Source organism: Xenopus tropicalis, chromosome 3 (genome assembly GCF_000004195.4).
Source record: "Xenopus tropicalis strain Nigerian chromosome 3, UCB_Xtro_10.0, whole genome shotgun sequence".
NCBI lineage: Eukaryota > Metazoa > Chordata > Amphibia > Anura > Pipidae > Xenopus > Xenopus tropicalis.
The window spans coordinates 94,220,402-94,340,233 of NC_030679.2; the positions used below are offsets into that span (position 1 = coordinate 94,220,402).

At 39.3% G+C, this 119,832-nt stretch overlaps 4 protein-coding genes across 7 annotated transcripts in view; 2 read left to right on the forward strand and 2 right to left on the reverse strand.

Annotated features, from left to right (window-relative positions):
• Positions 1 to 2,847, forward strand: part of edc3 (enhancer of mRNA decapping 3) — a 39,022-nt gene extending 36,175 nt beyond the window's left edge. Inside the window, 2 exon segments of the mRNA NM_001126590.1 lie at positions 703 to 920; positions 2,391 to 2,847. Of these exon segments, the coding sequence (NP_001120062.1) occupies positions 703 to 920; positions 2,391 to 2,725 (553 nt within the window). The 3' untranslated portion in view covers positions 2,726 to 2,847.
• Positions 2,848 to 9,882: 7,035 nt separating this feature from the next.
• On the reverse strand, positions 9,883 to 33,265 carry clk3 (CDC like kinase 3). Of its 2 annotated transcripts, NM_001011462.1 has the most exons (13): positions 33,222 to 33,265; positions 26,348 to 26,514; positions 25,176 to 25,398; positions 21,458 to 21,551; positions 19,706 to 19,772; positions 19,323 to 19,439; positions 17,741 to 17,907; positions 15,199 to 15,293; positions 14,548 to 14,677; positions 13,862 to 13,944; positions 11,260 to 11,339; positions 10,792 to 10,882; positions 9,883 to 10,694 (listed from the first exon to the last, which is right to left on the reverse strand). In NM_001011462.1, the coding sequence occupies exons 2-13, from the start codon at positions 26,512 to 26,514 to the stop codon at positions 10,512 to 10,514; spliced, it is 1,497 nt and encodes a 498-aa protein (NP_001011462.1). In that variant the 5' UTR covers positions 33,222 to 33,265; the 3' UTR covers positions 9,883 to 10,511. The 2 variants fall into 2 exon arrangements, with proteins under 2 accessions (NP_001011462.1, XP_012821982.1); XM_012966528.2 differs by lacking the exon at positions 21,458 to 21,551 and having other exon boundaries at positions 33,222 to 33,233.
• A 4,515-nt stretch (positions 33,266 to 37,780) lies between these two features.
• LOC100496327 (rho-associated protein kinase 1) lies at positions 37,781 to 85,728 on the forward strand. 3 transcript variants are annotated; one of them, XM_002938880.4, is made up of 30 exons: positions 37,781 to 37,917; positions 39,300 to 39,635; positions 40,723 to 40,859; positions 42,846 to 43,134; positions 44,616 to 44,713; positions 46,048 to 46,141; positions 47,228 to 47,362; positions 47,843 to 47,968; positions 48,879 to 48,983; positions 50,596 to 50,784; positions 54,673 to 54,884; positions 56,388 to 56,616; positions 61,583 to 61,662; positions 62,893 to 62,989; positions 64,034 to 64,095; positions 65,319 to 65,382; positions 66,391 to 66,531; positions 67,554 to 67,603; positions 68,891 to 68,999; positions 70,266 to 70,307; positions 71,085 to 71,216; positions 72,124 to 72,197; positions 73,809 to 73,893; positions 74,106 to 74,274; positions 74,377 to 74,459; positions 74,595 to 74,693; positions 77,063 to 77,170; positions 77,861 to 78,016; positions 81,143 to 81,203; positions 84,974 to 85,728. In XM_002938880.4, exons 2-30 carry the CDS (start codon positions 39,447 to 39,449, stop codon positions 85,480 to 85,482), a joined length of 3,924 nt encoding a protein of 1,307 aa, XP_002938926.3. In that variant the 5' UTR covers positions 37,781 to 37,917; positions 39,300 to 39,446; the 3' UTR covers positions 85,483 to 85,728. The 3 variants fall into 3 exon arrangements, with proteins under 3 accessions (XP_002938926.3, XP_012822375.2, XP_031754997.1); XM_012966921.2 differs by having other exon boundaries at positions 47,237 to 47,362; XM_031899137.1 differs by lacking the exon at positions 48,879 to 48,983.
• Positions 85,729 to 88,577: 2,849 nt separating this feature from the next.
• Positions 88,578 to 113,609, reverse strand: LOC100496796 (synaptotagmin-4). Its single transcript, XM_012966922.3, has 5 exons — positions 113,170 to 113,609; positions 101,795 to 102,618; positions 92,801 to 92,963; positions 91,234 to 91,400; positions 88,578 to 89,890 (listed from the first exon to the last, which is right to left on the reverse strand). Exons 1-5 carry the CDS (start codon positions 113,261 to 113,263, stop codon positions 89,744 to 89,746), a joined length of 1,395 nt encoding a protein of 464 aa, XP_012822376.2. The 5' UTR covers positions 113,264 to 113,609; the 3' UTR covers positions 88,578 to 89,743.
• Between the last annotated feature and the right edge of the window lie 6,223 nt (positions 113,610 to 119,832).

The window sequence follows — 119,832 nt, forward strand, 5'->3', positions numbered from 1 at the left end:
ATAGGGGGGGTGCAGTACAGTAGAGAAGAGGGGAGAAAAGTTAGGGAAGGCTGCTCAGAAGAAAGCCATGAGGGAGTTTATGAGGAGGTATTCTGGCCAAAATTACTTAATAGGATGCGAATGTAGAGTTTAGCTTCTGTAAAATGTTAGTCAGGAGTGGGGGCTTGACAATATGTTAAGCAACATTCTGCTTTAGATCCTCACTTTTCAGCTGCAAGGCATTATATGCTATGCCAGTTATGGCAGTGCCTGATATAATGGGGAAGCAGGAAAGAGGCAGCCATTTGTTTTTTTTCCCTTATATAATGACATTGCTGAAATGTAGAGTAGTGTTGTGGTGCAAATCATCTTATCAAGGTCCAGTTATAGGGGAAATGCAATGTGCATGTTACTTTATGGAGGGATGTAACAAATGGTATTTGCACATACACACAACTTTTGCTTGTCATTTGCGTATATGTTGTTTGTCTGGTCTCTCCATAATATTCTTTAGATAAATCTTGTTAAATGTGCTGCAAAAGAAATCTATATAGTTTGCAAGAAATTCAGGAGTGAGAGCTGCCTTCTATGTTCCGACAATACACCCGCTGCTTAACTAAGGCAGCCATTGATTTTCTTTGGTAACACATAATTAGAGTATTCATTCTTTTAACTTAGTCTGCAGTATACTGTGTGTCATCCTCATCTATTCTTGCTTTCTAGACTGAACCCTAAGAATGTTCATCAGCGCCCTACTGTGGCCCTACTCTGTGGCCCCCATGTGAAAGGAGCCCAGGGAATCAGCTGTGGTCGGCACTTAGCCAACCATGATGTTGACATTATCCTTTTCCTGCCAAATTTTGTGAAAATGCTGGAACCAGTTACCAACGAGCTGAATCTATTCTGCCAGACTCAGGGCAAGCAAGTATCTAGCGTTAAAGGTCAGTGGCCATTAAAACTCTGTGTATTTGTTGAATCTGTAAGGAGTATAAGGAAGAGCTTTGTGTAGCATATATGAAAGCAATGTTGTATCTTGTAGATCTGGTCTTTTATTTGTGCAATTATTGGCTACTTATTTATTCATTAACTAGAACAGTAAGGTTGGGATCATTTATAACCATTGGGTCAAAGTTAAAAAAAAAATAAATAAAAAAAAGTTGCCAAACACCATGTTTCTGCCTCTGGGAACTGCACCTGCCACTGACTGGTTGCACCTCTTTGTGCTTTTGGACTGCAAAGAGTTGGACCTGTCCTCTGTATACAGCAGTGCTGCTAACAGAAGAGGAGGTCATCCCCTTGCAAACCTATTCTCAAGGTCTGCATCAGATACTGGGCTTCATTGTACCTGTCAGGACAGTGCCTTTACTTGTGTTTGATGCACTAAATGTGCAGCTGGCATAGGGCACAGTGAGCCCTGTGCTATACTGTATCATTATGAGGCACATTAGTTTGCCCTGCAGAGCTAAGGAACCCCATAGACTGTTCCATGACCAGGTGCAGAAACAAATCGGCTGCAAGGGTTGTTTTAATGAAGGTTACAAAAATCATTGAGAATGTATTTCAGTTAACTATTAAAATATAAATAATCCTTTAGAACTTGAGTATAGATTTCTTTACTGCATCTTGTTCCACGCTGTCAATCTAATGCTGCAATGCCATCTAGTGGTGAGCTCACAATTGTTCAGTCTTATAAAGATGGTTAATTTTTTTTGTTTTATAAGTTATCCTCATGCAGGCACTTGGGTATAACGTGCAAATCCCATTTTAGCTCTGCGGCACAGTCTTAAGCTGGTCCCTCAATACTATCTTATTGGCCCATGCATGGAGCAAGCCTAATTTGACTCTGTACACATGTGGCCTAAATGCTGCTATTTTAGCAAGGGTCCTGTGTATGAGCAGCTGTATGCTCCTTGTTCCACTCCATGTGGTGGTATAACTAGCCGTTAGGCACCCATTTCATCAACTTTTGGTGTGTCTGTTGATACTCCATGAACAGTAAGCAATGTTCTCTGAATGGGGCGTAACGTTTTCTCAAATGATTTCTGCTAAATGACTAACACACAAGCCAGTGGTATGATATGATATATTTTTGGTTACTCCTTATATAGTGATTGCTGGGATCAGTCAGCTATGCATTAATTTCACTCCAGGTTCATTGTAGTAGGTGGGCTCCAGCTGATTTGAGTATTAATGGCTCCCCAAAGACAATGCTAAATTATTTTGCCAAGATTCTGCCAAGCAAGAAATTATGAAGATAAAGACATTATTGGCTTATAAACATTTAAATATTCTTTCTACCCAGTCGTAATAACTTTATTTTCCTCTAAAGTGGCTGTTAATGGATTTAATGAACACTTCTTTATAATGTAAACGTAAACGTGCTAATTTTGGCAACCTTTTATTTTTTCCAGATCTGCCAGAATGTCCTGTAGACTTGGTCATTAACTGCTTGGATTGCAATGAAAACTCCTTCTTGCGTGACCAACCCTGGTACCGTGCAGCTGTAGACTGGGCTAACCAGAACCGGGCTCCTGTGCTGAATATTGACCCTCCTGTGGGTGACCATGTGCAGGGCATTCATGCCAAGTGGTCGCTAGAGCTGGGCTTACCACTTGCTCTAGGGGAACAGGCCGGGAGGATATACTTATGTGACATTGGCATCCCACAGAAAGTTTTTAGGGAGGCGGGCATTAGCTACCACTCCCCTTTTGGCTGCAAGTTCGTTATCCCATTGCATTCCATGTAGGTATAGAATGGACAGCCATCCTGTGCCAGCTTCATATTGAAAGTACTTTTCTGATGCCTTAACAGTATGGGTGCAGCCGTCTTATGATTTGGTCAATAAAACAGTGATATGGTGATAAGTCACAGGAATTGTGGGAAATTCGGTTCATATTGCCTTTTTCCCTTCCCACCAAACAGATGAACTCAAATACTATGAAGAATGCATCAATGGATCTACCAATGTGTTGCTCTATCGGTTACTGCTCCTGTACATTTTCACCTGTGCAGCTCTGAATCAGCCTGTTAGTGTGCAAAGGAAGCACTTGCCTTTTTTTTTTTTTTTTTTTTTTTTTAAATCCAGTTTTATGTTGTTGTTTTTGTTATACTGGTGTTTATCTGTCATTAAGTGGTTAAAACCGTGTAATCAGAGACTGCTGCCATGTCAGTGTTTGGATGCTACAACTAACACTCAGTGCTACATTAGTTATGTGTAATTTCCACTTGGCATAGTCAGTCAGAATGCCTTTTCTTTTTTTTGCAGCTGCAGATTTCCATCTCTTGTTTATCCTATGAGGTTAGTGGTTGGGCTGTCGGGCAACCAAAAGTGTAGGGACGATTTGCAGCAAGATTGGGCTGTTCCACAACTTACTTAGCTGATCCCTTACACCTATCTTCACAAACCCTTTCCTTTCTTCACCTCTAATGGGTTCATCATGTAATGAGAGAGTTAAAGTGGATATCCATCTGCTCTTAGACACAGACAAAAATGTCCTTGTGTAAGAACTCAGAGTGTCAAAACTCATATACTGTTTGTGTGTTTTTTGTTTTTCCAAACAAAATATTTAAAAACGCCCACGTGTAAGAGCCCTTAGAAAGAGATTCCAACATGGTTCCATATTATTGACCTGATCACAGGAGCTCACACTCCTATGCAGATGGTGTTGTCTCTTGCAGTGTGATATTCTGCCTCCCTGCATGGCAAGCAACATAAAGGCTGCTTATCCTTTGTGTCATTACTTAGCCACCTGGCAAACTGCTGATGAGCATGGGAGGAAGGGGTACTTATTACAAGTTAGCCCAGCTTGATGTAGGTGCCTAGGGTACATGCAGTTACGCACTGCTCACCATCAGTTCTACAACCCTTTGCCTTCCTATGCTATATATGCAAATGCATCAGAATTTCAGTTTGCCTTCAACCAGGCCAGCCAGCTGTTGTACAGTATTGTACAGTTTATTGGTGTTTAACCTCTCTGTGTCATAATGTGCATTCAGAAGTGGAATAGAAAAACCCAGGGGATTTCATGGGTTCAGTTGCAGGGGCAATTTCTGTAGTGATATCTAACAGTATTGCCTGCACCGTGTAGCATATGCACATTCACCCAGTCCAATATATTCATTCCTTTATCCAAAAAGCCTTTCAGCACATACAGCAAAAAGACACACATATTCATTATTCACCCTGCTCATAGTATCAGCTTCACACCTGTCAGTGTTTAGTAGCCATGGCTTCTCACTACAAACACATGGAATAGTCTCCAGTCACTCCCCATTGTGGACTACTGAAAATGCAACAAGTGTGGCACAACCACTGCCTGATAGACTTGGCATTGTGTGCATGTACCATGTTTGTGATGATTCCAGTTATCCAGTGTGGAAGATGACTGCAAAAATTCTATCCCCTATATGTAATAAAAGGCACTATGTTTGCCCAGGAGCAGTAACCCATAACAACCAGTAATATGTTTGCTTTTAAACAGGTGGCCAGCAAATGCTTTCTGCTGATTGGCTGCTGTGGGTTACTGCTCCTAGGCCAGATTTGTTCCATTTATTACATAACCCAGTTTATGTTTTGACTTGCTACTTTGCTGGAGGAAAGTCACTGCTACCAAACCCTGGCAGCTCCTGCTGGTCTGGCACAAACCTCAGCCAATGTATTGCAACCATGCTTTTTTTTTGGGGTCTTTCTTCCCTTATGGTGAAGACACACATAGCTACTAGTAGCAGCTACTTGTCATGGCTACTAAAATAGACAATGCTGATCATTTACTGATAATTGTCTCTATGTGTTTTAGCAGAGGCAATTCTCAGTATTCTCTATGGCAGGGTATTTTCTGGTGTTTAGTAGCCGTGACAAGTAGCTGCTACTTAGAAGTTTTGTTTGTTTTCACCCTTACCCCTTGTCTTTTCATAGACAAAAGAAACAGTATCAAATAAAGTGGCCTCGTGCGTGCATTTGTTAAGGTAGGCCTGCTTTCATAAATCTGATGTGTATTATTATTATTATTTTTTTTGTTTTTGGTTTTATATATGTTAATACCATCCCCAGGGGGTGATTTGTTTTCCCCCAAATTGCCCTATATTTAGAGCTACAGCGGCCTAAAACTAACCGGTCTCACCAAGGAGCACTTTCCAAACTGTAAAAAGAAAAATAAACACCTGCCCCTGTAGCTCCAGTAAAGAGACATTAGAAGTCATGGGGAGCTAGAGTTGTCTTTTTTTATTTTAAATAAAGGATAGTGTGTCATGGTTGGAAGGGGGTAAAATTGGTATCCCTTTAAACCTGTACAGTTTGTGAAATGAAATCCATTGTCGGGGCATTAAATAAGATTGGTACAATTTTTTTCTAAAATCTTTCTAATTTGTGTACAGAGGGATTTTATGTGCTCTAATCACACTGCGGGATGGCCAGAGAGGGCAGGGCTCATTTAGAACTGTGGGACACGGGGTTTCCCACAAGTGTGCATTTTCTGGCCAAAAAGTGGATTCCTCTTCTGCCAGTGTGCACACAAATGGAAGCCTCAATGCCTTGTGTGGCCATGTTTTCTGATTTAGCCCTGATACATCTAAGGCATTCATATAGAGTAACAGAGTGCTTGCTACCATTTCCTTTCCTTCTAATGCCTTCTACTGCCAATCACAATTCACTTCTGTTATACACAAGTTAAAAAAAAAAAAAGTAGTATGGGATGGCTTTTGTCATTTCCCTTAGGTCCTGCCTCTTGATAAATGAAGGGCAAGATTATAAATAGGGGAATGCTCCAATAAAACCTGAAAGCAATAACCTCATTCTAGCCTGACAGCCAACCTGCTTTCTGATTGCTATGGGCAGAATGTATTCTGGGTGTTACATTCACTATGTTGGAAAAGAAAAAAAAAAGAGAGGGAGGAAAATACAAACCTCATCTGTACATTGCTATGTCTGTACACAGATTAAATATCAAAGTAACTGGTGATGTTTCAAGTCAGTATACAGACCACACAACGGTGGGGGTTTGATACCCCATTTATGTTACTCCAGGTGTTTGTGAATAATCTTGTTTTGTTTCTACAGTATACAATTTACGGCAGGTATCTTTGCCTAACACTGGATCCCCTTCCCTTAAGCTGTCACAAGAGGGCATAGGTCTAGGTATTAAAGGGAAAACACTACACAGCTACAAGAGAAAGGTGAGAGCTATAGAGTTCTCCCCCTGACTTGCTGCGGCAAACTCCCTGTTCTGTCTTTGTTACGTAATTCCCCCATGGACCAGGTGCCTGAAGTGTCTTGATTAATGCACAAGAGAATATATATAATAAATGACTATAAATTAGGGTGAATGGGTGAGCAGCAATAAAGGTTTTAGCACAGTCTTAATCCTTATGCCCAAATCCAAGCTTAAGAGTCACTGGCTGGAGCTATTACAGTTAAGGAAAATATCAACTGGTGGCAGTAGGAGAATATCACTGATATCATGTGCCAAGTTGGTTGTTTACTGTTTGAAAAAAAGAGCCCCCATACCCTAAACTTACTTGTATTATTTGTGTGTCCTGTCATTGCCTAAGGGCAAGCTACACAGACCAGCACCGTGCAGAGTAATTCTTATAGGTATAAACATAGTTCAATACTTGCATAGACCCAAGTACTGTGCTGCACTTACACATCTTACATATACACACAAAAGTACAATATAGTGCCTGCAGCATTGCCAATGGGATATAGTGACAGCTACTGCCAGAGTGCCATGTGTGGCTTACTGGGCCCATTATACCCTGTAAATATTGCATAGCATTTAATGATAGCAAAGCTCTGACTGGTTCCTAAAGTTACTATGCTAGATCAAATCTGCCATTGTTTGTGAATGAGCCCCATTCTGTTTAATGCTGTAGAATTGTGCCATCCTGAGAAATGCTCAGAAATATAAACATTTGGTTGATTTTTCTACTGTGGGATTTCTAGAACCAACAAGGTTTCCCATGCACACAAATTTAATTTTGGAAGGTGCTCATCAAGCCTCCCAGTGGTGCCAAACTGCCCGCGCACTTCATGCCTCACCCACACAAAGGTACATGATAAACAAGGAGAATGAAGGTCTGTGCTACTTCGGCATACAAATACAATGTATCCCAGGAACTTTGGTCCCAAAGGATCTTGAACTTTTTGTTTTTGAGGGGGAGAGAGGGGGTACAGAAATGCAAATAAAATTGTAAGGGAAACTTCCAAAGTTGTTTGTGGTCTTTCTTTCATAATTTTCATAATTGTGTCACTCACAGTGTTGCTTTTATTGGCAGAGTCTGCTTGCATGACCTTATTTCAGCAACCCCTATGCTGTGAGATATTTTTTCTTAAATAGCAATAGAATTTAAAGGGAAAGTAGAAACACCATGGAAAAATTCATTTATGTGCTATGGGCTTCTGTAACAGATTCTAGCAGCTAGCCAGAGCCTTTTTTCACTGCCTATTGCCCTTCTGAATTACCCTATGTAGAAATAATTTTTCTCAGACATACCTGATTCCACAGATTGACACAAATGTTACAGTTTAGGCAGCCTGTACTCCTACCCAGCTTTAAAGGTAATACTATTTCTCATGGGATTTTTCAAAATTGCAGTAGAGCTTGCCCTTTACAGCATCTTATCTCCCACAAGTCATTAGGTACCAAGATAAACCATCCCATATAGAAATACCAGGGCCTTCTGAATAGTATGATGTTCTGTGTGCACAGGATTACACAGGTGCTTGGCATGTTTACACCAACAAATGATTTATACCACAATATTGTCTCCTGCAGAGCTTTAAAGAAATTGGGGATGCAAACACAAGACATAACGGTTACGTATACAGAGAGAAGCCAGAATAAATGCAGTGTTACAATTGCATGTTGTTAGGAGACTAACAGGCTGAGGGCCCTGATTGCGAGAGTTTACAGTTTTTCAACCATATGTAGTAAAAGGCACTAAGGTTTGCCCAGGAACACTAACCAATAGCAACCAATAATATGTTTGCTTTCAAACAGGTGAACAGTAAATGCTTCCTGCGTTTACTGCTCCTGGGCAAACTTAAAGCCTTATTACATAACCCTATTAGAGGGAGATAAAGTGGGAAATACTGTGAGGTCGCCAAGCGAGCAAAACTTCTCCAGATATCCCTACCTACAGGTGGGCAATATTGGGCTATTTTGGTGTTTGGCCTTTACATTAGTCTATACAACTTATAACGAGAGCATGAATAAGAATTTTGTCTCATGTGAGTAAGGGTCAAATGCATGTAATGTTCCTAAGGTAAAAGCAACTTGATTTAGTAAGCATCTGAATGTGGGCAATGAATGAGAAGGCAAATGTGACTCCTAACTAGGGAACTAGGGTTATGTGGTTATTTTTCATAGTAAAGAAGGTAAGAAGATAACCAGTTCAGTATTGTTCATGTTGATTTTTAGACAACATACAAATGCCATGGGCAGTTTGCTACAAACACTACAGGAAACAAATCTCATGTTTATGATATTTTGTGTTATCTTAAGGGCTATGGCAGATGGGACATGTTGTCAGCCCCACACAGTAGCCTACGTTGTCTTTCAAGGCAATGCAAGGAATGTGTTTTACATTATTCAGATGGAAGGGAGCTTCAGATGTTAGCCTCCACTCAAGGAGATAAGACTGGCATCAGCTGTACCCAACCCAAAATCCCTCCGAATCCCACTGTACACAGGCAGCTGTGTCCTTTATATTGCAGGATGCTTGCTCTCAGTTCTGCTTTGTTTACCTGCATGGCCTGTTGTCTTCAGCAGATCCTTAGAAAGTCATGATTTTATATACCAATTGTTTCTTTTTTCTAGAAACAATGGGATATTGGGAATAAACGGGATAGTTTAGCCACTTGTTCAATGATTATTTCTTCTCTATTTCTTGAACTAACCAGTGTAATGGAATCTACTCTATGTTTGGTCCTTGCAAGGTACATGATTAGATTCCCAGAGCACAAATAACTATTACAAAAAACACATTATAATGCTCCAAGGTTAACAAAAGCCTTTAACCTTCCTTTCTCCTACATTGCTCAGTCGTCAGAACCAGTAGTGATGAGAATATAAGCAGCCAGACAAATGCTGGCTTCGATAGCAATCACAATTACAAATAACTTTAAAGACGCAGGACAGATATGAAAAAGTTGCTTAGAATTACATTTTTCACTATGCAAAAAAAGTACATTCTAGCCATTAACCCCTTTAAGTAAGAGCATGGAAGGTTACAAATTTAGCGGTGGCTTTAAATACAGAGCATTCTGCAACCACATGGAACAAAGACATTTTAGTTGCCCTTCACACTTCTCTACTAACATAGAAGATGAGATTGGGGAAAAAACACATCCATTAAGTTAAAACCTTTTGCCTACATAAAAGCTGTCTTCCTGCTAGCAGATTCAGGGCAAAGCAAAAAATCCCATTTGAAGCCTCTCCAATATTCCTCAGCGGGGTAAAAATTGCCCCCAAGAGGAAATTTGGACCAGTCCCTGAATCAGCTTTGTAATGAGTTAATGTCAGTAACTTGTGTATTTACATACTTTCTGAAGCCATCTAACCCCTTCTTGAAACAAATGTATCAGCCAATACAACAGGGGTCTAGGGAGAGAATTCCACAGCTTCACAGCTATTACTGTAAAAAATAAAAAAAAAAACCCTTCCTGAATGGATACCCTTGTGTCTGCTGAAAGAGCTTACTTTTACATAAAGCATTTTTAGATGAGATTATTATATAACCCCCTTGTGTGGCCAAGCCTTTCTTCATAACAGACTTTCCATTCCCTTTATAATTACATATAACATTTCTGTAGCGAGGTTTACATGTAGTCTCAGTTTACCTGCTGAAGTAATGTTTTTAGGGTGCAACACTTTGCTTTGCTGAAATAAACATACCCACTGCAGATTTTTTATGAAAACAAATCACCTTCACAAATTTATTGATAGAACAAACTTTCAGTAACAAAGACAGGGAAACTATTAAGATCCTCCCTATAATATAAGTGGCACACCAGTAAGAGGGAAGTGTGCTTTGTAATATTCTGGTTTAGACCTTGCACCTCCTTCCCCACTGAAATTCAGCTGAGTACTTGCTCAGTGCTCTACCTCCCTGAGTGCACCCATATATACATTTGTATGAACTATTCACCTCTAATAAATAGAAAAGCAACATTTGTGTTACATGGCTGCAGCTTCCCACAATGCTCTGCACTAAAACTGACAGTAGGACTCAGACGATGAACTATAAGTATCCACCATGATCACAGGTACGCAGAGAGATCACATTGTTCTTAATGGCTCTTGCACCATAATCAAGCAAATTGACAAACGCTTGAAGTGTGCAACTTCTATCCTTGATTGCTGTTGACTAAATTGTGCATGTGTGTGTAGCACTGGTCCTCTTAAACAAAGAAAACAATATTACAGATATATTGGGAAATATGTTCAGAGCAAGAAGCGTGCCACAGTGATGATACAATCAGTCCGAATGACAGCAATATACTCGCTAAAGTGTCCAGTCAAACTCTGTTCGTGTCATCTGCTGAGGTCTCTTGAGATTCGGTTACCCAGAGCATTCTCTTCTGGCTTCAAGCAAGTGAAAAATTGATGTTCCAGGGCTTCCTGAAGCGTGATGCGCAGCGCAGGTCTGAACTCCAGCATCCTGCTCAGCAAGTCAAACAGCTGCACGTGTTCCGCAGAATCACTGCTCTTGTAACTCTAGCAGGAACCCAAACATAAAACATCAATGTTAGATTCAGGCATGGAAACACTGAGAAGGGGTTTCTAGCGGTTATGAGAGGGAACAGATGCTTGCCATAAGTTGATGACAGTTTTTGCTGACATATCGACCATCTGAAGAATTTTCATCCCAGATCAAGGAGCCATTGTGGAAGTACTTTTGTTTCCTGGGGGGAATAAAAACAGCAAGATATCAAATGTATTTTCTATTTTTCTAGCAAAATTAACTGCTAGATAATTGGGACTGACATTTCCCACATACTTTAACAAATAAACAGTCCAATGTTGAAAGTGTTTGTGTGTTTAACCCCCTCCCCCCATGAGTCCAGTGGACCAAGCAAGCTTCAGACTGAGTAGAATACAAACATTTTTAATAAACCTTAATAAACTGTTTATTCCTTATATCCTAAGCTTTCTCAAAAAAAAAAGAAGATAAAAATGGTTGTGAGGTCTGCTCCATACAACACGGAAGCTATACCCAAGGTATGCCAAATTATAATCATTAAAAAGCACCAGAGCACATGGCAAAAAATAACTTCCTTACCGAGTTTTATACACCATGCGGCGTGGTAGTGGTCCAAGGATCTTCTCCATCATTACTAAATGCTCCCGGTTATCATGGGTCTGCCATAAACAATAACAATCAGTCATTCAATGGTTCCTGGGAAAGCAGGATCCAATGAGAGCAAGATAAACAGGACATGCACACGGCTGTACCTTGAACCTGTCAGATTAGAAGATCTGAACTTTAAACCACTGTTTTTTATCTCATTTTATGGGTTTCCTCAAAGTGCACAGGGCAATGTTACACTGCACTATAGGTAAATGACTTAGGGCTGACACACAAGGGGAGATTAGTCGCCCGCAACAAGGAAGATTTGTCGCGCTGCGACTAATTTCCCTGTGTGTCACAACCCTTAAGGACTGCAGAAAACACAACTTTAATAGGATAGCATAAAGGTCTAAGGATATGGTACCATGTTCTGGTGCAACTAAATATGCCCCATTGGTGAAAATAAGAATTTTAGCTACAGTGGCGACCAGTGGGTGGCATGCAGAAAACAGCTAAATATATGTGTATAATGTGTCACATGCAGGTATCCAATTATGCACTGCACCTGTATTCCAACCTCCCTGCCTGTAGATACTGGCATACATAAGCACAGCACAAATAAAAGACAAATGGCCATATCGTGTGTGCAAACCTTAAGTCACAATATGATAGAAATATGCTAAGACTGGAACAGGGCTGCTCTATTAGCCTGGGTGTACTGGAACCCCTTTACACAATAATAACATGGTGCGATGAACAATGCCTATTATTTACTATTATCACCCCAGAGCACATTGATCATGTATAGTGCTGCCAACTTAGCTGATAGACTTCAAGATAAGAGATAAGCCACTATTTATATCTAATACCAGTATAAACTTTGGGGGTCTGTGTGCAAGAAATAAAGCTAACTCTCTAACAAAACTCACAGACTCAAAAGCTGGAAGCTCAAACAATGTTTTTTGGGGTTGATTGCTGGCTGGTCTGTACAAAAGGCAGTCCCAACTTGCTAGCACACTATGTATTCCATTTATAATTGTTAAAGGGTTAACTATGGGGTCTAACTATGCATGAAATTTTCATGAGGAGCCATGGGTAGAGGACAGCCATAAGCACATATGGAAATGTTTGCATTGTGATTTGTGGCACACCCAGAGGAAACCCTCTCAATCACAAGGAGAACTTCAGCCTTAAAGTTCCCTTGGTTGGATGCAAAGTCAGGACCTCAGCACTGTAAATGAATTCTTTATAGCAGTGCTGTCCATCTGGCGGCCCACGACCCCCCTCTGTGTGGCCCCCTTCCTGTCTGGCTGCTGTGACTGCTTACCTTTGTGTAAGTTTTAAATGGTATCAGTACTGAGATTATCTGGCCCCCTGCATTGCTCACACCTCAGATTTAGGCTACAATTCCCACGTATTGTTTAAATGTGTAATCCCCTGTACTGTTCACACCTTTTAATCCCTGCATTGTTCACACATGAGGCTCAGGCTGTAATCATCCACATTGTTCACCTCTTCACACCTCAGACCAGAAGTGCCAGCATTGTGTGACTGTATGTACTGTGTATGGCACACACAGGCAGCATAGGGCAGACAGAGTATGGCACAAACAGGCAGCATAGGGCAGGCAGAGTATGGCGCACACAGGCAGCGTAGGGCAGGCAGAGTATGGCACACACAGGCAGCATAGGGCAGGCAGAGTATGGCACACACACAGGCAGGGTAGGGCAGGCAGAGTATGGCACACACAGGCAGCATAGGGCAGGCAGAGTATGGCACACACACAGGCAGGGTAGGGCAGGCAGAGTATGGCACACACACAGGCAGGGTAGGGCAGGCAGAGTATGGCACACACAGGCAGCATAGGGCAGGCAGAGTATGGCACACACAGGCAGCATAGAGCAGGCAGAGTATGGCACACACACAGGCAGCATAGAGCAGGCAGAGTATGGCACACACACAGGCAGGGTAGGGCAGGCAGAGTATGGCACACACAGGCAACATAGGGCAGGCAGAGTACAGCTTGTGTTAAACACTTTGCCTGCCCTATGCTGTCTGTGGGAGGTGAACCTGTCAGGGGTTTGTTCTGGGAGTTTGTTAGCAGTTGAAAAAACCATTAAATGGTCCCTAAGGTGTGTAATTATGAGCTGGGGGTTGCTGTGCTATCCACAGGGGAGGAGGAGGCATATGGATTTAAGGGTGTGTCTTAATATGACATAATATAATTCTTTCACATATGAATGAAGCATTTAGATTTTTGCTGCGCTGCCACTATTAATGTGGGCATGGTCTTAAAAGCTCTTGTGATAACATGGGTGTGGTTTGAAGTGGGCATGGCTTAGAAAAGGGGAGTGGTCAAAATGGCTTCCATTAGCGGCCCTCCACTATGTATGCTGGAGAAATTCTGGCCTTCGGCACCAGAGAAGTTGGACAGCACTGCTTTACAGTATGCAACAGTGCTGCCCGGTTTATAAACTTTAGTGCAGAGTCTGCTGCAGAATTACAAGTAGAGTGGAAAAGAAACGGGACTTTTTTTTCTTTTTTCTAAAAGGTATATATTAGACTCATTTTACACAGGGGCTGGTGAAATTACCTGAAAAAGGGTGAATCCAGTGTAGTATTCAAATAGGATGCAGCCCAAGCTCCACACATCACATGGTTGGGACCAGCCCAGTTCTGGAAAAATATATATATAATGATATCAACACAATAATGAAAAAAAAACATCTATATAGATTTATTATATTCCTCAAGCTTTCTATACATTATGTAAATCTGACTGTAGCTGCCAATAAAAACAATCCACCAAACTGCAATGAAAGCTTAATCTGATCACATATATTTGTTTTTATAGTTTAGCGATTTACCCCCATATGTAATAAAATGCACTCAGTTTGCCTAGGTGCAGTAACCCATAGCAACCATTAGGATGTTTGCCATTCAGGTGACCAGTAATGGCTACCTACTGATTGGTTGCTATATGTTACTGCACCAGGGCAAACTGTTATAAAACCCCATTTATGTTTTATTGAGCTCCCTCAGTCTAAAAATCTTAGCTGCTAAACTGTAGATCTCAGAATCCAAGAGATACTATACTGTTAACATCCGGGAAATATACAGTATGGTCAGACTCCTAGTATTTAGTGTCACAGTGCATATTATGCATTTTATATTTATAATTTAAATATGGATATTTTTCATATTAAGATTTTCATTCTCAATAATGACATATGATGCCCTTCACATAGCCTACACACAACAAACAGGGAGACACCTCACCAAGTATCACTTCTGGTGGACGGTAGTGGCGTGTGGCCACAATAGTGGTATGGTATTCGTGGTCAAAAGTGGCACTGCCAAAGTCTACTATACGGATACTGGGATTTTTCACGCATTTTTCTTCACACTTCTAAAAGGGAGAGAGAATTAATTAAGGTCACTACAACTGTGTGTACATGAATCACATATACAGGAGAGTTGTGGGAAAACTCCAAGGCAAAGTAAAATATAATCTGAGGCCAAAACCGTTAAATAATAGATTATCTGATCAATGCTCATGCCCAGGCCCCATATTTAAGTTCTTATACTTTAGAAGTGTATATATTTAAAACAATGTGGATTTCTACCTTATAATCAAACAATTGCTAAGCCACAGCATGCCCACATCAACGAGAACCCCTAAAGGTGGTCCTTTACATCTGGTCATAGTTTACATAAGGCCCTGCCTGCATTATCTAGGGAAAAGTGTCTTCTGACCCATGCATTGATCCTACAGTCTGATCCTCCATCTCAAAATGTTTTTCTAGGGTGGCTGATATCCAAAGACAGCAGGCCAAAAGTTACCATTTTGTTGATGGCACCATGTAATCGTCACCTTTAAGGGTGTTTGATTAATCCCCCTTTTTGGATAAAAAAAAAAAATATACTCACCTTGCTCTCATTATAGCAGATGTCATATTCTGAATTCACAAAGAGAATGTTCTCAGGTTTGAGGTCAGTATGCGTCAGCTGATTCTCATGCAAAACTGCCAAAAAGGCAAGAAATATTATACACTGTACCATTCCTGCATTAAAGGAAAAGTAACACTAAACATTTTTAAGTAAAAAATCTATTCTACCCTGCCCCAATAATTGCCCTATCCTACAAACCATTTATTATTTTAAATGCTGTAGTATAAAATACCTGTTAAAAGTTGGCTTCCGGTCATTTGAAGAAAGGCAATACGGCTCAATCAATCGATCGCCGCATAGTGGACGCTTCCCCTGATACCTGCATCGCCGTATCACCTTTCTTCAAATGACTGGAAGCCAACTTTTAACAGGTATTTAGTACTAAAGCATTCAAAATAATAAATGGTGTGCAGAATAGGGCAATTATTGGGGCAGGGTAGAATAGATTTTTTACTTAAAAATTTTAGTGTTACTTTTCCTTTAAGATAGCATGGCAATTGGCTCCAAAAGAAGTCAAGTATATTATATACTATAGACATGCAAGTTTTACATTATGGGTAGGTACTGAATTCTTGCATATCCCTGATGCCCATGATAATATACGTCTTTGTAGAGAAAAACCGATAAACAGAAATTAGCCATGCAAATAGGCAACTTTCTCACTGCATGCCAGGATGTGTGGGAGGCGCTAACTGGCTGATTCCAGCACAAGTTGGCAAGCGGCAATGTGCTACTGACATACAGCATTGTTGAGTTGATTTCAGCAGCAAAAAATGTTCAAAAAACCTTAATGTTTCTAAACTATTGGAAAAAACACATTGTTAAATACATTTACTGAGAATTCACTATAGTTAAGTTTCCCTTTAAGTACACATTACATTTCTAGCTAGAATATATGAGGAACCTGTAACTGGGTTTATGAAGGCATGCAAGTGTTTTGTCCCCTGCAGAGTATGCATTCACATTCCATTCTTCCTTCCCATATTTTCTAATGAGTACCACCCGAGCTTGCTTAAGTTATTTCACTTTAAAGGACATGTAAACCCCACACACAAAAATGTAATCAGTGAACAGCCTCTTTGAAATCTTTCAATCCCTGCCACACTGGTTGTCCTGAGGTTAATAGTAAGGCTGCAACATCCCCTTAATCACTTAGATTTCCTTCTCCTCCTGTAACCCACTCAGCCCCCCCCCCTCAGGAATTTACTTTGGCTGTTGGCTTGTGGGCATGCTCAGTTGTTCTAAGCTCAGATTACTAAACATGCCCCCAGTCTAGCAGCCAGTAAAGAGATGGCATTGCTGGTTCCCATAGAAACTCACCTCTAGCTGTCATCTTCAGTTTTTTTTCTCCTGAGCTCAGCTTTACCATTACAGTGCTCAAACAAAGCAGAACTTTTATCAGAGACAGTTCTGAGTGTGTGAGCCTGTATTCTTGATGAAATGTATGCTGAATAAGGGTCTGTGTGTGTAGGCTGCTTGCAGATTTAAATGTATCCAATTATGTATCAGAGTAAAAATGGCCACCAGGTGAAAGCTGCTATTTGCTTTAGGAAAATGTGATGGTGCTGGCAAACAATGGGGATATATGCATTAGAAATGATGCCATTTGGGTGAGGGAGGCATGCCCAACTGATATACATTGTAGGCAAATGTAGGCTTTACATGCCCTTTAAGGATATTGCCACAAAGGCGGTTACTCCACAGCTGATCCACTTCTTCCTGTATCTGCAATGACAGATGTGACATTGGCCTGTGTGCACACGGACCAGATTTTGGGCCAGAACATGAAATTATTCATTTCTCCATGTGTCCCACATGGTACCTGTCACTGCAGATACAGGAAGAAGTGGAGAAACAGCCGTGTGTGGCAATACCCTTAAAGAAAACCTAAATAGTGAATACTTTAACCAACAGATAGGCTACTCAATATTATATAAACTATTAAAGAATCTTACAAAACTGGAATATATAGATCAGTAGATATCTCTGACCTTGAGCCACCATTTTGTAATGGGCTGCGTGCTCCCTCAGAGATCACATGACCAGAAATAATGCAGCTCTAACTGTAACAGGAAGTAGTGTGGGAGCAAAAAACCTAACTTTGTCTAATCACTGGCTGATGGGGCCTAGCGTGTATGTGGGCCTTGGCTTGTTTGTGTGCACCGTAAATCGTATGATGCCAGGAGGGCAGCCCGTAGTACTTAAAATGGGCATTTTCTATTTAGGAGTACCCAGTGGCACACATTAAGAAAAAAAAAATTGTGAAAATAGTTTATTTAGATGAAGCAGGGTTTTACATACAAGCTGTTTTATTTGGTTTATTTTTAGAGAGGCCTACATTGTTGGAGGGGTATTGTTCTATGAACTTATGCAAGCTAGGGTTGTACTCATAAGATGTTTTTCGAATAGGAAGGTAGGATAAATCACATGGAATGTATATACATGCTCTGCAAGAAACACAGGCAGAGAAACAGTTTTGTGTGGCAGTAGCCTACAGAACAGAGGTCACTGGTGAACTTACACTTTAATGCTTGGCACAACTGGAAGGCCATGTGCCGAATATGTGCCAGAGGATACGGTAAGAAATTATTCTCTTTCTGGAACTCAAAAGTGCTTTTCCCCAGCAACTCAAAGGCAATGCAGACATGTCCATGGAAATCAAACCAGTCCCTCATCAAGACACACATACTGCACAGAAAGTCAAATCAAACATTTCAAAATGTATGCATATACAATGGAATGGACAGAGCAGCCCAGCATCCCTATTTTATGTTTCTAACAGCCCAGTGAGATACTGTACAATATAAACAAAACCAGTGTTTTATAGAAAAGTATATTTCAGCAAAATTGTTTTAGTTCATAAGTCTGCATATAGGTTTTTTCTTATTGACTGTACAAATGTTCTCCTTCTTTCTCTGACATGAGTGATATTGGTATAAGCTCATTATTACAGAGCTAGCTGAAAACACACTATACACACAGGTATGGGATCTATTCTTCAGAAAGCTCAGGACCTGGGGATCTCCATCATTTGGATAAGCATGCCTTAGGGATAGTTGAACATATTTATACAGGTATTGGAACTTATATGCAGAGTGTTCAAGATTATGGCCTTTCCATAATTTTGATCATCACACTTTAAGTCTTTTAATCGTTTAAACATTTAATAAAACCAATAGGATTGTTCTGCCTCCAATATGGATTCATGCAGCTTAAATTACCATCAAGTACAAGGTACTGTTTTATTATTACAGAGGAGAAGGAAATAATTTTTTAAAAATTAGATTAGAAGTTTATGAGAGATGGCCATCCTGTAATTCGGAGCTTTCCAGAAAGTGGATTCCATACTTGTACATAAAAAAAAAGATGCAATGTGCATTAAGGTCCTGCAAAATAAATTGTATTTTAAAAAACAATATTATGCATTCCAAAAAATTGAGAACTTATTAAAGTGCACAGAAAGAAGGAAAGGCTAAAGTACTGGGGGTGCCAAATGTTAGACCCCCCCAGTGATAGCAATCGCTTACCTGATACCCCCTGGCCAGTGCTCCTGTTAGAAGAAAACTGCATCAACCCGGGGTTAATAGCGGCGAGCAATCCTCTTCCTTCCTTCTTCATTTGGAGTAATTAATTTTTTGTTAAAATTCAGCTTTTCACTCTACTGCGCATGTGCAAAGACCGAAGGAAGAAGAGGAGGGCTCGTTCACATACACCCTGTCCGGTGCAGTTTTCTCCTAACAGTAGCACCAGCCGGGGGTTTCAGGTAAGCGACCCCCCCAGTGATTGGAACTTTCCTTTAAAACAATATGGGCTTTATTTACTATTCTTACGTGCAAAAACAAATTGGCTGCAGCAAACCAGTGAATATTTAGCACTAACCACTGGGCAGAGAACAAATTGAAGTGGGAGCAATGAACTGTCAAAGGGGCGCAGTTTAGGTTGGAGCAGGGGATTGGGATGTGGCAATGCAAGCAAATCTGCATTTCCACAGGGTGTTTTCTTATTTTTATTCCCCGGTGTTATGTAAATTCTCCTTCTATCCACCTACTGTATGTGACATGTAGTTAAAATAGTATTCTACTTTCAGAAAAGCAATGCTTTACTTTTTGTTGTCCTGATCTCGCTCTTTGATTTTCTCCAAGACATTTATTTCCAGCTGCGCTGCCTCCCGGTATTTCCTCACATTCCGGATGATCTTGAGAGCTACTCGGGAGTTGCCTCTGTACAATATAAAAAAAAGTCTTACGGTTGGTCTTGGAATGTAGGGTTAGCAAGAGAGTACTGTACAGTTACAAAACTGGGATGAAATAAAAGGTACAAAGTTTGCGGTAACTCACAGCAACCAATGAGATGTTTGGTTTTAAACAGGTGGCAATAAATGTTATCTTCTGTTGCTTGTTATTGGCGATTAGACCTGTAGCAAACTTTGCACCTTTTATTACATAACCCCAATTAACTTCGAATATAAGGTAAGGTGTATTCTTACCTGGCAAGATCCAGACACTCCACCACTTTGCCAAAGGTCCCTTTTCCTAGGTCTCCAACAATCTCATCTGAAAGATACAAAATATAGCCACATGCTATGAGAAATTTGGCAGCAAGGGAATATATACCATGGATTTGCAGCAAACTGACCAAACTACTTCACTGTCAGAAGGACCAACAAAAACCAAGACATGCTTGCTTTTCTCAAGGAGTTCAACAAATAAGATGAAGGTGAAACCACAATTCTTAGCTACGTTTACCGTAATAAAACAGTAACACCAAAAAATGAAAAGTATTTTAAAGTCATTAAAATATAAGGTACTGTTGCTCTGCACTGGTAAAACGGGTGTGTTTGCTGCAGAAATCCTACTATAGCTTATATAAATAAGCTGTTGTGTAGCCCCAGGGGCAGCCATTCAAGTTTAGAAAAGGCGAGAAAGCACAGGTTACATAGCAGATAACCGATAAGCTCTGTAGAATATAATGGGGATTTATCTGTTATCTGCTAAATAACCTATGCTTTTTTTTTGTGAAAAGCTGCCCCCATGGCTACAGAGCAGCTTTGTTTATATAAACTTCATGAGGCAAATACACCAGTTGCACGACAAAATATATTGTAATTACTTTTATACACTCATTTTTTTGTGTTACTGTTCCATTAAATTTATAAATATATTGCACTACTTGTCAGACACTGGGTCACCTAAATATAAACTAGGAAATGTTAACAGAAAAAAAAAAAAATATATATATATATATATATATATATATATATATATTTTTTTTTTTAGATGCGGCCTTGAACAGATATTGGACTGGCAAATCTGCCTTTAAATAGTTGCAAACATTATCAGTCAAAAAACAAGTTGGAGATGCTACCACTGTGTCCCATTCACTTGGCCTAAGTCTACAGGAAATCAGCAAATTGTTTGTTAGACTTAAAACACCCAAACCATTTGTTAGACCTCATTTACAGCTGAACTTCAGCTATGATTCTGATCAGTCAGATGAAATCTGGATCTGACCAACCTGGGTCAGAATCACAGCAAACACACAGATATATGAAGACTTCCTTTTTGTCATCAAGACCAATTTAAAAACCTGCTTATTAAAAGTACAATACAGAGCAGAAGTAAAACAGATAAATATAGATGCTTCCATTACAGGTCATGTTCAACTATGTTTGCAAAACAATGTGACAAAAACATAGTTCCACCTATTCTGATGAATTAATTTTTACATTTCATAATATAAAACTACAAGAAGGTTCTGCTTAGGATTCAGACAGGAGTTCCGCTATTCAGGGATGTGGGATCCTCTTAAATATCTATAATTACACAATAACCTATGCTGAAGTTAATCTCACAGGCATGCACACTTATTGCAACAGACATGTAACAATGCTTCATAGCACCAGGGCCTCAGTCTACACTAACCACTAATGTCATTATTAATTAAAAAGGCAAAGATGTCAATTTGGCTTGGCCAAGCATTGCGCAGCTCAAAAGAAGACAATATTTATATACTAGTGTTGCAATTTACAGGACCATATTTTTAAATGACTATGGGCTAGCTAAGATTACATTTTTGCAAAAGGGACACTGCTGGCCTTTCTAACAGTGAAGGAAGAATTCACAAAAAATATCTGCAGGTAATTTTTCTCCATTTAACTCCCTCAGCTCAAATAGGATGGGTTGGTCAGAGGAAGCTGCAAGTAAAGAGGTTAAAATTTTTACGAAAGTGGTTTCAGTACATCTCTCCTGGATGCGTTCTCCCGTCCGGCACACCAGGTGCCCTTCCTTATCATTCTCCACATTCTGGCTGTCCTTAGTGCTCCGCTGGCTCTTCTGCACACCAAACCGCCCACAACAGACAAGGTGGTTTCCAAAGATGGTTCAAATCAGGGAGTCAGGGATATTAACACGGCACAGGTCCAAGGCGATGATGATTGGGAGGTGTGCGGGCAAGTAAAAACATAGAACGATAGGGAATATTGCAAAGGGATATGTGCAGGTTAGAGACAGCTCTGCATGAAGGCCAGACTGAAAGCGATATTGCACTTGTCTTAATCATGAATTACAACCCTTTTTCAAGTCCCTTCCAGACTGAAAGCGATATTGCACACTCCTCTTAATTACAATAGGACGAGATAAAGACGTGAGAAAAAAGGATAAATGGGAGAAAGCGCAGGCGTGACTGGTGAAAAGAAGAATGGTATATGGGGAAATGAATCAAGGCATAGTACATAGTACCTTACAAGGAGGAGGAAAGGCAAACAGATAAAGAAAATCAGAAACTAAATATGGAGGAGCAAAGTGACAGACTATGAGGAAGAAGAGAACAGTTAAATAGAGTCACTGTAATGCAGAGGGGTGAAAAGTAGTGACAAAAAAATGTATATCATTTAAGCACAAAACAAAAAAAGGGAAAAAAGGAAAATATAATGTTGAAAGAACTCAGATTTTTAAAATTTCTTTAAACATGGATACTATGTGGGGTTCAAGTAGGTGGGGTACACTGTACCCTGTTTGCCTAGGAAACCCCCAAACCAGCACGGATACAAAGCACATACAAATATGCAGCTCTAATGTACACAATAACTTAAAATTCAGCGATGAGATGAGACAAATACAATTAAATAACAGAAAACTTAAAGGAGAAGGAAAGGCAAAGTCACTTGGGGGTGCCAAAATGTTAGGCACCCCCAAGTGACTTTAATGGCTTACCTTCTACCCCAGGCTGGTGCCCCTGTATGGAGAGAACAGCACCAGCCCGGGGTAGCTGCAGCGCTTCCTCCTTCCTGCTTCAGTGCGCGCGCATGCGCAGTAGAGTGAAAAAGCTGAACTTTAACAGAGAAGTCGACTTTTCACTCTACTGCGCATACACCTGTCCTTAGTCCTTCCAAAAGCGAAGGCGGAAGGAGGAAGAGCTGCGCTACAGTACCCCGGGCTGGTGCTGTTTTCTCCTTACAGGGGCACCAGCCTGGGGTACAAAGTAAGCGATTTAAGTCACTTGGGGGCGCCTAACATTTTGGCACCCCCAAGTGACTTAGCCTTTCCTTGTCCTTTAAAGCTAATGAAAAAAATATATACCTAGATATATCATAACAAAGCTGCCCAAACACAGGCAGATCCGCTCGCTTGGCGAATTCTAATGGCGGCAATGGGGCAGTCAGTTCGGGGACCACATCAACGAGCCAATGCGGTCCCCGATCCGACTGAATTTTCTAACCTGGCCAATCGATATCTGGCCAATTTCAGGCCACATATCGGTCGGCCAGGCCCCTCGTTTCTGCCCCTACACGGGCCGATAAGCTGCCGAATCAGTCCAAGGGAGCGATATTGGCAGCTACAATCGGCCCGTGTATGAGGACCTTAACACTGGTAGAAAGAAAAATACGGTCGTTTTTCATAGGAAATATGTTAAAGTTGCCAGCAATACATATTGTGTGTGCAGTGCCCAAGGAGCATACTTGCAAGAAAGCAGGGAGGACACTAGTCCATAAGCTTGTAGAAACCCTGGTACTCTATTAGGTACACATCTAATTTTCCTGAGGCTTCTTGCCTGATGAGTTGTGCTAACAATAGCAATATGCTATACATAACTTGTTACCCAAGCATAATAATCATAAGATTAATATACTAAAGCAAAAAATTCATCCTCAGCAGTAAACTCTATATGCACATCTAGCTAAAGGGACATTTCTTATTATAAATTAGAAAATGCATCTACAAAAATACATCACTGAACTGAAGTGATCCAAATTTCTACCTCAGTGAGGATTACACAAAGAAAGAGGTTTTCAGGTGGTCACAATCCAGCTGTTAATAACTCTACAACCAGTGTATAAAATTTTCCATCACTGATTCAAGTGATGAAAAGAAAACTTTTTAGGTCTAAGTATGAAGAGACGCAAGAATAATAAAGACAGAGTCACTAAGCGATTGTGATGCCTGAGAATACAACACAGTTGGGGCTGTCCACGATACAAATAATGGAAGTAAATTGCAACTTTTCTGTTTCTGCTACAGGTATGAGAACTGTTATCCAGAATACTCAGGACCTGGGGTTTTCTGGATAAGGGATCTTTCCATTATTTGGATCTCTATACTTTGTCTACTAAAAAAATTATTTCAAAATAAACCAAATAGGATTGTTTTCTTCCATTAAGAATGTATATATTAGTTGGGATCAATTACAAGGTACTGTTTTACTATTACAGAAAAAAAGGAAAAAATACCCATACCTGCACAAACATTTTAGGGGAAAAAAAAAGGACCAATACATATATTATATATATTCCCTGGTTCCATGTTTCGTACATAAAATGTGACATTTTTGGATCAGAAACATGTTGAGAAATCCCCTGGGGTTTAAAATTGTGTAAGGATCAGCAGACTATGTGCATAAATGTGTCTACTGACTTTGTCTTTAATCAGTGTTGAAGGCTTTTTTTTCCTATAAGCAAGATATTCTATATCTGCTACTAATGTTACAAGATTTGCAAATGGGGAATGATTTGATCTTGGTAACATTCAATGTAGAAACATTTATCAGCATATCAAATGGTCACTTATATATTAATGGGAAAACGTGTTTTTTTCAGAACGCATCAGTTAATAGAGCTTCTCCAGCAGAATCCTGCATTGAAATCTGTTTTTCAACAACACAGATTGATTTTTTTTTTTTTATATTTAATTTTGAAATTTCCCATGGTGCTAGCCATATTCCTTATTTCCCATGGTGCCACAGCCACGTGGCCTGTGCTCTGATAAACATCTGTCACACTTTACTGCTGAGCTGCAAGTTGGAGTGCTAATGTAAATTGGACTCTAGCCACCAGAAAGTCTTGAAAATTCCAAACTGAAAACATTATTTTATTAAAGGACATGTAAAGCCTACATTTACCTACAATGTATATCAGTTGGGCACATCTCCCCCACCCAAAAGGGCATCATTTGTACTGCATATATATATATCCCCTCCGCTTGCCAGCACCATCACATTTTCCTAAAGCAAATAGCAGCTTTCACCTGGTGGCCATTTTACATTTAAATCTGCAAACAGCATACACACACAGACCCTTATTCAGCATACATTTCATCAAGAATACAGGCTCACACACTCAGAACTGTCTCTAATAAAAGCTCTGCTTTGTTTGAGCACTGTAATGTACATTTTTGTGTGTGGGGTTTACATGTCCTTTAAGATATAAAATGAAGACCAATTGCAAACTGCCTCAAGATATGGTTTACTACATTTTAAAAGCTAATTTAAATGTGAACTGGCACTTTAAGAGCTATGGGCAATACATCAAGATGTACGGGGGGTGGTCCCTTGCAGGTAAAAATTGCTTTTCAAGAGTTATTAAGTATGATAAACATCTTAACCTAGATTGCTTAAAAACAGAAGTCTGCTCAGCATAGGTAATTCCTGAATGGAATTTACTCACCCAGTATGCACATACTCACCGAGGAAGAGTAGCTACCAGACCTAGTGCTGTGTTTGTGAGAGATCTTATGAGGCTGTTTCTCAGCTTTTGTCTTTGTACGGTCTCTTGAGTGTGGGCGAGCTGGAGACCGGGTGGAGTAGGAATAGCTTTTGCTGTGGGATGAAGTACTGTGCCCTTGAGAAAAACGAATTTCACTAGAGTGCGTCCTCTTGCACCGATCAAAGAATGTGTCCCTTTTCCAGCTGTTTAGTAAGCAAAAAGCTTTCAGTATCAATATCATGATGCATGCAGCAGAATATAAATAAGTACAGGTATAGGACCAATTATCCAGAATGCTCGGGACCAAGGGTATTCCGGATAAGGGGTCTTTCCATAATTTGGATCTCCATACCATAGGTCTACTAAAAAAAAAACAATAAAACATTAATTAAACCCAATAGGATTGTTTTGCATCCAATAAGGATTAATAATATCTCAGCTGGGATCAAATACAATGTCCTGTTTTATTATTACAGAGAAAAAGGTAAAACATTTTTAAAAATCTGAATTATTTGATTAAAATGGAGTCTATGGGAGACAGGCTTTCCGTAATTCGGAGCTTTCTGGATAATGGGTTTCCAGATAACGAATCCTATACCTGTATTTTTATAATTTTTCTCTCTCGCTCATAAAAATTTCCTTCATAACCTCTTGCATTGCTCACTCCCAAGCTCTTTCATAAATATTTATCATGGGAATGCTCAAACATTTCTGAAGGTTTTATTGCAGTTACCAATCCACTGCTGAAGGCAACAAAAGCAGTTGGACTTAAGTAGCCATAATAAAGAAGTACAGTAGCACCTATTGTCACATGTTAATAAACATTTCCTGAAGTGTCTAATTATTGCTCATAAAACAGCTTATGTTCATTATATAAGGTTAAAGTTAGCTAACACCCATATCACCCATGCAATTTGGCACCTGTCTTTTCAACCCAGCCCCATGATCTGTAAATGGAAAAGTGTTGGAACAGTAGTGAATATTTCCAGCAGGGAAACCTGTCAAATTTTCCCCACAAAATAAGCATTTTTACAATAAAATGTTTTCAAGATGAGCAAATGTGCATACCCATTCTTGACCACGCTGTTTAAATTGAGCAGACTATACATCCTCGGCAGTTTACCCTGAATTTATCTTTCTTTGTATTCTTACCTTCTTAAGCAAGACCTATACGGAGAAAATCTGTGTGCACGTGGGGATATTCTGTGTGTATGTAGTCGGCGGCCATCTCGCTCTCTGCTTGGGGATCGCCTCCTCCTCTTCCATGTTTGGACTATGTCCCCTTCTTTAGGTGACCAATACCTCTTTCTTCTGTGCATCTAGTTCAAATAAAGGACTCAAATTAGCATAACTCTCATCTTTCAAATTCTTCTGATAACAAATTAAGTTTAAGTTGTAGAAGGAAGTGTAACCAACCATTTTAATTATTTTTACTCTGATGCTGCATATTAAAGGGGACCTTGTAATTTTATATTATATATATATATATATATATATATATATATATATATATATAAATACACTGTAGGTCATTAAGAGGGGTGGAACTTGATGGACTTTGGGTTTGGTCTTTTTCCAACACAGGATTAACTTTGTTTGTATAGCTTTATTTACTTAGAATTATTTGTGTGCACAATGCTTTACATTTCTACAGTACAGTAAAAATATTACAATACCATGTGTCAAAAGACAAGAATGGGGAATTATTACATTTTATTTAATTTCAAAATATCAATTACAGGAAGACTGAGACTGAGCACATGGGAGCAATCAGGAGACTGAACTGTTCTTAATGATTCGGCCTATGGTAACATATACTGGGCACATTTTCCTTCTGTCTCTGCTCATGCTTATTTATCATATTTGGAGATAGGCCCTTATGAGTTGTCAGTTCCTTGTTTGTTTGATTAATTGGATTCATTTGAGGACTGTGTTACACAAATATGGATTGGTTTCCTTTTAAATTTCCTCGAACACCTATAAATGTTTGTAACTTGTAATTTGCTATACACTTGATAAAGGGCATGCAGCCCAGAACATGTTATGGGAATAAACACTTATTTGCAGCAAGCGCTTCTATTACGGCTTTCTCCCAGCTCCAATCTTATTTTGCAGTACCATACAAAGAGACTTTTTTACATGACAAGATTCGGCTAACCTTTGCAAAAAGCAACCACCTGCCTATTTAAATTAAATCATTTCAGAGACTTGGTGTAGTAACACATGACTTGAAAGACAAATGCAAGTAGTTTGCCTACAATAAAAAAAAAAGCCTAAATGCTTTGGCACACAAATGTATTTGGACAAAACAAGCTACAGCTATACACCTTCCCTTACTTATAAGAAAAACATTTTTTGTAGCTGTAAATATTGTAAAATGCTAATAGCTTAATATATGACCCAAAAGCAAGACAAGAGCAACACCAGAGCAATCTAGCTACCCACAGGTTACACAGGAGAGAACTGTAACCCACCCCTTAAATTGCCAAACACATGTGTCCTCAATACAGAAACAGTTTTGCAAGCAGAATGGGTATACAATCTGGTTTTCACAGTAACACTTTAGACAGACAGACAGACAGACCTCAAAGGAGAAGAAAAGGCTAATAAAGAGTCTCAAGCTACAGGCATACCTTCAGTTGTCTCAATAGTGCCCTTAAGTCTCCCCATATTTTTCCCGTTCAGATGATCAGAAGCCAAACAGGAAGAAAAAACGCTGAGCTGCGTAAAGAAAGTTCCCATAATGCCTCACTCCTGCACCGAGACAGAGACCGAGACCAAGTGTACATGCTCTGTTTGTAAGACTATGAATCAGCTTCCGGCTGATTGGCTCAGATCCACATTCCTAAGGGGGGCGGAGTGAGTTCTTAGCATTCTTGAGGGAGGGGGGAGCAGGAGAGGGGAGAGAGCAGAGAGCTGCGTGTCTCTGGCACATGAATTACAGACACAAGAAATCTTTTGACAGAGAAGTCAGTGCAGAGTTTCTGTGAGTGCTTATGGCTGTATTTACATTGACCTTTCTGATACAGCTTACTTAGTTTTTACCTTTCTTTCTCCTACAATGCTGACAAAGCTAATGCGCCTAAAGATTATAGACTAGTAAACCTTGTACCTTTAGCAGAGATATTTTAATGGGATATTAAAATACGTAGTTCATTGTTAAAGAGCTAATGCTTTTCTATATATAGCATAGAAGTACAATTAGGACATAAACAGTAACACCATTAAGTGGAAATATTTTGTATCTCTTCAACCCTAATTTCAAGCAACAACTGATACATTCAGTGTTAAAAATGTGTTATACACCAAGGCTACAGTAAGAAGCAGCCTGCATACCATATCTAAATCCATTTTTGGGTAACTAAAGACAGCAAAAATGGTAAATGTACTCGCTGACATACAGCAGCAGTAAAGACTGGGAAAATCACTTCACGTTTAAAAAAATGCGAAACAAGATATATTCTATTTATAAATTATTTGTTAAGTTACATTTGTAATATAGATTCCATGTTTACAATGATGACAGTATCATAGCAGGTAGCATATTACATCTACACAAGCCCAGTAGCACAGTAAAATGCCGGTGTACCCAGTTAGACCTGTGAATGTCTCGGCCTCATCAATGCTAGCCATTATTTTAAAATTATTTACTATCTTACATTCAGTGACTCAACAATAGATTATTCTGTCTAAGAATCAGGCAGGAGTAACAATAATGAAATTAATGTTAAATGCAAGTCAGGCTGCCACCATTAGTCACTTTCACAGAATGCTATAAAACAGGCCAAGCTTGTTTTAATATCCTTTTATCTGAATTACTCTCCTCTTTATTGATTAATTTTTACATTTAATCTGCAGACTACAAATTTAAGGCTTGGGTCAGATCAGGGTGGAATTTTATATACTCGATAAGACAGAGTTGTTTTGTTTTTTTTTGTTTTTTTTTAAGAAGACCTATACCTACAAAATGAATACTTAACTAACAGATAATATAAATATCAAACAATCTTTTTATACATAAACATATTCGTAAATGTTACCCTTTTGCAGACCTTGGACCAACTTTTTTGATACTCTGATTTCTCCCTCAGATTACCTGACAGGAAATAATGCAGGTTGTAACCGTAACAGAAAGAAGTGTGGGAGTCAAAAGCAAAGCTCTGTCCATTCATTGGCTGATGTAACCTAGCATGTATGTGTGAGCACAGTGAACTGTATGAGGCAGAGGGCAGCCCATGAATTGGCAATATTCTGTTTAGGGTTTTCCAATGGCATATACTACTAGCAAAGTCTACAACAGTTTATTTAAATTAAGCGGGATTTTACATATAGGCGATTTTATTCAATGTATTTTTATAGAGACCTGACATTTTCAGTGGTATAGTTCCCCTTTATTGAAAGGCTGGTTAAATAAACATGGAGGCAGTGGATATCAGAGATCAAATATTTCCAGGGCTCATTCCGATTGCGTAAACATGGGCATTTAAACCGACATCAACTATTTAATATTATCAATCTATTTTGGTTACAGTGTGGCACTATCCTCTCTCTTTGCCCAAAATATCCATACACATATTTACACAATATCAATTAGAGCACTGGCTATATATCCACGTCCAGCAAAATAAAACTAAATCAGAGTGAATCTGATAAGTCTGCTTGAATTATCTAGTACAGAATCACATACACTTATACAATCTGTATGAGACTGTCGCACCAAAGGAGCAACAAACCGCAGCTCTGATGTATATGAAAGAGAAATCCAATTTCAACTGCCAGTCGATTTCATTCTGTACCAGAAATGTTTTTAGTTTAGTCAGCCCACAGAGTTGGCCCAACTACAATCACTCTGTATAGAAAATGTGATGCAAATTAGTCAGATAAGGCTAATCCATTTCAAACTCCTAAATTGTCTGATCAAATGGATTGTATTTTGACAGGAATGACTATCAGCTGATTAAAGCATTTACCCATATATGACTGTACAATAACTTGGGGCAGAATTGCATGGTAAGCACTTCATATTATATATACATACACCTGTATAGAAGATCTAGACCAGTGCTGTCCAACTTCTGTGGTACCGAGGGCCGGAATTTTTCCGACCTACGTGGTGGAGGGCCGATAATGGAAGCCATTTTGACCACTCCCCTTTTTGAAACTGCACCCACTTGAAACCACACCCGTGTTATCACATGACCATACCCCATGTTTTAGTACAGCAAAAACCTGCCATACTCTGCCTTCCCTACCCGGCCTGCCTGTGCCATACTTGGCCTGCCTGTGCCATACCCTGCCTGCCTGTGCCATACCCTGCCTGCCTGTGCCATACCCTGCCTGCCCTACCCTGCCTGTGTGTACCATACTCTGCCTGCCCTACCATACTCTGCCTGCCCTACCCTGCCTGTGTGTGCCATACTCTGCTTGCCCTATGCTGTATGGCACACACAGGCAGCATACAGTGACACAGTGCTGGCACTGCTCCTACAGTCTGCACAATAACTATATATTAACAAACTTTTTAATTACAGTACTACCTCAGTATATGTTCTTTTTGTAGTGTGCAGGGATTATTTATGGGTTTCTACTGCTCCTACAGTCTGTCTGAGGTGTGAACAGGGGAACAAATTGGGTGATTACAGTCTGAACCTGAGGTGTGAACACTGCAGGGGGTGAACAATGCAGAGATTAAAAGGTGTGAACAGTACAGGGGATTACATTTTTAAACAATACAGAGGGTTTACAGCCTAAATCTGAGGTGTGAACCATGCAGGGGGCCAGTTAATCACAGTACTGATACAATTTAAAGCTTCCATAAGAGTAAAGATGGCCATACACCAGCAGATCCGCTCGCTTGGCGATGTCGCCAAGCGAGCGGATCTTCCCCCGATATCCCCACCTACGGGTGGGCGATATCGGGGACCATTTAGGTAAAAAAAATAATAATCCGATCGTTTGGCCCTGGGGCCAGACGATCGGATTATGTGGGCGGCAATGGGGCAGTCGGATCGGGGACCGCATCAACGAGCCGATGCGGTCCCCGATCCGACCAGATTTTCTAACCTGGCCGATCGAGATCTGGCCAATTTCAGGCCAGATATCGGTCGGCCAGGCCGATCTGCTCTCCCCATACACGGGCCGATTAGCTGCCGAATCGGTCCAAGGGACCGATATCGGCAGCTATAGTCGGCCCGTGTATGGCCACCTTAAGCCATCAAAGCAGCCAGACAGGTGGGGGGGCCACACGGGGGGGGGGGGGGGGGGGTCGCGGGCCGCATGCCAGTTGGACAGCACTGATCTAGACCATGTAATTCTACCAGAAGATGAGGGGGGATGTATACAGAATAACCTATCCCCTATTATAAAATATATGAATATCAGAAGTCATAGAGGAGATCCATGACTATAAAAAAGGACAAGGCTAATGGCCAAGTGCTTTTATACAAGGCAAATTCTAATAGCCTCATATTTTACAACTGGAGATGTACATTTATTTATAATACACGTTTCAGAGAGTAATGTGACTCAAATGACACTAACGCCTATTATAACTAATGGCTAACTTATTGCTAATGGAACTCCTTTGTGACTGGTAATTAGAGATGTAGCGAACTGTTTGCCGGCGAACTAATTTGCGCGAACATCGGGTGTTCGCAGGTTCGCGAACTTTTCGCGCATGTTCGCAATTTGGGTTCGCGTGGCGTTTTTCCGCTGCATTTTTTCTCGCCCTAAAAACGCCGCACAAGCCACACATGGCATTTTTCAGCAAATCCAGTTTCCATGGTGCTAATAGTGCGAAATAGCAAAAAACGCTGCGTATTTCCGCTAGGTCTGCCAGCTGCCTTTGCGTATACATAGGAATAGCTTGCATTTTTACGCAACGCTGTGTCAACAAAGTATTTTTCAGAGAAATTTTTGCCCTTGATCCCCCTCCTGCATGTCACTGTCCAGGTCGTGGCACCCTTTAAACAACTTTAAAATCAGTTTTCTGGCCAGAAATGGCTTTTCTAGGTTTTAAAGTTCGTCTTCCCATTGAAGTCTATGGGGTTTGCGAACTTTCGCACTTTTTGGCGTAGGTTCGTGAACTTTTTTTTTGAGGTTCGCTACATCCCTACTGGTAATATCTTTATATGTTACAAAATGGGGTACATTATTATATAATTCCAGTATTATATATTTTTCTTTTTGTAATGTGAAAGCAATATGCATATTGCATATGTAAATATATTTAGTTAATCTGCACAGCAACTGCAACCAGAAAAAGAACAATATTATGAATGTATAACCCCTCTGGGTCCTGTAATGCTTTGTAGCTCCCAATGCTTTAATAAAGATTTTTGATATTTAACATGGAGTGTGCATGTTACTGGATCTTTTGTGAATGCTACTTTCCTAATATAGCAAAAGCAATATGCTTAATGCTAAATCAGGAAGTGGAATGTGTAGAGCAATTTGCTTCCCAACAATTCCAAATAACGTTATGGTAGTTTATAAAATAAACCATGGAAATGGACCGTCTAGCAAGCAGGGGCGTCCAAAGCATCTACGTATTATGACGGGTTTCTTAAAGTTTACAAGGGGGCGAAAAACGAAGCTATTACGCAGGATGCCAGCACTAGCCATCTCCATCCTCTTGTGAGTGCTTTCCCAGAATGCCTGGCAGTGAGAGAACGAATGGGAGAGCCCATTACTTGGCACCCCTACACTATCCCCGCGGTTCCAATGGGCACTGGATGTGGGGAAGGCAGGCGGGAAATTCTAACGAAGAGAAACGCTAGACGTACCAACACATAACCATGTGTTCATTGCTTTACAATAAAAAAGACATAACAAATGCAGCGATATGTTTTTTCAAACGATAATATTAGCGCCCACGTTAAACAAAGATCTCATTATAAAGGTGCCGGGACTTCCGTGGCGCTAATTGGTACATCACATAATGCGTCTGTTACATTACCGGAGCCCCCAGGAAGCCTATACCAACACCCGCAAAGTAATCAGCCCCTACAGCCAACTTTAAACTTACCACATAAAACTGACGCTCGCATGGAAAACCTTCCAGGAAGTCGTGATGTCATAGCCACGTGACCAAGATGTGCGAGTGGGTGTGACGTCACGTAGAGGGCGTGCCTAGCGCCTGTCCCAGTTCAAAACCTGCGGTACGTCACACTTGAGGGAAGGGATGTCTTGCTAAGCGGCTATGGAAGAGAGCAGAAAATTCAAATATGGCAATGTGGCGATGCGCTGCGCTAGAATGGGTTTGCAAGTGGCAAATAAAAAGAGCAGCGGCTGGCGAGGAGGAACTGTTATCTGTTCCCAGATTTGCTGAGTGAAATCAGACTACACAAATCGGATAAATAAATAGATCACACCCACTTTTTGGCCACACCCCTGTAAAACGCTTCTGAAAGACAATCCAAACACTGAGTCAGGCAAACAGCTGAGAAGAGCAAGGCTTGTTTCACAACACGTATGGGAATAAAATAACTTGTGGGTCCTGACTGCCTGGCATTTTTAATGTTAACTATATTTTCCAATCAAGCACTGCATACCTTCTTCTTACAAAATGAACACAGCTCTACATATACCACTGTGTAATGGAAAGAGCTTTGTATTTTGTACTTTATTGTGCACATATCTTTGTATACTAAGGGACTGATTCATCAAAGTAAGCAAATGTCACGAAAATGCTTACGAAAAATCGTGTTAGTCACTATAATATTGCATTGGTGATCCAAAAGTCACAAAATTTTTGTATCTGAACGATCGTAAACGGCGGGAAAACCTTTCTGAATTTGATCCTTGTGTGCATGATTTTGGAAGCCTCCCATAGGACTCAATGGCACTCTGCAGCTCCAACCTGCCCCAAGGAAAGTCATGATACCGAAGCTTGAATTAATCCAAAATTTTGTTGCTTAATTTAAGTTTGCTTAAAATATGAAAAATTGCGCAAATTAGCAAAAAAAACTGCGAAAATACGCAAGGTACCAAACTATGTTTTTTTGGTATTTGGAGGCAATCATACTTTGATAAATGGGCCCCTTAGATTCCCCCCTCTCAGGGCCTCCTATCAGTCTTCCAAAGAACACTTTACGGGTTGAGGGGAATCCTGGGAGTTTTAGTTATGTAGTAGGTTATGCAGCCTGTGTATTCTTTTACTTGACATAAGTAATTTAAAATCAAGAGGGCTAATCAGAGCAGGGGAACATTCTGTTAAATGACCAAAGTTTTTTTTTTTTACCTCATAGCTACTGAATGGGCCGTAAATATTTAATAAGGTTTGTGACAAATGTGGAATGTGGACTGGAAGTAAAAAGCAGCCAAAGGCAAAAACAAAATCAAAACAACCCACATATAAACACACAACAGTCTTCTACTTTTAAATATATCAGCAAACATATTATCAGCTAACAAATATGTCCAAACTTTGTGTCCTACAGAGGCACATAAATGAAAATAGTGCATATGAATTTAAAGTCTGACACTCTGGCTGCGGCAGTATAAGAACCAGTTGTGTGTATTATGTGCCATAAGACCCCCTAACAGCAAGCAGACCCTAGGAAGTACACATTCTGACAAATCCAAAATGGGTAAATGCATTTTATTACCGCAATCTACCAAACTGCATAGATATGCTAAACAGTGTTTTTTAGGAAATATATCGTCACAAACCTTACATTTTACCCAATTATATACCTCACTTTTTTGTAACATACCAGCATAAAACTTGCTGAATATGAATGCCAGGGGACTACTGAACAGTTTGATGCCCAATATGCATAGATTTACCAAACTTATACTGTATGGCCTACATGTATGTGTATTATGTGCCATAAGACCACGTAACAGTATGGAGACCTTAGAAAACCATTTATTTTCTGAAGATACTAAGAACTTAAATGGGTAAATATGTCTCTTCTGCAAACTAGAAAGCTATGCCAAATGTTTTTTACCCCATCATATGCCAAACATTTTGTAATGCACCAACATAAAACATCCTAAATATGAATACTAGGGGTCTACTAAACAGTTGGATGTCCAATATGCATAGATTCACCAAACTATGTGGCATACAGAGGCACTCAAATGGATATACAGCAGGCAAATTTTCCAGGGGCTCCCCTATTACAAACAGCACAGCAATATTCATACAAGTTCCTTTTGGATTGTTTGGCGGTCTGGGTGCAGCGCCACAGAACCGTAGCTATGGGGAGAATACAATCAATCCAAACCATAATGGTGTGCACACCTGGTTCTGGAGCTTTTTGGTGACCTCTTTTGTTATAATTTACAAAAAGGAAAGGGGGTCTTTTTCAAGTTTTCATAGGGGGGTATTTTAGAATCTGTGGGTCAGGCAAAAGGAATTGCATTGTATACTATTTATATCAGTAATGTTAAATCAGTGAAAAAAGGTAGAAATATGGAGTTTACCTAATATAAGTACTATACATTTCAACATACCCTTGCAAAGTGCAGGGGTATATGAAGGTGAATGCTACATGTATGTAAGGAAGTCAGACAATCCTTTTAAAACCAAAAATGCCAATTGTGTTCCTCCCCTGACACGTTATATTTACGCGCGCTCAGGGGAGGACATCAGGCGGGGGGCCCTGCAGAGGGTAAGGGCCCCTGGGGCGGCTGGATAGGGATTGGCGGATACTCAGGATTGGTAATGTGAATATGCATCAACAAGGAGAGCCTGGGAAGCAGTACATATATTCTGATTATCAGAAATCACAGGGCCTATACAACAAAATTATTTGCCCCCCCCAGACCTGTTTCTAATATACATTTATTAAAACATCTGTACCATTTTTATAAATGAATAAATAAATATCTTGCCTGTGATTCTGGTACAGACAGGATATAGAATAAAGCCTGAGAAAAAAGCCTAATTTGTGCTTTTTAAGATTTGAGAAAGGAATCTCATTCAGTAATAATTTAAATTTTACCAGTGGGGAACTACACCATGAGACAAAGTTTGTACAGCTGCACAGGGCTTAGATGGGTGAAGTTTAAACTTGCCCCCCAGTCCACCCAACAAGGCCTGGATTTGTGGAGAAGACACAAAGGCCCGGGCCAAGGGCGGCACAAATTTTGGGGCGCTGCAGCACCAAAATGTTAAAATTATTGGAGCAATGGGGACCTCTCCCATTTAAACTTCTGCGCATGTGCTCTCACGGGGGGGGGGGGTGTTGCTGTTTGCGTATACATGAATAGGGACAGCCTAGGGGCGCCCGGATAAGAAATCCAGCGCTGCATCCAATCCCTATGTGACTTTACTGGGACTTACACTTCATTGACAAATAAGCAGTATACAAAGCTGTTAGAGAAAAGACCCTTCCTTCCAAAGTGCAGCTCACAGCGGGGGGGGGTCCAGTTAATCAAGTAAATGTAGCACTGCTGGGCCTTCTAAGACCCCAAAATCCACCAGGCCTGGGTCAACTGTCGCCCACCGATGCACAGAGACCACCCCCATTCCCCACCTCCTCTACCCCCTGACCAGGATCATATGCATGCGCCTCCATTTAGCTCACTTACGGAGCACTGGGGACACGAAGCGCTGAATTTTTCTGCACATCCTCTCCCCAGTTCTCTGCATGTGAGCAAAATTTAGGAATGGCAGGGTGACATGCTGCCCCTAAAATTGTGCCGCCCTAGGCCCGGGTCTTTGTGGCCTTGCCACAAATCCGGGACTGCCCCCACCCCGATGGTTGCCCTGCTTATATCTGTCACAAGACTTACCCAGTTATATGGAGATGTTATCAGTCTTCATTTTCTCTTTTTGGTGTCAGTGCTTTTTTGTAACCAGTAGAGGGAGCGCCTTTTCAATCACAATGCTCTCGATCTAGTGCAAATATTTTCCTTTTAAATGTATTTATACAGTTTAAAAAGCAAAGTATATTTATGGACAAGGCCCACCAAACTAGAAAATGGATCAGAGTGAAGCTCTGGCTAACAGTAATGACTTCATATATATCATAGTGCTGCTATTTTACTTACCTTTTCCAGGGGTCCCTATGAAGAGGGATCCTGGTAAAGGTAAGTAAAATGGCAATTCAGCGCTACTTTTTGTCCTGATACTGATGTATTTTTTTCCTAAAAGTAGAATGCCTTAGGGAAAAAATAGAGATATGTTTACTTGTCCTTTAATGTGACTGCATATAGCTAAATCTTGTGCAAAAAATGTAATTATATTTTTGCTTGCAGTATCCCTTTAACTAAGTCTAAAGCCTATAAAACATATAATACTGTTGTTTAATTTTAAAGAAATAATTAATTTAAAAGAAATAAATAAGTCACACAGTTGCCTGACACATGCTTGTCCAAGCAAGTAAATTTAACACTGCAGTCAAAACTGCACTTCTTTTATCATTACTTCTGTGCTTATGTAGCAAAGCACAGAGAATTGTTCAGGGTGAATGTTGGGAAGCAGTAACTTATAATTTCAGGATCCTCTGTCCCAATGATAAATGCCACATGCCCCCACCTGGAGCACAATGGGTTAATCTCACGATTGCAAGAAGGGGTAGAAGCATTGGCGTGGGTCCTGTGCCTCCAGGTAGTGACAGTTGCCTGGTTGCACAATCGCTGCTAGTTAATCATAAAAAGGAGCAGCTCACGCCTTGTTGCTTGCAGTAACCATAGCAGCAGTCACAAGCTTTCTTTTCCTCTGAAACTTAACTGAAGTCAAGGGGGAAACAAATAATCCCTAAAACTAGGTAAGTCATTTTTTTACATTATACTTGATTGTACTAGTAAATTAAACAAAATTGTCCATTAATTTGTATATTAGCCCAAGCTTAGACTTTGGCTCTTTTGCCAGGTGTATGTGCTGTGGGTACAGAATAAGTATATCAGCAAATTACTGAAATATTTGTGTTAAAATAATAAAAAATGGGGTGTACAGCTAGTTTTAGGCATTCCCATGGGCATTTTCACTTGTATTTCATACGTTCCACTGCACAGAACCTGGAAATGGTTAATCATTGGGGGGGTGCTAATTTGCCATTTTCCATCATGTCCCAGGGATTTCTTGCAGCTGTCCTGGGTCATGCATATGTGTAGTCAAGTAAAAGTTTTAATTTTTTTTTCAAAATATAGGAAAAAGCACATTTTTTATGGTTGTCCTAGCACTCCACCAACAACTAATGACTGTAAAAGTAAAAATACATAAGTATGTTAGATGTATGAATGAGTGGAATAAACAATATGATAGGCTTTAGGAACCAAGTGCCTTAAAAAAGTTTTATAGGTATTGTCCATAAACTTATATTAATGCTTTTTGCCATAAGTGATAGCCATGTTTTCTTTGAAGAATTACAGAATTATCTGCAGAAGTGACATGGCATTCATCTGCAGGGCATCAACAGACACTTTTGAGTTATTCATGAATGTGGTGTAAAGTAAAATTACTGTAAGAAAAAAATATCCACATTTGCCCTCTATCAGATGACAGTATCAGTCTTATCATATGCTTAATTGATATATTCTGTTTTTCCCTGAGGAAGAGCACAGTTTGGTGCTCGAAACGTCGGATTTTTTTCAATAAACCTTTTTTTATTTTCATTAAGTCCCTATGTGTGCGGTACTCTGCTTGTCTATTGATATATTCTGATGTATGTTTTGGTATTCTTTCTGCCATTTATATGAGAGTGTGGCTTTATTCTACTTTCTTTTCAGACATGCTTATAATCAAAGCTCTGTAGGTGCTTTGGTCCTAATGGTGACCTCATTTGACACTATCTTACAAAATTTACTTCTAGTAACTTCCATTTCCACTGTTTATTCTTGTGACAGCCTCATATTATGATTGCGGTACTAAAAGCACAGCCTTATGTTGTTGTTGTAATAATATACATCTCAGAATACTGATATGGATGCTGGATAATAAAGCACACAAGTCAGTGTAATTTACATCTCTGTAACAAAAAATGTAGTTTTTTTGTTACTTCTGGGGACCCTTCATTGTCATAATGACATAACTATAGAAACCAAGGTGATATTGGAATATGTTTGTGTTTTAACCCTAGTTTTACTTATTGTATTGATACTGCAATATTGATGACATTTCTGAATTCTCACTAACCTTTGTTTACTACAGAGCCAAGATTTATCATCTCTAGAATTCCAGTTACTAAAAACAAGGCAGGACAGAGAGCCAGTATGTAGCACTTGTGCATCCATTTCACATGCAAATGCAATACTAGCTTTTAACATCGACCATCCCTTGAAAACTCAGGGAGTATAAATGTCTTATAGAGTGTGTAACGGTTATGTGAGTTTGCCCTCCCGGTATGGAACAACTGGGAACTCTCAGTATCATGTTGACAGCGGCAGGATATCTCCTTGCTGGTCCTACAAAGATCTTGGAAGCAGCAGACATGGTTTGGAGTTATCCAAATCCCCCGTTTTATCTGACCTAGAGAAAAATATTGAGGTGAGTAAGTTTCTGAGTAACAAAATTGTAGTGAAAACTTATACCTGCTTAAAATAAAATAATAAAGGTCAAGAGCCACCACTAAATGAACTATCAAACCTTACATATAGTAGACTCCTCATTATAAGCAGCATATTCATGAAACATAAGGATATGTTCTGTTGCATGGAACACTGATGTGACCAGTCTTACTTATGTATTGTCAGCAACTAATGTATTGTTTTAGTATTTTCACTGCAGCTCTCTATACAGATGACGGCCATTTTGTTACATTCATAGAGCACTAATTCCTCCCATGGTCCTCTCTAACCTCCCTCAGAAGAGAAATTGTTCCCCCATAACATTTTATCACTCAGTGGACTTATCAAATGTTCCAAAATTAGAAATTGGATGTATATTTACAGGTAATTTCAGTCAAGTAAGGGGAAATCTATTCAATAGGGCTAATTTACAGCTGCATGCACTGAATTCCAGCATAGTTGCAGTTACTAGGAGTGACAACTGTGGCAGATGTATCAAAATGAATGCAGTTGAACTCACCCAGAAATATGAATTTGACACAATTGCTCTGAAAAATGTTTTTTTTTGTTGCATCTGCATTTTACCCTAGAGCTACCACCTGGATCCAATGTGGTGGTTGGTTCAGGGTTGCCCTAAGTCAGTAGTTACCACAGTAGGAAAGGAAGGCAGTGACACCAGGTGCAACTATGTAGAAATGCAAAGAGCAAATGTTGACACAAGTAATAAATGGGGTTTTTCACATAAATGACTGTGGAGAAATTTTTGGACCCACACTGTGCTTATGGTCATAAATGACCCCTAAAGACTATAGTTTAGATAGTAAAATTACAATGCTAATTCTGCTGTATACTGCTGTATACCTATCTTCTATATATTTTTAAAAGACCATTAAAACATTAAAAAAAAATCTCAAGAACACTTTCAGTGCGGTAAACTCACATTTGTTCTTGCATCCAAGAATGGGGCTAAAAGAATTGTACCTCATTCTGCATGGAGCTCTGCAATTGTGTCTCATTATTTGCCATTTGTTGTGTTTCTAATATTTATCTGGTCTGTTTTTTTAAAGACAGCGGTGAATTTAGAATCTAGCTTTCTGCCTGGGCAATGGAAAGATTACAGCAGGAGTTCAGTAAGTCCACATCATTCAGAGAGAGCGAGGTCTACAAGTCCAATGCGGGGGATCCACTCTCTAGAATGTTCCAGGTAATATGCAGTTTGCAGCACAATGGTAAATAAGTAAAGTACACTTAAACCTGAACTTTTTTCTTTTAAAAATATTGTATAGCAATCAACAGCAGTGGCAGAAAAGTGTAAACTAATCCATACTTGGCTTGTTTGGTGGTTTGGTGACAGAATTTGGGCTCCTACATGCTGAGCCAAATCAGGCCTAGGGCCAATAATCAGATCATGCAGACTATGGAGACTTATTGGAAGAGGACAACATCAACATGCCAATGTGCTCCTCATGCAACAGGAGTTTCAAACCTACCCAGCTGATATCTGACTGGCAAGGTATCAGTTGGCCAGACCCATTTGTGGGCCAATACACATGTATACGTTTGTCAGGCCTTATGACTTACCTCTTCCTCTATCCCCTGATAAAATCTATCCAATAAAAGGCATTTGGAGTCGACCTAGCCATCTGGCCTGGAGCCAGTTTATCAAAGCCCATTTTTTTTATTGAGGCATAACAATGATTACCTCTCAATAATTAAAAAATTGGGCATCTGAGATATAAATTGCTTGTTAATCCAGTGCAGTATAGAAATGTACAAATTCTTTCTACCTAAATCTATATCAGTGGTTCTCAACCTTCCGAATGCCACAACCCTTTTATACAGTTCCTCATGTTGTGGTGATCCCCAACCATAAAATTATTCCTAAGACCATCGGAAATATGTGTTTTTCGATGGTCTTAGGCGACCCCTGTGAAAGGGTCGTTCGACCCCCAAAGGGGTCCCAACCCACAGGTTGAGAACTGCTGATCTATATGTATTTGAAAGAAAGGATTTGGGAAAGTGATAGTTCTCAACACCAAACACTAACACTCTACAGATATGAATGCCATTGCACTGGTCAAAGAAGTTAAACACATTCTGCCATTGACACATACATCTTTTTTCTTTGATGAATGTGTCAATTTGTATGACAAATAGAAAAGTTTGATAAATCCTACAACAGATTGAACTTGTAAATCCGTCTAGATTCCTCATCAGTAACTCAGCCCCTTAAAGATGAGAAATAGCTAACTCAAGAAGTCATGCTTTGAAGATAATATAAAGAACATGAACACGACAAGCTATTAGGGCTCATTTACCTTCAGGTGCAGTTGCAGTCCCCACAATTTCCCCACATTTAGTTAAATGTAAAAGTACTTTCATTACTTTCAGGTACTTGAGTGAAATGCAGTCCTTGCACTTCTGTATAGTTGCACTTGGCACCGCTCATTTCTTCCTGCCTCCTGTTCCTAATCAAGCACTGTTGCCCCTATTGTCGCAGGGGAACCCTGGAGCTACTGTCACCTCCTGACCAGCTCCAGGGTTCCCCTTGGCACAGACATTACTCGACACGGAACAATGGAAATTACAGAATGCAAACTTCCATGCAATTGAGTCCATGCTTGCAAAGTTGCTGCAGTTTTGCCATATTTGACAGTTGCGGTAGGTGCAGTGCAATTGGTGATTGCTCTTGAAATTACATTTAATTACTGCATTTGTAGATGTACATGTGCCCTATTGTCTAATAAAAGCTAAAAATTTATGTTGCAAACTGTAACAGTTCACCAATCATTGATATATATCAGGGATCCCAAACCTTTTATACATTCAAATGGAAAAAGTTTTGGAGAGCAACACAGGCATGAAAAAAAGTCTTGGAGGTGCCAATGAGAGCTATAATTGGCTATTTGGTAGCCCCCCTGTTGACTGGAAGCCTACAGAAGGCTCTGTTTGGCAATTACACTGGATTTTTATGCAATCAAAACTTGCCTCCTAACCAGAAATTTAAAAATAAGAACCTGCTTTGAGGCCACTGGGAGCAACATCCAAGGGTTGGAGAGCAACATGTTGATCATGGGCCACTGGTTGGGGATCACTGATATATATATGCTTCATCTGCAAGCTGTTTGAGATTTTTTTTTTTTTTGGAAGTTTTTTGAGACTTTTCATTTAAAGGAAAATGTCCCTTCAGAATCCAGTCCACTCCTCCCATTTCAAGAAGAAATTCACTTTCCCGTCTACCAACTTCATCTTCTGAGGATTTCAGTCTTGAGCTGCCATTGAGCCGCAGAGGGTGGAGTGGGTCAGAGTTGGATCTAAAGGCATCATTGACTGAAAGTGCCCAAAAGCGGGCTGATCTGGTGCAGAGACTGAAAGATGCTCAGGTGAAGCTGGAGGGCCAATCAGAGGAGCTGCGGCACCGGGATAAGGAGCTGGAGTTCAGCAGAGCTAAAATTGAATTACTGGCAGTGAAGCAAAAGGTAAATTCCTTTGAGGATGACCATGTTTAGACTGTTTTATGTCGCTACATCAATATGTATCATTACACATTTTTAACATAGCAATTTATAACAATTAGGTATGTACTGAATCTAGGATTCAGTTTGGGATTGAATTGAATTAATCCGATGTGTTTAGTCTGATCCAAATATAAATTCAGTCATGTGAATTTAACTTTCTGGACAAGTGAACATTACATTTTTTTGTTCAAACATCATGTAATTAGGATTCAAATACAGATTTGTTGATTCGGTATTTGGTCAAATTAAAATATTATGGATTTACTGGATCTGTAAAAACAAATTGGGATAATTTCATATCCTACTCAAAATGTTTCTTTAAGGTATTATCGTAGAGAATTTGCTTTTAGAGTACAAGCCACAATATCTTTTAAAAATACACACTCACTGCTGATGCCATATTTTTATTCTGAATACAGCTGCCGCTGCAAACTGCCAAATACATTTCAGTATTAAGAGCAAAGTTATACAATTTGGTGGATATAAATGCGAGTTATGCACTAAATGGTAGTGTGCTGAGGAAATCCTTAATTGAGTATTATTAGGGAATTTTTTAGTGGATAACAAACTGTGTTATCTAGGCAGTATTATTTAGTTGCTACTAAAGCAAATAAATTAATGTCTTGCATAAAAACATGCATTTACTCAAGGGATAAGAACATAATTTTGCCACCTTATAGATCAGTTGAAAGGTCTCACCTTGAGTGTGCAGTGCAGATTTGCATCTAATCTGGTAAAAAAAAAATGGAAGAATTAAACTATGAAGAAAGACAAGGTTGGGGTTGTTTTCTCTGGAGAAAGGGCATTTGCAAGGGAACATCTTTAATCTTAACCGGTTCATTAAGTTACATTATATACTGAAAGACAGGGACTTTTTCAGAAAAGAAAGAGCGGAACACAGGGCGGATTCTCAGCCTGCAGATAAACACGGACCTAAAAATTGCCCCTGCACTCTAAAAATCTTACTGATGTGCCTGCATCCAGAGCCACTGCATTGGGCTTCAGGCACACAAAAAGGATTTTGCAGCAAGTATTTGCTCGAGTATGCAGTTTCATGCTTAAATCCTTTCTGTGTGCCCGCACCCAGGCGAACGCAATAGCTACAGATGCAGGCATATCAGTAAGATAGGGGCAGATTCACGGCCTGCGTTTAGCAGTGCCCTTAGAGTGGAGAAACTGAACTTTTACTGAAATTGGAATACCCTTCTGGGTCGTGTTCAGATGGCATATTCCATAGTAATAATATCCAAGGCTACAGAAATGTCAATGCCTACAGTTTGTTTTGTATTTAATCAACTGCTGCCTTTGTAAACCCAAGTAAGTTATGTACCATAGGTACTTGTCTAAAAATCAAGGTGAACAGCACCTTGTACGTGTAGCAGGAGTTGGTTCTTTTTCCTGCAGTCACACTTGCCTTGAACTTTTTTTACCTTTTCTCTTAGCAACTGGAAACATCAATATCTCAGTTAGAGAAGGAAAAGGGTTGGTTAGAGGTGTCCCGCTATGAGGATAAGAGGCAACGTGGTGAACTGCAAGACCGGTGAGCAGACTTTTTAATCTATTTTGGAACAATATTACAAATAATTTATAAATATTTTAATGTTTAAAATAAATATTAGTTAAAATGATATCAGTTTCTCTTTTCCAGTGTTCCCTATTATGCTTAGCTTCCATTTTAGGCAAGAAAGGGAGGTAGGAAGTTAAAAAAAAAAAAAAAGATGGAATTCATAACCCTTGCAATGGGGTAATGGAAACACTCCTTTACCTTAAGCAGAACTTTGTTTTATTTAAGTTATGTGGTCCATTTAGCGCTCAAAATATAAATACTGGCAGCTGTTTAAAGGATTTTCAAGAAAATTGGTGCCAAAATATTCTTCCATCTTGGTTTCATGTTCTTACTGTATATAGAATCTGTGTGTGCCCACTTCAGCCTTGTTAGGTTAATGTGAAACTGATACTTATGATTGTACGAGTAGAAAATGCTATTGTAGTTAAATAAAGAGATATATAAATAGAACATACAGCAAGGGGTAGGCTTGCAAACACTGATCAATAAATCAACCACTTTAAGTCTCTTTCTACTGTAAAATCTCTGCATGTTATACAGAAAAATATAATGGTAATTTTGAGATACAGTACAAGCAATTAGGACTTAGACCTCCAGATTAATGAATGGCGTAAAGCTCTGTGCTGGGGATTTATTCATGTTCTGCTGTTTAGTCTGCTTGGGTACCTGTAAGAGTATTATGGGAATGCCAATTGTAAGCTCTACGGGGCAGGGACCTCCATCCCCCCTTTTGGTATTAATCTATTCTACTGTACAGCGCTGCGTACATAAGTGCTTTATAAATAAAGATATACATACATACATGCTGGGCATCTCACTACTGACAAATATAAACTCTTAATGCTAATAGCTAAGCCTTCATGGTATTGCAAGATTTACATTATTTCAATAGCATATAACATGTTTATCAAAAAGTTAATAATAAATAAAAGGGTAAAAAATGAAAAAAACAGAGAGAAAATAAGAGGTAAATAAAAAGGGGTAAAATAATATAGGGGTAATAATTCAAGGTTGCAAATGCAAGTCCCATTTTTTTACAAATCCATAGAGACTGTGATATCCTAAAGATATCAAAAGTGTATTTCCATCATGCAGTAACAATTACATGAATTAAGTTTATGAATTAATGAAGAGGAACATTGTTTGCTGAAATTATTAAAGATTCTGTGAGTTTGTATGTTACCTATAATTGTCATATACCAGTATGTTTCTCAAAAGAATCATCCAAAAAAGAAAAGCTGTATATTATAAAGCTGCATCTCTGGAATATAATATACAGTAATTAATTAATATAATTTTATTGCTAGGATTATTAATCTAGAAATGGAAGTGATGAAGACCAAATCTAACCTGGAAAATCTTAACTACACCAGTGTACTAAAGTATCAGAAGACTCCAATGGTAACTTTACAACAACTTTTGAAAGAGAGTTAGACACTAGGGGGCAGATTTATCAAAATGTGAGTTTAGAGCTTAATACATTAAAACTCACACTTGTTCTATTCATGAGATTTTTATAAGCATGTTTATTAAATACTGAACTCTGTCTTTTACCTATTGATAAATGTTTCTAAAAATCCCATAGGAATGAATAGAACGTGGGTGAGTTTTTATGTATTAAAGGAGAAGGAAAGGCTAAGTCACTTGGGGGTGCCAAAATGTTAGGCACCCCCAAGTGACTTTAATCACTTACACTGTTAGGAGAAAAACCACACCAGCCCGGGGTAGCTGTGAGCGTCTCCCCTTCCTTCTTCACACGCTTGCACATGCGCAGTAGAGTGAAAAGCCGAACTTTAACAAAACAGTCGGCTTTTTACTCTACTGCGCATGCGCTGGCCCAGGGATTTTGACAACAGAAGGAACAAGGAAGAAGGAAATGCTCGCTGCAGGTACCCTGGGCTGGTGCGGTTTTCTGCTAACAGGGGCACCAGCCCGGGGGAAAAAGGTAAGCAATTAAAGTTACTGGGAGGTGCCTAACATTTTGGCACCCCCAAGTGACTTAGCCTTTCCTTCTCCTTTAAGCTCTAAACTCACATTTTGACAAATCTGCCCCTAGGACTTGGTTATAAAAAAGATGCCGCTATCTAACATTTCTATAACAATCTGCATCTAGTTGCACAATTTATCAAAATCATGTTTATTTAGTGATCATTATTAGCCATGCAAATGTTGTAAGATTGCTGTATTTCATGACTTAACAGTACTTCATACATAAAAGAAATGGATTATTTTAGTGTAACAGGTCCATCATACACATTTAATGGCATTGTAGACATACAAGCTTTTTAGTTAATTGATTGGTGCCCCTTGGATTTGCAGGGATTTTCTAAGTTCATATCATATCCATTTAATGTTATTTTGATTTGAACAATGACTGCATCAATTTTTCTGCAATCGCATATGCAGCTGTAAATGATCTCTGGCTTCTGATTGTGATTTCTGGTTGTTAATATAATTGTATAAACAACAAACTTTTTTTGCACTGAGGACTTAAAGGAAAATGATGAACTAAGTCGAGAACTAAGAACTGCACGTGAGAATCTACTCTACCTTCGAAATCGAGTCAAAGTCCTGGACGCAGAGAAGACTCAATCTGTTGAGGAACTAAGGATATTGAGAGAGGTGGTTAAATTAGTTTTGTTGCCTTGAAGGAAAATTTGCCATTCACCATTCTGTTTAGTATCACACTATACTGAGGCCTTGTTTAACAACCCCTTTGTAAATACACCGATTTTATTTTGAGGCATCAATAGTTTACATACCTTTTTATATACAGTATGTCCCTAAAAGTTAAGCCATATTCAACATTCTATTAAAAATGTAACTATTTCGAGATAAAATTTAAATACATCTCCAATATTTACCAAACTGTAGGCCATGTCTGTAGCCTATAAAGGTGCACTGAACCTCACATTTTTATCAACGATGACAGTGTGCATATAAAAGCTATGATTGGTAGTGTAGTGTAACTGTGTATCCTTGAAATATCCTTTTTATGTTTTCGTTTAGATTATTTTTGTCATAAATACAGCTTAGTCTCTTAGTATTTTGGGTAACAATTCAATAACAAATCAATTTATCACAGATTATTTTCATTTTAAGGGGAGTCAGCAGGCCTTTAGCCAAACCAATGATGCAAACCAGAGGGTAACAGACACACTCCGGGCTCAAAAAGATCTGCAAGAAGAGCTGGCAAATCTGCAACTGAACCTAAACACTACCAGTCTGGTATGGCTCAAGGAACTGTATAGGTGCCATATTTTCAAATATAAGTTGATTGAACTGTGTTGAAATTACAAATTACAGGAAATCAGCCACAGAAGATTTTTTTTAAAAAAGCATAAGTTTCACTTTTATACTGCAGCGGGCAGTCTCTAGTAATTATAGGAGTAAAAAAATGGAGATTGGTCCACAAGTAAAATTACTAGGGGCAGAATAATGAAAATAAAAATCAAACAAAAATACTTATATTGGTATTATTAACCATAACTATGTATTACCATAGCTCCCAACTGTCCCAAATTTCATTGGGACAGTCCCTCTGATTCTTACTGAAAAGTCCCTCATTTCCCTTTGATCTCCTGCACTAAACCCTAAAAAAGATACAAATTTAATTAAATAAGTAGTTTTTGGCAGAGAGCCCAGAAAGTTAGCAAGCCACACCTGCACTAACAGTTTTTTTTAACAAAACTGTAATAACACATAAACAAGACCCCAAAACCCCCAGAAATGTGTTCAAACTTTAAATAACCTGCCAAATTTAGTCAAATGGGAGTGGTATTTAGGGGGTGTGGTCGCAAAAAATGGGTGGTCAAAAAATTTCAGCGCGCTGCGCGCCCCATTTCTTTTTGTACCTCTTTTCATTATCAAAATGTTGGGAGTTATGTATTACATCAGGTACACCTGTGTTGGGCAGCTGGTTTCATATTGAGTCAGATATCCAGTTTACCAAATATTTGGAGTAAAGTGGGGGATAGGTGGCAAAAGGCATTAAAATGATGGCATCAAACGTGGTTTGGGGAGTAGTTGGTGGTCCTGGGTTGCTATAAAAATCCTTGGGGGGGCTGGAATTAGCATGGAATGTGTCAAGTTACTTTCCCCAATGAGTGATACTTTTGTCATATGTTAACATTGTTAGGAGAAGGAGCTCGTGTCCTCAAAGATTATGAGATTGGAGGAAAAGGTTAAAGATCTGAATTTAAGGCTAAATATTGCACATTCTGACAGGGAACGGGTTCTGCAGGTAAGATTGATAACAACAAAATATTACCCTGTTGTATTGTTTCAAGCAGATACCAGTGTTTTTCAACTATCATCCTCAGGACATACCAGTATACGTGGTTTTATAACAGTGCAAAGAGACCGGCAGCCATTATACATTGAAGGGATGAAGTGTGCAAAAAATAGGCCTGTTTTTTTGCACTTTGTACACTTCCTTTCTTAAAGGGATTCTGCCATGATTTTTATGGTATAGTTTTTATTACTATATTACACTGCAAATAATTAACTCTACCATTTAAAAAAATAATGTTAAACCAATACATTTATTTTTTTAGCTGTAATATTGGTGAGTAGGCAGCCATCTCAGTGCATTGTGCTTTCAGATAAGCTATTGTTTCTCCTACTCCATGTAACTGGAGGAGTCATGAGCCGGACTTGGATATTTTTAATTTAATATTTTTAAGTGCTGATCTGATATTTGGTGTTTATACTTAATAGAATTAATTATACCACCAAACAAAAAGACTTAATCCAGTGGGTACCACTAACTCAATAATCCTATGTACAAATCATAACAATGTTAAAAATGTGACATGCAGTTTATTACCAAGTCACAAATAATAAAATTATCCTAGCCCATAAAAAACAAGGCATGGAGTTCAGAGGGGCCCCTCTGCATATTAACACACTGTATACATAAATTCAGTTGAGATACATATACCAAAGGGGGGTGTTTGCTTCAACAAGTGTTCGCAGTTAAAGTATTTAATGTAAACAGTCTGAAAAGTGTAAAACAGTCTGCTGCATACACTGCAAATCAACTTGCAACTTTAATAATTCCACACTCTATTGGGAACATGTCTAGCCCCTCATCAAATTTCAAAATTAAATATAAAAAATCTGTTTGCTATTTTATAAAACAGGTTTCAATGCAGGATTTTGTTGGAGGAGCAATATCAACAGATGCATTTTGAAAAAAACATGTTTTCCCATAAAAAAATCCCTTTAGAGTAAACCCATTTTGCGTTTTACAATCTACTCGGTCAAACTGCACTGATTATTTCTGAGTTATAACTCCTTCCACTAAGGTATTCATACTAATAATTGTTAATAGATTAATCTATTTAGCTAAAGGCCTTAACAAGCTAATATAAAAATGGCATCAGCAAATGATGTTGTGTGTCTAGGATGGACAGACTGAAAATAATCTAACAATGTAGATTAACTAACAAAGCAGCGTATACAGATACTTGCCAGCAGATGCATTGATGAAGAAGCATTAAAGCAAAATTCAGCCAAACTGCCCTACCATATCCACCATATATGCCAAGTCTGCCTTAATGAACAAAATCACAACAATTTTCTTTGCAGAATTATGACCATGAACACTAGGGTGTGAAAACCCTTTATCACTAACTTTAAAGTTAAGTTTTAACCCTCCATGGGTGGGTATAGGGAGATATGCATGGTCTTTGTTATCCACTGCATTGCTACTGTTATATATGTTTTCAAGGGAAAAGGAAAAGTTTCAAGATTAAAATATTGACAAGTTGTATGTTGTTTATATTGAGAGCAAGTTCTTCCCCAGTTTTCTGCTGTGACCAAAGTTTACTTCACCCTTTTTTTCTCTGCAGGACAAGGTGGAGCTGACTAGGCGAAATCAGGAATTGTCTCTCGAACTAGAACGGGCTCAGAGGGGTCAGGAGGGGTTTAATGACCAGGTCAGTGACCTTCACATTGAGCTGGTAGGAGCTAAAGCCCAGTCAAACCGTCAGGACCAGGAGAAGGTTCAGATGAAGGAGGAGCTGGTGATGCTGAAACAGGTGTGTAAAGTTGGGCTGGTATAGCAGGGGGAAATCTGACAAATAATCGCAGAAGCATTTTTAGGTGATTGCTATAGTAGGCAATGGTGGGGATGCAAACTAGATAATGTGGCGCCATCCCTTGATTTACTGATAAACACTGGTACCAAAGTGCCCAAATTAACCTGTGTGCCATTGCCTATTGGAGTAGTAATTCTTAATCTTAGCTTATCACAGAATTAACGGGCTTTTGTCTCTGCAAAATACTTTACCTTGTAAAGGTGAATGTTGCAGCACTATAATCCCTTTGTGCTATAAGATTCAGTTATGGCTATCATATTTCCATAACCTGATACAGCTTGAGATATATTATACTGACTGCACTGTGACCCTCTGTCATAGCCTGTTAGATCAGTTGGAATATACTTGTATTTACATTGTGCCACTAGGTATGCAGAGCTTTACAAAGTTACAAGCTAGAATATAAAGTAAATATCATGCAGTTGATAAATTACAAGGTACATTAGCAAGTGGTAAATATACAGAGAAGGCGTTCCTTGCCCCCTAGAGGTCACAATGAAATGAAAGCAGAACGGAGAAATGTTTTTTCTATTACAGATGGTCTACATAGGCAAACATTTGTTATTTTTAGTGTAGATTATTTTAAAACTGCTAAAACAAAAAATCAGGGGTACAAAATGTCCTAACATAGTTTTGCACGGTGTTTTCACATTCATAATCCAAGAGCCATGTGTAGAATTAATGTACAACAAGTAATCTTAACATGCTCCTAAAGTTAACATAAATTAAAAATGGAAGCAGTAAAGGGAAAAGGTAAAACAGAATTTGTTGTACCACCAATACAATATTACTCTCTTTATATATATATATATATATATATATATAAAGTCCAAGGAAATCAGGCACTCACGTATCAGAGGTAAGGATGCCTGGGTGCAGAATTATAATAAAGATAATACAAAAAGGTACCCCGCACTCACAGGACTTATAAGAAAATAAACAATTTTTATTGGTCAAAAAACTAACGTTTCGGCTGGGTACCTTTTTGTATTATATATATATATATATATATATATATATACAGTATATATATATATATTTTTTTTTTTTTTTTTTTTATTCCTTCCAAATTAGTCTTTTCACATCCCTACTAACAGTCACACGCGCATTTTCTATCCCCCCTGGGCAAAAGCGCAAGAGCACTAAGGAGCACAATAGCATGCCCCATTGCACAGAGCACTTCTGCCTAAGGGAATAGCTATGATCTGTTCCTCACAATAGATAAAACATCTGTCGCAAGGTGCAGAGTGCAGTGTTGGTGGGTGCAGGCCAGCCTTGTCCTGACTGTCTGCACTAAGGACAGGGCCCTGTTGTACCTCTGCTGCTCCCCAACCTGCATGTCTGAATGATTTGCATGTTATGGAACCCTACAAGCCTCACCCCTCCCACCCATTACAAATACAGTGCTGCCAAACACAGGAAGTGCTGTATTCTGCTGTTTTTCACTTTGTAGTCTGCCTTTCCTAAATGACCTGTAATATGTTGACCACACCAGTGACCCAGTATCTACAAAAATAGACTGAAGTTGCACACTGCAACCCATGAGGGATACACGTATATGAAGAAATTATATTTAGAGTAGCTAAAAAAATTGGTTGTGTAAAGTATGGAGATTATGTTGGTGCTAAATAAATAAAGGTTAATAATAATAATGATTCCCACACAACATTTACACATGAAAAATATATAGTTTATTTCTGTGTAACTGAAACCAACAGTACCAGCAGTACATTATGGTGAGCATTAATCACCCTCATGATATTAAAACTGAAGGTGGTACAAAATGGCAGGGGTGTTTTTTTCATTAATTACTTCATGTGCTTTTTTAATTTTCCAAAAATGAATGAATGTCTTCATTCTCGTACTTCTGTGAGGTGCTTGGGTCATTTTGTTCCTATACTGTTATATTAACAAGTAATAAGAATACATCATTAAGATGAAGACCCTTTACTGAAGTAGCACAGCCATTAAATGCGAGCCTGATGACAATATCATTACCAATTCCCTTGAGCTCTTTTTCGTTGTAAATTGGTTTTTTTTTTGCATTACTGCTTAGCTTGCCAATATCTATGTGTGTCACATGTAGATCAAAAGGGCCCCCCCAGCCACTGTTCTTACACTGTAATCTGAAAGATGGCATGAGACCAAATGCTGCTTCTTTATCAGATACAGTGGTGTGAAAAACTATTTGCCCCCTTCCTGATTTCTTATTCTTTTGCATGTTTGTCACACTTAAATGTTTCTGCTCATCAAAAACCGTTAACTATTAGTCAAAGATAACATAATTGAACACAAAATGCAGTTTTTAAATGAAGGTTTACGTTATTAAGGGAGAAAAAAAACTCCAAATCTACATGGCCCTGTGTGAAAAAGTGATTGCCCCCCTTGTTAAAAAATAACTTAACTGTGGTTTATCACACCTGAGTTCAATTTCTGTAGTCACCCCCAGGCCTGATTACTGCCACACCTGTTTCAATCAAGAAATCACTTAAATAGGAGCTACCTGACACAGAGAAGTAGACCAAAAGCACCTCAAAAGCTAGATATCATGCCAAGATCCAAAGAAATTGAGGAACAAATGAGAACAAAAGTAATTGAGATCTATCAGTCTGGTAAAGGTTATAAAGCCATTTCTAAAGCTTTGGGACTCCAGCGAACCACAGTGAGAGCCATTATCCACAAATGGCAAAAACATGGAACAGTGGTGAACCTTCCCAGGAATGGCCGGCCGACCAAAATTACCCCAAGAGCGCAGAGACAACTCATCCGAGAGGCCACAAAAGACCCCAGGACAACATCTAAAGAACTGCAGGCCTCACTTGCCTCAATTAAGGTCAGTGTTCACGACTCCACCATAAGAAAGAGACTGGGCAAAAACGGCCTGCATGGCAGATTTCCAAGACGCAAACCACTTTTAAGCAAAAAGAACATTATGGCTCGTCTCAATTTTGCTAAAAAACATCTCAATGATTGCCAACACTTTTGAGAAAATACCTTGTGGACCGACGAGACAAAAGTTGAACTTTTTGGAAGGTGCGTGTCCTGTTACATCTGGCGTAAAAGTAACATAGCATTTCAGAAAAAGAACATCATACCAACAGTAAAATATGGTGGTGGTAGTGTGATGGTCTGGGGTTGTTTTGCTGCTTCAGGACCTGGAAGGCTTGCTGTGATAGATGGAACCATGAATTCTACTGTCTACTAAAAAATCCTGAAGGAGAATGTCCGGCCATCTGTTCGTCAACTCAAGCTGAAGCGATCTTGGGTGCTGCAGCAGGACAATGACCCAAAACACACCAGCAAATCCACCTGAATCCTATTGAGATGTTGTGGCATGACCTTAAAAAGGCGGTTCATGCTAGAAAACCCTCAAATAAAGCTGAATTACAACAATTCTGCAAAGATGAGTGGGCCAAAATTCCTCCAGAGCGCTGTAAAAGACTCGTTGCAAGTTATCGCAAACGCTTGATTGCAGTTATTGCTGCTAAGGGTGGCCCAACCAGTTATTAGGTTCAGGGGGCAATTACTTTTTCACACATCGCCATGTAGGTTTGGATTTTTTTTCTCCCTAAATAATAAAAACCCTCATTTAAAAACTGCATTTTGTGTTCACTTGTGTTATCTTTGACTAATAGTTAAATGTGTTTGATGATCAGAAACATTTTGTGTGACAAACATGCAAAAGAATAAGAAATCAAATAGTTTTTCACACCACTGTATAGGAAACAAATCATTTACATCGTATCACATAAAAACTGGAATGGAACGGGCTGCAATAAAGTTACAACTAATTTGTCTTATTTACATTGTCCATGGCTTTCCCATAAGGTGAATGAGAAACTGACTGCTGAACTGGGACAGACACAGCATACACTCCAGCGCACCCTGGATGAACTGCATCAGCTCCAGGCAGAACACAAGATTTCAACCAACCTTACAGCTGCCTTGGAGGCAGAACGTTCCCAGCTCTTGGGTGAGAAAGAGCTGCTGATGTCAACTGTGGAGGAACATGGGGAGAGCCAGAGCATCCAAGAGCTCAGGTGCAGATGAGAATTTATGAGTTTAATTAGCTGACTTAACATTCTTGTCTTTGTAATATACTTTTATTTTAATATTTTCTATTTTTAAAGGACATGTAAAGCCTACATTTGCCTACAATGTATATCAGTTGGGCACATCACCACCACCCAAATGGCAGCATTTGTCCTGCATATATCCCCTCAGTTTGCTAGCACCATCACAATTTCTTCTAACAAATAGCAGCTTTCATCCGGTGGCCATATTCCCTCTGACACATTATCAGTTACATTTAAATCTGCAAACAGCATATGTGCATAAAGCCCCCTATTGTGTACATTTTATCAAGAATGTAGGCTCACACAGGCATTTGCAAAAAAGTTCTGCTTTGATTGAGCACTGTAATGGTTAAGCTGAGCTCAGGAGAGGAGGTTAGGAGGAAAAAAATAGGAGTGGACATCTAGATCTGAGTTTCTATAGGAACCAGCAATGCCATCTCTTCATTGGCTGCTAGACTGGAGGGTGTGTTTAGTAATCCGAGCTGGGAAGAACTGAGCATGCCCAGGAGCCAAAAGCCAAAGAAAATTCCTGAGGGAGGGGGCGAGTGGGTTACAGGAGGAGGAGCAAATCTAAGTGATTAAGGAGATGTTGCAGCCTTACTATTAACCTCTGGACAACCAATGTGGCAGGGATTAAAAGATTTCAAAGAGGCTGTTCTCTTGTTAAATTTTTGTGTGTGATTTATATGTCCTTTAATGTGTTTTCTTCAGATTCAACATTGCCAAACCATTTTAATCTAGAGGACAGCCTCCTATCTCCTAAAATTGCTGAATATTGATTAGGTGGAAGTTTGTATTAGTCCCTAGTTTTTTGTGTAGTAATTATAACCTCATATGTCCTTATTTGTTTAACTCCACCAATGAATCAACCATTACTGGCTCTCTTGATAGTGAACTCCATAGCCATATTAACCTATTAGTAAAAAAGTCTTTCGGTTCTGACGGTGATACCTCATTTTATGAAAGTCTTTATTGATGTTATCTTGTTATCTGTAAAAACACAAAAATAAACATTTTTTAGACAGTTGTGCAAATGATTTTAGATAAGCATACTTAGCCCTTTCCTTGTAAATTATAGCACCATATCCCTTAAGGGTGAAGTAAACCTGTTGTAAAGTAAAGTAGCCCCACATAAATCAACCTCTCCAACAGCTTTGTAGGACTCCACTACCTGCCCAGGTGTAGCAACCCATAGCGATACCAATCATCAGGCAATGTGTGTGTCTGTGTCTGTGTGCCTGTATATAGCCTTTTTTTTCCACCTGAGTGGAAAACGACTTTTCTTCATGGCAGGGGGGCATGTAATTAACTTGTACGGGGCCCCAAAGTTTCTGATGGCAGCTCTGTGGAAAGGAACGCTTTTGTTTAAGGATTCAACATCAGGAATGCCTAGAATATTAACACCCATATAGTGATACATTTGTCCATAAGCAGCCCCTGTATATTTGTTCTGTTGTTGGTTCACAGATCTTCTCAGGCGCAGTTAATAGAAGAGAGGGATAACCTACGTACCCATTGCCAGAACCTGCAGGTTTCACTGGAACAAGCACATGAACAGCTCGGCTCCCAGATCCAGGAGCAGCAGCAGCTCACTCTGTATTGGAAGGAAAGGTGGCAGCAGACTGCTGTTAATTTAAAAAGCACAGAAGAACAACTGGAACAGGCAAAGGCTCTTTGCTCTAGTACAACAAATAAGGTACAGGGCCATCAATCTAATGATGTAGTGCTTTGTGGTAAGCCTGCTCTTGGCAAATGCCACACATGAGCCAGGCTTGGTTTGTCAAATTTTAATTCTCCCTCTTACCAGCAGAGGAAGAGGCTTTTCCCTATAGATCTTCCATTTCAAATGCATACCCTTGCTTTGCTGATTTATACTTTTTAAATTATTACGTATGTGTCTTTCTCTCAATGTCTCTCTACAACCTCTTGTAAACTGAATGATTCCCGTTTAATGATATACCTTTTTATGCAATCTGAATATGAAATAATTATTTTATCAAAGGAAAATTATTTATGCTTTAATTGTATATGGCTCTATAAAATTATTTTGTCAACCCCCAAAAATATGGGACTTTCCTACCTCTTGGACATGCTGAAAGACATAGTAGAAGCATATTTCTTAAAATTGACTAAATAGCTCAGGAGCTCTTGGACTAAATCCACCATCCAAGGAAGCAACATGGGTGGAGATTAATGGAGGTTTAGGAAGGCTTAGCTTCCCCCCAAAAAAGACAAACCATCATCTATAAGTATACAGTTACATGGAAAGTAATTTATTGGTAGCCTCTCAAAACAAAAATGTCACCCTCTTCCCCTGGAGGCAAGACACTTAGGATGATGGCACATAGGGAGATTTGTCACCCACATTTAAATTCATAAGCAGTCAATAATAATTTTTGGATACACCGAAAACATCAATAGGCAGGCACTCCGGGATTTCAGGTATAAAAAATTGCAGAAGTTCACAAAAAATAAAGTAAAATCAAAGTATATTTATTTAAAGCTAACACATGTAACAGCAGGCCTTACGCGTTTCGTACCATGCGGTACTTAATCATAGGCTGAATGAACAGTTGCTCACAAAAAGTATTTAAAGCATGAGAGGCCAATGATCATTTAGATGTGATTAGCCAATCACAGCACAGAATTAATTAAGTAAAAACACATAGTCAAACATTTAAAGAAAAAAGCATGTGTTAGTAGCAGTATGTACCCTAAAGTATGTCTAGAAGATTGAGAGAAAGAGGATATACCCCGACTATTCTCAATACAGCATATAAAAGAGCAGCCTCTAAAAACAGAAACCATCTCTTTAATAGATATAAATTTACTGATAGTAGTAATAAACCTTCAGTAAATTTTACACAATCTACCTCAACTAAACCTAAAGACACTTTCAATACTCTGTCATGTATACTTACATATAGTCCACAATACAATATGATTAAAAATATTGTGGACAAGAATCTAGCCATACTAAAGACAGACCCGATTCTTAGGTCTATTTTGAACAATGGCATAAAATTTATCTCTAGGCGAAATGAAACAATAGGGAACAGACTGTCACCTAGCATGATTCAAGATAATGTACCAGAAAGAACGTGGCTAACACATGTAACAGCAGGCCTTACGCGTTTCGTACCATGCGGTACTTAATCATAGGCTGAATGAACAGTTGCTCACAAAAAGTATTTAAAGCATGAGAGGCCAATGATCATTTAGATGTGATTAGCCAATCACAGCACAGAATTAATTAAGTAAAAACACATAGTCAAACATTTAAAGAAAAAAGCATGTGTTAGTAGCAGTATGTACCCTAAAGTATATAATAGGGTGAATTATCTCAAAAAATGTCTGTATATTTTTTATATAAATGTCTTTTAGACAAAAAAGTATACTTATAAAGAGATTCATTTAAACAATATAGGAATCACACTAATTTTAGAATTTCCTATATTGTTTACTATATAAAAAATAATAAATATATGTAACTCCAGATAGAGTTATATGTATAGAATACATTCAAACATAACAAGATACATCATAATCAAAGTTCAAGCCTTGCGGCTGTCTAGTGTTGAGAAAGAAAATCCACTTTGTTTCTTTTTTTTATAAGTGTATTAACAATATTACCTCCTCTGGGGTTTGGGAGAACCCTATCAATACCTATAGCAGAAAAATATTGTAAGGATCTGTTAGAGCACTCGTGGAAGTGTCTTGCTACTGGTGTATGAGATTTAATATCCGTAATGTTCAAAACATGTTCACGGATTCTTTCTTTAAATCTTCTACTCGTCTGTCCTACGTATTGTTTCCCACAGTTTTTACAGGTGAGAAGGTAAATTACATTTCTTGTGTTACAATTTATAAAGTGTTTGATTACATAGGTCTTTTTAGTAATTGTTGAAGCAAATGTATCTGTTTTAGTCACAAATTTGCAAGTAATACATCTTTTTGCCCCACAAGTAAAGCATCCTTTTATGGATAGCCACGTTCTTTCTGGTACATTATCTTGAATCATGCTAGGTGACAGTCTGTTCCCTATTGTTTCATTTCGCCTAGAGATAAATTTTATGCCATTGTTCAAAATAGACCTAAGAATCGGGTCTGTCTTTAGTATGGCTAGATTCTTGTCCACAATATTTTTATTCATATTGTATTGTGGACTATATGTAAGTATACATGACAGAGTATTGAAAGTGTCTTTAGGTTTAGTTGAGGTAGATTGTGTAAAATTTACTGAAGGTTTATTACTACTATCAGTAAATTTATATCTATTAAAGAGATGGTTTCTGTTTTTAGAGGCTGCTCTTTTATATGCTGTATTGAGAATAGTCGGGGTATATCCTCTTTCTCTCAATCTTCTAGACATACTTTAGGGTACATACTGCTACTAACACATGCTTTTTTCTTTAAATGTTTGACTATGTGTTTTTACTTAATTAATTCTGTGCTGTGATTGGCTAATCACATCTAAATGATCATTGGCCTCTCATGCTTTAAATACTTTTTGTGAGCAACTGTTCATTCAGCCTATGATTAAGTACCGCATGGTACGAAACGCGTAAGGCCTGCTGTTACATGTGTTAGCTTTAAATAAATATACTTTGATTTTACTTTATTTTTTGTGAACTTCTGCAATTTTTTATACCTGAAATCCCGGAGTGCCTGCCTATTGATGTTTTCAGTGTATCCATGATGGCTCCCTCTGGCTGAAGGTCTGGGGCATGAGCACCTGGGCCCAACTATACTATGGGTGAGATTTGATTTAAACCCCCTTTCTTATGAGCATATGTATCCCCCTTTTTTTGTTTCAATAATAATTTTTGGCCCAGCAACTCCTTGCATGTCCCAGGGGGTGTTACTCGCAGCACCTTCAAACCCCCTGTGCAGACAACTCCACAAACTACCCATCTGCTGATACTTATAGAACCTATGCCTGGCCTTTCCTTTAAGCGTGAGCTACTCCAGAATTTACACCACTTGTGTCCCGTCTTTGGAATCTCCCTTGTCGCGGGCGACTAATCTCCCCGAAATGCCATCCCACCGGCGATTATGTAATCTCCCCTGTGAGCCACAGCCCTAACACTATTGTTCCCTTTGACCCTTTTTTGTACATGCTCTTGAACCCCAATTTTTTAGACATACTTAACCCTATTCTTCCTTGCTACTTTAACTCCTCTTTCATTCTGTGATATTCCATATTGTGTCTAATATTAAAAATGTATTATTGAAGCTACATGGCCTATAACCTTGTGTATCACTTGTGCCCCAAACCCAGGTTCTTAGTGGCAGTGGCTTGTGTTTTGGTTGTTTATGATTGTGCCATTGTTTGTAATCAGTTTGTTGCTGTTTGTTGTAAAATTTATGTTATTCCCTGTACAATGTACAGTACTGCTCTATAAATACTAATTTTAATAATAACAGTGTGGGGCAGGACAGAGAGAAACAGGCTAATGCATGTCAAACAAGGGTTTGCAAAAGATTAAGAACAGGTTCTCCAGGACATAATTATCATTGCCTTCTAAGATTTTGGGTGTAAAGGATTAATTCAGCTGCATTTACTACAACCGGCTGGCAGTGTTATCTGTGGTCATATTTTCAGTCTTTCATCTGACTTCAATTGCAGGATGCCTGTAATACATTCCTCTTGGGTTGGGTAAACATAATCCATCAGACTGCAGGAAGCAGCTAGTAATCTTTAGGACTGGCTAAAGAACATGGCTTGAACAATAGGCAGGTGCAGCTAATGGAACTGGTGCCAATTTTAATGCCTTTTATTTTTTTGTGTTTTTCATCACTTTGCTCCCTGTGGTCTTTTTTTGTCCTCCAGCAACCACAATGACCATGCTGTCAGTGGCAAGGAATGCTCATCCCTTGGAGGCAGGTAGATAATGATCCAGGGAAAAAGGGAGTCTTTCATCTTACATATCTGGGTTCTCTAAAGTGTCACCCAGGCCTGTGAGATGAAGTTTCATTTCTAGTGGAAGTAATAGTTAATTAACCTTATAGTGAATCAGTTATGTATTTATAATATAATACCAGTTAAGTCTAACCTGTGCATGTAAAAATTCTTTGTTTAAAGAAAGAGTTCAGTTTGTTTGCCATTCAGTCTGGTGCACAACTCTAATAAATACTTTTCTTGCCTATTGTGCTCAAAAGAGTTATAGATTTTCCATATTCTTAAATTGCCCTAAAAGCCCTGCAAGTTGTCTTTTCCTGCACGTGCACTCAAGTTTTTACACCTTTAAAAGTCAGTGTCAATCTTTCAGTCAAAAATCTGCTTGTCTGCGGTTTGTCATTTTATATGTATAACTGGTGCTGCTGCATGTAGAGGATTTCCTCTGAATCTTTTAGAAAGTCCAGACTATGAACAACTGGCTTCTTCTTTAGAGCATTAGATCAAGGTGATCTAGGATGATATTTGAGGGAACAGGCAACGTGATAGTAGTGAGCATTATTACATGATTCATTTGGAAAATGTGGTATATCTTTCTTGTTAAGCAGTGTGTTAATCCTCTAATGAAGGTTTTAAAGTTCTGGCATTTGAAGCACACAACTAGTTCAGTTTTGGGCTCTATATCATAATGATGTGAAGATTCTTGAGAGTTTACTCTGCCATTGGCTTTCCCTCATCTATTCATCCATTTTTTTATATGCAGCACTCTGAGATCCTCCAAGATTATGAACTCCTACAAACAGATGCAGAGGAGCTGGCTGAACTCAGGATGGCTATCAGCAGGTTGGTCGGGCTGTGCATTTATGGGTCATTAACCTTGTAGTAGTATATAATGTGGTTATCTTGTCTGCTTGCATTGTGAGATAAGCAGCCTTTGATTAAACTTTCAGCATTGTTATTGAGCACAATTCAGACAGGTTATATCATGAGTTTGTAAACACATTGTTATAAACATAGTAATGGTCATAGATAATGTAACAGGAAACATGTGAAAATGTTTTTTTCTAGCACTAACAGGGTCATAATAATCAGTATTTTTTGTTTTATAACCAAATAATGTTCATGAACTCCATTTTTGATAATATTGTATTGTAATATAATTGCAGAGATACAGTTCATACAGGACCTTAAGCTGGCCATACACGTGGCGATCTGACGATGTTTCAGATCCACCACACACCATTCAGGGCTGAATCGGCAGGTAAGGAGGTAGAAACAATAGGATTTCTACCTCCTTCTGCCGATTCAGCGCTGAAGGGAGATTTTGGTCAGGCGCCTTCTATGGTCCGATCGGCGAGTCGGCCGATATCAGCAGCTTCCTGCGATTATTCTATGGTCCGATCGACTCGCCGACATACCATACACACACCGAATATCGTACGAAACGAGGTTTCGTACGATATTATCGGTGCGTGTATGGCCACCTTTAAAGGAGACATATAGGATAAAGAAAAAAAATATAATCTTGTAGGCAATTATGAATAATATATGGTGCTGGTTTCACTTTGGTCTAAATATTAATCCTATCTGTAAAAATGGCCCCTTTATTGGAGCTCCCTATAGAGCCTCTTAGGTCCCTGGCCGTGTTTCAAATGAGGGGTGGCCGTGTCCGAACGACCCCAGCCAAAAGCACAGTAGGAAGGGGATAGCCAGTCACAGGCCTGCAGTCACGCAAGCAAAGACAGGCTTCAGTTCCCTATCAGGTCAGCCTAGCTGCTGATTTGTTCCTATCCTACAGTGCAGGATGCTGAGTGCCGCAGGCTCCCCTGCACAGCCTGGGAAAGGAGGCCGCAGGAAATGGAACAGTTGGGTGGGGCTAGTGGGGTTTTTGAGAAATTTTCAATAAATCACCCCCAAACACTACTCTGTAAAGTGCATTCCTTCTATATTTAGATGAGTACAATTCATTGCAACAATATTGTTTTTCACACAATATGTCCCCTTTAAAAAAAAGACAAGTGTTGTGAACGGAAGCATTGTGTACCCATTGTCTATGTAAAATTCCACCTCTAGCCTGAAGAAAGAAAACAGCCTTTTAAAAGAGCAGATAAAGGAGCAGGAACAGAACAAGCATCTGCAGTGTCTTCAGAGCCACATCCAGGCTAATGTGGTATGTACAGTGAGATAGCTCCCCCGGGTGTAAGGTGTAGAAAACATATCAGCCAGCTGGGGGTGTGCAGTAAACAGTCAAAAGAATGCAGATTCCCTACTGACCCCTATTCTTCCTGAAATATGTTGTTTAGTTAAGAGCCTGCAAGAAGGGTGTTAGTGTCATCTGAAATAGCAAGGTAAACTGCAAATATACAAATCACAGGAAAGGATAATATCTGAAATCTATAATAAAGGAAGCACACAGAGTAGGGAAGAATATTCCTGAAATATATCACTAAGAATAAAGGCACTCTAAAACAGCTAGTAGCCTCTCCACTCATGTGAACACTACTGAAATTGGTGTGAAAGAGAAAATGGGGATAAAGAATGCAAAGCAAATAGGTTCACAATTTGCTCCATGTTATGTGATTTAGTAGTTGCCCCTTTTGGAGGGTACATTAAATAAATAGCTCTGATATGAAAATCATATCAAAATTCTTGCCATAACAATGAGGTCCAAATACAAAATAATAAACTAACAGTGCAGTCTGTTTAGTAACCCTAAAGATGAATGAAATAAGCTGCAGTATGCCAAAACACAAACATTCAGTGTCGGACTGGCCCACCAGGATACCAGGAAAACTCCTGGTGGGCCCAGGTGTCAGTGGGCCCTCTTGTTTCTTACTATTTAGCCTATTTCATGGTCATCCCCTATTTCTGCATGAGAACAAGGAAGCTTGATAGATGGAAGAATAGATTATAGTATGTAGAGAAAAGAGAGTAGGATAATAAGGCGTTTGAGGGAAAAGAGGAAGGATTAAAGTTCTCAGAGTGGGCCCATGGTCCAGGTTTTTGTGGTGGGCCCCTGCCATCTCTGTCCGACACTACAAACACTGCATTAAGGACATACTGTACCTTGTCGGTATCCACAGAGAAATCTCCTTTGCACTTTAATTAAGTAGCCTACTTTACAGTGATAGACCTCTTAGTGAAGTTCCATTTAAGTGTATGGATTCTCAATACCATTAAGAGCTATTCTATTTTGTTTTGCTTTTTTTTACAGGACAGCCCAGAGGATATGAATTCGAAACTTGGCAAGCTGTATAAAGAATTACAGCAGGCTCAGTGAGTCTCATTCCTCACCTTAAGTACAGTTTAACATTATTTTTCTTTCCCCTATTCTTTTCTTTTTTGTCATCAGGTTTCCCACTGGGATTATTAGCTGCCTGCTTTTTCTTCTAAAGAGTATATGATGTTATTTTGTATGTGTTTTGGTTTGTTGCAGTCACAGTCCAAAATAATAGATTAAACAGAATATCTAACTAAAAACAGTTTTCCCGCAATGACAAAAATGTAAAGACTAAGGGTTCTGATTTACTAACCCACGAATCCAAATGGGAAAAATTCCGATTGGAAAACGAACATTTTGCGACTTTTTCGTATTTTTTGCGTTTTTTTTCGTCACCATTACGACTTTTTCGTAAATTGACGCGACTTTTTCGTAGGCGTTATGACTTGCATGAATTGTCGCGACTTTTTTGTAGCCGTTACGATTTGCTCGTATCTTGTCGTGACTTTTTCGTATTGAGCGCTCGTAAACTGCGGGCAAAACTTTCAGACTTAGCATGATTTTGGAAGCCTCCCATAGGACTCAATGGCACTCTGCAGCTCCAACCTGGCCCAAGGAAAGTCACGACACCGAAGCTTGAATGAATCCGAAACTTTCGTACTCAATGGCTACAAAAAAGTCGCTACAAAAAAGTCGTAACGCTATGAAAAAGTTGCGACAATTTGCGAAAAAGTCGTAACAGTTACGAAAAAGTCGCAACAATTTCCGAAAAAATCGCAAAATACCGATCATTACGAAAAAAACGCATTCGGACGCTTTTCGGACGTTCGTGGATTAGTAAATGTGCTCCTAATTGTAAATAATACTGTCTATACTAATTTTAAAGTGAATTATCCCTATGTTAGGGTGAAGACACACACACAGCTACTTAGTATCAGCTACCTGTCACGGCTACCAAACACCAGCAAATACCCTGCCATAGATTATACTGAGAATTACCACTTCGAAAACACACGTAGAGACAATTATCAGTAAATGATCAGCATTGTTTATTTTAGTAGCCATCACTAGTGATGAGTGAATCTGTTCCGGTTTGCTTCGCCGTAAAATTCGCAAAGCGACGAAAAATCCGCAAAACGTGTTTGTCGCTCAACTTAGGCAGAGCAAACAAGACCACCTCAGATATTTCTCCTTATAATCAAGGCAGGTTGTGATACTATATAGGCCTACTAAAGAACTATAGCTAAATGGTTTTGATGAATATTTCTATTCTTTGCAGCGAAAGGTTAAAATTCTTGGAGAGAGAAAGGTCTGAAAAAGAACTGGAAATAAAAAAACTTAAGGTAATAATATGCAAAATATTAAATAGCAAATAGATTATAATCCTGATGTATGGAATATCTTGTTGTGTCCTCAGGTGTGCAGTATAAATAGGTGAGGCCTGAGTGTTTGAGAGCTACTGGGCATTAAGATGTTGCTCCATAGGGAATGTCTCGGATGAGGAAACTGAAACATCTGACCCCACACCCAAATACATGTAATTCCTACGGATGTACCAAACTCAGTATTTGGGCAAATGAAATCAAAGGTATTTATCAAAGGTAAAAAAACTAAAAAAATTGAATGAAAAACTTTAGCAACTAAAACCTACTAAGATTTTATAGCAGTCAATGGGATTTATTAATTTTCATGATCATGAAAAAAAATCGTAACAAACATAATTTGTTTTGTTTGCATAAAACATATACAGCATTGCTCCATTTATTTTCAGTGAGGCTGTAAGATTTTGACTGTCCCTAAAAAAATTTTAACCATTAATTTGCTTGAATTTTGATTATACTTTTCCCATTGACTGCTATAAAATCTTAGCAGGTTTTAGTTGCTAAAGTTTTCCATTCAATTCTTTTTCAGTTTTTTTACCCTTGATAAATGCTGACATACCATGACTACTGTTTGTTGTATATTTGTCCATTGGCGTTTGCCTTATGGATTCTTCTGTTGAATTATTTCTAACATAGTAAGTTAGGTTGAAAAAAGACACACGTCTATCAAGTTCAAAGTTAATGCCTATATATAACCTGCCTAACAGCTGTACTTTAAATTTGAATTATTTCTGTACATTAAATTTATGTAACAATTAGTCTAATTTGCAACAACTAAACTCAGCATTGCTAGGCTATATCTGCAGAGCAGTAAGAGATAGAGCATTCCTTATTCTAAAATTGAGATCCAGGCCTCTTAATGCAGTTATACATTGTTTTATATGGCACATAGACAGTAACATGTTTTATTTTGAAGGATAGTGAAGCAACAAAAATTTGGAATATTTATGGACTCTAATGTCTCTACAGGCTGAGAGTGGATCCATACTTCGCATTGAGCTAGATGCCTGCAAACAACAGTTGGAATTGGAGAGAAGTCGAACAGCGACTCTACAGGCCAAGATTTCAGTCATGGATTCCAGAAACAAAATGGAGGTTGCAAGTAGTCAGGTGTGAGAAAACAACATATTTAGGTTTGGGTATGGGGGTGTATTTTAGGGAAGACTTAAGTTATCGTAATTAACACATGCCTTTTTCAGGTATTTAGCAGGTATTTGTAATAACCAGCACCATTATTTTAAAAGTAAGATAAAAATATCTGCACAAAATATAACAAATTTTGTGTGTTTTCTGGGAATTCCTGATCCACAGGGTAAACCTGGTAAATAAATTCATTGGCTGTTAGTATTTAATTGTAGCTGTTATTAGCATGGTGGGTAGAACTCTCAACGTGCAACAGTAATCTTGCTAAGACATAGTAGTTCTTTATGAGACAGGGCCCATATAGGCTCAAGTCACCATGTTTTTTGCCAACAATGTATCATTTCCCAGCATGCTGCTTAATTGTGCCTGTCATAATTTGCTGTAAAGATTTTCACCCAATGCCAAAGGTGCAAAGTTTTTATCAGGTGGTAAATAGTGTCCATTAAGTACAACTTATGCCATGTATCACTTGGGAAACCCATAGACATCCACCTTCCATCCCCTTATTTGCACTTAATTCAATAGGCTTAAGAGATAGGCTTCAGTGGGGGTAGGCACAAACCCAAACTATATTGCTGACTGTTGGGCACTACTTAATTGTACACATTTGCTATTTATAAAACGGAACAAAGGGGGGGGGGGTTACTCTATAAATCTTTACAAATTGTATACAGAGAAAAAAATATAAATTGTACTATAGCTACAGAATATGTGCTCCCTGTAGAACTTTATTATTGTAGTACCACTTAATAGTTTGGATACACACTGGGGAAAAGAACAGAATATTTTGGTTATGAAGTTGCCATTGCCATCTGTGTATGCTGTGTTGTGTACAGATACAATCTGGATCAAGTCATAGTATACCATTGTCTCGGTAGAAAATAATTGGTTTTTTCCTTTGTACATTTGATGTTGGGGCAGTTTTTCTGCATCCTGTTATAATGTTGTTGTTAATATTTTTATCATTTAACATTATTATTTTTGGGTAGGATCGTGTAGACAGTTTGCAGAACCACAGCTTGTCCCTTCTATCAGAAAGGTAAGTGAGCAGCATGCCCAGGGGGTGGGGTACATGATGTTCTACTTGCAATTATATGTTGTGCAGTCATTGTGTGCAGATATTGTGACAATTTACACAATAATGTTTACAATAATGTAAATGGGCATATATGAATGCTGAATAAAGAGCTTAAAGGAACAGTAACACCAAAAAATGAAAGTGTATAAAAATAATTAATATATTATATACTATTGCTCTGCACTGGTAAAAGTTGTGTGTTTTCTTCATAAACACTACTACAGTTTATATAAATACCCTGCTGTGTAGCCATGGGGGCAGCCATTTAAATTAAAAAAAGGAGAAAAGGCACAGGTTGCTAAGCAGATAACAGATAAGTAGCATAGATTCCCATTGTATTCTACACAGTTATCTGTTATCTTCTTATGTAACCTGTGCCTTTTCTCCTTTTTTCAATTTAAATGGCTGCCCCCATGGCTACACAACAGCTATTTCTATTAACTATAGTAGTCTTTCTGAAACAAACACACAACTTTTACCAGTGCAGGGCAACAGTACATTATATTTTAATTATTTTAAAAATATATATATTTTTTAGTGTTACTGTTCCTTTAACGGCTCTGTATAGGAATTTTAGATTCATATATAATAAAGGGTAAATACAGAGTGAACTTATTTCCATCCTTTGATAAATATGCCCTAAAAATCCTATTAAAGCAAATAGACATCTGTGAGTGGGGAACCCTATTTAAATTCTGGTAAATATCACCCATAGGGGCACATTTACTAACCCACGAACGGGCCGAATGCGTCCGATTGCGTTTTTTTCGTAATGATCGGTAATTTTGCGATTTTTTTCGGCGTCTTTACGATTTTTGCGTAAAAACGCAAGTTTTTCGGCGTCTTTACGATTTTTGCGTAAAAACGCGAGTTTTTCGTAGCCATTACGAAAGTTGCGCAAAGTCGCGATTTTTCCGTAGCGTTAAAACTCGCGCCTTTTAAGTTTTAACGCTACGAAAAAGGCACGACTTTGCGCGCAAGTGTTAACGCTACGAAAAAATCGCGACTTTGCGCAACTTTCGTAAAGACGCCGAAAAACTCGCGTTTTTACGCAAAAATCGTAAAGACGCCGAAAAACTCGCGTTTTTACGCAAAAATCGCAAAGACGCCGAAAAAATCGCAAAAAATACGAAAAAGTCGCAAAATGTTCGTTTCCAATCGGAATTTTTCCAATTCGGATTCGAAATCGTGTCTTAGTAAATCAGCCCCATAGTGTTTATCTGATTAGTAAATGTGGTTCCTCTTTAGGTTAACATCAGACGAATTGAGTTCTGAGATTGAGAATCTTCGTCAGCAGCTAGAAGAGGAGAGAGATGCAAAAAAGAAGAAAGAAGAACTGATATTTAATCTAAAAGAAGTGAGCAGATCTAGACAAAAACAGTTACAGTTTCTCGGTCCCTCTTATTATACACATATCAGTGTGTGTTTAAAGGAGACATATTGGATAAATGGGAAAAACGCTAATTTTGTAGGCAATTATGAATAATATACGGTGCTGGTTTCCCTTTGGGCTAAACATTAATCCTATCTGTAAAAATGGCCCCTTTATTGGAGCTCCTTATAGATCATATCACTTCTCCGTCCAGTGTGAAATGAAGAGTGGGCGTGTCCTAATGTTCCCTGCCAGAAGCACAGTAGGAGGGGGAGAGCCAATAACAGCCCTGCACTCACACAAGCAAAGACAGGCTTCAGTTCCCTATCAGGTCAGCCTAGCTGCTGATTGGTTCCTATCCTACAGTGCAGTGTGCGGAGGGCCGCCGGCTCCCCTGCACATCCAGAGAATTCAGCCAGCAGGAAGTGGAACAGATGGGCGGGACTAGTGGGGTTTTTGTGAAATTTTTCAATAAATCAGTCAGAAACACTACTTTTTTAAGCACATTCCTTCTATATCTAGAGGAGTATAATTCACTGGTATATTCATAATTTTTATAGGATATGTCTCCTTTAATATACAGGTATGGGATCCATTATCCAGAAACCCGTTATCCAGAAAGTTTCAAATTACAGGAAGGCCATCTCCCATAGACTCCAGTATAAGCAAATAATTCTAATTTGCAAAAATTAATTAATTTTTCTCTATAATAATAAAACAGTACCTTGTACTTGATCTCAACTAAGCTATAATTAATCCTTATTGGAGGCAAAACAATCCGATATTTACTGTTTGTATGTTTTTTTAGTAGACTTACGGTATGGAGATCCAAATTATGGAAAGGCCCCTTATCCAAAAAGGCCCAGGTCCCAAGCATTCTGGATAACATGTCCCGTACCTGTACCTCTTGTTTGATAATTACTAAGCCAGTTACTGTCAAGGATTACATTTAAATTTACCTATAGTTTATTTTGTACCAACATTTATCTTGTACTATAAAAATTTTCCATTCTGCTTTATCCAACACACTTACAATGTCATACCATAACAGACTAGATTTACTCCACCATGCTATCAGCTTGTCATACCAATGACAGACATGTTGCTATATGTAATTGTGTCACAATAGAAATAGAATAAAAATAGGTCCTTGTACATTCTTTAGAGGCATACACGTAGATAAAGCAAAATGACCAAATCACAATACATATTTTCATTAATCCTTACCTCTGTATCTGTCTCTGTCTCTAGGAGCTTGATGATCTCAAGCACAAGAAGCCTGGAGAAATCAAGGTATTGACCAAATATATTTTTTTTGTCACACTTGTGATTTTATAATATCTAAGCATTAAGATGGATAACATTCTAAAAATAAGTATTATTTATCATCTCACAGCAGACTTTCTTTAACACTAGTTAAAAATAAATGCCCACATTGCAGTGGGGTCTTTAACATGTAATAGAATGAGCAGAAAGGTGGGTAAATTTTAATCCAGATTAGTATATAGGTAAATAATTGGCCACTGTAATTTGAACATTCATGATTCTGGAAAATCATCTGAAATACTATGTCTGTGAAGCCTAGTATTTCCCTCATACCATCAACTAGAATATAGTAAAAAGAATAGATTGAACAGATATTGTCTGACAGTTATTTGTAAATATAATTGCAATTGCAAGCAGTTTCTGTGTGACTGCTCTTTTCCCTCATACTAATACAAACGTCGTATTGGCAGTCAGCACACCTTCAGCTAGGCCTGTATTCCCCATAATGCTTTGCATTCCCTGTGATTAACAGACTTAAAAATGAAGTGCACAAGTCAATGTGTAGACTGGATTCTTGACTGGAGGAAAGCTGATTTCTTTACACATTGAAAAGGCAATAACAAAGGACAGATAGAAAGTGTTTTTAATTCCAATTTCATGTTCAAATAACATAATTTATGAAATTATTTGTTTTATTATGCAAAAAAACAGTTTTTAAGTGGACATTCCCTTTAACTTTATGCTAGAACTCTATGGCATAATCAGTGTTTATTAAAACTGGTGATTTGCCATATTGCAATGCAGGCATCTCTGGAGGAAGTGGACTCAGAGCTAATGTTTGTGCGAGAAGAACTGCAGAAAGTCTGGGAAATGTTGAAGACAAAAGATACAGAACTTGAGGAACAGTATCAGGAGCTGGAGTCTGCTCGAGGCCAGGTACAGGTGTAAAGCAAGACTGTACGGGGGGGGCTTGGCCCAGACTGGCCTAGTAAAGAACAACATGACGCAGAATGATTAGCGGGTTCATATGAAAGTAGGCAAAAAATGTAAGAACAAATATCTTAATTCCTACACTGCCATTGAGATGGTGAATCCAAACTTGGACAGAGGGTCAGCAGAATTAGATGCTTCTGTCAGATAGGCCTGGATCACATCACACCAAATTAGCAAGTATAAAAACAACTATGTTGGTACATACAATTTGGTTGTTTACAGTTTGGCAGTCAGAGCTGAATTCTTTGTGAGGTCCTTGTGCTACGTTTTGGAAAGCAAAACCAGTGCCTTTGAGTACTCACTCATGGGGCAGGGTGCAAAGTGCAAAAAAAAAAAAAAAGCCATTTTTTTTGGGGGGGGGGACTTTGCTCCATACAGTACCACTATCTGGAATAAAGTGGCCCCACACTACTAAGTAATCAGGGCCATCCTTCCCAGGGGGCACCAATTATTAGTCTAATGCTCACCTACAGGCTTGGACCGACAATCTGTGGATTCTGGCAGATGCCAGAGGGGCTGCTGTAAGATGCCATAGATAGTCAAAATTTAGCAGGCTGATAGGGAGTTGTTTGGGCCTCTGTGTACTTGAAATGCCATGGCCTATTTTGAATCCCAGTCTAGGAATAGTCACCTAGGCCCCCTGGATTGAGAGCACTGTCAACAAGTAGAATGGGTCCCTAATGAAAAAAATGGCCAGCACACGTTGGCCCCACCCTTGATACCAACAAGTAACACATGTAAATATGAAATTATTGGCATTTCAGTCCCTAGACTATATGATGAATGTGCACCAGTGTTGGTGAGACAATGGATAATGTTGGTGCAGCTAATATATTTTGCCTCCCTGCAGTACACAGAGTGCAGCACAGAAAAAATGCGACTGGAGCAAGTTCTTGCCACCTTGCAGCAGCAGTTGACTGAGAAGTAAGTTATTCATTCACCAGGCAGATGTTGAGACATACCAGACATACCAGACCTGCCAGACCCCAACAATAACAGTGCTCTTTATTCCAGCTAAAGGCCATTGATTCACATTCTGAGAGTTGTGACTTATCACTTCCTTCCATTTGAGACACAAACTTTTTTGCTGTCAATAACAGTCCTGCTCCTGGGCAGACCTCTTTGGAGGTCAGAGTAGCATGTGACCTGTCAGCAGTACACTTACTACCAGTAAAACGCCAATCCCTGCTATTTTAGCCATGTGTATGTGTATACGTAAGGAGTTTTGGCCAGGTCATCTGAATGTTTACCAAAAGTATAAAGGTGTTAAACAAAAACACACTAAAGGAGGGTACATTTGTCAAAAGGGGATGTAAACCCAAGTAATACAAATTGCACTTTGTATTACTTTTTGCACTTTTGCAATTTATCATCATTGTATATGTTAATGTATATGTTTAAATGTTAATATGCTAATACCAGGCTTTTGACTTAGTCTGTAACCCAAGGACTAAAGGTCCCCATACACGGGCCGACTATAGCTGCCGATATCGGTCCCATGGACCGTTTCGGCAGCTAATCGGCCCATGTATGGGCAGAACAGAGCGGCCTGGCCGACCGATATCTGGCCTGAAATTGGCCAGATCTCGATCGGCCAGGTTAGAAAATCCGGTCGGATCGGGGACCGCATCGGCTCGTTGATGCGTTCCCCAAACCGACTGCCCCATGGCCGCAAATTAATCCGATCGTTTGGCCCCAGGGCCAAACGATCGGATTATTTTTTTTTCAAGCCCCTTGCTACCCGATATCGCCCACCCATAGGTGGGAATATCGGGTGAAGACATCGCCAAGCGAACGGATCTTATAGTGTATGGGGACCTTAACTGACTTTTCAGAAAGTGCCTAGAAAGTGACAGATTTACTAAATTCGATTTACAGCAAACCTCAATTTAGAAAAAAAAAGTGATTTTAAATTTTGATCAATCAGTACTGCAGGGTTGTTTATACTGATTTTAAGAAAGAGCTTTTGAGTTGAGAGCCTGGTATAAGCAGTCTATAACCAAGACATAGCTCTGAAACCCCTAAAATAGAAAACGTAGTTAAATTGCTAATGTGCTTAAAGGACCACTCTGAGTAAGTTTACATCAATTCATTCTTTGGGTTTAGATACCTTTTAACATCTCTTTTGTCAGTGTGGTAACCCCATAGCAATCAATCAGACACTTAGGGGTATATTTATCATGCTGTGTAAAAAGTGAAACATTACCGGTGATGTTTCTCATAGCAGCCAATCAGGTGCTTTGCTTTGGTTTTCTAACTGTTGAAATCTAATTGCTGATTGGTTGCCCTGGGCAACTTCACCGGTAATGCTTCACTCCATTTTTGAAGTTTGAAAATAGAAGAAAAGTAAAAATGTACTGTTTTACTACTAATGGCCATGTGGTAGAGAGGGCATTTATACTGAAACAACAATGAGAAAACATAAAAGATCTACTTACAGACAAGCATATAGCTTTTTTGTTTTTGCTTTCATATCCTTGAACAACTGAAACTAACTGCTAACTGAAAGCAAGTCTCGTTTTTTTCTGCTTACAGAGAGCAGACAATGAAACATCTCAAGCAAATGAGAGAAATGGAGAAAACTGAAATGGATATTGAGAGGTCCTCATTGCAACTGAAGGTGAATGAAGGCAGTGTGGACTTTTTTGCTTTTAAAACATTATAAAAGAGTATTTATTACTGTTCTCTGCTACAAAATGGTAAAATCTACCACACTATTTTACAGACATTGAACAGTGGAAGGGACCACTTAGTCAAGCTCAGTATAACCATGGAGACCATGTTTGCCCTTTCATTCTGACCTACTGTATTTGTCTACTCATCCTTCCACAGCTGGCAGAGCTACAAGGACAAAAAGGAGATGTCACAACTCAGGCTGGGCAGCCGATAGAGGAGACTGGGCCTAAATGGTGGCGTTCAAAGGGAATGAAGGTTGTAGAGTCATCAAAGAAATGTATTCGCTGTGAAGCATTTTTGCAACAGTTGGATGAGACAATCAAGGGTGAGAGGCCAGAGATTTTTGGATAGAACAGTGTTGCCTGTGATTAGCATATTAAAAATATATGAAAATGGCACCTTGCAAAGTAATACATCTCTTAACCAGGTTGCCAGGAACACAATGCCGAGTTACAAGAAGAGAAGAACCAAACCTTGGCATCCCTATACCAGTTACAAGAAGTCCTAACAGTAAGTGAAGTGAACACAAGTTAAGTGCATGCTCAATTTGCTTATTCAACTAAGTGATGTGCCTCTTAGTGTTCACTTATTCACCCCGCACCTCTGTTCCAAATAACGATTGTCTTTTGGTCCATATCTCTGCAGAACCTCTCAAAACAATCAAAAGTAAATGAACACGTGGCCCAGAGTCTACAGGCGGACAATGACTCTCTGAAAAAACAACACAGACTGGTGACAGAACAGGTAATATAAGCTGCAAAGAAGTGTTCCAAAAAGAAAATTAGTGTAATATTAACCCTAAAGGTCATTACACTCTCAATAATCTAGGAGAGTAGGTGTCAAACTTTTTCAATTCAAGCCCCCTTGAAGGTCCAACCTTTTACTAGGATACTTTTTAGCTCATAAGTATACAGGTCCTTTTCAAAAAATTAGCATATTGTGATAAAGTTCATTATTTTCTGTAATGAACTGATAAACATTAGACTTTCATATATTTTAGATTCATTACACACAACTGAAGTAGTTCAAGCCTTTTCTTGTTTTAATATTGATGATTGTGGCATACAGCTCATGAAAACCCAAAATTCCTATCTCAAAAAATTAGCATATCATGAAAAGGTTCTCTAAACGAGCTATTAACCTAATCATCTGAATCAACAAATTAACTCTAAAAACCTGCAAAAGATTCCTGAGGCTTTTAAAAACTCCCAGCCTGGTTCATTACTCAAAACCGCAATCATGGGTAAGACTGCCGACCTGACTGCTGTCCAGAAGGCCATCATTGACACCCTCAAGCAAGAGGGTAAGACACAAAAAGAAATTTCTGAACAAATAGGCTGTTCCCAGAGTGCTGTATCAAGGCACCTCAGTGGGAAGTCTGTGGGAAGGAAAAAGTGTGGCAGAAAACGCTGCACAACGAGAAGAGGTGACCGGGCCCTGAGGAAGATTGTGGAGAAGGACCGATTCCTGACCTTGGGGGACCTGCGGAAGCAGTGGACTGAGTCTGGAGTAGAAACATCCAGAGCCACCGTGTACAGGCGCGTGCAGGAAATGGGCTACAGGTGCCGCATTCCCCAGGTCAAGCCACTTTTGAACCAGAAACAGCGGCAGAAGCGCCTGACCTGGGCTACAGAGAAGCAGCACTGGACTGTTGCTCAGTGGTCCAAAGTATGTCATTCGGAAATCAAGGTGCCAGAGTCTGGAGGAAGACTGGGGAGAGGGAAATGCCAAAATGCCTGAAGTCCAGTGTCAAGTACCCACAGTCAGTGATGGTCTGGGGTGCCATGTCAGCTGCTGGTGTTGGTCCACTGTGTTTTATCAAGGGCAGGGTCAATGCAGCTAGCTATCAGGAGATTTTGGAGCACTTCATGCTTCCATCTGCTGAAAAGCTTTATGGAGATGAAGATTTCATTTTTCAGCATGACCTGGCACCTGCTCACAGTGCCAAAACCACTGGTAAATGGTTTACTGACCATGGTATTACTGTGCTCAATTGGCCTGCCAACTCTCCTGACCTGAACCCCATAGAGAATCTGTGGGATATTGTGAAGAGAAAGTTGAGAGACACAAGACCCAACACTCTGGATGAGCTTAAGGCCGCTATTGAAGCATCCTGGGCCTCCATAACACCTGAGCAGTGCCACAGGCTGATTGCCTCCATGCCACGCCACATTGAAGCAGTCATTTCTGCAAAAGGATTCCCGACCAAGTATTGAGTGCATAACTGAACATAATTATTTGAAGGTTGACTTTTTTTGTATTAAAAACACTTTTCTTTTATTGGGCGGATGAAATATGCTAATTTTTTGAGATAGGAATTTTGGGTTTTCATGAGCTGTATGCCACAATCATCAATATTAAAACAAGAAAAGGCTTGAACTACTTCAGTTGTGTGTAATGAATCTAAAATATATGAAAGTCTAATGTTTATCAGTACATTACAGAAAATAATGAACTTTATCACAATATGCTAATTTTTTGAAAAGGACCTGTAGCTATAGGGAATATTGTGATATAAGTTAATCATATTTTCAATAATATCTAGGGCAGGAAATATATATTTACTCCAATTTCACTCTAACTAACCTTTAGGCTGGGCTTTCAGGTCTATCTAGGTGATCAAATGGCCATTCTACTTAATTCTTACCCTATCTTTTAGGCTGAGCTTCCTGCAACTGGTCCAAACCAGTGCTGGGCCAAACACTATGGGCATCCAAGGTTTGGCAATTCATTCACCCCACCTCAGTGAGAGTCTATTACTGGTACCTGATTGCTGAGCTCCTAGTCACATAAGTTACAGATGGGTTTAAACTAGAGGTAGGCAGAGAGATATCTAGTACCCCTTCCCCACCTTTGCACCCTAGGCACATGCCTCTTTTGCCCTTTTCCCCCTAGTTCTGGTCATGTTCATCCTCTGGGGGTCAGTTCCACAGTTTGGGAACCAAAATCAGGAAACATTTACCAGCTGTTTAAAACCTGACTTATTATTATTACATAACCCCCTTAGTATTCTAAATGTTGGCCTAGGCAGGCCCTGAATCTTTGAAAATGAATTATAATTCTTGGCTTGGTGTGTGCCTTTACTATCCTGAATGTATACCTCTTTTCCCCAGCTTAAATGTCTGTTCAAAGAGAAAGAATCTCTGGGAAAAGCCTACCATAAGCTTCCAAAGAAGGATAAGCCAACGGAGGACTGGAATGTTCAGTCCAGATTAGTAAAGGTAAGCAGTAAATAGCAAATTCCACTGGCAAAGCCACATTATTTGTACATTGCTTTTGTTAATTTAAAGAGGAATTGTCAATCCAAAAAAAGTTATCCAGTTATGTGTAGTAAATATTCAATCATTATTTGTGTAAATGGGTTGCACGCTTTCTCAGTCTGACATTTTTTCCTGCAGTTTTACAACTGTGTTTTGCAAATCACTAATTCACACTGGAATCATCTTGTTAGACCATGGGGAATCTCTCAGTGACTCACAGCGTGAGTGTGTTGTTTGTAGCTAGAAAAAAATGTTTATAAATAAATCTTTGAACATTATATAATACACTGTGAATAAAGAATATAGGGGTCATTTACTGGTACAAGAACACTAAGTTGTAGCAAAAGCACTTTCGTCTTGAGTCTGACTGCACTCTGCACCTAATGATAGACTGGAAATAAAGCACTTGGTGCAGAGCACAACACTGGCAGGGCATAAGGTACCCCTGTCCTTACTTTGTGCCATAAGGCAGGGCTGGCCTGCACAACCTAATGCTTTGGTCTGTACCTCAAGCTGGATGACCCCATTTAAATCAAGCTAGTTTAAGACAGTCTGTGTAATTATACTGAACTGGTTGTTTAGAGGTCACATATAAGCAGGTTGAATTTGGATTTTCTAATTTATTAGAAAAAAAATAATTTATAATTTCAGAATATGCTGAGTTCTATAAAAAGCCATAAAAACCAGCAAGAAGAGCTAACAGAAGAGGCAGGCCATCAACCAATGGAATTCGATGCTGTGCAGATGGAAACTAATGAAAGAGACATGAGGAACTTGCAAAGACAGCTTGAGGAAAAGTCTGAGCAGGTATGAAGCTGAAAGAAAGGAGTTTGTGGTACATTAGGACTGACAACTACTGAATAACTGGATCTGTGGCCAATTTGTTAACAGACATCAAGCACCACAATCACAATTACAGATTCAGTTGTTCAACAGTGAGCCAATGTGATCATCTGCCACTCAGATCAGAAGTAGGCAAACTACAACCTTACAGGTGTTCACCCTACGTACTATATTTAGGACCCGCACCTCTGATAAAGCAATGACCCATATGCCATTCAGTTAACATACAAAAAATGGATCGGTGCACTGTTGAAAAAAATGAAGAACACTAGCACAACATTACATAAAAATGTAACCAAACTTTGTTAAGGACACATCAGATGTCCTCGGTAAATGGATGGGATGGAAGTGGGGAGAAAAAATTATTTTAGTGGCATTAGACACTTATATTCATTGATTTCCAATTAGGTGTGTTTAAGAGCAGAGGATAGTTATTAAAATATGAGGGGGAATATGTTCAGTGCCAATTAAAGGTTTGTTTTAAAGAACATATAAGCCCTACATTTTCCTAACATGTATATAAGTTGGGCACATCTCCCCCACCTACACTGCCTTATTTGTACTGCATATATCCCCTCTGTTTACCATCACATTTTCCTAAAACAAATAGCAGATTTTACCTGGCAGCCATTTTTCCTCTGACATCATGACTGACATTTACATTTGCAAATGGCACATATGCACTGTAAAGTTCATGCAATGAAGAATGCAGGCTTACAAAACTTACTTTGATAGAAAGTTCTGCTTGGATTGTGCACTGTAATAGTTAAGGTGAGCTCAGGAGAGAAGGTAAGGAAAGAAAAACATGTTTCTTCAGCAGCATTGCCATCTCTTCACTGGCTGCTAGACTGGACTTGATTTGAGAAGAACTGAGCATACTCAGAAGCCAACATCCAAAGTAAACTCTTAAGTGGAGGGGCTGAGTGACTTATACCTAAGTGATTAAGGGATGCTGCACAGTGGCAGGTATTTAAAGATGTCAAAGAGGCTGTTCATTGATTTATTTTTTTTTTGTGGGGGTTTACATGCCATTTAACCCTTTTAGAATTTGTGCTTACTAACAAATTCTTTAGGTTTGGGGGTAGCTTTTACCTCCACACCAAAGTCACGGCCATGGAGGCGGCATGCACTCCGGCCTCCCACCTTGGTAGGTGGGAGATGGTATACCCCAGCACCCCAGACCAATTGACAGCCTTTGTGGACAAGCTAAATGAGAATTCTTTCAATATTAAACCTTAAAAATTGTTTTTTTTATATAGAGGTATTTAGGAAGCAGACCTCTCCTACATGCACAAAACTTTCATTCCCTAGCTCTGATCAAAGGTATTCTTGTTGGGCAGTTTCTCTGGATGCGCATGTGCAGTGACATTTAAGGACAGGGGTAAACCAAACAAATGTATTTCAAGGGAATATAGATGAGCTACAATTAGTGATAGGCACTTTCTTATATTCGAATACTAGCAGGATGGATGATACGCTTGTGAGATTTGTTGCAACCTATGGACAGAAATGGAATGAATTATGGCGCATCCTAATGTGGTTGTTGCCAGTATTGGTACAGGATAAAGAGGTGAAATAAGTGGTTATAGAAAGGGTTCAGATGACAGCAAAAAGGGTACCATCCTTGTGTTATATCAGTGATGCAGTACAGGAATGCAGGCAGGTTGTTAGCAGTTGACCATCTTTATTCCTTACACACATAGAGACTAGCTTCCCAGTCTCCTCCCACTATTTCCCAAGGCTGCAACATTCTAACATCCTTCAACATCATATAACTTTATAAAACATAACACAGCTTTTGCAAATACATAATACAAATACAGCTTATGCGTGATAAGCTGGTGCATACTGTAAACATGCAGCCAACCAGTCACGATTGGTTAATAGTAAAGACCCTTTGTGGCAATTCCCCCTGTGGCCATTGTGAAGCCTGTTCATAAATGGCCCAATGTAGGGAGTTTAAAAACACTTGTGATAGAGGAATGGTTAAACTTAGAACCCTTATTACTTGTAAAACAAAGGGGGTAATTAACCTCCTACAGTGTAGTTGTGGTATTCTTAATGTTGAAAAGACCCAACAGAGATTGGGGACATGCCCACATTGTGCTAACATTCTAAGGAGACCAGTGGCGAGACACTTTGATACCTGTGATCAGGGTCTGGTTAAACACCTTTAGTGCTGGGGATTACAGAAGGTAGCCCACTAAAAGATGAAATTATGATATGTTGCTGTTACAAATTGAGGCACGTTGGCTCTATAATTTAGGTACTCTCTCCCCAGGTGGTTTAAATGAGGAGTTACTATTTAGATCATTTATAGAATGAGAGGTATGCCATGTTGGTAGTAGTAAATAAAATGAATTGTTGATTGTATACATTTGATTGTATTGATATACAATTGAGTTATTTGAATTTTTCATTTGGGGGTGAATATATATCCTTAAGTGTGGTGTTTCCCGCTTGCTTTGTACAACTTGTGTCTGCACTTTGCCATCAGTCTTAATGGCCAAGTGCAAGTACCCACCTTGTGTGTATATGATTCAGGACATGAGGCAGGATACTTTTAAAAGGTTGGCGCAATGTAAGCGTCAGGTGACTGATTATTACACTGATAGTGGTCTTCAGGAAGCAAAGTGCAGAGTGAAATGCACTTTGGCCCAAAGCAGGTGTGGTGGAATATGGACAGTGAACCCGCATGGAGTGCATAGTGTATAGTTGGGATCCCCAACCTTTGTTACTCAAGAGCCACAGTCAAATGTAAAAAGACTTAGAGAGCAACACAAGCATCATAAAAGTTCATGGAGGTGCCAAATAAGGCCTAAGATTGGCTATTAGGCAGCCTCTATGCACACTATCAGCTTACAGGAGGCTTTATTTGGTAGTAAATCTTGTTTTTATTCAACTCAAAATAATTGTGAAACTTTTTTTTTGTTGTGCAGCAATTTTTTTCTGCTGCTAATTTTTGTGTCTGTTTTGCAAAAAAAAACACTGCAAATCCTTACCTTCTGATGCTGCGCTTGTCAATGAACCCGGATTATAAGTAAATACAAATGAAAATGTGTTTTATTTGTCAAACTCCTCTCATTACAGATATTGAAAATGGCTTCAGAAATGAAACTGTTACAAGAAAAAAATGAGTCTTTAATGAAAGGTAATTAATGAAACCAACAAATCTTGAAAGTAAATGCATATCTTTAAAAAATATATTATATTGTAGCACACTTTGAAGAATGCAATATAGTATCCTAAACTGGAAAAATAATACTGTTAATAATTTAAATTTATGTCTAGTTGATCTGTTTTGATGATGGAATAAAACTCAGTAGAAATCAGTCAGACTGCTCTCCCCACCTTATTGAACAACCCTCAATATGTAAAATAAAAGGCTCACATTTTGCCATAGCAAACAAATGTTCACTTTTAAAAAAGTGACCAGTAAATTCTATCCATATCTGTGGGAAGCCCACAAATTTTGGGAGCCTAGAAAGAATCTGCGGGTGACATGCCACCCACTAGCAGCCTCTGCACTGCCCTGTAGTATCGCAAGTAGAGGAGGAAGGACAGCTTAAGGGCAGAGTTGGGGATAGACTTCTCGGCAAGAATAACTTTTTTAGAAATGTATTTTAATATACTGTTAAACACAGTGATAAGATACTGATGAGTGAGTCAACCTGAAACCCATAGACAGAGGTGGGCCAAACCGACAGGGCGCCCTAGGCAACCAGGCTGGCCATCTCGCCTCCACCGCTCTTCCCCCCTGCATGTATGAACACGTGCATGCATGTGGATGTTGTAGACGGGGAGTGCCAGGAAATCAGTGGCAGGGGTGTAAGAGATCCTGGACTGGGGTTGGCAAAAGAGGTACCTGCCTAGTGCCCCCTTCCAGTTGCATCCTAGGCAGGTGCCTCTTCTTCCTACCCCTAGTTCCAGCCCTGCCCATGTGTCCTGCAGGTTTTGTTCAAGGAAGTGAGCCCCGAGTGTATGTTTAGGCAAGTGGTGGCACAAACTGGCTCTTCCCCTTTAGTAGCCGATGTCACCTATCTAATCTCTCACATAATCTCACATAGGCATGTGGGACATTTGGAGTATCTATTTGCTGGAAATAAATCACACATATGATATTCTTAGAGCGAAAGGATTATAGCAGCAGAGTTTGTATGCTGAACCTTCTAATGTCAGCTGATGTGGGGGCTGAGTTTAAAAAAGTGCTTAATTTGTCTGTATCGAGGTCAGTAAGTCATGTAGGGATATGAATCCCTTATCAGTCCTCCACTTGAACACTAAATGATTTAAACATGGTATAAAATCTGGGTTACCTGGTAAAGGTTGTAGATAGCTTTGTGAGCTATGTGGGACTAATTTATGTTTCACTGATGTCCATAAGCAAAGATGAAATTTCATTAAAGAGAATTTTATAAAGAGTGGTAAGATGTTTAGGGAGAAGCACCATTTCAATGGCAGCGATAAAACCTAACTAGGAGATATTTTGACCAGTTTTAGCTAAAGTTAAAGTGATATCAGCATGCAGATTTATGTAGCCAGAGATATCAGTGTCTTGGTGAATTAACTATGCTAGAGGTTCTATGGCTAAGGAGAATAAAAGTGATGATAAGGGACATCCCTGACAGGTATCTTTAAAAATAGAAATGCCAGATGATTGGAGGCCTAACAATTTTATTCAGGCTATAGGGTTTCTGTACAGTACCCACAGGACATCTAAAAAGGAGCCTGTAATATTGTATTTGGGAAGCATGTACAAAAGGTAGGGCCAAGACAGAGAATCAAATGCTTTATGGATGTCTTACATGAGGAGTGATAGAGAAGTATTGGAAATATCAGCATCTGCAATGATATTGATTAGCCTATGGGTAGTGTCTATGGCCTATCTTCCCAGGAGAAAGCACGGTTGATCCAGGTGGATCAATCAAGGAAGATATACATTCAAGTGAGTAGCAAGTTGTTTTTTTTTAAAAAATGCAAATATTAACATACATGACAGAAATGAGATGTAATTTTGAACACAAGTTAAATTCTTATTAGATTTAGGGAGAAGTGAAAAACCTGCAAATAGCATATCTTGTGGCATAGTGTAGCCTTGGAGCATTTCATTAAATAATACATGCATATGAAGGATTAATACATTTTTAAATTTGGTGCAGAAAGCTGGGGGAACTCATAAGGATCAGGGCTAGAGGTGTTTTTCAGTTGGCGAATAGCTATCTCTATTTCATCAGTAGTGATAGGGGAGTTAAGACTTGAGTTTTCTTCAGAGGTTAATTTAAGTAATGTAAAGATTCTGTGGCATAAAAGAGAATAATTTAACATAGAATTCATGGAACTCTGTAAGAATATCTGAAGGCTTTTTAGCTAATGTGCCAGACGCTGTTCTAATAGACAAAAAGAAGTAAAATCCTTGTACCTGGATGAGTTTCCTAGCTAGGACACAGTTGAGTTTGTCCTCCTTTTGTTTGCTTTTGTCTGTGTGAGGCAGTCTCCTCAACCTTATTTATTTGTTCCTCAAACCTAAAAATGGTATGTTCAGTTCGCAGTAGAGATTTGTCAGCTTTTCTATATAAAAAGGAAGTGGGATCCTGCTGAGCATTAGTAAAAGTAGCTGAAGTACATGCTTTAGGGATGCACTTATGCATTTGCTCTAAATCTGAGACCTTTTTTTCTAAATTGGAAATCTGCTTAAAGGAACAGTAACACCAAAAAATGAAACAGCTTTAAAGTAATAAAAATATAATGCACTGTTGCCCTGCACTGGTAAAACTGGTGTGTTTGCTACAGTAACACTACTATAATTTATATAATAAGCTGCTGTGTAGCCACGGGGGCAGCCATTCAAGCTGGAAAAAAGGAGAAAAGGCACAGGTTACATAGCAGATAACAGATAAGTTCTGTAGAATACAATAGTGATTTATCTGTTATCTGCTATGTGCCTGTGCCTTTTCTCCTTTGAATGGCTGCCTCCATGGCCACATAGCAGCTTATTTATATAAATTATAGTAGTGTTTCTGAAGTAAAACACAACTTTTACCAGTGCAGGGCAGCAGCACGTTATATTTTAGTTACTTTTATACACTTTCATTTTTTGGTGTTACTGTTCCTTTAATATATTCTTCTTTTATGTGAAGCAATACTAATAAGGATGCCTCATAAAGTAGCTTTATGTGATGCCCATAGTGTTGTCATTGATAGAGACAATTTTATAACATAAGTTGGGGTCTGCTAGGATGGCTTCATTGCAACGCCACGACCAGGAGATAGTGTAGAGAGGCATGGTCTGACCATGAAATGTTAATATTGGATCTAGTAACATTGTAGAGGGCTGTCTGAGAGAATAAAAGGTAATTGATTCTTGAATAAGAATTGCGAGGTGCAGAAATAAAGGTGAAAGGCTGGTTTATGGAGAGTATTTTGGGGCTACTGAGGAGGGGAATATGACTGGGCCTTTACAGTCCAGTTTAGGATTCATTAGCTATGTAATAAGGAGATGGCCCTTTCATGGCCCAATGTGTTTCCTGTAGAGCAACAATGTCTGCTTGTGATTTAAGGTAATATAATACCACTATTTTAAATTTAGCCCTTAACATTATAACTGACTATAATAATTCCGTCCCCATGGCATAATTGGTAGAACATAGCAAATTATTTGTACCATATTAAGAGCATATAAACACAACACATGTAACGCATGAAATATCTCTGTTGGAGTGAAATGCATACTAAGGTGTGCTGGCAATAATTTTGGTGAGGTAAATTGTCTCTCAGTTCAGCCATATTCTGAAGGTTACTGGATGGAAATATATTTTATTTGTCTTGGGCAATATATTGATAGATATATACTTCCTTTGGGGTGGGGCATGCCGTCCACTTTGTCATTGCTTTTTCCTCAGTAATGTTTCCTTTCCAATCTAGCTAAGATGCGTTTTCAACAACAAGTCCAGCAAATTCGGAGCATGCCACATCTAAGTCATCAAAGAGAAAAGACAGATCCTACTGTACCACCTCTGTCTGGAGACATCAACACCTCCTTTCACAAAAAGAATGAGTTTTTGGCAGCAGAGAGCCAAGATTGTTCTGGTAGAATGCAGGGAACACCAACTTCATTTCAGAGTGCCTCAGAGGGGTCCTGGACATCATCACCTCAAAACTCAAGACCTCCAACACCCATCAACCAAAAGGTTATGCCATCTGCATCTTTACTGAGAGTTCAGCTTCCTGGCACAGTGGGGAAACACTGGGTAAAATCAAAAGTGGAATCTCCTTTAAGCCCCAGAAGCCTAGCAGACAGTGAAGGTAACAGTGATACTCCAGGGTCAGTTACTCCAAGGACTTCTGCATTGCTGTCTCCCAGACCTTTCCATTCACCAAAATCGGCACAGGCCTTCAGATATGGAAAGAATGTGCAACACACAAACAGCTAAAACTATATGTAATCATTTGGTGCAGTGCCAAAACACTAAACTTAGTGCCTCTGTAGCAGATATTAGGGTACTTAGATCAGCTCCCCTGGCATAAATTGAAGGAATAGGAGAAATGTTTTTCCAAGACAGGATAGATTATGAACAGCCTATAACAAGAGAGACAGCAAAAGAGAAAGTAAGTTTAAGACAGGGGATAAAACTAGAACCAGACTATATAAAGGAAAGCTATTCATGAAGTTTACCTGCCACCGATTATCTGTACAATGTCACTTTAATCATTCACTTATTGCTTGTTTCTTACTATAGTTATTGCCATTACAGTTATTGCCACTCTAGTCATCTTTGGCTTTGCTGCACACTATTGTTTGGTTTAAAGGCACAACTGTTCAGGGGTGTAATGTTCAGACAAGGTTATAATGAGTGAAGTGAGTGAACCCTATCACTTTGTGGTTATGAAAGACCATCTGCTGACAGGACTTTCTATTCTGAATCGCTAGCTCTCCGTAAGATTCAATCTTAGCTGCACAGGTTGAATTATCTGGAGAGCTACACAGTTTAAATATGCCTTGGGGAATTTTATATTGTATCGTCTGACTTCAGAGTTTAAATATACATATGGAGCTTCCACAGAGTAAGAACAATAGATACATCAGTTGCTTAAGGTGGTAGGCAGAATTATGGAGGCTGAGTGAAAGTCCTGAATAATGAATACAAATCTATTTTTCCTAAAGATTTTAGATATGGGGCTAAATATTTGCCTGTAGGGCCCAGGACGCCACAACCTCCAACCTATACTGCTGGGGCCTGGGGGCCAAAATCTTTGTCAGTTTATAAAAATGTTTTGGTGAAATGTTTATACCAGTATACAAGAAACAATATTACACAGAATGCTTACAGGGCTTAGTATATTAGCTTACAGAACTAACAGCTGCATGGAACCTGCATGCTGAACATACTGTATTTTGTGCTATAGAAAGCTGTCTTATGGGACAAAAGCAATAAGATCGTAATTCATGTGTAATTTCAATAGCTCAAATCCAATACTGACCAACTTTTTTACTGAAAAATTGCCTTTTGTTTTTTAGCTTTTTAACAGGAATGATGATAAAACATAATTAAAATGGGAGAAAAAATGGCCAAAAACTTTTCCATTAGCAGCATTCATATATATTCTGGCTTTGAGATAAATCAAATCCACACATCCACTGAAAAATGATTGCTTCTTCTACAAAACAGCAAGCAACTGTTCAGCTCCTTTTAAACTGTTTGCACCCATAACACAGCCAGTGCTTTTGTCCTCTGCAAGCTTTCTTGCCTTTCTCCTACCATGTTGTGGCCCAAGCGCAGTATTGGCAGACTACAGGCAGGGCCGGATCTAGGGGTAGGCAGAAGAGGCAGCTGCCTAGGGCGCAACGATTGGGGGGCGCCAGGCAGGTACCTCTCCTGCCTACCCCTAGTGCTACTTTGTCATTGCCTCCGCCGCTTGTCATTAGCGGTGCAGGCAATGACCGATCTAATCACACCGAGGTGGGCGGAGTTGGCCGACTGGGTTGCCTAGGGCGCCCGGTCGGCTTGGCCCGCCCCTGACTACAGGAGAAAATACAGAAGAACCTATAGCACAGCATGGACTGCAACTTTTCGTTCAGCAGATTTAAAGTTTGATGTTTTACCAGCTATCTGGTTGCTAGGGTCCAATTACCTTACAGCCAGGGTAATGAGAGACTGGTATTATGAATAGGAGAGGTCCTCGATAGAAAAACAAGTTATAAAAAGTAACAAAGGTAAGACTGCCCCACAGAGCAATAGTTTTTTGGCTGCCAGGGTCAGTGACCCCCATTTGAAAGCTGCATGGAGTTAGAAGAAGAAGGTAAATAATTAAAAATCTATAAGAAATAAATAATGATGAACAATTAAAAAGTTAGAATTGGCCATTCTATAACATACTAAAAGTTAACTCTAAGGTGAACCATCCCATTAAGGACACATTATGTAAAAATGGCCAAATTGTCTCAGTTACAGAAACTTTATGCAATCAGTGCACCATTGTTAAGGTGGCCGTACACGTGAAGATCCGCTGGCTTGGCGAGGTCGCCAAGTGAGCGGATCTTCTCCCAATATCCCCACCTACGGGTGGGCGATATCGGGTAAATGTAGGCTAATTCGATCGTTTGGCCACAGGGAGGCAATGGGCGCAGTCGGTTCGGGGACCGCAATAACGATGCCCGATGCCCATCCCCGTTCCAACTATATTTTTAACCTGCCTGATCAATATCTGACCGATATCAGGCCAGATGTCGGCCGGGCAGGCCCGTCGTTCCTGCCCCTACATGGGCCGATTAGCTGCCGAATCAATCTAAAGGACCAATATCGGCAGCTACAATCGGCCCCTGTATGGGGACCTTTAGACAAACTGTGGGTAAAATTGTGCTAAGCTCTCTGTATGTACCTCTCATCTCATTATCTCATTTCTATACTGAGTTATTTATATTACCCAACTTTGGTTGGAGTGTTAAGATTTAAAGAAGATGGGGGCCTCAGTGTGACAGAAAGGATGGGGCCCAAGTCTGAGGGAGAAAAATAATTTTACTTGAAGGCTACAGCCTGAACATCCATAGAGGAATTCTAAGAGTATGAATTACATTTAAGTATACACATTTTATTACAATCTGTCCTGTGTGCTATTATCAACATTTTAATCCCAAAGGCCTATTTGATGTTGCTTTTTACTCTACCCTAAAAGCAGCCCTGCCTGCTCTGTGCATAGATCATATCAGGGAGAGTGCATCTTGCACCATAGTGCTTACAGTCCAAAGTGTGGGATATGACTGACTGAGCAGCTATTAAATGGGTAAACAGCCGTGCCAGCCATCTTTTAATTTTATCATTATAAGCAAGAAGGTTTATAGAAACCCAAACTACATAAAGGAGCATTTGCAGGAACGTGGCATGTGACTTTTCTTTGCCCACACCCTAACGGAGCAACCTCCAACATGTGGCTGTCAGGGGTGGCTAGGCATTTCAGTCCTGAGAGCTGCAAGTTTTTCCATGTCCTTCTCTTTGTGTATTTATGTTGTGTCCGTATGTTGAGCATTCTATTTTCCATAGTTTGTTTTTCTTTCTGCAAATGTTTCTTGTATGTATATGTATCTACTAGTGTTTGCATATGTGTATCCAATAGGTAAATGCGTGTGAACTCTCCCACCTGCGCACTTTCTATATATACAGTATTTGTGCAGGTGTTTGTATCAGAAACAGTGATATTCTATTATCATATGTCTGTCCATTTATTATGCTTTCATCCCTGTTTCATTATATATTTATGTGAAAGGTGAATAAATATAAGAACCACATGTTTTGGCCCTTCCGGTTGTGTTATTATTGGGGCTTTCCAAGGATCTGTTTAAAAAAATATAAAATAATGAAGTGCAAGGAAGGTTACAAGAACTAAGTCTATTTATTGCAGGTTTATGAAAAACAAGGAAACAGATTCTGTAATGCAAAATGACATTGAACGGATTCTCTCATTCTGATATTCTGCACTTGAATAAAACCTTGTGCTAGTGACACAGTGATCTACTTCACCAGCTTTCTAGTTGCAGATTACTGCAGTATTTTATATACATGCACGGGCCAGAAGTCACAGCCAGGCAAGGTAAGGTAAGTTATAGGCCAAACGAGAGGATCTTACCGTGTATGGCCACCTGTAAAGTGGTAAATTGAGTGCCATCTTCACTATAAGAAGAAAAACAATTTGCACACACAATGCCTGGTATAAAACCAATTATTCATAGTTCATTTAGACAGCAGCACAAAAACACAGGGTTTTGCCTAAATAAAGCAAAAAAGCATTTTTAGTTTTAATAGGCTGTATGAATTGATTTCTGTCTCCTGTCATAAACCAGCATTGTATTCCTTAATAAATATCTAATGAAGCACATTTACAAGCTATCTAGTAATAAAAATAGGGAAACTTCAAGTATGACTAGAATTATCCCATGGTTTCTTGCACCCCTTCTACAACCAGAGTACTAAATTCAAACACAATCAAGGTCTATTGCTTATCACAGTGACCATTTTCCTTTACCCCAACTCCATGGCAACTCCAAATAGAGTTTGCTATATAAAATAGACTGAATTAATGTTGAGAGGTTATCTTTCTTTGCTGTTGTCCATTCCAGAAACATCAGGCTGGGGCTTAGCACACATAGTATCAATTTAAGAGTGAAAATAATTCACTGGTTTCAAAATGGAGAAAGTCCTGCTACACATCAGGTTGGAGGGTATGCCAACGGGCACATTCCTTAGGTTCTTTGTTCTGCATCTCCTTCCAATGAGCTAGGCCATCTTTTGAGCCACCAGCACCAATTCGCACACGCCCAAGGGTACGAGCACGATTATATGCACGACCCTGAAAAACAGAATAAGAGGTATCCTTACCTCCTATTATCAATATGCATTTAATATCTATCAAGCAACTGCAACTTACGGTGCCATAGAAATAAATAGAATTCAAGTGAAAAACATGACAAAGTTTACTGACATGATGCACAGGCTCAGCTTTAATTGTTGCCTTAAGTATTCTACAGAACAGAATGTAACCTTGTAAAAGAAAAGTAAGCAGGTACTTCATCGAATGCTGAGGGTGATGATGAATGGAAAGGCTGATGTCATACAGGTGACATTATAGCAATAAAGGAGCAGGGGGGTGCTGCAAGTAGGAATGGGATAGAAGCAAGCTGAGCATTATGATTAACTGCAGTTACTGCAGCTAAATTACAGTGACAGTGTGTCATACAAATCCATAATCCAGATTTATACGACTGCATAATACAGACCAGTGGCAGGAAAAATTCAGTTAACATGTAAGGTACTACCTGTGACAAGGAGGACTACCTATCACATTTATATAAAAAAAATCTGCATTTTGTCAAAACAAAGGCAAAGCCAAAGTCATATGACATTAAAGCACTGGTATATTTATATGCATTATATGTGTGTGAGGTATTTCTGCCAAAGTAAATTTGTATGTAATCTCTACCCTAAAACTATGCATCATAGTGAATTAATTCTGTTTCGATTTACAAAGCAATGACATACAGTTAATCAGTCCTCTCCTCAGGCCTGGATTTGTGGCAAGGCCACAAAGGCCCAGTCCTAGGGTGGAAGGACTTTACGGGTGGTATGCCAGCCTGCTGCAACTGGGGAAGTGCTGTCCTCCTCCCACTAATCCCCAGTTCCCCATACCCAAAAATGGAAGTTTGCGCCTGGGGTCACATAAAGGGGAGAGGTTGGCGCATAGAGACAGAGCCTAGGGGTGCCCAATATGTAAATCTGGGCCTGCCTCCAGGGGTTCTCTTGTTTAATTCAACACGACAAGACACAACTTTTGTTGTAAAAATCCATATTGGGTTAGTATCACTTAAGTGCAAGTCAAAAATACATGTTTTGGGAAAGTTAGTAAATACCTTCATGCTTTTTTGTTTTCTAGTTGAGCATCACAACCAAACAATTTAACATGATTAATGCCCTGGCCTGTGCATGTTAGCTATAGCTGCAGCATACATTTACTTTTACCCGGTTATCTCCCTTGCCAGGAGCTTAAATGTGCTGGGCCTTTAGCTCACAGCCAGGCTCTGCATAAACCCAAAAATGGGCACATAACACATTACCCCTATGTGGCACCTGGTGCTCTAGTAATAAATGCCTTTGCATAGTTTCCTGTACTATTTCTGCTTTCCTCTTTCAACTCACCTGCATTACCACAAACTCCAGAGCTATTGTATCTTCCTCTAGGGCCTCCACAGGGGTGTCAAAAAGAAATGGGGCATTCCATACAGGGCTAGATCCTGTCACGGTGCGGGTCTCTTTCCTCTCCTTCACTACATTTTCCTTGATCAGGCGTATACTAACAAAGTGATCTGTGACAAAGAGATATACAGAATGGATGACAAAACCAGGCTTGGACTAGGACCCATTAAAGGCCCTGGCATTTCAAGTAACAGAGGCCCAAACAGTCCCCCACCAGCAGGCCTGGATTTGTGGCAAGGCCACATAGACCCAGGCCTAGGGCGGCAGGGCTTTAGGGGCATGATGCCTCCCAGCTTCTGCTTTTAATTCAGGTCCGAAGCACTGGGGAAGTGCGGGCAACCTAATAGTTTTTAATGCCCCACACACCAATCCCCAGTCCTCTAGACTAGACTACAAATTTCTGCACATGTGCGCACCTGAACAGTCCCAAACGGGAAGTGGGGGCAGTGAGCCAGGAGATGGGGGCCTAGGAGCACCCGTATCACGAATCCGGCCCTGCCCACCAGCCCACTAAATAGTGACTTTCTATGGCTTCTTACAGACAACCCTCTGGCATTTGCCAGAATCTACAGATACCAATCCAGTCCAGGAGGAATATGAAGCAGTGAACTAGCAGGAAAATAATGCAGGTGGCAAAAGATCAAGCAGCTAAGAATTTTTTTTTATTTAAGGATGCACCAAATCTATTTTTGGATTCGGCCAAACCCCAAATCCATTGTAAAGAATTCAGCTGAATATGAATTTACATATGTAAAGGGTTAAAGAGAATTTTAACCTCCGTGTTTATGTGACAAAAAGTCACTTGATTTTAAAGATTTAGTTTGGCCTGGAGGGTGGATTGGGCCGAATCCAAATCCTACTGAAAAAGGCAGAATCTTGGCTGAATCCCGAACCGAATCCTGAATTCGGTGCATCCCTACTATTTTTGTGAGGTTCTGTCAGGCTGTACCACAATAGTTCATTAATATTTTGTATATATGTTTTTGATTCAGCTAAGGTTTTTCTGTGCCCACTATTCTATGTAAATGAAATATGTTCTCTTTAGATTATGATGGTGAAAATACAATTGTTGATTTTGCCTAAGATTGTGAGACTAGAGTCTAGTGTTAGAAGTATACAAGAAAAGAATATAAAGGCCCTATACACACACATTAGTTTATGGGCTGGTATGAATAGATGATTTATATGGGTTGAGTAAATGACTTTGCAGTGCATAAAATATTCATATAGTCCTGAAAAAAATTCCAGTTCAGCATTTTCATGATTAGCATGAAACTCTTTTGAACTGGCAGGCAGATATTTACAGGCATATGATCCATTATGCAGAAAGCTCCGAATTACAGAAAGGCCATTTAGCACAATTCACAAGACACCATAATCCCCGCAGAACATGCTACCTCATTCATTGTTTGAAGAGCATTTTAATACAGACATTACAACTGCAGCACAAGCTGCACAACTGCAAGAAACCAATACCTTACTTGGAGACTGGGGAGATTTTGTCTGTTACCTGCTGGGCCGTGAATGCGTGCCCGCTTGCTTAAGTTCTCTGCCTTTTGCACCATCACTTTTATGCGATTTGCTGAGCATTGATACTGAAGAAGGATAAATATCTGGCCGAGGGATTTTGGTTGTGCGGTTGTAGGGGAGATTACATCTGTTGTGCTCATACTCTGTAGGTACATAAAGGAAATGTTACAATATAAGTCTTTTATCATTAGATTGTAAATTCGCTAAAATATCACTAGAAGATGCAGGAATTTTCATATAAAAATTGTCAACACTACTATAACACCACTTACAATTAAACCCATCCACATTGGTTAACGTATGTTGTGTCTCCAGTAAAGTACGGACCAAGTTGGGTCCTGCTATGCACTATTTAGTGGAACAGGCTGAAGCCCAGTATACCAGCATGCTGTATGTGTTACAGTTGTTAATACTGAAACAGTGTTCTCCTACCTACCTACCTACCTACCTGTATCTGTCAATAAATAAAAGTGTATCCCACAAATTCCTATAGTTATAGCAATGGCATTAACAGGCCTCTCTGCAGTACCTACTCATGGTTTCCTGCTGAATTGCATTAAATAAAGTACAATACCTATGCTGGCAAAGCTTTATGGCATAATTTTGTACTGACCTGTGACCTCTACCCTGATCTGCACCAGCGTTATTACATGTATCTGCACAGGGAGCTAGGAGCCCTGTCTGTGGGGGAGGGGTTAGGAAAGATTTGTGCTGGGGCGGAGCCTGGGAGGTCATTTCCTGCCCCTAATTGCAGGACCATGTTTGGCATTCAATCATGTGTTTTGTAAATAGTGTGAAACCCAAGCTTACTCGCACATAGATCACTGCTACTTGTGGCATAGAGAAATGGTGCTCCCAGGCACAGATCAGTCAGCCACAGTAGGGTGACTAAATCACTTGAAAATTCAGGAACACATCTAATAAATACATTTTGCAGGGCTGCACTGACTGCATATATATTTAATTGCAATCAGTGCAGCCCTTCTAGCTGGATTTTCCAGACCTTTCCCTTAATTTTCAAGTGATCTGGTCACTCTCAGCCACAGGGCTGTGTGAATAGGTGATCAGGTTAGTCCCACAGTGCCCTGAGAGCTCAGTACCAACCTATTTTTTTTTTTTTAAACTTTGTTTTTATTTTCAGTTATCATACATATCAATTACAATGTTTGCTGTGGTATTTCGTCTTACATTTGCGTCTTGTAAGTGATATAATGTTAATAGACAATAACTTTTGGGTTTAACATTTGTAATAGAATTTGAACTTTAACTTTCAGCTCATACATGATTTTTCCTGGGCCTTGTGGGAGTTGATTTTCACTGTTGATACGTTGCCAACATTCTATTTATTTATTGGCTCCTGGGGGGTCCGTAGTTTTGTTGGTCAATTTCCTGGTTTTGTAAATTTTGGAGGTATTGGGATGCTTCAACTAGAAGTGGGTGTTCTTTGAGTGTTTCCATATCACACCATGTGGTTTGTCTGAATGGGTAAACTATAAGGTATCTAATTGTTTGGGTCAGGGAGGATATGTATATGAGCCATGTATTAAAGAATTTTGCAGCATTTTGTCCTTTTCTAGTTGTTGCCTCCAACCAACCCATGTAAAAAATTTGGTGTAGTTTTTGTTTTGCTATTGTTAGGGATGGAATGTCAGTTGTTAGCCATCAGTGTAATATTGTTTTCCGAGCTGCTGCCGACAGTCTCCCCGCCAATAATTTTTCAGATTTAGTTAAGTGCGTGTAGGGCGTGGTTGTGCTGATCAACATCCATTCTAGTTTTATTTGGAGGGGATTTCCCGTCACCTGTGTAATAAACTGCTGGCTAGCAGTGGGTTAATACTTCTGCTGTGTTAGTTCAGGTACAGATACACACTGGAACTTTTGATATATTTATTAAAACATGGCAGGTAGATCTGGCCTGCTCCATCCTTGCTCTCAGCTTAACAGGAAGCACACAACAGGAACAGGAATATCATCATCATCAATTAATGGCAAAACAGCAAGAATGCCATTAACCAAAATGTCTATACAAGCAGGTTACTACATTCCTCCCTTTTTAGCAAAAAGTAGATCTCAAAAATATATATATATTATATATATGTAACCAACAGTTATAACTCAGTTCTAAACATTTTAAGGCAGAAATGTCCAAGTTAACAATAACATAGTGGCATTATAAGTCCAGTCTGTCAGGAGCCTTGCGTGCCCGTATCGGATACCTCCGTTCACCCTCAGAGGCTGTAGCACTGGTTGGATTAGATGGATTGTTGGCATCTGGTTCCTGTGAGGGCGCTACAGGTACTTGAAAGTCAATGGTAGAAAATGAAGGAGGTACAGGTGACACACTCTTATCTGGAACCAGATGCTCCACATGGACATGAATGTGACGATTACCAATTTGAACCTCATACGTCAGGGGACCCCTTCTATGACAAATGGTCCCTGGAGACCAAAGGCGCCCTGAGTGGCGGAAGTCTCGAACCAAGACCTTATCACCTGGGTAAAAGTTTCTGATTCTTTGTCTGGAGCTATTATGTGCTTTGACTTGTTGCTTCTGATGTTTCTCCACTGTATCAGCTAAAGAGGGTTTAAGCAAATCCAACCTGCTTCGGAGGTGCCTCTTTAAAAACAGTTCCGCTGGGGTACTTTCAGTGACTGAATGTGGCGTATTCCTATAATTAAACAGAAAACGGCAAAGTCTCAACTCTCCTGTAGTGCGAGCGGACTCACTGGCTACTGAGTGTTTCATCCAGGCTTTTTTAAATGTCTGAACAGCCCGTTCAGCAGCACCATTTGAAGCTGGGTGATAAGGTGGAGTTAATTTGTGCCTGATACCGTTTTGTTTCAAGAAGTACTGGAATTCCTGAGATGTGAACTGAGGTCCATTATCTGAAACCAATTCCTTTGGCAGACCATAGGATGCAAACAAATTACGAAGCAAGGTAATCGTTTTCTCGCTTGTACTCGTTTTAGTGGGTAACACCTCCAACCACTTGGAATAGCTGTCTATAACCACAAGAAATGTTTGCTGGTTTATTTCGGCATAGTCAATATGGATTCTTTCCCACGGCGATGTGGCCCATGTCCATGGGTGAAGGGGTGCAGTGGGTGGCTGATTTTGTACAGAAGCACAAGCAGTACACTGACTTACAAAAATTTCTATATCTTGATCCAGGCCTGGCCACCACAGGTAACCACGAGCTCGTGCTTTCATCCTGTTTACACCTGGATGGCCTTCGTGAAGTTCATGCAAGAGCCTCTGACGATATTTTGGGAGAATGACAACCCGTATCCCCCACAATAAACAACCTTGATCTATGGAAAGCTCATCTCTCTTTTCAAAATATGGCTTAAGGATTTTGTCAGAGCTGTAGTTCGGCCAGCCTTTGGAAGTAAAGTCCCACACTTTTGCAATAAGAGGATCACGACTTGTTGCAGCTGCAATATCTTTGCAAGAAATAGGTAGTTCCTCTGCAAATGAAACTTGAAAAATGACACTTTCGTCATGAACATCTGTTGTATATGGGCACGGAAGCCGTGATAGAGCATCTGCATTCCCATGATCCTGAGAACGTCTATATACAATATCATAGTCATATGCCAATAGGAGTAGTGCCCACCGTTGCATTCGAAGTGCTGCCAATGTTGGAATTGCTGATTTTGGCCCAAGAATGGCCAGAAGTGGTTTGTGATCAGTGACCAGTGAAAACTTCCTTCCATAAAGATATTTATGAAATTTTTTTACTCCAAAAATAATACTTAGTGCCTCCCGCTCTATTTGAGCATAGTTGCGCTCTGTTTGTGTTAGGGTTCTAGACGCAAAAGCAATTGGATGTTCTTCTCCATTAGGCAGTATATGTGATATAACTGCTCCAACTCCGTAGGGTGAGGCATCACATGCTAATCTGAGTGGCTTACTAGGGTCATAGTGTGCTAGCCACTTGCTGTTCGTTAGTCTTTGCTTTGCATCCTGAAATGCTTTTTCACACTCGGCTGACCAAGCCCACTTGGTATCTTTCTGCAAAAGTTCATGTAAGGGTTGTAATAATGTTGACAGATTTGGAAGGAACCGTCCATAGTAATTTAGCAGTCCTAAGAAGGAGCGTAGTTCAGACACATTTGAAGGTGAAGGTGCATTAACAATAGCAGTTAACTTTGTTTCTGTTGGGTGAAGACCTTGTGCATCTATGCGGTATCCTAAGTATTCTACAGACTCCTGGAGAAAGTGACACTTGGACAATTTTACTCGCACCCCAGATGCTTTTAATTTTGATAACACCTTATCTAACAGTGCCAAGTGCTTTTCAACCGTTGAACCTGTAATTAAAATGTCATCCAGAAAACAGACCACATGATCAATTCCTTGAAGAATCTGATCCATTGCATGCTGAAAAATTGCTGGAGCTGTAGATACTCCAAATGGTAAGCGCTGGTATTGGAACAACCCCTTGTGTGTGTTGATGGTAAGAAATGGCTTTGAATCCGGATCCAGCTCTAGCTGTTGATAGGCATTTGATAAATCAATTTTGCTAAAGTATTTACCTCCAGCAAGTGTAGCAAACAAGTCCTCTACATTTGGTAGTGGGTAGGGTTCTGGTTCAATACAGCGATTGACAGTGACCTTGTAGTCACCACAAAGTCTAATAGTTTTGTCCTTTTTTGGGACCACTACAATTGGGGCAGCCCAGCTGCTGTATTTGACACGTGACACAATACCATAATGTTCCATTCTTTCTAGTTCTTTCTCCACAGGTTCTTTAAGAGCATATGGCAAGGGACGTGGCTTATGAAAAATGGGCTTTGCATCTGAATTTACAGTGATAGTTGCCTTTAGCCCCTTAATACTGCCAAATTCTTCCTTAAAGAGGGAGTCATGTTTACTCAGGATCTGTTCCAGATTTTTGTGAAAGGTAGCTTCAGTTTGTTTGATAGTAAATATTTTAGCCCAATTCAGCTTTAGGTGCTTCAACCAATTTCTGCCCAAAAGGGTGGGCCTGTTGCCCTTCACAACCACTAAAGGCAATGTAAATGACTGACCTTCATATGTGACTGGTGCTAGAATCTCTCCAAGTACAGGAATCTTCTCTCCAGTATAAGAAGTGAGATGTAAAAGTGAGTTCTGCAGTGCAATTCCACCTAAACAGTTCTTGTAAACAAACTCTGATATTAGTGATACAGATGCACCTGTGTCAAGTAACATGTTTACTGGATGCCCATCAATATCCAGCTTAATATGAATGCCATCATCTCCCCCATGCGTAGTATTGACTGTATTCAAGTCTGTGCAGTCACTTTCCTGGCTGTCACAATTAGTCACATATTGTGCCCTGGGCCTGCCTGGTTTGCTTCTGCAGACACGAGCAATGTGGCCTAACTTTCCACAATTTCTACAGGTTTCTGATTTATATCTGCAGTTCAGTTGCTGATGCAGGCCCCCACAGCGGTAGCAGGGTTTGACCCTTTGTGTCTGAAATGCTTGCTCACCTGTAACTGACACTGTAGGTGGCTGTGGTGAATTTTGTGAGATGGGTTTAGACTCTGTAGTTATTTTAGGGATATCTGTAAATGAAGAACTATTTTGCTCTTTGAATTGCTGAGAGTCACTTCTAGTTAATTCTATGGCCAAGGCAATGTTACAAGCAGACTTGAAAGTGAGATCTGCTTCATTTAGCAGCTTATGCAGGTAGAACTCATCATGGAGGCCACATACAAACTTATCTCGCAAAGCCTGATCCAGGAATGTACCAAATTCACAGGAGGCAGATAGCCGTCTTAAATCCAAAATATAGTCTGCAAGGCTTTCCCCCATTTTGTGATTTCTCCTATAAAATCTAAAGCGTTCAGCAATGATGATAGGCTGGGGTTTATAATGCTGAGAGAGGGTCTCTGTAATTCTCTCATAGGACAATTCAGTGGCCTTTGCAGGAGCTATAAGAGTTTTAAGGAGACTGTAGGTTTTTGCTGGCAGTGTAGCAAGTAAAATGTCTGCTTTCTTTTCCTGACTAACATCATTTGCAGACAGCCATCTCTCAAATCTTTCCAAATAAGACTCAAATTCTTCAGCAGATTCTGAAAACTCTGGGACTTTCCCAATGGCAGACATTGTAGCAAGTTACTCACTGTGCAGAGAAGGAATCATGCAGCCTGTGCAGCCTGTTTGCTCTGCAGCTGAGTCTGTTTCTGAGTCCAAATACACAAATCCTCGTCGCCACTGTAATAAACTGCTGGCTAGCAGTGGGTTAATACTTCTGCTGTGTTAGTTCAGGTACAGATACACACTGGAACTTTTGATATATTTATTAAAACATGGCAGGTAGATCTGGCCTGCTCCATCCTTGCTCTCAGCTTAACAGGAAGCACACAACAGGAACAGGAATATCATCATCATCAATTAATGGCAAAACAGCAAGAATGCCATTAACCAAAATGTCTATACAAGCAGGTTACTACAACCTGTGTCCAGTATGAGGCTATTTCCTTCCAGAACGTTTGTATTCTGGGACATGACCATAGGTTATGTATTAGGTTAGCTTTTGGGGAGCGGCATCTGAGGTATTCATCTGAAGGTAGGCTGCCCATTTTATATCTTCTTTCTGGAGTGAGATAAGAATTGTGGAGGATTTGTATTGTCATGTCTTGGTATTTACTGACAGGAATCAGCTTCATGGCCCCCGTGTGTTGTTTTAGGATGTCAGATGTGTTTGTGTTTGGGATGTCTTTGTCCATTTGAAGATATGTAGTTTTTCGTTGTCAGTATCAACTAGGGTTCTAATAGTTTTATATATGACCGACCGTGTTTCTGTCTTTCCAGATTTGGTTAATTGGGTTGTTTTTGTCCCTGTCTGTTAGTTGTTTTGTGATATGTATTGCGTAGTGGGCTATTTGCATGCGTAGATACAGTATGTATATGGGGCCGTGAATGGATACTTTTTGGTCATTTCGGTCTGGGATATAATTGTGAGGTCTTTTCCCTGTAAGTCATGGATGTTGTGTAGCCCGTTTCTGCTCCATTGAAGTAGTGTGGAGTTGTGAAGACCTGTGGGAAAGTTTTTATTTCCTGTCCATGATAGATTGTACCAACCTATTTTTAATGTGATGGCATCTGTAGCTGTTGCAGGTACCAGTTTATGAAAACATTCAGGTTTTTTATTCTCATTGAAAATGAATGGAACAATGTGATTCTTGCCAGCATGTGCATTTTTTCGTAGACAAAATTAATGCGTGAATATTCTGCATGTTTTTCCAAAATAAGCTAGCATTTGAAAAGTCTTGTTTTGTTGCGGTTATTTTTTCACAAACTAGAATTTTCATAGATCTGCCCCTTAATTCCTCACTCTATCATGCATACAATACAGTTCACATAATTAAGGTGGCATGTGGGTCTAATTGGGTTCTCTGAATGCATTTGTAAGGAAAGTGTACAAGGTAACTGCAATAGCTACAGATGCCATCACATTAAAAATAGGTTGGTACAATCTATCATGGACAGGAAATAAAAACTTTCCCACAGGTCTTCACAACTGACAATAACGTTTTTAGAGACAATTATCATTGAACCTTTTCAGCTTTCACTTGCTGGGTTCTTTTTGGGTTTTTCTTTGCCGACTTTTGTATATTTTGTATCCTACATCTCAGCAATGCAGCTTCCTGCTCACTATATACCATAAAAAGCAGGTACATTCAGCACAAGATTTCTACTGGGGGCGCCCCGTGGCCGCCCCCATTCTGCCTCGCCACAAATTTGGGTCTGGGTACGTTTGCTTGACAAGATTTGTCCCTCTGAAAACTATGCTGATGATTATATATTATATATAAAGCAAACACCCTGACTTCCAGCCAAAGGCCTGTGCTCCATATGTGGTCCTTTGAGAGATTTAAAGGAAAACTAAACCTCCAGAATGAATATTTAACCAACAGTTTATATTATGTTAAGTGACCTATTAAAGAATCTCGCCAAACTGGAATATATATATATCAGTAAATATTGCCCTTTTACATTGAGCCACCATTTAGTGATGGGCTGTGTGCTCCCTCAGAGATCACGTGACCAGAAATAATACAGCTCTAACTGTAATAGGAAGAGGCGTGGAAGCAAAAGGCAGAACTCTGTCCATTAATTGGCTGATGGGGCCTAGCATGTATGTGTGCCTTGTTTGTGTGCACTGCAAATCCCAGGAGGCGGCCCTTAATTCTTAAAATGGCAATTTTCTATTTAGTAATATCTTATAGCACATACTAATAAAAAAGTATATTTTTATGAAAATGGCTTATTTAGATGGATAAGGTTTTTACATATGAGTTTGTTTATGCAATATATTTTTATAGAGACCTACATTGTTTGGGGGTAAAGTTTTCCTTTAATGGCTGTAATTCAGGACTCCATTGCTTCCTTGAGTAACTACATATATGTGTAAGAACAATAAAAATGAAAGGAAAACAAGCTAACAAGGGTAAATGAGAAGAAATACCATTTGTGATAAGGAAATAAAAGAACATTTCTGCTCTAGGAAATTAAATAACTAGGAAATAAATAAATAATAAAGAGAACTGGTTTTTAGTTCTATTGGTTGCTTTCTTATAAGTTCACTGTGGCTTGAGGTTTTCTTTTCTCCATATTGCTTTTTGCGGGACACAAGCTCAAGAGCTCAATTAAGCACCATGTTTAACCATTACATATATTATAACGCTTGCTAATAAAGATGAGGATTCTCCTAGGAGGATAAGGTTTTCTGTCTTAAAAGAGTAAACGGCTCTAACTACTGAGGAGTATAACAGGCTCCATGTGATCTATATCAGGGAACCAAGCCCTTTTATTAGTTTGCATGCAAATAACTCTTCCCATCAGAAAATATCTATCACTGCATGCCGCAGTAGCACTGAACTAGGGCATAATATTGTTCTTATTAAACAGGATATTTGCCAGACATTTCTCAAGGCTCAAATGATTTCAGTGTCCCAAAGAAACATCACTACTCACCTTCTTAAGCTTGGCCTTGATACCAGACAGCTCCTTAGTGTATACACATGATCCCTGACTGTTCCAGTCAATTTCTGGCCCAGGGAACAGCACTTCCCCAATGAATCTTTCCTTGAGACTTTGCTTCTCTTGAGCAAACACAGTCAGACGTAGAGTGAGCTCCTTCAGCTGCTCTGAGCTGTACTTACAGAACAAGAACTTCTGTCCTTGCTCTGGACCCTCATTTTGGGCTGGTAGTGGTTCAATAAAACCAGGCATCAGATAGACTCTAACCAAGGACTGTCTCTTGTGACGGAACTTCTTGGGCAGGTTAGAGAGGCCAGTAACTGTCACTGTAAGTGTCTCTTCTTCTACGGAATAGTGCAAAGTGAAGTGCAGGAAAGGATGGGATTTATGTTTTGTTTTGGAGAGCCCACTTGGGTCAGTGCGGGAGGCAGACATCCTCACAAGTTTGACACTGTCACCTTCTTGAGAATAGTCCACTGCTAATGTGCTACGCCGATGTAGAATGCGTTTTGTCTTTGATGAAATACGGTGTAAACCGTGACGAGAAGGTCTAGAATGTATGCTTCTGATTGGTGCATCCTCCACATTGTCACCACTTTGTGCAATGAAGTCCTCATCCATGTCATCTATTTCTTGGTAGCTAGTTGGTATTGGAACCGCAGCAGATCTGACTGAGATTTCTGCCAGCTCCTTGTCTGTATCATCAAGGCTTTGTATAGACTGGCTTCTGCTTCTTTGTTGCCAACAGATGGCACATCCAAGCAAAAGGCAGAAACAAAAAAGTGCCAAGGCAGCTCCCAGAAGTACCTGCAAGTAAACTGAAAAAGAGAAATCATGAATGCATTATGGTTCATCTTAAATGGTTATGCTAATATTAAAATTACTCCCTTCAGCCACCCCAAAAAGAACCTTCTATTATCGTGTGTTAATTATATACTAAGGGGCTGATTTACTTAGACACAAATTCGAATCCGAATTGGAGAATTTCCGATTGGAAAATGAACATTTTGCGACTTTTTCGTATTTTTTGCGATTTTTTCGGCTCCTTTTCGGAAATTATCGCGACTTTTTCGTTACCAATACGATTTGCGCGAAAAAACGCGAGTTTTTCGTAGCCATTACGACTTGCGCAAAAAACGCGTGTTTTTCGTAGCCATTCCGAAAGTTGCGCAAAATCTGGAGATTTTTTCATAGCGTTAAAACTTGCGTGAAAAGTCGCGCCTTTTTCGTAGCGTTAAAACTTAAAAGGCGCAACGTTTTGCGCAAGTTTTAACTCTACGAAAAAATCGCGACTTTTCGCGCAAGTTTTAACGCTACGAAAAAATCGCCAGATTTTGCGCAACTTTCGGAATGGCTACGAAAAACTTGCGTTTTTTCGCAAAAATCGTATTGGTAACAAAAAAGTCGCGATAATTTCCGAAAAAATCACAAAATACTGATCATTACAAAAAAAACGCAATCGGACGCATTCGGCCCGTTCGTGGGTTAGTAAATGTGCCCCTAAGCATTAGATAAGTGCAAGTAAAGGTTTTTGAATAGATTTCAACAAAGCAGTTTCTTTTCTCTATTTTCAAATCCTTTTTAATGAGTTTTTCAATAAACAAGCAGAATCATAGCACTTTCAATACAGGATTCATGACACAAAGGACTAGGGCCTCCATTAGTTATTATGAGGCACCAAGAGGTCCCTTAGAGGCCTCAATTATTCGCTCACTGGTTACCTAACCCCCTGGGTGTTGATGGGCCTTGCCTGGCATGTTACTTATCAACCCCAATTAAGGCCAAGGAGCGAGTTAGGAATATGGTGTCAATTTGAACAGTATCATTAGCGTCTGAGCACTTGGAATAACGTTATTAATTTCTGCAATGATTTGTTTGCTTCTTTACACGTCTGTTATTCAGGAACCCTGTGTTCCTTGCTAACTTCTTGTAAGGGGCTTATAAATGATAGGAGGGCTATGGAATTTGGTAAGGAAGCTTGCATCCAGCTAGCCTAGGTACTTGTGTCTCTGGAACATGTGTTTAAAACATAAATAACAAAACAAAGGACAACACTATAAAATAACTTTAGACATTACCAGTTTCTTGCACATTGCCCAGCTACTTTTATATCTTACATAAAAAGGTATCATAGGCAGCAGAGTTGAAAAAAATAGGAATGGACCTGATCATGGAAAGAAAAACACCCTAATCTTCAGCAGTTTACTGATAACATACTTTTAATCTCAAAACATCTCACATGAACATGAAATATTATGAAGCATTAATTCAGTTCACAGCAAATATTGGGGGATGTATTATTAACAGCTCACAGTAGAGATCATTGGTTTATACCTACTTATAGGCAGGAGTAATAGGAAAAGTAATAATGTTCAGTTGTATGATTTAAATTGAGAAATCTTGTTAAATTATAGGTAAATCTTTAGATTAGAGTATTCAAAGGATTGTGGCTCATGTGGATGCCATAAAGTGTGCCCCTGGATGCAAATCTATGGATACAGCTAGGATTAGCTTGGTACATATATACTTCTTCTTGGGACTTGCACTGTCTACTTGCTGGTAGGGTCCAGCACTGTGGTTACAGTTCCTGCAGCTTTGTCCCAGTTATAAAGCCCTGAACTGTTTCTATCTAAAACATATTGCCCTGTATATGCAGGGAGATCCAATCTCCCAGTTTTCTTTCATCATTTGATAATATACAGTATGGCAGCTCCTAAGGCATAAATATGCTGATAAATAAAATAAGCTTTTAGTATTTAGGGCTGACCAGTTATGGAAAGATAAAGTGTATGTGAAACCTATAAGTAAACAGAGTATTTTTTCCTTAATATGGATCACTAACAATAATAATGGCTTATTCACCAGATAGAAATGATCCTGGGGTGGGGTTTCCGATGTTAGCAATACTTTGTAAGACTAACATTAGGATTCATTTTAATTCAAGGCTGTCATGGTGGATACGTTTTTCTCTTTAATTGCAGTAGTTATTATTTGTCTTTCATTTTTACATCTTAGGCCAACAGCAAGTTGGGAGACACAAGCTCATCCACCCCTGAGTTACTTACAGAAGGCAGCTTGACAAAATGGTCAACCCATACATAAGACTTTAAAGGGAAACATTTATAAATATAAGGTGCTTACATGGGCTGAAAACTGCACCCAGGAAAATGTCATGCACAATGTATAACAGAGATGTGTGCCATTTGCCTATAGGTGCCCTCTTTAGCTAAAGTTGAAATCACATACAATTGAAGGATTTGTGCCACACCACCTTCCCTCACCCATTAACTTGCAATTACTTGCATCCAGTCTCTTAGGGGCCAACTTAGCAATTATTGAGTTTGCAGAAAAAGATTGCAACAAAACTTACGCATCTTGTCCACAACGGCATCTTGTTCCTTAATTGCTAACGTGTTTAAGAAATGTCTTACACATAATTGCGTTTAACAGTGTTAAAAAAACATGATCACAAACCAAACCATAAATCAAGTGGCAAGGTTTTTATTAGAATTTTCACAATCTCTGTGTTTAATACACTGCAAATATGCAAAAATTGTAACAAATATGCCCATGATTGTGGTTTTCACTGGTATTTTCTAAAATCATGGAAAATCCAAGATCTTTAATAGGTATGGGATCCATTATCTGGAAAGCCATTATCCAGAAAGCCCCAAATTATGAGAAGGCCTTCTCCCATTGGAATTAAAAAGGCCATAGATTTGAATAAAAAAATTAAAATTTTTAAAAAATGTTTCTGTGTAATAATAAATCAAAACCTTGTACTTCATACCAACTGTAATTAATTCTTATTGGAGGCAAAACAATCCTATTGGGTTAAATTAATGTTTAAATGATTTTGTAGTATATGGAGATCCAAATTATGGAAAGACCCCTTACCAGGAAAACCCCAGGTCCCCAGCATAGTGAATAATAGGTCCCACACCTTACTGGTAATATTAGCTAGTAGCAGGTTTGGAGAGAGGAAATGACTGGTAAAAGACTCATTTTTTTACTCTGGAAGATCAAGATAAATCGCACTGAAGAGAGAACATGACAGAACAAACATAGAGAGAGAAAAGAAGTGATATGAGAGAATAATTGAGATCTATGGAAATAAAATAAAAGGAGCAGGAAATAAAGAGGAAAGGGTTGTGGGAAGCTCACTGGATACTGCATACAGACGCACGGTGATCATGTCTTTGGAACTAAAGAAGAAGACTGAGTGACACAGAGTTCTTTTTTTTTTACTCTGCCATGCTGCAGGCACTTTCCACCATTCTTCTAAATGCAGATCCACTATCAGTTTTTGGAATATCAAGTATCTTACAAAGTTCTAATAGGAATCTCTGCTGTATGACTGCAGGTCATGCCAGAAAAAGTACCGTATAACCTTGGTTATCATCTTATGTTTGACCTTGTCAGCAGAAGGTTAGTCCTCTGGCTTCTCCACCTTTCCATCACTTTCTGCTTTAGGTTCATCTTTGACAACAGAATGTAGTTGTATGTGTTGGGCGAATGTGGCCAGGGGTTGAAAGAAGCCATTTTTTCCTCACCAGCCTCTTGAGTTTCTGCTCAATCTATTTTGTTACTGTTTGTCAGAACACAGTGCTCTTTAAAGTGCTCCGATAATATCTAGTTTCACTGTATAATGAGCTGGGAGAAATTTAGCATTAAAAACCAAACAAATAGCAGTGGCACTCAAGAGCTTCAAGCGGGACTAGCCCTTAAAGTTCTTTATTGCGGAAAAACATGCAACGTTTCGAGGCAAAAACCGCCCCTTTGTCAAGCATACATGCTTGACAAAGGGGCGGTTTTTGCCTCGAAAACGTTGCATGTTTTTCCGCAATAAAGAACTTTAAGGGCTAGTCCCGCTTGAAGCTCTTGAGTGCCACTGCTATTTGTTTGGAGTCTGTGGAGGGGGTGCCGATCCCCCTGGGCATTGTGCACCGAGCGGTGAGTGTTTTTTTGGAGAGCTAAGGGTGTGCGGGTTAAGGTTCAATTTGTACATGAGAAATTTAGCATTACCCATGGCTTTTATTGTATAATTATCTGTTGCTCTAACACTATAATCTGAAGGAGATTCCTTTAACCACTGATCATCCTTGCTGTAGAAGCAGTGGCATAGCTAGCCACGGCAGGCCCTGGGTGCAGGATGTGCAACTGGACCCCATGCCAGGCCCCCCCCCCCTCTGGGAATTGCAGGCTGGCCCCCTCCGTCACACATGCAAAAAAAAAAAAATTCTCCTTCCCAGCTAGCCATTATTTGTTTTATCTCTGTTTGTTCCAGCGTGCCCCAATGGGGTGAGGGATTACACCCCCTGCACCTATGGTAGTTACATTTCTGTGTGCAAATGCAATTGCGATCCCTGCAATTTCCCTACAGTCAGCTGCATGTAAAACCACTTTCATTAAAGGTACTTGTACCAAAATTGACTGCCTTCACCACTCACTCCTTCCTGGCTTCCATTCTGAATCAAGTGTTGCTGTGCCTATCGATGCAAGGGATCCCTGGAGCTACCAACACCTCCTGACAAAACAGTTGCTTCAAAGTTACCTTTGCACTCAGCATCAGTAGGCGCAGCAACACTTGCACCTAACGAATCCAGCACAGACGTCACTCGCATACTGAACACTGGAAATGACTCCTGACAGTTTTCCACATGATTGTGCCTGATTTGTGATAAAATGCACTTGCAATTGGGGAAATTTTGCCGAATCAGATGCAATTACAGCAGCCGCAGTGCAACTGCACCAAGCACATTGCCCCTTGCACTGGAATTCAGGGAACAAATGTTGCATTGTGGGGAAAAAAACATTGGTTATCTAATAACTGGTTATGTAATTATCTGCCTTACAAGAACCAAACATGGACTAGCTTCAGTTTCCCTCTTTGTCCTGTTTAGCACAAGAAGTAAAAAAAAATGCTCTATGTCACACAGGACGGCATGCCTCTGCAGAACAGAGTGCAGCTTTCTCTGGGCAGTCTCTAGTTATTTCTGTGCAAGTCACACAACATATATATAACCTTCCTACACACAAACATCACCCACCATGATGTCTGACCATTGGATTTATGCATTGTTGCTTTAATTTCTCATTCTGCTATATTCTTATATTAGCTCACCAAATAAACCTGTAGATATTACATTTGTATTCATCTGGAAACAAGACTTTTCCCCCACTCTTCAACAGTGATGTATCACTATTATATGGTCTGTGCAAAATGTTTGCCTTTGTTTTGCTGAAGAATTGGTTTGGAAACCAAACTCTTTTATGAAGGCATTTTAGGACATTCTTTCAGTGTTTCGCTGACTTTGATGGTTACAGATGCTGTTCTTGTTAGCTGTAAATAAGTTAGCTTAATATACCAGACCTCATTCTATGCTTTCGTAAAGTCAGACGGCCCTGTGTTGGATGAAAATTACTAGGTTTGTGAAAATCTCTCTTGTGCTTGTTGTACTGCCCCCTCAGAGACTTTTAATTAAGCTGCAGTTTCAGCACTGTGGAGAAAAGCATGGCCTCACACTAATCCACTAAGCTCCCTTGACATCATTACAAACAGCTGAAAAATATGTAGATTATGAATGTTTTTCTAGTAGTAGAGACAATTGCACTTAAGCAGGCCATACATTATAAGATCCACTCATTTTCTGAGGTCACCAAACAAGCAGATCTTTCCACTGATATTCCCAACTAATGTGGCATACAATGGGATCACAATGACGGGGATACAGGTTGTCAGGGTGAGGACTGCATCAACAAGCCGATGTGGCCCTCAATCCGACGGGAAAATCAAAGTTGCCTGATGGACACCTGCCTCATTTTCATCCAGATATTGGTTGGGTAGGCTCATACATGGGCAGATAAGCTGCCAATTCAGTCTGAAGGGGTCAAATTGACAGCTTACTGTAAATCTGCCCAGGTAAGGCCACCTTAATTCACAAAAAACTGTATGAACAGGATACATTTATATTCCAAAGGAACCCTTGTTGAAGATGAAAAACATTTTATTTCTAATATTTCTCAATAATGTAGTCCTTTAACCGTTTCACTCAAAGTTTTACTTTCACAGAATTTTTAATGAAATTTCTGAAATTAAAAAAACTTCCATTTTACTGCATTTCATCTCTCACAGGTCCTTAGCTAGATAAAACCTTTATAAATATCAATGTCAATGTGATCAGGGCCGGATTTGTAAGCCAGCCGCCCCCTGTCCGTCGCCCACCCCGCGAGCATTCGCAAACAGCGCGCGTGCACACCCCCCCCCCCACGCGCGCATGCGCGAACTGCGTGGGTCTTTTCAGTTGCATACGGAGCAGGGGCAGAGAGGACCCCATTGCTCCGTATACGAGAAAAACTTTAATATTTTGGTGCGGCGGGGAGGCATGCCGCCCCCCAATTTGTGCCGCTATAGGCCCGGGCCTTTTGGCCTTTCCACAAATCCGGGCCTGAATGTGATGCATAGTGTGTAAAGGATTATTAACGAACGTGGCGTACAGGGCTAGAACTAGGGTAGGCAGGAGAGACACACACCTAGGGAGCAACAATGGGGGGGCTGCCAGGCAAATCCCTTTTATGGCACCTACCCCTAGTCTGGGCTTTTCACTCATTCACCTATGAACTGTTAAGTGTCTTCACACTTAAATTACAATGCTGAAAAAGCAGTTTAAATATGCAAAAAATATATGCACAAGTATTACAAAACTGTGGTTTGCAGAGATCTCAAAATTATAGTACACGCAAAAATGAGTATACAGAACAATGCAGAATGCAAAAAAACACTAATACAATAAAAGAAGCACAAAGTAATAGCTGGCTCCCAGTTGCATAGTCTTGCAAACTTACAATCAAGTGCAAAGCAGAACAGTAAATGCAATCCAATTGCTAAAATTGCAATAATATAATCAATTACAAATAGATTGGATAGTTGTTCCGTGCTAAGCCTATTACATTTCTAGTCACCAAGGTTTACTTGAATGACGAGCAGTTAATTACTGACCTTTATGTGAAATCTATTGCCTTTGCGTGGTTGATGCGCTTATACTTCTTTATACCCTGTTTGTCCTCATAATTGCATTACTGATATCCAGTGGGATAGAGGTTGTAGCCTCAAATCATTGTATATACTTGTATGGCAAAGTAAAGCCTGTTTTTTGTGCTAGACCTTGGTTTTCTAATAATATATATTTTAATTGCATAAGCACACCATAATAGAACACTTAATTTTCTTAATCTTTTAAAGTGAAAAGGACCTTAACAGCACACAAGGTGCTCATGTCAAACGCACTTGTCATGTTGTTAGCATAGTGGCACACCTGTCTGGACAACACAAATGGAAAGTTTCACTCTTTATACTTTATGATTGATTTGTATGTAAACTAATGGGCTTTAGTGCAAAGTGAAATACAGTGTGGAAAATTTCCCATAGCGACACTTGTATAGCAAAATGCTGTGCTGCTTCCCTGTTATCTAGGATTGCATGTGGCATTTTAAAACATACAGAAATGCCGGCTATGTGTGATCCCTTGAACATATTTCCCTTGAATTTACTTTGAATCAAAGAGGAACTGGAGAATGATAAGATTAAATTTTATATTGTTTTAATGCTTCATGTGCATTTGTAGCAAAGATGTTTGAGCATGAAGGACAGGGTTGGCCTGTACCCCCTGATGGTGCAGGGTGCAGAGCACAACCAGAATGGGGGAATAGGTGCTCCCTGAATGAGCACTAAGGGTGAAGACACACGGAGCTACTTACTAGCAGCTACTTGTCACAGACAAAACTGAGAATTGCTCTGCTAAAACACATGTAGAGAGGATTATCAGTAAATGATCTGCTTTGTCTATTTCTGTAGCCGTGAAAAGTAGCTGCTACTAGTAGCCCTGTGTAATATATGCAAACTAAAGTAAAACATTATAGGAGTCATTTACAAGAGACGTGGGGAAGAAGTGCAGAGCCCTAAGGGAAGTGACAGATGGGGAGGTTAGGTGCCCCGCCACAAATCTTCGTTGCCGCTGGTGACTAATCTCTCCGCAATGCCATCCCACTGGCAAGAATGTAAATCGCTGGTGGGATGGCATATGCATCACTGCGACTTCCGGAAATCGTAGCAATGCCTATGCCATCCCACCAGCGATTTACATTATTGCCGGTGGGATGGCATTGTGGAGTCGCCCACGGCAACGAAGTTTTGTGGCGGGGCACCTAACCTCCCCGTCTGTCACCTCCCTTAGAGTTCAGCACTTCTTCCTCATGTCTCTTGTAAATGACTCCTATAATGTTTCACTTTAGTTTACATATCTTATCACTCCTGCTCAAAAGGACAAAACAAGTTCAAAAGCAGTTACATATTAATATGTAGTATTATAGCAAATTGAAACCCTCAGGATTTTAGTTCACTAAATCAAAACTCAAGACCAAAATAATGAAGTCATGTTCAGGGGTCCAACAGCATTCGGCTGCAATCTCTTCAGTCATCCAAACAGTGACAAGCTGATGTGTTGGGACTCACACCAGACAGCTTTTTATGTCCGAAGCTGCAGGCCCATACTATCCCCTTTTCATTATTATTTTTATTTTGTCTTGAATGTCTAGAGATGGTGCTTTTCTGTCCTAAAAAGCCATTGTTCTACCTTTCTCCCATTATCTTCTCTATCCATCCCAAAGCTCCTCTGGCAATGTACAAAATGTGCAATAAGCCCGTTAAACAGTATAACCCCCAAATTTGTGCCGCCCTAGGCCCTGGGCCTTTGTGGCCTCACCACAATTCTGAGTCTGTAGCAAGGGAGAATATATTGCATTCTCTAGTATATGAAAGAATGAATTACTAATACCCTAATTGGGAACCCAATAAACTTGAAGGTATATATTCTGCTATGGCTGCAAACAAAAGATTGGCAGCCTGAATGGTTGCGATACCTATAGGCTTATTTATCAATTTTGAGTTTGTGAATTCAAGTTTTTTTTCTAAATCCAATAAACTTGCATATGGAATAGCTACTTATTTATTAATGTGGTAAACTCGTGCGAATAAAAATAATTGAATACCTGGAATTTTTGAGTTAACAAACTAGGACAACTCCCATTGACTTCTATAGAAACTTGCAAGCGTTTAGATGGGGAAGTTTCTGCCTGTTTGTCTTTTAGGCACATGACTGCCAGGAAATAAGCTTAAGAGAGTTGTATATGGTTAGATCCATTACTAGAACCTTTGCCCAATTTGGCCTAATTAATGGGATATATTGGGCTAATTTGGCTTCTGGGTCAGTGATTGGACTGAACTCTAGCCATCCATAACTTGTTGTGGCTTAGGTTATTGGCATTTGCCATCTGGCCTGTTCAAAATCAGTTGTTTTGGGCTCACACCAGCTGCTAATTTGGTAAAGCTTGAGGCAAAAACTTTTAAGATCAATTTTCCCATAATGCCCAACTATCTGGCCAAGTATGATATGTCTGGGGACCATTTTGATTATCCTCTGGTACAGGTTGATCAAGGATTATCTATCACAGGAAAAATTTCCAACAGCCAATCATTTGGGTGGCCAGTCTGAACAAATACAACAATAGAAAAGTGTTCATATTCTTATATGGCGACTGGTATGAAATCTATCCATTTGGTCACCAAGACCAATTAGTCAGGTTGGCTTGTGTATGGCCACCTTAATTCTTCTTCTAATTATACAGCCTGAAAGGGGTTAAATTCACATGTCACATGTTTGTATCACATGAGTTGTATGGTATTTAAAGTGTTGGGTTCACTAAGTTTGTATTGCACCTGTGGAAGGGGTTGGTCCCCAAAAGCTTGTGCCATGTATTTCTGCAAATAAATGTGTTAAAGGCATTTGCAGACATGAAGGTGTGCTGCTTCCCTACATGAAACTTCACTGGATGGTTGGGCTTCGAAGCGGCCTGACTGTTATAAGTCATGCAGGCTTATCCTGCCATCAAACTCCTGACCAAACACTTGCAATGCTGCTCAGGCTGAACTACATCTCTCAGAATTCTTCACTAGCTGAAGTGATGGATGTTTAAGCATCAAGTTAAGTGCCCTTTTCTGTCCCAAAGCATATTTATTATGCGCCAGAAAAGTTAAACTGAACTGTATTTTGACTGTTTTTTTGCGTCAGATTGGAACAATATCAGAGAACATATAAACTCACTTATGGCCACTTGAGATATTAGACTGCTCTTACCACAAGTAGCCTAATGCAAAACACTTGGCCTACTTCAAATAGAAAAATTACACTAAATATCAGTAACAGGGAGAGCAGTAACATTGTCAAGAAAACATCAATTGTAATCATATGCATACCCACTATTATCCCACTCCTTAATGCTGAGCAGCATATTGAGGATGTTAAGAGGGTTACCTGTTAAGGATTCCCACGGTGGATCTACAGCTACTCCCAGGCCCATAGCTGGTTCATGAAAGGCAGCAGATGTGAGAAGGAAGCAGGTAGCCATAAGTGCAAGCCGGCCTAGGTGATTAGAAGTGAGATGGTGGGAATGTACAGTTTGGAAGCAAAGGAGCTAAAACCGGTCTGATAAGGAGAAAGAGGAGGGAGTGGGCAGGATCCGTTTCCACAGCCAGTGTCAACAAACTTGTTCTGCTGTAGATGGGCATAAAGGCCGCTAAGACACGTTGTGGAAAGATGATGACAGGCACATGGGATGAGAGTACTACTTTATTGTTTTGTTATGTCTGCTCCTGTTGTCACTCCCGTAGCCACAATATCCTCATATTAGTATCACTCATAACGGGACAGACTCATCTGTCAATTTCACAAAAAATCCATATTTAAAGAAGAAGGAAAGAAACAATCACGGGGGGGGGGGGTTAGTATACCAAATGTTATGCACCCCCCAGTGATTGTACTCGCTTACCTGATACCCCAGGACAGTGCTCCTGTTAGTAGAAATCAGCTTTCTATACCTTGGGTACTTGCAAGTGACCAATCTTCTTCCCTTAAAAATCCTGGGGCAACAATTGCAGGAGAGTTAAAAGATATATAGTTTTTTTTTGTTAAAGTTTGGCTTTTTCACTGCACATGCACACCCAGCATGAAGAAGTAGGAAGAGGATTACTCGCACACATGTACCTATGGCCAGGGCAGATTTCTGCTAACAGGAGCACTGACCCAGGGAATCAGGTGATTACAATCACAAATTGTAACTTTCCTTCTCCTTTAAAGGGATATTATTATTATAGTTTAATAAGACCATTATACCCTTAAATTTTATGTTATTTACTGGATTGAATTACTCTTTTCTGTAATTTGCATCAGGGAGTCAGAATTTAGGCAGACGTTTGTATTTGGTTTGATAAATGCAATGTATACATAGTAGAGGGGGTTGTGATGAGTACATCTCACTCAAGTACACAAGTGTGTCTGGGGGGCACTAGGAAGGGCAAGGAGGTCTGAAAAATTAATTTAAAAAAACAAACTGTGTTTTCAGGTCAGAATGAATACAAAATTTTGAGTTTGAATCTAGAAAGTACCCAAGGATCTAAGCTGTTACTTGACAGCTGTGCTATCTTCCATAGTACTAAAAACTCTATACTACCTGCCATCACCTTGAAGGAGGTTGCTTGGTAACAGTGATTGCTATGTTGATAGTAAAAGCCCTATTTTGTACAACACAAACCCTAAAAACTGAATTCAAAATTTTAGTGTGAGGGCAGTAAAGTTGTAGAATTCGCTCACTGAAAATGGCAGATACATTAGGTTAGCCAAAGGTAAGGTGTATTTCAATCATGTGTCATTATAAGTATTTCATACTTCACTTTTTTGACATTATCCTCAATATTAAATGGAAAGCTCAATATTAAGAAATGCATTGGGAGTTACTGTATTCTGGACATGGACCAATTATACCTACAAAAGTTACTCGCTAAGTAAAACAAAGTTATAATGATTAAAGAGGAGGGTCACAAATAAAGGTAATCACTTGGTAAAGCTAAGTAAAGTAAAGTAATTTATGCCACAGGCCAAATAATGCACAAGCGTGCATACGCGACTTTACTAAGGGGGTGATTTATCAACAGTCGAGTTTGATTTTTTTATTTTTCTCGATTCAAGAATTTTGTGCTTAACTCAAAAATTGATGAATAAGCCTACAGGTATGGGATCAGTAATGTGAACAGGCCTGCACCCCTTTTTAGTAACAAATGCCAGGTGCAAATCAGATAAAAATGTTGCCTTCTTTTCCACCTACATGCATGCAAAAAAAGAGAATACTCTGATGCACACTGGTCTTATATCAAAATACAAAAAGGCTTATTGTAGTAAAGTCAATGTTTCGACTCCACAGAGGGGTGTCTTCCTCAGGAAATTAAAATGAAGTTTAATTGTCCTGATGAATAAACCCCTCTTTAATGTTGAAACATTGACTTGAATAAAGTAAGCCTTTTTGTAATTTGATATAAGACCAGTGTACATCAGAATATTTTTTTTTTTTTTGTAGTTATGGGATCAGTTATCCTTAAACCCATTATCCAGAAAGCTCCAAATTACAGAAATGCCATCTCCCATCTCTATTTTAATCAAATAATTCATATTTTTTTAAACCGATTTCAGTGTTATCTGTAATAATAAAACAGTGCCTTGTGCTTGATCCCAGATAAGATATAATTAATCCCTATTAAAGGCAAAAATAATTCTGTTGGGTTAAATTAATGATTAAATGATTTTTAGTAGACTAATGGTATGGAGATCCAAATGATGAAAAGACCCCTTATCTGAAAAACCCCAGGTCCTGAGCATTCTGGATAGCAGGTCCCATACCTGTACCTTCTTAAAAAAGCATCACTAGGATATACAGTAAGTTATTACTGGAGTACTAGCAAGAAAGTAATTTCTCATCTTCAAAATCCAATTGCCAGTAGAATATCCCTTTAACAGATTGTGGACCAGTGAAAAGGTGGCTTTCTGCTTTAGAGAAATATAGATTCCCTGCCATGTGTAAGATTTATGGACGTACTAGATTTATTAGCTTTAATCTTATTCCCCTCCTGCATATTAATAACTAGGTACACAGGAAAAACAAAAGTATAAACAAACTGGAGACGGGAAGCAAAATGAACTTGAGACACAGACTTTTTTTTCTGTTCTTTTAATTGTCACTTTACTGCAAAAATCATTAAAAATTTCCTGAACAAACAATCTTTGTACCAGCGGCAACCTATTCCTCCTCCTTCCCCTTTATGCCCAAAACATCCTTCTCCCCACCCTTTACTTTCACCCACCCGATGTGTGCCTGGAGTTCAGACTTTACTTCTAAGGCTTAAAAATAGTGATTAAAACGCATATAGTTTTCCCCTATCCCCGAGGTTCTTTGGTTCAACATTAAAAAAATATACACACAGAAAAAAAATACACAAGACCACACAAATATTACAAAAAGAATAAACCTTTTCAGAACCAGAGAGCTGTATCACTTCTCTGTCTCTCTGAGACATAAAAAGGCTAAAATAATGCAAAACAATTTAATAACAGAATACAATTTTTTTTTTTTTGCTGAGGTAATTATCTGGGGTGTGGAATGGGCCTTCCGAACACTGTCCAACAATGAACAATAAGATTCTGTCCAGAATTCAGCTGAGGGTAAACGTTACCTGGACATTCTAAAGCCATTTCTATTATGCTCATTGCTTAGCAGGCCCACTGCATTTCCATGCCCCACTTTCTATAAAAATTCAGTGTCTTGTCTTCATGAAGAAGAAAAGATGATTTTGAGGTATGTGAGAAAAAGCACCAGTTACCCAAAATAACAAGATGTATGAGTTGTATGTAACGACTGCTTAACCCTCCAGGTCCCAGCCATCACAAAGCCGATTGTCTCGGTGGAAGCCCATAGGTCAGACGCATACATCCGCTGCACCCCTATGGCTTCTGCCTGCCTATGTTGGTCAGCACAGTTTACAAACCAACAATCCCTTAAGTATAACATTGATGAGAAGCCAGACAGCACTGGCAATGTACAGTTGCTTATGTTACCCCGGCAGACTGATTTTGGAGCTACACATACAAAATCACAGGTGTCCCAGTTTTCACTAAGCAAAAGTACATTTCTGAGAAACTGGTGCTTCAAGTATTTAACAGAAAATAAAATAATTCAAACTTACATCACAACTAAACAAATTCCTTTCATGAGGTCCGACATTTCCCTTAGGTAACATTTTGACATGCTACAGTTCAGAAAAACAAGTAAAATCAGACGGTGCCCAACACCATTTCATGTTCCGCCATAAGGTAGCAGAAAGCTTATTGTGTGCATTTATTGCGGCAAATCTAGTGTGCGTGTGTATTTATAAGGAAATCCAGGTGTTCTACATCATCTACATCAACTGCTCTCTATGATAATTTATTGCATGTATCTATTATAGGAAAATCAGAAGTTTATTCTGGAAATGTATTATTAAAGGAACAATTGCACCAAAAAAACCCAAAACAAAACAAAAATTAAAATAAAAAAAACGTGTTTTGAAGTAATAAAAATATAATGTACTTTTACCCCGCAATGGTTTGTAACCTGTGCCATTTCTACTTTTTTACAGCTTGATTAGCTGCCCCCCATGGCTACACTGCAACTTATTAATATAAACTACAGTAGTGTTTCTGAAGCAAAAACATACATTTTCCCAGCGCAGGGTAATAGTACGTTATATTTTTTGGGGTTACTGTTCCTTACTATATCAAAAGCTCCCCCCCCCCCCCCCATTTCCCTATGCACTCTTTTGCAAAGGAAGCACAGAGGAAGGCTAAGCAGTCCTAGAGCAGTGAGAGATACAGGCACAGCCCAGGCTGTATACATGGAGGCATTACAGATGCATGTCTGAAGCCACTGTATGGCGCAATGCAGCAGCCTGGATCCAGCCTGAAGCAATGACCAAGTCACCTTTAATCGAGTGTGTGCCTAGAAAGAAGGTTTGTAATACTTCTTTAATAAAAGAATTGTACAGAATATTCCATACTAGAGGCAGCACCCTTCTTTTTTTATTTAATAGATTTTTCAAGCAAAGGTGAAATCCCATGCCACCTATAAAGAATAGCAGCAGCACCAATAATCTGCGTAGTTGGGCTATATGGGGAGAGTGCATCTGGAAGACCATATTTCTTTTTAATGGATAGCTAATTTAATCGCTTGAACAGATTATGAACATTTATTAACAAATAAGATTATTTAAGACTATTAGTAGGGACTAATAATGAAAGTCAACGGTGAGCTGGGACTACGTTGGTAATAATGCAAAAGATTTTCTATACAGCAGTACCACTGTATGCCTTTATAACTAATTAACTTATAATTGATTAATCCCTTATTTGTATTTATTTAGGAATTTGAGTTGAGTGAATTTAGACTTTTTAGTTATTTCTTATTTATATATATATATTATGTTAGTAGGATAGGTTCACTATTCATTTTTATATACTAACAGATTTATAACTTCTGATTTTCATGTATGTACGTCATGTATTCCATAAACATTATTGAAATAAATAATAAAGGGGATGGCCTATAATATAAAAGGAGCAAAATATAATCTCATACTTGACATTAAGGCCAACTACTTTGGTAAAGCTAAAAGACAATACACTATATTTGGAAAATCTGCTTTTGTATCAAACACTACAATGGACCACAAGGAACAATTTTTTGGGACCACAGTAGAAAAAAACAACAAATCTTAAAGAATATAAAACTTGCTCAGATTGCTGTCCTGATCAGTTCTGCAATTTAATTTTCAATTATTAGCCATTAAAACAAAGTAATCACTTTTACGTTGCTAAATGGGACCTAAAGTACATAAGTTCTCTAAGGCAGCTTGGCTGGAAGTGCAAGGGTTAACTGAATGAGGCGGCAGCGAATCCAATGCGATGCCACCCTGGATATTGCATTGTTCTTTATTGGAGACTTTACAGCCGTACCTACAGCCCATCCCTCCATTCCAGCTTTCTTGCCATTTGTTGGGTTCTGATCTTATATGAGCCCTATCCTATTGGTCTAATACCTTGAGAACAAGTACAGTCAAATGCACTATAAAACTGCTAAGGTCTTTTAAATGGCTAAAAACAAAAAATGTAAGTAAATTGCAGAAACACTAAAAAACAAAAGTCTGTGCAATTAAATTTTCTTTTTGAATGTTCATGCGCTAGAACTATGGCACATGGCTAATCACCTGACCCCACTTCCCAAAGAGAAAGAGAAAAGGGCTCTGTCTATGCAGTGACAAACTGCTACTTATAACAGACCCAGGCAATGACAGTTGGCCTGAGCTCAAAAATGCTTGGCACTTGCCATCCACCATTGCAAAGGTCTGCCATACTTCTCAGCGGAAAGCGGCAATAGGTAACAGGTCCAGACTGAGATTTAAAGGAAAAGTAACACTAAATTTTTTTAAGTAAAACATTTATTTTTTATCTCTACCCTGCTCCAATAATTGCCCTATCCTGAAAACCATTTAGTATTTTGAATGCTTTATTAGAAAATACCTGTTAAAACTTGGCTTCCGGTCATTTGAAATAGGGCGATACGGCGAAGGAAGGAGCAGCATCCACTATGCGACAATCGATTGATTGAACCTAGCCTGACTCATTCCTATACAGAAGGAAGGCTAGGCTAAATCAATCGATCGTCGCATAGTGGATGCTGCTCCTTCCTTCGCTGTATCAACCTATATCAAATGATCAGAAGCCAAGTTTTAGCAGGTATTTTCTAATAAAGCATTCAAAATACTAAATTGTTTTTAGGATAGGGCAATTATTGGAGCAGGGTAGAATAGATTTTTTACTTAACAAATTTTTGTTACACTATTCCTTTAAAGTAGGCCCTGGCATTTCAAGTATACAAAGCCCAAACAGACCAATAAATGACTGTCCATGGCATCTTACAGCAGCCTCTCTGGCATTTGCCAGAATCTAGTTTGCCAGTCCAGGCCTTAGAGGTAATTAGATGCTGTTCTCCATAAGAGCATCATAGTGATCAGATGGCCCTTGGTGCCATATCCCTTTATCTTGATGAACTGCTCTCCA

What these genes read in the sequence shown, in the direction of transcription:
- clk3 (NM_001011462.1), bottom strand. Translation starts at nt 26,514, where the DNA reads ATGCACAGAAGAAAGAGGTATTGGTCACCTAAAGAAGGGGACATAGTC. An exon ending in TATAGGTCTTGCTTAAGAAG is followed by an intron (nt 25,399 to 26,347) that starts GTAAGAATACAA and finishes CTTACTAAACAG; the next exon opens with CTGGAAAAGGGACACATTCT. An exon ending in AAAACTGTCATCAACTTATG is followed by an intron (nt 10,695 to 10,791) that starts GCAAGCATCTGT and finishes GGTTCCTGCTAG; the next exon opens with AGTTACAAGAGCAGTGATTC.
- LOC100496796 (XM_012966922.3), bottom strand. Translation starts at nt 113,263, where the DNA reads ATGGCTACCTGCTTCCTTCTCACATCTGCTGCCTTTCATGAACCAGCT. An exon ending in ACGCATTCACGGCCCAGCAG is followed by an intron (nt 91,401 to 92,800) that starts GTAACAGACAAA and finishes TCTTTGTCACAG; the next exon opens with ATCACTTTGTTAGTATACGC. An exon ending in TGGAGTTTGTGGTAATGCAG is followed by an intron (nt 89,891 to 91,233) that starts GTGAGTTGAAAG and finishes TCTGTTTTTCAG; the next exon opens with GGTCGTGCATATAATCGTGC.
- LOC100496327 (XM_002938880.4), top strand. Translation starts at nt 39,447, where the DNA reads ATGTCTTATAGAGTGTGTAACGGTTATGTGAGTTTGCCCTCCCGGTAT. An exon ending in TACTGGCAGTGAAGCAAAAG is followed by an intron (nt 43,135 to 44,615) that starts GTAAATTCCTTT and finishes CTTTTCTCTTAG; the next exon opens with CAACTGGAAACATCAATATC. An exon ending in ACAGACTGGTGACAGAACAG is followed by an intron (nt 74,694 to 77,062) that starts GTAATATAAGCT and finishes TCTTTTCCCCAG; the next exon opens with CTTAAATGTCTGTTCAAAGA.